This window comes from Amblyomma mixtum, chromosome 5 (genome assembly GCF_055824585.1).
Source record: "Amblyomma mixtum isolate Tamu chromosome 5, ASM5582458v1, whole genome shotgun sequence".
Taxonomy (NCBI): Eukaryota; Metazoa; Arthropoda; class Arachnida; order Ixodida; family Ixodidae; genus Amblyomma; species Amblyomma mixtum.
The window spans coordinates 194,060,463-194,204,641 of NC_143016.1; the positions used below are offsets into that span (position 1 = coordinate 194,060,463).

General features: G+C 48.8%; 1 protein-coding gene across 6 annotated transcripts; it reads right to left on the reverse strand.

Annotated features, from left to right (window-relative positions):
• Window positions 1-1,125: 1,125 nt before the first annotated feature.
• On the reverse strand, window positions 1,126-90,278 carry Lrch (Leucine-rich-repeats and calponin homology domain protein). 6 transcript variants are annotated; one of them, XM_089546578.1, is made up of 15 exons: window positions 89,850-90,273; window positions 87,023-87,167; window positions 83,169-83,295; window positions 78,854-79,096; window positions 75,112-75,230; window positions 65,714-65,822; window positions 63,049-63,156; window positions 60,266-60,328; window positions 52,976-53,064; window positions 46,280-46,415; window positions 38,326-38,457; window positions 37,699-37,830; window positions 32,994-33,131; window positions 30,550-30,627; window positions 1,126-4,848 (listed from the first exon to the last, which is right to left on the reverse strand). In XM_089546578.1, exons 1-15 carry the CDS (start codon window positions 90,022-90,024, stop codon window positions 4,750-4,752), a joined length of 1,893 nt encoding a protein of 630 aa, XP_089402704.1. In that variant the 5' UTR covers window positions 90,025-90,273; the 3' UTR covers window positions 1,126-4,749. The 6 variants fall into 6 exon arrangements, with proteins under 6 accessions (XP_089402704.1, XP_089402706.1, XP_089402701.1 ...); XM_089546575.1 differs by lacking the exon at window positions 1,126-4,848 and adding an exon at window positions 14,812-20,382 and having other exon boundaries at window positions 89,850-90,276; XM_089546579.1 differs by lacking the exon at window positions 1,126-4,848 and adding an exon at window positions 14,812-18,882 and having other exon boundaries at window positions 89,850-90,274.
• Between the last annotated feature and the right edge of the window lie 53,901 nt (window positions 90,279-144,179).

Here is a 144,179-nt window from a genome sequence, read left to right on the forward strand (position 1 = left end):
CGGTCTATAGGAAGCCTACGCACACAGGTCGCTACCTCAATTTTATGTCTTGTCATCCGGCCGGCCACAAGACGTCAGTGGTATCATCTTTAAACACCGTACGCATCTGCTATGCATCTGCGTACGCATGCCGTACGCATCTGCTCAGATGACAACTCATTAAACAGAGAACTGAAGACGGTCCACCGTGAGCTGACTTGCGATGGCTATCCTAGTTGCTTTATCTGCAAAATTGAAAAGCGGATATTGAAGCCGGAAACACAGACCGACAAGACGTTCCAGGCACGCGCAGCCATTTCTTACGTGCGGGGAATCAGCGAGGCACTATCGTGCGTATTTTCAAAATAAGCGCCTGCGCATTGCCCACATCCCGACCAGCAAGCTCCATAACCAGCTCGTGAACGTGAAAGAATGACAGCAGATTGAAGAGTATCCAGGCGTCATATACCAGGTGCCATGTGCTGACTGCCCCCAGGTGTATATTGAGACGGGAAAGTTCACAAGACGGCTCAATGAACACAAACGTGACGTAAGAAATAATAATCACGCGACTAACGCCATTGCACAGCATGTGCAAGAACATGGTCACGCGATTGACTGGGACCACGCCACTGTCGTCGCGAAGGAAAGGAACGTGTCATCTCGGCGGCTGCTGGAATCTCTAATCATCCAGTCGACACCAGCTGGGATGAACCGGATGCAAGGAAATATGCCACCAATCTACGCACGCTCGTTACGTATATAAGTCACGGCGCTTCCCGTCCCGCTCAGTGATCAAGGAACCCGTACGAGGTTCCGAAACGTCTCAGAAATTTCTTGACTTGGTCAGTGACCGTATTCTTTTTCCTTTAATCCAGGGACAGTAGCGTTCCCACATGCAAGCACTCATTGAGCGTCTCTGCTGAATTTCTTTTCCTCGGAGCACAGATCTTTTGAATAGACTTGACGGACCACTATGAGTTATGCGTACTGATTTAACGCTTTAGTCAATCGCCGAGTCATATATTTTGATCTTGTTGTTTTATTCATTTTGTTGATTTCCCCATTATTGTATTTAAGTATACTTACTCCTCCCACAGTGTCTTGCAATGCAAGTGAGCGGTATATGTAAATAAATTACATAAATAATAAATAAAAAACAGTTTATTCAAAAAGACATTCCATGGTCTTATATGCACTTTGGTGACTTCCGCGCAAAACTTCCTCCATTATCATGAATTTGTTCACCGCTGACTAAATGCTAAACAGAATGTTCATACGCAACCATAACCTCCAAAAGCTTGTTACGGTGGAGCAATTGCCGGCAGAATCAGCAAGGCTAATCCCACCTGTAGCATACAACACCTCAACTCAACTAAGAGCTTCTTGCATGACGAACACAATTCTCATTTCAATGTATGCCGCCATCTAAGCAAAATTAAAACCACGTATTTCGAAGAGGTGCCAAGTGTGTGCTTTAGGCAAACAGGTGGTTAAGCTTCCTTTTTGTGCTCCTTCTAAATGAACGCAAAGATGCTGCTGTTATCTAAGAACACTGACAGCAAATGCACAACTCAAGGTACAGACACAGAAGTCCGTTCACAGTTGACAGCAGGCATTAAGAAATGCACAACACTCACCGGAGCTCATTTTTGTTCACAGAGACAGCACAAACATGTTGACACTCGACAGAGTGAGGATTGGCTAGGGGACCAACGACAATGCAGAATCCAGGGCAGTAATCGCAGGTGTACTCACAAGTGGGCATTTGTAAGTTACTATGAGCAACCTTTGTGGCACTCCCGTTGTAAATGTGAGGAGAGTGCCTATGATGCAGTTCTGTACTCTACAAACAAAATGGACATTTGTACAATAACACTTAAGGAGTGCTGAGAACATTTTTGCCGCTATAAGATTAAGTACATAGGCGCACAGCTCTGTGCATGCTGGCACACATGCATTTCAAGAGTGACACCGAGTGGACCGGTCATAAACATGCTACAGATGAATTCACAGTATGCTATGAAGCTCGGCTCACAGCGTGCTTAAGCACCCTTACTCCAGCAGTGGCAGGCAAGTTCGAGATCGGCATTAGAACGCGGTTTAAAAACACCCATCTGCAATGTTGCATTGATACGATCAGGAAACAGAGTGATGGCAGTGTCATCTGTTGTCGTTCCTCCAGGACATGTGTGATCCAGTCATTTCTCAATTCAGCACCATCAGCTGACTGAAAGTTCTCCACATGAGCTCTGGGTCGCATGAAAGGCGCCAGTGTCATATCAGCATTTATGCAAACAATTTGAAATTAAATTTTAAGCATGCGCGAACCAAGGCACGACCCTTTCAGACTATATTTTCAGCTGGCAATGCTTTACCCAAATCCACACAGCAAGCATGGTACCAGTACAAGTCTTTGCGATGAAAGATGTGTAGACCATAAGCAACATTCTGTTACAGTAGTTTGCTGCAGAATACCTGCCAGAACACTTTGCTGGTTAAAAAGATTAAGTACACAAGCACACAGCAGTGTGTGGGCTGACGCACGTGTTTCATGAGTGACAAAGCTCATGGCCCAGTTAACGAGAACATGCAAGCCATACGAGTTCTCACAAATGCTGCTTCATTATGCATGTACTGCGTTTGTTCAAATGTAGGCTAGCAATAAATGCAGATCAACCCGCAAAATTAGGCACCATGCGAGAGCAAAAAAATGCTTCACTACTGGTCAACCCCTAACCCTAAGGACAGTCTGCAAAAGACTGGCTGTCTCTTTGGCATATTACAAACACTTTCTAAATGACTGGCATTTTTGGGAAAACCGCAGGATGGGCAGTAATGTAACAAGGAGAAGTATCATCAACAGTGCACTGGAGGAGACACAAGAATGTGCCACCATTTCCATGGCACATTCTTGACGTGTTCTGCAGTAGAACTGAGGATTGGGCGAGTTGGTGGTGATCCATCGTAAAAAAAAAACCAGCGCTTACGAACACGGACAGAGGACAAGGTGAAACACACTGACGGCAGAGGACAAGGTGAAACAGACTGACGGCGCCGTCAGTGTGTTTCACCTTGTCCTCGGTCCGTGTTCTTAGCGCTGGTTTTTGTACGATTGACGTGTTCCACTGGAAGATGATGCAACGGCTGAAGGTCAGCATCTGTCCTTACAGCTTCCCTCATATTATAATAATGTTTGAGCCCACCAATCTATTCTGTGTGCTTAGATACCCAGACATGGGCTGAAATAGCTCCCCCGAGTCAATTAGTACTGCAACATCATCAGCCAGTTGAAGGTTAAGACGGTGTTCTTCATTAACGCTCCAGCGTTCCCAAATCCAGTCTGCATGGCCTCGATGGCCGAAGGTTGTGATTTCCCAACTACAATAACGGTGTATTTTGCCACGGCTGCACTGGACCTCAGGAAAGTGAGAGTGGCAAAATACCGGACATGAAAGAAGCAGGTGGCACTTTTACATGAACACCCGAAGTAATCATCATTCACAGACACCCCTTTGGGCCCAAGCAGTGCTAGAGCACACACAAACCATGCCAGCATTCGGATAGCACAGAACTTGCCTGTCACTTCCTATGCTCTGTTTCATACATAGCAGGCAACGCTGCCAAAGCTAGCGCACCTGCTCGTGCAAGCTAAGTCCACACACAAAAAGTAGTTTGCCATACAACCAAAGCGAACACAAGCATATTTCGTAGCAACAAATCTTAAGTGCCGTGACTGGCCCCTCCTGGACTTCCGTTTTACCTTTAGCCACATTTTCATCTTGTGACTTGTCGAGATTTCAAGAAGCAAAAAGTACACGTGGCGGTATGATACTCGGTTGGTAGGGCGAATTGTTTCTACTAAATCCACGGCCAAAAAGTAGTTCACACTTCGTGAAAATTATGGCCAGAGAACCCGAACACTGAGCACCTCACAGCTTTGACCGTGATTTTCAATGCTACTACATCGTTTTATACCGCTCTTTGTATTCGTCCAAACAATGACCGGAGTTTCGAGAAGAACGAATGATACGTGGCGGAGTAATATGGTTTTGCAGACGCACTACTTCTGTAACCTCCACAGCATTGCCTGCTAAGTATGAAATAGAGTATAGCTTTCCTCGACAAGTGGAAGGCAAAGTGAAGAGGTCAGTGTAAGAATGAAGTCCGGTGTCTGGTGACGAGGAGAGTTCGTGGCTGCAAAAATGTACTTTGTAAAGATGACTGTGATTATGGGGATTCCTTGATTGCTCATGGCTGGAGCTTGATCCCCTTTGTTCTGAGAAAGAAAGCTTGACCTTTGCTTGAAAGAAACACCCCACCAATACCACACCAATACACCTAGCCCAATGTGTTAACAACACATGACCTGTGTAGAGGGGTCAAATTTCTGTCAGGGCGGTGAACATGCCAGGGTGTCTCTGGTTCTATGAGGCACTCCCCTAGGCAGCTTGAGTCAGCCAAATTCACTTTGCCTGCATTTTACCAGGCTATACCAAGATACAGGGAGCTTATTTTGGTGCCCGCAGCATAAGCAAAGGTAGTGTGACTGCAACAGGCAGCTATCACACGACTGCACGGGCTTTGCCCACGCTAGATGCGATTCAAAACTTTGGAGAGAACTCGGATGTGGCCGCACAGCTTCCGGTCATCACAGCGCATGCCCAGCTGCTGTCGATGGCCACTGTTGTGCGTGGTGGTGCCACAAGAGTGGCACAGGAGATGCAGCACCCACAGTCCGGTGCTACCACTTCACGACTAGACAAGGGGTCAGTGCTTGTGGGCGGCTCGGAAGAGCTCCTGCACTGTGATCGCCACCCGCACCAGGCCTCGTTCTTCGAGCACATCCTGAGCCGAGCAGGTGGCCTCCTGCGGGGGGGGGGGGGGGGGGGGGGGTCATTCAACAGTCAGCCTTTACGTGCAGCTTCCAAGCCAACAGGCACTGAAACTTTCTTGGATGTCTTAAATGTCCACACTACGTCCAATGCCCACTGGGAAGGTGCTAGCTTAACATAAACCATGCATCTGTACAGCAGCCGGCTCTCAGTCTTCCCTGCCCATCCCTTCCTTCATGACGTGTGCATAAGAGAGCATGCAGATACACAGGCCCCTCGAAAAATGCCCAAATTCAATCAGTAATGCATAGTGAAATAGCTCTGCTTGTCATAAGCAACTACAGTGTGGCCAGTCTTAAAATAATGTGCATAAAGTAAAGGTGGGCGTTAAGAAATGCATGGGAATAGGGGCTCAGAAACCCTGGAGCAGCTGTCTGAATCTACAAAGAAGCAAGACATCCATCGCAGCCCAATGAGAACTCAGTCTGAATACAAATCACCCGCTGACACAAGCTCTCGTTCTGTGGAGCAAGAAAATTGGCTCTGGATCACCGATTGGGATACACCATTAGCTTTCATGGAACTGAGTTTGACGTATCCCTTTCATACTACAATGCACGGAATCAAATTTTTGCAGGAGTGACACTTTCTGGTGTTCCCTCTGCAGGTTCAACTTTGAAAACAGTGGTTGTGGTCAGAATGCAGCAAATGCTGAAGACGACAAACAATGCGCGATAACACAACATGCACACAGGCTTCAAAAAAAAGATACTCAAGACTAATTATAAATGGATTACCACTTTCTAGTCACAAAAACATTCCCACTGAAAACAGGCCTCTCAAAAAATGAGAAAGGGGCAAAAAATGAAGCACAGGTATTGTCACTGCAGGCTGTTTGTGTGCCCAAACTGTGGTGATGCTATCGAAGGATTCTTGCTCCACAGGTAGAAAAATCAAGGGCTACAAAGCTAAACAGTTGGGTTACTTTCATTTCACAACCGCTCGTGCATTTTTATCACCGAATGTAGAATATGTGGAAAAACACCAAATGTGTAAAATGCAATAAAGCAAACCAATTTGTGACCCCCCGACGTCATGGTCAATGTCACAAGTTTGAATCAAGATGATGGAAGAAGTATTACAACTTCAATACCAAATTTTTAAGCACTGACAGTGTGTTTGCTTACCAGAGAAGTCGCAACAGGGTCACAGCTGTCAGATTTTACCGAGAACAAAAGCTTGATGAAGTTGTCTTCAATTGCACTAGTCTTTTTGAATGAGAAAGGGCTGATGCTACCAACTTGCAAAGTCATGGGCATGAACTATGGTGCTCTGCTCCACCTGTTAGCGACATTTGCAATGGCAACTGAAATGCCCCCGCACTCTGTGCTGTGAGCACAAGGTACTACAGTGTTTTGATACATTAGGAAGCAAAAGTGTTTCTTGCACACAATTCAAACAGCATTTGCAAGGCACCAAAAGAAAGGCCTTCATCCAGACAAAAAGCACCACTGACTTTGAGAAGTACTGTACATCTATCTGTTCATGCTTACAGGTGCTTCGTGATGCTTGGTCAAATTAAAGAAGTTAGAGCTTTCTCTAGGTTCTGCCCCCATTACTGGCCTCTTCTTGACATGTTTGTCTAATCATTTTGACAATTTAGTCACAATTTTTATCACTGTTCACAGCTGCAGTGTATTTAATTCATCCAATCCTACATAGTGTCAAAATGTGTAAACACAGTTAACGTGTAATCAATAAGTAATCACCGTTTTTCTTCTTGTGCACATATCGCTGACAGGTTGTTACCTGTGGTAGTGTTTATCAGCAGGTGACAAAAGATGCCCAACGTCAGGTGCGTGTCGCTTGACTACCCACAGCAAGGGAACCCCGCAATTTTAGTTCCCTTCTGCAGGCAAATCGTGCTTCGAAACTTTTGTGGATGTTTCAATATCAACGCATTTCTTGTATGCGTCTGCATCTTTCACATGTACTTTTTCCCATTCAACTCGTAGGTTCTACACAGTGCTGCTGGGCTGTGGCACTGCATGGCAGCGCATGGACACCAGCCGCTATTTTGTGCAGCGCAGAGAAGACAAACTCTGCGACCTCTAGGGATTACTACTAGGGCCCCACTGGAGAGGCCACAGTTTTATGAAACAGCTTGTGCAAAAAACTGCACACTTTTCCACTTCCTCATCTAACCTAGCCAAGCCAATTCAACTCAAGCTGGCCGAGGCTAGCTTAACTAGCCCAAGGTAGGTAATGTATACTCACAAATTATTCACCTCGTCTTGTTACGTTTTCAGACCACTCAAGCAAGTAGAAAGCAAGCAATGTGTTGAAGCACGTTTGCAGGAGTGAAACTTTCATTGAAGTGAGTGCAGCTTGTAGACTGCATGTGAACGAAAAGAAAATTTGCACTGAAGATTTACTGCTTCAACGAAACTGCATTCAGTTCAACCTGTTCAGGGAAACTGCCTTCAATGTGCAACATACCGTCCGGGCGACAGCACATCAGCCAGCAAGCGCGAATGGCCAAGGTCGTTCTTAAAGCGAAAGCTTTCCGGGCCTAGCAGGAGCAAAGGTCACCGGGAGGCCACATTTGACCTTCACACGAAGGAGCAGTGGGGGTGTGTGTCGCGCGACTAATCACGTGGTTCGCTGCAGCAGACCATCGTCTTGCCAACTGTGGTCACGTGACTAGCCACATGACTCCGTTCACTTGAAAAGGTGAAGGCGCCGCTCTTGCGTGCACGCTTGCCAGTTTCTCGCTACAAATGGAGCGAGTCAGTTGGAGCTGACGTCTTCTCAGAGAAGCCGGGCTGAGTCTGATCATCCGACTGACACTGCCAGCCATGCGAAGGATTTAGCGAAAAGAAGGGAGTGTAGAGACCGAAGAAGAGTGGGAGCATCGCCTGGCTCAGCGGCGATCGAAAGACAACAACGAAGAGCCATGTGGATTCTAGGCAGCCGACTGATGCGAGTTCTGAGCATTGATCCGTGTTTGTAGCAGTTAAGCCAAGAAAGGAGCAATAAATGTTGATAACCTTAGTCTATGTCTGTGTCTAAACAGCAGTTAATCAAGCATAACCACAGCATAATAAATCTTTAGCTTGTATATGATTACCTTCGCTACTAGGGCTCAATTAATTTGAGCCATTTCTCATGCCATTCGAAAACTGCCCACTTGCGGGAGGGCGCAAAGCGACTTTAATCAAATTGTGACACTCCGTGTAACACATACCATGTGACATTCTCTGCCCTGCCTGCGCTGCAGCAGCGAAGTGAAAAGGAGCACTGCAGTGGGGGCGGGGCTGAGATTGTCGTGTGGTGCGTGCATCATGGACTGTTGCGATTTGATTTACATCACTTTGCGCCCTCCCCGAAGTGTGTGGTTTTCGAATGGCGCAATGGTCCCATTTATGGTCCAAATTAGTTGAGCCACAGCAGTGATGGTTGGTTGGTTTATGGGGTTTAACGTCCCAAAGCGACTAAGGCTATGAGAGACGCCGTAGTGGAGGGCTCCGGAAATTTCGACCACCTGGGGTTCTTCAAAGTGCACTGACATCGCACAGCACACGGGCCTCGAATTTCTCCTCCAAAGAAATTCCAGCCGCCGCGGCCGGGATCGAACCCGCGTCTTTCGGGCCAGCAGCCGAGCACCATAGCCACTGAGCCACCGCGGCGGCCCACAGCGGTGAAGCTAATCACATTTTTGAAATTCTAAAAATTGATATGTCTATTACTAATAACCGTCTACAAATCTCTAACTGCAATCAGGTGCCTATTGGTGATAGTTAAAAAGTCAACTATTAGAATTTAGTTAATCATTTACTAATTACCATAATTCGGCTGTTTTCTGTGTGCCGCAAAAAGCTTCTTTTTATGTCAAAAGCCCTATTTTAAAAAATTCGCCGCCAGTCTCCATAAAACACCCAGTGCAAGCGGTGTGTGTGTCCAGGTTTTATGGGAGGAGACATCCAAGTCACGATCTATTCCTGTTTAATTTCAGTGCTTGAAAACGCAGCCTTTTGGGACAAAAGACAACCATTATACACCCTGGTGCAGTTGCTTGGTGTCGGGTGTGTTTGACCAATGTGTTACCAGTGTGTTACTTGTGTAGAACATACAAAGTGAGGAGTCAGCAACTTTCACTGCTGCTTCTGCAGGTGAACAACACTGCCAGTTCTCCTGAGCGCAAGTCACCTGCAGCACAATTCTGGCACCATGTTGCTGTGCGACCCCTGTGAGTGGCACATGACTCTCAAGACAGCCAAAGAAGTTGTGTCTTTTCCTTTATTCGTTGATAAAAATCGATGTTAATGAGCAAAGCTCTGCAGCAATGTTCGAGCTTCTGCTCTACTCTTTCAGCATATGCAAGCATAGCACTGCACGCAAAAATGGTGCAGACATGGACTCCCGGCTAATACGTAATAGTAAAGGGAAGCATCGAACCGGTATCACTGACAAAATCGTCAGCAGGAACACAGGGGCACTTCAAGGCCAAGCCCCACATTGGGTGGTGGCCAACACCCTGGCTGCACCAAACAATACATAAATGCAAAAAATGCCGCAGCCACAAAATCACAACTGCTAGCTGTATGCTGAAAGCCCTCTCTTTCATTGGCAGCGATCGGCACTTCACATGATACAGGCCCCCCGAAGAGAGCGCCGGTCGCTGAAGAACAGGCCAGGAGAGCTGAATTGAACTAAATGCAGTGTTTACACAAATTTCAACATAAACGATGTACTCTCTTCCCAGGACATTGTAGCAGCCCCACAGAGGTCAATTTAGGATCAAAACCGCACTGGCCCCCATTTCTCCGATGAAGAAAGTTAAAAAAATAAAATGCACTGCACAAATACTACCTCCGAGAGTTGCCAACAGTAATCTGCCCCAGCAACATCACATATAGTCTCATCTTCAAAAAATACCAAATCCTCAAAATGCTGTGTTACCGCACTTACTGACACATTTCTCGAACCACGGTTGCTGCACAGCAGCCACAGACATGCATACCTTGCACAACAGCTCAGCGCAAATCCTCATTCGCACAGTGAAACAACCCACACGCAAGACAGCCATCCCCAGCTTCAATAAATCATTGGACCTTCAATGAAATGATTCTGGCTTACAAGACCAATTTCATGTGAGCACCCATAGGGTGCCTCTAACTTTATAAGACATTCAGAAGTTACTTTAATTGACCAATTTTCAGTTACACAACCATTTTACACTTTACAGGATATTGATATTTTCCCATCCCTATTAACCAGGTCCCGTAGGCAGTTGAAAGCTAAAAGCTGAGAGCTTGGCTTAAAGGGCTCTTAACAAGATCTATGTGTTGGAAGCCTACATCAGGCTGTAGGCACACACCTGTTATTCCTGGCATCAGCCGTCGCACAAATGACGACAATGCTGCACACTGCAGCACCTGATGTCTTTTGGGTTTTGGGGAACAGCAGAACACCACCTAACGTGGAATCTCAAGGCACACGATCAGTGTGCCACCAAGAATACAGAAGTGGCCACTGAAGCAGCACTGATGCTCACCTGACACGGCTGCAGTGTCTGGCACACGAAGCCAGTTCTGCTTACACAAAGTTCACTGGGATCTGTCTTTGAAACACTGCTGCCGCACAAGATGCGTGCAAGCTGAAGGACTAGAAAATCAGTTACAGCAAACCACCAGCAGCCAATACCTCGGCCAGCACACAAATGCTGCCTAGGGACAACAAAGCACCCTGACTAGCAACAGTTCTGCTACTGTGTCCAGCGACAATCAGAGAAGCACAGTGTACTCCACAACACATTGGACAATGCAATATCTATTTTTCCAACACACAAAAAGGGTGGTTGTGAGCTAGATGCCAGTTTCCCCAGCTGCTCCTTCTGAATGCTAACTTTGAGAAGACCATTCACGTGAGCAAGTAACAGAGAAATGAGACTAAAGCGTATCCACAACGAAAGGTAAGCTCATGATCAGTGTGGGCAGACCATTTCTGCAAATAAGCTCCTACAGCCACTCAAGTGCCAGCACAAGAGCAAAGCACCCTGGAAGCATAAACTGGTAACAACACAGAGACAAGGACGGACTAAGGTGCAACGAAAATGACATCAGTGGGCACCAAATTCTCCAAATGCATAGTTGAAATGCTCCGCGGGAACACGGGAGTCTTTCCGTGTGTATGTGTATGACAAAAAACCAACCAAACAGAAAACAGCAAAATCCGGCACACGAAAAAGTACTCAATGAAAAGCCATTCCTGGGTGCCACATCCTTATCTTACAGTTGCAGAGTCAGTATGCCAACATAATTCTCGGTCGCTCTTTTAATATACACAGCCACAAATAATACTTTTCCAGTACTCTAAATGGTATTAAACACACTCTGCTGTTAAACTTAAGGAAGTGGTTTCTGTAAGTGGTTTGCCCTTTTGTTGCATTGAAGCATCTTCCAGCACACCATGCACCCAGGACTACATGCTATCTCACAGGCATTGCGAGCATAACAACCTGTGTGGCAAGTCTCATGTTTATTCCAGTAAATTAAACATTTGTTTCCAGGCAACACTTTCACAACAGGAAGGTATAACACACTTCAAGGCTTTCTTTTCTTCTTTTTAGCCAATGAAACTCTTGAAAGCATGCTTTCCGACCGACTGCTGATATTCCATCAGGGCAGCCTGCATTTTTGACATATGAAATCTTTTCGACACTAATACCCTGCCAGGGCACATAGTAGCCACAGCTCTCTAGATTAACTAAAGCGGATGCTGTATTCTGCATAGAGAAGACACATCCTTTTGTAAACTGAGCTTAATATGAACCCTATCAAATAACTGGATGTTGTTAGCAGCTCGCACATAAACTAACCTGTAGAGATGTTAATGCTATCGGAAACTCCCCTGCCATGGTTGGTTGCCTGTGCATTACAAACTGGCTACCGTATTTACTCGTGTAATGAATAAACTCGCATAACGAACCCACACCCCACATTTGTCAATGAGAATGTATTTTTTTTTACAGCGCTTAAACAATGCACACCTGACCATCGGGACTGGTGTTCAGCATGCTCGCTTGAACTCGCCGCAATTGTCTGCTGCTGCCAAATATCGCGAAACTGTCGAATCAAGCTGCGATACAGTAAACACCTCTTGAAGTAAACGATGCTAAACATCAGCCACACATGAATGCGAGTGACGCGGGGATGCAACTTATCGACCGTGAAGTTTTGTTGATGACGGGTGGACGGGCGGGCAGGAGGAAGAGCGGGCAAAAGGGTGGGCGGACAGACAGATGTATAATACAGTTTAACCTGGATGGAACGAACCTCCGTACAGCGAATTCCTCGACATTACGAAGCTTCTCATTACCTGAGACCTCCATGTAACGAAGAAGAGTTGTGGTGGTTCACCTCTCCTCTAGCTCAGCCGTGGTGCTCCCGCCACCCTCACCCTCCCAATCCATTTCCATTCCTCTACTGCGGGGATGGCTCCAGGCTGCAAAGGGTGGGGGAGTAACAGTGGCCAGCTATGGCCGCCTCGCATACGGAGTGCCACGACGCGCCCAGTGTCTCTCTATGCCGCACGTGAGGCCGAATCCAGGCTTTATATGTCAATACCCAAGTTAGACGGCGCTGATGATGCATGCTCTCCAGGCATATCAGCCTGACTACACCCACTGCAGGGCAAAGGCCTCTCCCATGTCTCTCCAATCAACCCTGTCCTCTGCCAGCTGCAGTCACTGTATTCCCGCAAACTTCTTAATCTCATCCACCCAACTAACTTTCTGCCGCCCCTTGCTACACTTGCCTTCTCTTGGGATCCACTCAGTTACCTTAAGGACCAGCCTTCGCATTACATGCCCTGCCCAAGTCCAAACCCAAACCTGATGACGCATCGTCGGGGGTCTCTTACTGCAAACAGACCCCAAGAGTCGCGCTATCAGCGTGATTGTGAAACGTTTCTCTGCGTTTCTGACTTCGAGTCAAGGGTATTTACTACAAACATTTTCAGGGTGATTCAGCCTACACTTATTTATTGTGGTTGCCATACTGCGTTGTCATTTGGAGTCTTCTCACGAAAACTGCACGTAACAAAATCTTGGGACTCTTCAATTTTGTTATAACCAGGTTTAGCTGCATGAAGTTTCAACTCTTGCCAAAAGAACCTGCCAAAACTTTTTTTCATGTGTAATGAACCCCCACCCAAAAAGATGTCAACTTTTCTAAAAACCAAACCAAACAAGTGGATTCAATAAGCTAGTAAATATGGTATATATCCTTGTCAGGAAGCCCAGCTTGAACATGTCAGTTAAAAAAAGAAAACATGAGGTCCAAAAAAAAAATTCAAGCTATGGCAGAGCCATGGTCGTTCAATGCATTGGAGGTCAAGAAATTTCAATGTAATGAATGGTGCTTGTCAGCTGCTTGGCATCCACTGCATTATTCACGTGCAGTTCTAGAGCTCCAACCTTAAGTTATTTGTTGCAGCGCAAGGCAGCTTTGGCCAAACAGTGCCAAGGCGCCAAGTTTCAGTGCATAAGTTCACTGCAAAAGAAGTGTGTGAGCAAGTGCAAAGTGCCTATGCTGTGTCAAATGGTGCATGCGAACGACTGCCTCAACTTGTGTCATGGGTTTCTGTTACGTGCATTGGGGCAATGAAGATTGAACTGCTCGAGCACTGAAAGCAAGTTATTCCTCTAAAAGGGCTTGCTGGCTTTTTTTTTTTTCCTTCACACACCATGCACGTGCAAAAACGATTCTCATACCACACACTTCCCCGGGCATGACGTGTGTTTTGTGAACAGGCGTGCCACATCCGTGCAACAAGGACTGTCAAGTCTGAAAGCTGATGCTGCGTGAAGGAGAGCGTATGCAGGTGACAAACGAGCTTGTTACTTGGAAGCTATTATCACAATGCGAATAAATTCATAGTGTGCAAGATTCTGAGTCCGCAAACGCGCTAGAAATGCTAGACTGGTTTAATCTCTTCCCACAAATAGTAGCAAGTGACACAGGCTTAAATATGTCCCACATTTAATGTTGCCCAGCTGCAGCATTAACAGCACCACAGAAACAAAAAGAGGCACTTAGTCATTTAAATGATGTAGCAACAACTACCAAAGCGTACCGTTTGCAAGCTCAAAACATGAGTGAATGGAAGTAACCGTAGCCATGTGAGTGCATATACGCTGTGCTGTCAAAATGCTTGACATCATGGTCCCGCACAGAGGAGCAAGCAAGCACAATGCCATAGTTGCTGCTGTGGGTCCTCACTGGTGCACTTGATTAAGACAGTGCTCCTGCCGGTGCAGAGTGTCCAGCAGTAAAGGCGCTGAAGGTCTCTGGTAATGGCAAGGCTTCATTAAGTATCTCGTCGTCTCCAAAGAACGGAGGCAAGCAATAAGTACAGCAAAAAAAGGGCTTAAGTGCCATCTGGCAATGTAACTTGTCACGTGCTAATTCATCACTGCATGCTTAAAAGTGCAGTGAAGAGGAATCTGAACTCGTCTTTTTGCCGCGGGAACTCAAGCTACACGTTCCGAGCAATCTTATAAACTACGATTTATTGCCCTGTGTCGCCAGTTTCCCCAATTAAATCGAATTAACATCCGGATCCCGCCTTTATTTTTTTTTATTCTCCGCGTACGGTGGGCAGAGTCAACCAATGCGTGGAGTGCCTTTCAGCCAGCTCCGTGGAGGCTTGGCGCTCTGCCATTGGTGGAGTAATAAGTAGTAATCCGCAGTAGCAAATAGTCAGCCCGTATTCTTATTTCTGCGGGCTTATTTTGCGGCTATATTATCTGCGAATGAAACTACTGAAACCTAAAAAAACAAAATAAAGCGAAAGCAAAGCCTCCACGGAGCTGGTTGAAAGGCACTCCACGCGTTGGTTGACTCTGCCCACTGTACGGGGAGAATGAAAAAATAAAGGCGGGAGCCAGAGGTTAATCCAATTTAATTACGGAAATCGGCCACACAGGGCCATAAATGGAAGTTTCTAAGAATGCTCAGAATGTGTAGATTGAGTTCCCGTGGCAAAAAGACGAGTTCAGATTCCTCTTCACTGCATGCTTTTCATAATGGGTATAGCCTGGCATGTGTCTTCAGAGCAGCAAGGCACACACACAGGTAGGTAGCCAGCCATGGAACCACCTGATCCTGATGCATGTGTGTTGCTGAGCTCACGCAATGAAGAGAGGCGAGACGGCCACTTCCATTTTTGGATCGCAGTAGAGTAAAATAACGCCGCAGATGTGCAGGCAGTCCCACATAATGTGACCAATACCATACGGTGCCTCTGTGGGCTCGTACCCCTTTGATAGGCAGTGGTTGCTGCTTTTGACCTTAACCCCGCCTTCGGTGAGAGCTTCACGAAAAGCAGAAGTATTGAAGGTCACTTGCAAAGCCTAACCGTATGCCTGCTTCTGACACAGAAACTTTGTCAAAGAGCAGAATCCAAGCAGGAATCCAGAAGCTCCAGGAACCTACATACCAGTTCCAATGCTGGCCAAATTCTGAAAGTTAACTTCACTGACTTCCTCGATTTGTTTCCTCAGAGTTCAATGAAGTGTGTCAAGTCCCACTAAATAAAGCAGGGTCTTTCACGTCAACTGAAAAAACGAACCAAAGTGATAGCACCTTGCAATCCTCAAAACTGTGTGCAATACTTGCAGAACTGACTACGACGACTGTGAACGGTCAGTCATTACTCAAGGTGCATTGAGGAATACATTCCGGACAGCTGCTGCAAGGCTTTCTCACAAACGATGGCCATGAATGGAAATGGGCTCGTGTGTCTTTCCAGCAAATTAAGTCTCTTGGCATCCTTTATCAGCATTGCTGAGCGGTTCTCCTAAGACAGCAACACCCTTTTCTGTCAGCAGCCCATGTGTTCTGGCCAAATGGACTAGCCTTAACATGCGATGTGCTTTAGAGCATCACAACAAATCCATCCTCTGCACTGACTTGTAGCTTGTTTCCCAGAAGTATCTTCCCAACTTTTACGAGAGGGGACCCTGGCATGAACCCTGTGACTGCAGCTAAGAAGCCACGTCACCCAACAGCTCGCAAAACAGCACCACCTGGTTTTCACCCTCCCTCACGCTGAGAGGAAGACCCCCTCTGTAGGCTAATCATGCAGGGGGTCCGGCGAACAGCAGACTGGTGCACCCAACAATCGCTGCTCCAATGCTCCAACCTCACAGAACACGCTTGCCCAGTGCCAAGGCACAAGTGAAAAACACTAGCACGCATTACGCAACTATCCTTGCAGGCACATAGAGCTCTGGTAATAAAGGCACACCTGCCACCAATAATGCCCCGCACAAGGAATAGCACAGACATTCGAAATAAAAGCTACATAATGAGGACTAGATAAAACTGAACCAAACTGGTTTTAATAATGATGCAGCTCTGTGCCCCTGAGGCATCATTCACACACAGCTGGTGACTTGCCAGGGAAGCATACACAGCCAGGAATCATCTCAAGGATTAAAAAAATGGCCCTGAAGGGAATGCATGCTTCGAGACTTGGTGCGCGATGCAAAGTGAATAGAGAAAGGAAATGTGCACACACGCAATGCACAGCTGCTCCTGCAGGTGCAGCTTAGAACACCTGCTCAGCTGCCGATGGCTGGCTTCTTATGTACTTCGTGCCTGCTTCCTTTGTTGTAAGTAAATAGCACTGACTCCGTTGCAGTGCCATGGCATTCACATTAGGCACTGAACAGTAATGTACACTGCATGTAAGGACTTTGCCCTCATGCCCAGAGTCATTCCATGAAAAAAAAAAATCCCTGCCCCCTATGAACGTGCTTTTAATCAATGAAATGTGAAAACTCAAAGTATAAAAATGCAAGAATGTAAACTGAAACAGCCTGAACTGAAAACGTACTGAAATAGTGCGATTTCAAAGTACTATCCGATTTCTAATGTTTTCTTAAATGCATTTTTTCTAGACCTTACAAAGGAGAACGGATGCGACAGAAGACACATGACGAACGCTATATTATCTGTTTTCTCCTTGTGCTAAAGAAAATGCAAAAAAAAAGTGCATTTCAGGTCTGCTCACCAGCTGGTCCAATGGAATGTGTCAACTGCTCGACTTTCTAATGTTTTGATTCTGCATTCTGAACAGAGCCTATAAAATGCTGCCTGCCAAACTTGCTCCGGCACAGCTGCTGCTACATACAGTGTGCTCAAATAAAGAGCCACGCCGAATTTCGTCATTTAGTGTTTTCTCAGCACTTGAAAAAATTCTTTTCCGGGTAGAGGCATGTCCACAAACTGATCCAATATTACGTCTCTTCTCTGTGCACCTACAATACTCTCGCATTTTTGGCAACAAAAAAAATTTGCTACTTAATAACGAATGGCTTTAGACAGATATTTAGTTACAGTGCAATAGCTTTGTCCTCGTGCCTCTCATAAGACTGCAAAAGTAGAAATGACCCAGCAAGGAGGCTGACAGAGAGCACAAGTCGCATGCAGCTGCTCGGTGCACCCGAGTGGTGTTCAAAGTGGATCCCAAGAAGTTAACAAGTTTGCACGCAGAAAGGCAACACTGTGCGGGCAATATTAGCTCCTGCTGGCTAGTCCCAGACACATGAATGGAAGTGAAACATGAAGGAGCCAACATAAAACATGAAATTCCAGCCCCAACCGAGTGGCTGAGTCAGTTTTTCAACACAACTGTGCTTTAACCGTGACTACCACTTCAGCGAGCACATGTTAAGAAAACTCTGCCGTAGTAATTTATAGTGACATGTTTTCCATTCCTGTTACATGATGGACATGAACTACATGCAGCTGAATGTTGTCGAAATGATATTGTAGAAACTAGCGAATATGGCAGCAGGTGCCTTAACATTGCTTGGCAGGCCCATTTTCTTCTATATATAGTTACATTTTTTTTTGTGCATCTCAGGCTTTAAAAAACAGGAACACAAGTGTACAACTGATGCACACTGTCAGACAGCAAACAGGAATGTGCACTATAAACAGCTTTCCAGTTGAAGTGCCAGTTTGCACACGGTCACAAAGGGTTCCAGGCTGCCTCACGACCAGCATCCATCACGTGGCACGTCCAAGCAGTGTGCCAAGCTACACGCAACACTCATTGTATACACGTACTGTCGCACCCCGTTTGCATGTTTACATTTTACGCACTGTGTACAGTCAGACTGGAATGAAACTTCAACACTCATATGCCTTACTTTTCTGCTTTGCATCTAGATATTCCTTTACTTTATGAATATATGACCACTCACCCAGAAACATCATCATCATCATCAGCCTGACTACACCCCACTGCAGGGCAAAGGCCTCTCCCATGTCTCTCCAATTAACCCTGTCCTTTGTCAATTGCCACCACTGTATCCCCGCAAACTTCTTAATCTCATCCGCCCACCTAACTTTCTGCCGTCCCCTGCTACGTTTGCCGCCCTCCAGAAACACGAATGAGGCTAGTTGTACACTGCAGCTGTTCGCTTTTCATTCCGGTCTGACTGTAACTGTTACAATGCACTGCAGAGCAACATGGCAGTGCAACATGCGATGTGCCCGAGAACGCAATGAACCCTGCATGTGCGCGCCACCATTTGAGTGAGGAAACCTCCAACCCGAAGCAATGCCTGAACTCTATGGACAGAGATGGGAGCAGGAATGAGAAGGGGCGAGCACGGATCAGAGGCGGCCAGATTTCGGCTCCTGTGCCAGAAGTGGCTCCAGTGCACGCCAATCAGAGGATGCAGCTCCGGCCTGCTCCTGCAGGAAATGCCTTCGAGCAGAGAGCAGTGGCAGCAGCTCTTCTATTCTTAACTGGGAATTTTCCTTACCACACACAGAAACAGTCTTCAATTAGGAGCTTAATTAGCCACAAATCCTCCCTATTCCTATAAGCTGGGAATAAATATTGGATCAAAGGTACCACATGTCCGTGCAATGCCACACACGTCGTTCGAAAAAAAAAAAGGTGGCGATGTTGAGCACAGCGTAGCAGCTCATCAAGCAGACTGAGTCCTTGCTCACCCCTCCTGCCAAGAGTCGAAATTCAGGCACTGAAATTCAGACAGAGAGACAGCAAATGAAAGGCAACGTGGTGTAAGCAAATCACTTCTGAACAAGGATCACTTCACCAGCAGCTGAGATACCATGCATGCGAGAACTGTTAGAGAGACATTACTACCAGCCAAAGAAATAAAACATGCATCTCTTCAAGGGTGAAGGCTGCAACTCTCACAAAATACCTCCTTCAGTTAAGATTTTCACGGGGTACTGCTCAAGTTTGTATAAATATTTCTTCAGATATTCCATTCACTGTACAAGATTTTAACTTCAGTAGCAGCTGATATTTACACATGACAAGAAGCAGAGGATAAAATCTGTCAGCCATCCAATGCCGCTCCTAGAAATTTGTGTTTCTGAAACCACTCTTGCCTCTTATCCCACATGCACATACTCGTGTCATATCACAAAGCTGATTACAATTTTTTTTGCGACTAACAAAGGATGGGGGCAAAGTTCAGCAGGCACTATTCAAGGAGAGTGAAGAAGACCTGACACTATTCCACACAACGAACATTTTAGTTTCCATCATTCTTTCTGAAGAACGCATCAGCAGGAATGAAAGTAGGAGACGCATGGGAAGTCCCCACATCTGCTAGGTATAACTGCAAGGGAACGGTGGCTGAACAACCCCTATAATCAAAAGATTTGCTGCATGGAATGTTGTCTTCAGTGCAAAACTGCCATTTGAATGCCGAGGTATCCATGCATATAAATTCTGTCCATCAGGCCTTCACATCAGTTTGCGTCTGTGCACTGCAAGCCACAGTGATGATTTGCTCCAGCACAGCAACATCATTGAATGCGACCTCCCACCCAGCTACCTCTCCCACCTCAACTAACAGTCCTAGTCCTTGGCATCAGGACATGTAGACTCCGACTGGCCTATCCCCTCGCCAAAGTTCAATCTGATGGATGACAGAGACCTTTCTGGAGAGAAAAATCACCACTTGGCAAATCACCTGGGTCACAGTACAACTGTGCTTCGGCAATAAGGAAGATGTAGCTAAGGCAAGTAGACTGAATAGAAACGATTAGACAATGCTCGATGGATCATGTCACTGCTTGAAGGTCCAAATTACTGACGAAAGTTATCAACGAATGCTCTAGGTGGTGGCAAAAATACACTGGATTACTCGTAAAGCACGCAGCAGCAGTAACAACAGGCATGGCCTTGAGCGCACTCTGTGACGAATGCCTGCCACCAGCTGCCCTGGGCGAGGGGGCTAGGGCCTCCCCGAGAGGCAGGCGTGCAGGTAGAGACTGCAGCAGAGTCCCACGGGGAGCCAGAGGTCGCCGAGGCTCCACTCCTCATCGGGTGGGGGCCATCCGTGGAGCAGCAGCAGGCAGGTTCCCGCCAGTGTGGCCAGGAGCAGACACGCCAGCGAGCGGTCGGCAGCCGCACAGTGGCCGGGCGCCAGAGCTGCCACGGTGGCGGCCACGCGGCCCACGTCTACGCGAAGCACCAAGTCTTCCCAAGCAAACAGGTCCCCCTGCGCCCAGCAAGCAGTGACCGAGGCTCGGCTCCGAAAAGCCCCACACGGAAAGGGCGCAGCGTGCGAGAAGTGCACCCCTAGTGCAGATATCAATCAGAGGTTGGCCTCACTCTCTTCATTTAGGAGACTGCTACTACTACATTGTACGTAGTGCTCTTTCACACACACCCTTCAGGGGCACCTGCACTGCGGCTTGCCATCCCCCAGTACGTTCCACCACACCAGCCTGTATCCAAGACAAAACCTTCGGCAAGACACAGGAGACCCACCCCTTGGCAAGCCTCCCGCATCCAGTCACAGAAAACGCACACCCGAGTCCTGGGGGTGGTGTAGCTTTTTTTGTAGAAAAGCTGATTAACTACAAATTCATCCACAAAATAAGCGATATTGAGGCGGTGACGTGTTAAGCTTTTTTCGAAACCGAAAAGCTGATTACAAGGGCTGTGCATCATGTGCCTGGGACCGGTTCAAAGGGCATTTTCTCAACGATTTTCTGTATGAACTGCAGGCATACTGATGTTTCCACAGATTTTAGCATTCTGCAAGTAACGTGGGTCGAAATGGAGCTGGGTTCACGAGAGAATGAAGCTGCAGCAGCTGCTGTGGAGACAATGTTTTCCCCATGGGCTCACGCAAGGAGCATACTCGTGTTCACACTATCAGTTCTGCGTCTCGTCTTCATAACAGACAGTATAGTGCTCTAGATTACAGGACAGTACGACGACCGCACCACAAATGAACGGGAGTGGGGGTGGCTGCTTTTGAGATGACGGAGCCACCACAACATAGAGGGCGCACCAAGCGATACTTATGCCAGCCGGCCAGACAGCTGTGCGAGCGCGGGTAGCACGAGGTCTGCATTTCTGTTTGCGGGTGCGTTGTATGGAGTTATCTGCGACAGCATGTAACAAATATATCGGTCAGGGGTGAGCACTGTCGTTGAAGGACGTGTACTCTTCTTTCTTTTTTTCCATTCCAGCCCATCGATACACCGCTTGAAAGCATGAACATCCCTGTTAAGAGTTGGAGATTGCACCATGCTGGATCCTAGGTCCCAATACGCTCAGAAATTTGCCTCTGTACCGTTCTGGGCGCCTTTCCAGACTAGCTAGTGCTCTGGAGGGTTCATTCACAGTTCCTTTTTTTTTTTAGCTACAGAAAATTGAGGACGCCTCGCACCTCAGATTGCACAACATTCCTGAAAAGTGCTGATCTTCCAAGCTTCGCCTGTGAGGAACAGGAAAAAAGGCTCACACTTCAAGTAACCATATGTTAAGTACTTTTGCAGCTTCGCTTTTAGTGAAGTCAGTGAACCGTGGCAAGAGTTCCCAACAGGAAAAAATAAATCATTTGAAGCTAAGGAGAAGTAAGCAATAGCACGGTGTATGCGCTTACAATACAGCAGTGTGTGTCAGGTGCTACAGGGTCTCATAAAAATGTACCATATAAAACGGAATATAAGTCGAGATTTTTTCTTAACAATAGCAAGCTAAAGTCACCCCTCGTCTTATATAGCGGCCTTTAGCAGAACGTGAGTCGCAGTCTGGCAACATACGGCGTAGCTGCTCGCGAACGGATAGTCGAAGCCGTATCAACATCCAAACGTCTTTGCTTGCATTTCCTTTCTCCTTCGCTGGCCGTTAGTTTTCGCGTGCGGTGTTTTGTTCACCCTCGTGTGAAATTCCGTTTCAACAGTGAACAGCGGCACGCGGAGGCAGTATACGGCGGCATTCAAGAAAAAAGTCATCGAGTTTGCTGAAGCGAACGGCAACATGGCCGCTCAGCGCCTGTTTGGCGTCTCGGAAAAGAGCGTGCGCTATTGGCGAGGACAAAAGGATAAGTTGCTCACGTGCAACCCCAGCAAAATGTCCTTTCGTGGACGTCGTGCAGTGCACCCACAACCGGAGGACACACTTGCGGACTTTGTGCGGCATCATCGTGCGCTCTCACTACCCGTGACGGTGCATCTGATTCAGTGCAAAGCCCTGGAGCTTGTGCGTGAAGCCGGACTATGCCGAGAAGAATTCAGCGCACCGAAGGCATGGGTGCGCCGTTTCATGAAGCGCAAGGGATTTTCCGATATGAGTGAAAACAGCGCGAAAGAAGCCCGAAGGCGAAACGAAGAAGGGACAGGAAAGAGCGCTGATAGAACTTTTTGCTGGACTAGTTGGTTCATTGCGATATGAGTGAAAACAGCCTTCGGGCTTCTTTCGCGCTGTTTTCACTCCTATCGCAATGAACCAACTAGCCCAGCAAAAAGTTCTGCTTGAAGGGATTATCCCTCCGTCGGCGCACATCGATATGCCAAAAGCTGCCACAGGAGTACGCTGATAAGCTCGTCAGCTTCCAGCGGTTCGTGATTCGCCTTCGAGAGGAGCACAACTACATGCTGGGGCAAATTGGAAACGCTGACGAGACCCCTGTGTGGTTTGACGTGCCTTCGTCTACCACGGTCAGCGAACGCACGCCAAAGAGGGGAAGCTTCTGTCGACAGCCAGTGAGCACTCGTGCTTCACTGTCATGCTCCCATGTACAGCTGATGGCAGAAAGCAGCCACCTTTTGTAATTTTTAAAAGAAAAACGATGCCAAAGGAAGCCTTCCCTTCAGGTGTCATCGTACGAGTAAATGAGAAGGGCTACATGGACGAGGCTATCATGATCGAGTGGATCTGCGTGGTATGGAATCGCCGGCCCGGTGCACTGCTGCGCCCTCGGAGCATGCTGGTGGTGGACGCGTTTCATGGCCCCCTTACCGAAGCAGCGAAGCGTGCCCTAAGCGAGGCGAGGACGGACCTCGTCGTTATTCCTGGTGGAATGATGTCCACCCTTCAGCCTTCGATGTCGTACTGAACAAGCCCTTTAAGGACAGAGTGCGGCATGAGTACAATGAGAGGATATCCGGGGACAACCCGAAGACGCCGACGGGCCGCCTGCAAAGGCCTCCGCTTGCGACCTTCTGCAGCTGGGTGTTGTCGGTCTGGCGTTCTTTGCCAGACACCATGATCTGGAACACGTTCAAAAAGTGCTGCATAAGCAACATGCTTGACGGCACTGAGGACGACGCACCTTGGGAGGCGTGAGCGACAAAGGATCGCCTTCTGACGACGCTGATGACAGCTCGGAGTGAGGTCGCCGATCCGGTGGTCCACGGTCGCAGCCGACGCCGCAAATAAATGCATTTCGGTAATATTTGCTTTTCATTTTTTTTTTCAAACATTTTCACTTCAAGGTACGGGGGTCGACCTATATTCCCACTCGACCTATATGCGGTTTATACGGTACATTGCTTTTTGACTTATTTGTGTGAAATCATTTTCTCCTTTTTAACTTAGCGTGCAACGTACCGCGGCGTCATTGCTGCTGTTTCCGCCCTGTGCATGTGTGTGTGTACATATACAGTCAAACCCGACTATATCGAACCCGTTTACATCGAATTACCCCATATATCGAACAATTTATGAACATTGTATTGCTAAAATGAGAATATATAGCAAAAAATACTAATATATCGAACAAAAATAGCAGCCGCGCTTGATATATCGAACTTCAAGCCGCGCAAAACTGCTCCAGAAGTTGGCTTTCCCGAGTGGCGGCCGGGCGAGCTGCGCCAACATCCCCCCCCCCCCCCCCCCTGGACAAAGTGGTTTAGCCCAACAGCGCTCGCACGGCGCTGCTATAAATAGGGTTCCAGCGCTGCTCTCGCTCCTTCAGACAGCCACCCGGCCACCCCTAGCAGAAGTGGTTCGACCGCGCACTCTGTTTACTCGCAGCCACGTGCGCCTGCATGCTGGTGTGTGACTCGCGCGACTGCTTTGTTCCGTGTGCTTCGTTGCTTTGTGGGAGCGTTGAGCTCGTCCGCTTCGTGAAAGATGGCTGCTGTGAAGCGACAGAACCTAACCATATCTTCAAAGCTGGAGATCATCAGAAGAGTTGAGCGCGGAGAAAAGAAGTCGGATGTCGCCGCAGCGTACAGCATCCCCAGAAGCACGCTGAGTACGATTTTGAAAAATAAGGCCGACATTAGGGCTAAGGCGGACAAGAGGCCTGCTGCTACCACCAGCGCTCGACGAGTACGGACAGCTGCATTTGAAGACGTAGAGGCAGCAGTGTATAAGTGGTTTGTTGACGTTAGGTCGCAAAACATCCCCGTTTCTGGCCCAATGATCGAACAGAAAGCAAAGGATTTCGCTTTCATGCTGAACAGACCCGACTTCAGAGGCGGCTCAGGCTGGCTGCAGCGGTTTAAAGAGCGTCACGGCATTGTCGGCCGTGCTGTCACCGGTGAAAGCCGCGCTGTAGATCTCAGCAGCGTGCAAAAGTGGATTGATGAAAATTGGAACGACATTAAAACAAGGTACCATCCCCGTGATATATTTAACGCCGATGAGACTGCTTTATTCTGGCAAATGCTTCCGAACAGAACGCTGGCCTGTCGTGATGACAAGTCCCACGGCGGGAAGGTCAATAAAGCCAGAATATCCGTGTTGCTCGCCACCAACGTCGACGGGTCAACCAAGCTTCAACCGCTCGTAATAGGAAAGAGCAAATCGCCGTGGTGCCTAAAGAACGCACTTTCTGTTCCGGTGTCTTACAGATCGAACGGGAAAGCTTGGATGACAAGCGAACTTTTTGGCAAGTGGCTCAAGTCCTGGGACGACGACCTGGTAAGCCAAGGCAGAAAGGTCTGCTTATACTGGTTGATAACTGCTCTGCTCACCATTGCAACGTCAGCGTCAAGCAAGATTGAGCTTCGTTTTTTTCCGCCCAACACAACGTCGGTGCTGCAGCCTTTAGACCAAGGTGTCATTCGTGCACTGAAGGTAGGCTACAGAAAGCGACTTGTGCAGAGGCTTTTGCTAAACCTCCGCACTGGCCGGGAGCTGAAAATTGACCTCCTGGGAGCAATAACCATGCTGAATGCGTCATGGAACGACGTCAAACAAGAACAAGAAACAATTCAGAACTGCTTCCGTCATTGTGGACTCTCTGCTTCCGGCGAGGCTGACGCGAGCTCATCAAACAATCACCATGAACCCCTGGATAGCGGTGAACCGCTGGAGGAACTTGATGAGTTGTTTAGCCAGCTTGCAGAGTTCCCGGGTGCTTTTTGTGATGGGACTGCAGCAACAGACTTCATCTCCGTCGACGACGATGTTCCGACAACCGGAGAGCTCGCTGACGAAGACATCATTGCCGATCTCACTAAGGATGCCGCCGGCTACAGTAACTGTCAGGATACGACGAGTTCGGACCTGCCATCGTGTTCCGACGCACTTAACGCGCTGAGCGTTGTTCGCCGTCACTGTGAGTCAATAGAAGGCTGTGGGCTCAGCTGTTCTCAGTCGCTTGATAACGTTGAGAAGTGCATGCTGAATAATGCTTTCAAAATCAAAAAGCAGAAGATCAACGACTATTTCTCACATTAATAGTCCCACCGTACATGTTATTATCAAATATAGAATGCTTTTTACTGAGGTGTGGTTTGTACATTGTCAAATTTGTTAAAAGCTGTATTTCGAATTACACGATATATCGAACTGATTCCCGTTTTTTTACGAGTTCGATATATCCGGGTTTGACTGTATAGCACAAAAAGATAAATGTACTTCGTTGCTAGAGGTAAAATTCGAAATTGAGAAACTTCATTTAGGTAAACATTTATTGCTAGCCGACGTTTCGGACAGAGCCTGTCCTTTTTCAAGACTCGAGTCTTTCTCAGTGACCCGCACTGCCTCCTTACTACGCACGTAGTCACCTTTATGTTTCCCCCGTGCTTTACCTCACGGTCTCAGGGTCTTCAGGCTTCTCCTCGCGGCTCTCGAGCTTGGTGGTGAAGCCGCCTCAAAGAGCGCCGTTTAATTGCATTTGCTATTTGTCTCGCGATCGTAGACATCGCCCGTGCCGCAATGTCATCACGGTGCCACGTCTGGATGCCCTTTACTATGGCAGTTTCTTCGAAAAAAAAAATTTTTAAGTTGTCTATGCAAGGTGAACTGGGAACACTGATTCACTTTACTATATCAGAGTTTTTACTATAACCGAATTTACTATAGCGGGGTTCTACTGTAATCAGAGATACCAGTAGCGTAGCCCTCTTAACCCGACACATCACTCAACGAAACAGTGCAGGCCAGTGCTGGGACAGTCAAACTGTCATGGGCATAGAGCAAGAAGGGTCGTGTCGCAGGATAAGCACAGCGATGCATTTCAGCAGTCCGCAGGGCCATACCATAGAGTGGTTCTTGTGCTGGGAGTATTGAGGCTGAGGCGCTTCGCATATCAAACATCGGCGTCGCTTCACTGGTTTGCAGCAAAATCGGGATTGGGAATTCCCACGTAGCACCCCAGATCTTCGAATTAACACGTCAAATTTGCATTAGAAATTAAGGGACCGCAGAAATTCCTAGGACTATCTGCAATTTCAAATTAACAGTTAGAATTATCGAGGTCTTACCGCACGTGTTTCCTTCCTAAACCAACACCATGTGTTTAGTAAATAGCCATGTAATTATACCAGCAATTGATACAGTAAAGACACTGATGTAGTAAAGATTTTTGTTGGTTCGAGTGACTTTACTGTAGAGGGTGTGGGGCCGCACTCGTCCCCTGTGGTTAGCTTCCCTGCAATGCATCCTCCTTAGTTGTGTTAACTTTAACTAACAGGGGAGGGCGCTGGCGTTGCAGTGCCACGAGCACCACGGATGCAGTGTTTGCTGCGCGCACGCAGGGGAGAGATGCGCGCGGACGTGTCGCGCGCCATTCCACTCACTCTCCGTCGGCGGGCGCCTCGTGGTGAGAACATGTTCCCGCCAGCCCATCCCGTCCGGCCTCGGAGTTTTCCCCCTTGCCCTAGCGTGGGCAAACGTTCACTCGTGACCATGCTGGTGGGTCGGACGTCCTCGATTCCTCAGCGTATTTTGTTGCTAGCTGGCATTATTGTTGTTGTAGCTACAAGTGCCTTGTGTGTGTCAGCCAGTGTGTCGTTCCTTTGTTCCCTCAGAGCAAGACTCGCCGTGGTCGACGTGCGCTTGGTAGTGTACGGGACCACAGGGTGGGGTCCATGCGGTCTTGAACTGTGTCAGTCGAGTTTAAACGGGGAGAACGTATTCATCTCCCCAAGTGAAACCCCGCAGGGGTTCCACTGTAAATCCAAAAAATTTATAGCTTACCCAGCAGGGGAAGCTATGCCCGTTTCTTCCTCATTTTTACGAAATTAGTGTGGACCGAAAGTTACAGGCTGATACTTTAAACGGTGCATTTTTCTGGGAGGGTGTACAGTTGAACCCCACAATAACAAAAACCGCAGGTACAAATTTCTTGACTGAACGAAATATTTCAGTGGGGTTGCACCCTTCGTGGTGCAACCTGTTAGCGGTGGAGCCCTCTCACAAGCAACTGCATCACGTGTGAGGACGCTTGACCGAGCAAAGAGCTCATGGCCCATTACGAGCAAGCAGATTTAGCGCATTAGAAGAGCCATGCAGATGAAAGCCAGAGACAGGCACAACCGCGCCAATCAGCATCCCACACGACGCACAGCTGGGCTCGGTTAGCTGGCTGATGCGTGGCCAATGGTCGCAGACTATTCTCGAAGGGGCCGTCCGTTTTTTATCGCGCCCGTCTTTACGCTGGCAACTCTGCGGCATGCAATTCAGGTTTGAGCAGGGCTCTTTTGACAATCGCTTGCCATGCCCGTCGTACAGTATAATCTCGTTACTACGAACCTCACATTAACGAATTTTTCATATTTACGAACTTTTTCAAAATCCCCGCCAAAATATCTATATTTTCAATGTAAAAATATTTCACTACTACGAATTTCAAAATACCGAACATTTCAGAATAACGAGCATAATTTATTTGCCCACCTATTATAAATGCACCTCATTATTACGAACTTACCCCGGAGAAGTGAGCCGACTCCCCGAGAGGCACACGCTAACTCTGCTAATCGCCAAGGGCAGGCATCCGATACAATCCAGTCCAATCCGAAGCCGCCTCGCAACCGGAAGTTGGCTCGTCTCTCCTCCTCCGTTTTTTTTTTCTCCCACGGTGTGCCACGGCCGGTCTCGACGCGCGAGCTCTCTCCTCTCTCCTAAAGAGAGGCGAGAGAGCGCACGCGTCGAGACCGGCCGTGGGTGTGCATGTGACTCCACTATCTCCGCGCTTTTCTTTTTTTGTGTGCGGCCGCCGCGAACGCGAGGCCTAGTCGTTTCTCGCCGCTGCGTGTTGACTGTGCTGACGATGAATTCTGCGGGCGCCAGCGTCAAGATGAAGCGACGGCAGTTCACGCTTAAGGAAACACATCGTTTCGGAAGCGCCTAGTGCAGCGCTGTTAAACCTTCGGCTCGGACTCCCGACAGCCATAAATGTCCGCCAGGCTGCCGAAATGGTAACTGGGGTGTGGTGGAACGTAAAGGCCTCGACCATCAACAACTGCTGGAGGAAAGCTGGCCTGGTGAAATCGCCGCCTCACACAGAAGACTGCGATGACGCTGATAGCATGGATGACGACAGCGCAAAAGAGGTTCGGACTGAAGTCACTGCGAAACTCTCTGTAGACTCTTCTGTAACTTTTGCCGACTACGCCGAGTCGGAAAATACTGCCCCTGACTGTAGAAGACATCGTGAGCAGCGTTCGCGAGTATGGAGAGCGCGGCGAAGAAAATGAACTGGACGACGATGCCGACTCGCCGCCTGCAGACCAAGCGGCCGAACCTGTGTCTAGTGCGGAGGTTCTTGCATCCATAGGCAAACTTCGCACATTCATCGGACGTTGTAGCGACGTGCCTGATTCTGTGCTCCAAAAAGTTGACGTTGAAGAGTTCGTTTTGGGGCGCCTGTGTCGCACCCGCCAGAATCACGGATTTCTTCAAATAAACGAGCGCTGAACCTCTCGTTTGCGTTCCTGTTTGAAAATTACATAGCTTGTCGTGTGCCCTTCCTGAAGGTACAGTATTTTCATTTTCCAGTAATACTACTACCTTTTTTCGCGAGTCTTTCGTTATTACGATATTTCAAAATAACGAACGATTATTCGCGACCCCGCGAAGTTCGTTGTATCGAGATTTCACTGTACTTGGATGCAACCTACCTTCCGGAAGCCATTCGTATCAACCAATACGAGTCGCACATCACCCAAATTAGTGCGCGTCTGATGCCATTGACTCACGTGGATATGGGTCAGGACCGCATCAACAGTTTGAACTATCCAGGTTTCGGAATTAATTTAGGTTGATTTATTGAGCTTCACTACCCTACCACAGAATGCTGCTTTCCAACAGCATGTACAGTGCTACAAAGGCTGGTTGATTCAATGCTCCAGGGACTGCTAGCGCTGTTTGCTGTTGCTGTTCGCGAGCCTGTGGAAAGTACAGTAAGACTTGTTCTCTTTCATCCCACAGCATGGCGCACGTGGCAGGTTATTGCGATTTTTCTCAGTTGCTGATGTTGTGCAAGGCCAGTTCAGAAAAGTTAAAACGAACAGAGCTTTCTCCCTTTCTGCTGTTTTTTTTTTCTTTTATCTCCCGAGGCACACTGTGCAATCCACCCAGCAGGCATAAATGTCACTCGTTACTTACATCGTGGTCACTGGAGTACAATGAGGCACCAGACGACCTGCCCTCCACGTGTGGGTTGAAGCCCGACCGATGCCACCACATTTTTCGGGCAGGCCTGAGCCTGTGCACCACGCACTGCTTCACTTGTAAACTGAACAACACCACAGTCAGATGCTCCATGAATTTAGACTGGCTTGGGTTTCTCAGATGCTCAAAAGTCTCATTTCCCAAGTGTTTTTGCACCTAGCCCCGAAAGAAGTGTGGCCCATCTAAAATGAAACCCGTGAACTTGCCACAAGGGGACCAAAGAAAAAAAGCCTTCAATGAGGGCCTTCACACCTCCACTTATAAGTGCTGCTGTGTGATTCACAGTCACTGTCACACATTACGCCCCGGTGTTCTGGTGCATGTTTTCGAGGAGGACAGGCAAACACACCACCCCAATACTGAATGGCACCCGGTGCCTCACACAATGCAGCCACAATTCGGGGTGCATTGCATGGTTGCCATATGGGAGATATATACACTTTGCTTCCGATCACTTTCCAGTGCGACCAACGCCATGTGACTTCCCCCCCCCCCAGGAGCCAACGAATGCACTTACATCGGGCACTCCCAGCTGGCGGCAGGCCGTGAGGAAGTTTTCCACGTTGCGCCGGCATTTGGCCAGGGTCAGCTTGGGCTGCCACCAAGAGAGAATAGCAACAACCCAATGTCACTTCTGCACACAAACACTTGGCCCTCTCTGTGTTCCCAGCTAAACACGCCTGCACGACCGGCCACCAGAGGTCTGCAACAGCCGGATGAGCCCCCATCGGCTTCTGAAGCAGGCCTCACTTTTGTATTTCTTTGTTTACGGCTACAGCAATGCCACTGCTGCAGTTCAGAGTTCAACAAAACTTCGTCCAGTCAGGTACGGTGATCCAACAAAATGGAGAAGCAGTCAGTGACCACAGTCGAAACAGAAAAGTTGTTTCGAAACCCGCAACGGGTTTCTTGTTCACAATGAGCAGGCCAAGAAACCCATGCGGTTTTCGAAACGTATTTTCCTTCTGACTAAGATCAGTGACTGCTGTAGAGTTAGTTCTTGGGCTAGTTGGTATACTTGAAGTGACTGCTCCTTCATTTCATCAGACAGCGCTACTGTTAAAATAAATTGGTTACTTTCTGGCCAAGATTGACAGAATGTTTCATCTCTAATTCCACTTGGCAGAATGGGAAAAATATTTAACAAATATTTTTATCGATTTGCACAAAATTTTTAATATTCGCTACACACGTAAAATATTGCTACTTGCACAGCTCTAGTTACAAGACTTGTGAATGATCACATTCCTAGCTGCAAAGAAAACTTAGTTGCGAACTGAATATCAGTGGGTACAAATACAGTCGGTGACCGATTTTTTGGACACTCTAGGGACCACGAAAACGACCGAAAAATCGGGCAGTCCGCAAAATCAAATTTCACCGAAAAAATCACGGACTTATTACCAATATGTCGGAAGAAGCGGCCAATTGTATTGCACACATTCTAAAGCTCATCATGACCATAATTCGCCGCGCGACATACCGTAGAAACGCCTACAAGGGCCGCACTTTTTTTTTCTAGATTCGAGGGCCAATTTTCGGGGTGCGGCAAATACACGCGATGTGCGAAAAAATTTTTTTTTTTTTTTAAGTAAAAGCACACCAATCAGGGAATGGGCGACATTTATTCGACATTCAATCGACACTCACGGAGTATATTTAGACTCTTGAGCTGGTGCTGTGCTCTGGTGCATGCTCATTCCAAAAGAAGCCGCGCAGCATGTCCGCTCTCAACATGTAGACATTGTTCCGCACTTCCATCACATAGAGGAGCAGCTCTTCTTCCAGTTCGGGAAACTCGCACGGCTTGCCTCGGAAAGTGCGCTTTTAGCAGCCTGTATTTCTCTTTTGGTTGCACCATGATCGGACGAACTTCTCGGCCACGTCAAATTTCCTTCCTACCGCATGCTTACCGCGTTCGAGAGCTAACTCCCAGCCGTGTAGCTCAAGGTGCTTGCCCATTGTGCTAAAACTGCAAAGCTCGGTGGCAGCACGCGAAAGTACGGCGAACGCGCTAACACACCACAAAAGGCTGGAGCTGGTGATACTGATGCCAATGTGGATAGCGGAAAATCGCGGCGGAGCAAAAATTTGATGATGATGATCATGACCTCGGGCGCCATCCATGGACGACACTTGGAAGCTCCGGCAGCGTGCCAAAAGCGCGCTTCGATCGCGGAGGCCACCGCATCGCTTGCGGAGGCCATGACACACGCGTAGCCTGCGCGATTAACCACTCCACAATCGTATTTGCATTCTATAATCGGGACGAAAGGCTCGGCAGAGATGAGTTCCGTGAACTCAGACTACGGTTCAAGTTCGTGCAGCGGAAGACATTCAAGAGCAGTATGAATTCGAAAACACGTGAGCGCAATGTGCTGACTCGCACAGAATTTCAGTGTCGCAAGTTAAGAGGCTCCCTTTAAGCTTGAATTTCATTTTGTTTGATCTAGTTTTCGATCTTTCCTGCAGTTTGAATTAATGAGGTTCCACTGTACACATTACATGGCGGCTTGAGTACTGGCGGCAAGTGCAAACGAGGTCCGAAAAATCGAGTGGTCAGTAGCGGTGCGTCCGAAATTTCAAGCACTCTTACACATTGGCTCTATGTGCGATGTCGTGGTGCCGCGAAAAAGTCCGAATTATCAAGCATGTCCGAAAAATCAAGCGTCCAAATTTTCGGTCGCTAACTGTATAAACGTGAGCGGGCATACAATAAGCAGACAATAAGCTTCCATAGATGGTACCAGTTACACCAATAAAGGAGCAAAGCAATTGCATTGCGACCAAGTGTGACCAAAATGCTAATGGAATGACATAACTGGTCAGAGACGGTTGCCCCTGTAGCTTTTTCTTAGCTGCGCAAAAAAGTTGCCGCCAAGTATAGTGCGTTACGCCGATACCGCAAAAATCGAAAATGTAGGCTTAACAGCCGTCGCTGTAAAATGGAGCGAAACCTACCGTGGCGGCTGACGGCACATGAATGGAGGCGACCGAACGGGGCTGCACCTGGTTCGCCAGGTGGCACAGCACCACGCCGTCAACCAGGGCGGGGCCCAGGTCGGCCGGCAGCTGCACCTTCAGCCGGCTCTCGATCACCTGCATGCACCACCAGTTGCACACTTCTGTTCCAAAAGGTTCCTGACAGTTCATGTGCGGATTGCACTGTGCTGGAGGCACAGCCAAGGCAGCACTGTACCAGTCCATCATTCACTGTCATCATCAGCCTGACTACGCCCACAGCAGGGCAGAGGCCTCTCCCATGTCTCTCCAATTAACCCTGTCCTTCGCCAGTTGCGGCCACCATATTCCCGCAAACTTCTTAATCTCATTCGCCCACCTAACTTTCTGCCGCCCCCTGCTACGCTTGCCTTCTCTTGGAATCCACTCCGTTACCCTTAGGGACCAGCGGTTATCTTGCCTTCGCTTTACATGCCCTGCCCAAGCCCACTTCTTCCTCTTGATTTCAACTAAGATGTCACTAACGCGTGTTTGTTCTCTCCCCCACTCCGACCGCTTCCGATCTCTTAACGTTACACCTATCATTTTTCTTTCCATAGCTCGCTACGTTGTCCTTAAGCTGAACCCTCTTTGTTAGCCTCCACGTTTCTGCCACATAGGTGAGTACCGGTAGGATACAACTGTTGTAGACTTTTCTCTTGAGGGATATTGATAAACTGCCATTAATGATCTGAGAGAACCTGCCATATGCACTCCACCCCATTCTTATTCTTCCAGTTACTTCCCTCTCATGACCCGGATCAGTGGTCACTACCTGCTCTAAGTAGACATATTCTCTTACTACTCTCAGCACCTCGCTACCAATTGAGAACTGCTGCTCCCTTGCTAGGCTGTTGAACATTACTTTGGTTTTATGCATGTTAATTCTTAGCCCCACCGTTCTGCTCTGCCTGTCTAACTGATTGATCATGCTTTGCAGTTCTTGTCCTGAGCGGTTTACCAAGGTAAAGTCATCAGCGAATCGCAAATTACTCAGGTATTCTCCATTACCTCTTATCCCCAACTCTTCCCATTCCAGTCCCCGGAACACCCCCTGTAAACAGGCAGTGAATACCATTGGCGAGATCGTGTCTCCCTGCCTGACACCTTTCCTTGTTGGAATTTTATTACCGACTTATGGAGGACTATGGTAGCTGTGCAATCGTTAAATATCTTCCAATATTTTCACATAACACTCTTCTACACCCTGATTCCGCATTGCCTGCATGACTGCTGAGGTTTGTACTGAGTCGAACGCTTTCTCATAATCAATGAAGGCTATATATAAAGGCTGGTTTTATTCTGCACATTTCTCTATCACCTACAGTATTTACCCAATTCCAACGCGCACCTTTTTTCGGGGAAAATACGTCTCAAAATCGCATGCGCGTTGGATTCGAGTGCAAACCGAAACTGCCCCATAGCTGCCCATTGTCATCGCCATTATACGATGTGGGAGCTCACTAACTGCTGGCAAAAATGGGAGCACGTTTGCTCGTCGTTTTCTGCGTCGCAGCAGCCGTTTGCAACCGGTCTAGCGCTTGTCATTGGTCGCGTGGCCAGCGACCACGGACCACGTTCACGGCGACGGTATCCCGTGCACTGCCGCGGGCGCACGCCTCATCACTGCCGTTGCACAATCGAGATACGTGGCTCGAAGAATATGCTGATGAAACAACGGTTGTCGGAAACACGTAATTTCGGCGGTAAAGTTCCAAAAACGATGAGAGTCCTTTCTGTTTCGCGGCCGATTCTCTGACAGAGATTACATCGTCCGCAGGCGGGGCACGCCGCGCCGCTGACGAGGTCGTGCATCATGCCGATCTCGCAGATAACAGCGCTTCCGCGCTCGTTTTTACGCTTGTTTTGGCCGTTGAACATCTTTATCTTTCGCTCAGATGCACTGACGAAGTCATGGATGCTCCGCAAGAAGCTTGAATGATCCAAATGGTGCATCGCCGTTGCCGCAGTTACGCCTAGCAGCAGACGAACCTCCCGTCACCGGAGCTCTCCGCTTACGCTTGGGGCGTCTTCCTTTATACTGATGTTTTGTCAGAACTTGCCTGAACGAAAATCTCGTTTCTCGGTCACATCCATAGCGGAGAAAGGAGAAAAACCCGGACAGAAGCGTTGGTTCACGTCTCGGTGGCGGCAGAACGAAATGCGTCCGACCGTGCGGTGGAATGGTCGTAGCCAATGGAAGGGCTCCGATCGTACCACGTGATTTGAAGGGCCAGTCGCGACGCTCGACTCGGGCGGGAAACGATCTTTTTTCGTATTTTTATCAAGAATGCGCCGCTGCTGAAGTGGCTTCTGGTAGAAGATGGGTAGGCCTACTGCCCCGCGAAAATTTAAGAGCAGGCGACGCCGTGGAGCGAAATGCCGCGTTCCCGAAATTCGGTCAAATTTGCACTTTCGCGAGCCACCGCGAGTGCTTTAATTGCATTTTATACTAACTTCGCATTGATTATCGGCTTCGATTTTTTTAATACATAAAAGAAGAGGCTTGGGGGAATACAAAAGCAAAGAAAATACAAAATCGACTTAATCGAAAAAAATCGCGTTTTTTTCACCCGCATCTCTCCTTAAAATATAAAAACGGTTGCAAATTATTTTCATTCGTGGAAGTCACATGCACGTTAGAAGCGGGGCTTGTAGTTTTTTTCATTACCAATATGGGGCGCGCGTTAGAATCGGGGCTTGAAATTTGTTTTTTTTTTTTGGCGCCGTAAATTGGGTGCGCGTTGGAATCGGGGGCGCGTTGGAATTGGGTAAATACGGTAATTGATTGCGTGAATAGGTCTATTGTCGAGTATCCTTTATGAAAGCCTGCCTGGTCCTTTGGTTGATTGAAGTCTATGGTTGTCCTGATCCTATTAGCGATTACCTCTGTAAATACCTTGTAGGCAACGGACAATAAGCTGATCAGTCTAATTCTTCAAGTCCTTGACGTCTCCTTTCTTATGAATTATGATAATGTTAGCATTTTTCCAAGCTCTAGGTACGCTCGAGGTCACAAGGCATTGCATATACAGGGTGGCTAGTTTTTCGAGCACAATCTCTCCGCCGTCCTTCAACAAATCTGCTCTTACTTCATCCTCAGCAGCTGCTTTCCCCTTTTGCATTGCTCCTAAGGCTGTCTTTACTTCCTCCTTCGTTACTGACGGGATGACCCATTGCTGTGTTCCACTGCCTCTCTCAGTAACATTCTGATTGCAATCGCTACTGCATAGATTTTTGTAAAACTCTTCGGCTGCTTTATTTTATCCATATTGCTAATGACATTTCCCTCCGTGTCGCTTGTCGCATACGTCTGGTTTTTACCTATGCCTAGTTTTCCCTTCACTGCTTTTAGGCTACCCCCGTTTTTTAGAGCATGCCCAATTTTCTCCATGTTAAACTTCCTTATGTCAGCTACCTTGCGCTTATTTATTAACTTCGATAGCTCTGCTGGTTCTATTCTGTCTGTGGAGTTAGATGCCCTCATGCTTTGGAGTTTCTTAATCAGATCTTTAGTCGCTTAAGATAGCTTGCCGGTATCCTGTCGAACCATCCTACCGCCTACTTCTGCTGCTTACTCCGTTATAATACCTGTGAGATTATTGCTCATTGGCATGAAACAAATGTTGCCAAAGAAAATTGTGCTATTAGGGGCCGCCGCAATGGCTCAGTGGTTACGGCGCTCGGCTGCTGACCCGAAAGACACGAGTTCGATCCCGGCTGCGGCAGTCTAATTTCTATGGAGGCGAAATTCCAGAGGCCCGTGTACTGTGCGATGTCAGTGCACGTTAAGGAACCCCAGGTGGTCGAAATTTCCGGAGCCCTCCACTACGGCGTCTCTCATAGCCAGAGTTGCTTTGGGACGTTAGACCGCCATAAACCATAAAAATTGTGCCACGTGCAGCTAGTCTTTGACACAGCATGGCACAATTTCAGCTTTTGGTGCAGCAAGGCCCCGAAAATTTTATCTGTATCAAAGTGGCACACCTGGTGCCCCACCCCTGACCAATGGACACTGCACCTTGGCCGCTGTTCAGCCAAAGCAGCATGCACATCAACCCTGGGGACCATTCCCTGAAAAGGGTATATGAGGTTGGCTATAATACGCTTGCATTAGGCCGAGTACAGGCCAGCGAGTGTTCATGCCGTGTACAGGAGCTCAAAAGTGAGCTGATCATTTACCATATATTTTTAAAAATGTGTGCTTCCACACCTCACGGGTGGAACACATCATGCAGCGCTTGTTACGTCAGCAGCGGAGGGTTGTCACTGGTTTGCTGTGACGTCTCTTTGTGACGTCATGCATCTACCACGGCCTCTGACAGAAGCTCCGCCCCCGCAGACTTCATTGCTGCAGATCACCGCAAACTTCACAGCAATGCAAACAACTTGTGAGATGGAGTATGGGTTACACCACCATCAACTTCAAAACGATGATCATGGAATGATCATCGATGATCAGAAGTTTGAATCAAACAGAACAGCAATTCTGTAAACCCAATTTCCTCAGCCATAGAGAAGGCATCTTTCGCTGCCAAACAAAGGTGAAGGTGGCTAGAAAGAGCCACAGAGTCGATTTTTCCGTGGGAACAAATATTGGCACCAGTTGTCTTCCTTTGAGAGAGGTATGGCCACGAATTGGGAGCCACAGAAAACACAAACCCACCCATCGCAGCTGCTCGATGAGCTCGTGTTCCTCTCGTGCTCGCTCCAGGCCCCGGCGAATGGTGAAGTCGCCGCCCAGGGGAGTGGCAGCACGGCTTGGCCGGGGGGGTGTCCTCACACCATCACTGGCCACCTGCGTCGGGGGAACACTCATTTCCTTGACACCGGAGCACAGTTTACAACGTCTGCACCAATTTTCAGCACACCTTAAGGTGGAATCCATACTCTGATCTTTGTATTATGCCTTTATACATAGTCACATCACTTATGGGATTATTGCGTGGGCAAATACTAGGGGTGTGCGAATATTCGATCGAATAGAGTTCGACGTACTGAATGTATAGTTCCTCATAAAATTCTTTTTACGTGCATAATGTTAGGTGAGCTTCCGAGTGTTGGATGTATCGGCAAAAAAGGGTGGGGCCTATATACAGGTGCGTTTATGCAGTATGTTCACTTTTGCGAGTTGAAAAATTTCTGGAAATTTTACCCCGCGTAATAGGCGCGCACCTCGAACTTTGAGCCAGATTTTCCGAAAAAAAAGTGCGCCTATTATGCGAGTAAATACAGTAATATTTGTGGCCTGTGAATGTTGACTATGCCATATCCTACGAAGGGCAGCACCCACCGGTGGTGGCAGCAGGGGGGAGCCCGGTGGTGGTGGGGAGGGGGGGGGCTGCTGCAGCCGCTGCTGGGCCCAGGCTGCCTCCAGCCGCTGCTGCTGCACTATGGCCTCATGCCGCACCCGGAACTCTTCTTCCTGCATCCCGCACACCCCAACATCCATCAGCTTGGCAATGGGCACCAACACACAACTACATAAAGCCTCAATAGCTCAGCGCCAGATAACTTTTGCGCTCCTGTAATTTGACACATAAATTTTACCAGAAAATTCAACCCGGCAGCTGGCACTGGCTCAGTTAATTTGAACATCTGGCATGCTATGTGGGAATGCCCACGAACTCAGGAACACCTGAGTTCGACTGACACCGCAGCTTTGAGCCGCTTATAGATGGCAGACGAGCCACACTGGCAACAGGCAGCCTAATTCAACTCCCCAAGCCTCATGCAAAGATGCACAGTCAGCGGCAGCACTGATTTAGCAGATGCATGGCGACATCATATACAGTCCAAAGTTTGACGGAATACTGTCAGGCGAGGAGCGAACATAGTGGAAATACTAAACATACACTCGCCAACAAATTCTTTATAAGGAAACGACGTTTAGGGGTCCGTACGGGTCACCTTGATCACATAGAGCGCTGCATGGAACGACAGTGGCTTATATATGGTTAAAATTTTGTAGTGAGCGATTGTAGAATTTCTGCCAGATTACCACGTGTTCTGTTAAGAGCACGTTTTGTGCAATGCATATGGAATGATTCCAAAAGGAGGCGCGATGATAAGTTGTTCTCTGTGGCAATGATACATGCTTCGTCCCAATCAATGGGGTGTCCTGTTGATGGGTTGTGTTCCGCCAAAGCATTAGACGTAGAGCGGCTGTTCATGACATCATTCTGATGCTCTGAATTCTGATATAGGCCAAGCAAACCTTTGCAGTTCCCTATGGCCTGACCATCAATATGTTTGGCAGCGTCTGGTGCCAACAAAGGGAAGAGTTTTTATTTCATGCACACCGCACGCTGCGCCGAACAGGTCGGCACAAAATACACCCCCTGCCGACTGCTGGGTCGGACCAGACAAGCTCTGTTCTCTTGGCTCCCATTCAACCACAGCCGCTTACATAGTAAAACCCTCCTGGGCAGGCACCTTCGAGCTGCGACACGTCTCCGCCCTCACACGCACTGATAACAACGGATAAAAGTGCCCACGAACAGCAAAGACCTTTCCCAGTAACTGAGTTCCACTGAGAGCAATGCACAACCATGCTGTCAAGATACTGAAACTGCATGAACGAAATTCTGACGTCAGCCACGAGCTCCCTTTGCAGGAGCAATTAACCAACTCAAGTCATGCACACAGCTGAACGACATTTCACGCTTGCCTCTTTCATTCTGTTTCGTTTTGGGATGATTTGAGTCAGGTGCTGTGCTGGGTTTTATGGCACACAGGCAACTAAAGCCATCATGCGCCAAGCTCAAGGCATAGGAAAAGTTTTCTACATAATTTTGTAGAAATGTAAAAAATCGGTAGTGCAGAGGGCCTAAAAAGTAATTTTGTACTAGTACATAGTAATGACATATGAAACCAATTTTAGAAATGCCTGATAGCAAAAGCTCAAAAGAAAGGTAACCTCAGCGGCCATCCTTGGCTGGGCAACGATCTCGAGGCTCAAATAAAGACCCAAATAAAGACCCCGGCCTTCTTCTCAGGTATAAGAAAGTGGCTGAGGTGTAAAAAAAAAAATATCAAGTGAAGCAGTAGGTAAAAATTTAGTTTGTTGAAAAACCTACTTTTCTTAAAAGGCTAAATAAAGACACAAGACAGGTCAACAACTGCTTTTTCACTTAACAGCAGTGATGGATGAAAAGGAATGCATTCATTATAAAATTCAGTAAAATACATTTCTTTTTGCTTTTTCCAGTTTTGCACAAGAGAATAAAATGTGATGAACTGTTGGTTCATCTCCACATTCTTCACAAACTGGCTTGCCTTGTCTTTTCAGTAGAAAGCTATGCAAACGGTGTGTGTGCCCTATTCGGAGACGGCAGAGAATCACTCCTTTGAAACGTTCCTGGTGCACACATGACTTCCACTTCCCTAAAACTGGCTTTACCAAGTGTCGATTTTTATTGATTTAGTTGTTCCAAGCTGACTGCCATTTTTTTCTTAATTTCCGTTTTACTAACTTCACTCAATCCTTAAAGGGCACATTTACATTTTTATTTCTTTGCCACGAGCTTCAGCAGCGCACAAATCTGCTCTCTCGTTGCCTTTTATTCCACCATGACTGGGGACCCAGAAGAGACATTTTTTCCATAAGCTGTGGCTGTTACTATGTTCTGGTTTGGTTTGTCGGGTTTAACGTCTCAAAGCGACTCAGGCTATGAGAGACGCCATAGTGAAGGGCTCCGGAAATTTCCACCACCTGGGGTTCCTTAACGTGCACTGACATTGCACAGTATACATCGGAGTCTAGAATTTCGCCTTCATCGAAATTCGACCACCGCAGCCGGGATCGAACCTGCGTCTTTCGGGTCAGCAGCCGATGGTTTGGCTTACGGGGTTTAACGTTTCAAAGCGACTCAGGCTATGAGAGACGTCGTAGTGAAGGGCTCCGGAAATTTCCACCACCTGGGGTTCCTTAACGTGCACTGACATCGCACAGTATACATCGGAGTCGAATTTCACCTTCATCGAAATTCGACCACCGCAGCCGGGACCGAACCTGCGTCTTTCGGGTCAGCAGCCGATGGTTTGGCTTACGGGGTTTAACGTTTCAAAGCGACTCAGGCTATGAGAGACGCCGTAGTGAAGGGCTCCGGAAATTTCCACCACCTGGGGTTCCTTAACGTGCACTGACATCGCACAGTATACATCGGAGTCGAATTTCACCTTCATCGAAATTCGACCACCGCAGCCGGGACCGAACCTGCGTCTTTTGGGTCAGCAGCCGATGGTTTGGCTTACGGGGTTTAACGTTTCAAAGCGACTCAGGCTATGAGAGACGCCGTAGTGAAGGGCTCCGGAAATTTCCACCACCTGGGGTTCCTTAACGTGCACTGACATCGCACAGTATACATCGGAGTCGAATTTCACCTTCATCGAAATTCGACCACCGCAGCCGGGACCGAACCTGCGTCTTTCGGGTCAGCAGCCGATGGTTTGGCTTACGGGGTTTAACGTTTCAAAGCGACTCAGGCTATGAGAGACGCCGTAGTGAAGGGCTCCGGAAATTTCCACCACATGGGGTTCCTTAACGTGCACTGACATCGCACAGTATACATCGGAGTCTAGAATTTAACCTTCATCGAAATTCGACCACCGCAGCCGGGATCGAACCTGCGTCTTTCGGGTCAGCAGCCGATGGTTTGGCTTACGGGGTTTAACGTTTCAAAGCGACTCAGGCTATGAGAGACGCCGTAGTGAAGGGCTCCGGAAATTTCCACCACCTGGGGTTCCTTAACGTGCACTGACATCGCACAGTATACATCGGAGTCGAATTTCACCTTCATCGAAATTCGACCACCGCAGCCGGGACCGAACCTGTGTCTTTCGGGTCAGCAGCCGATGGTTTGGCTTACGGGGTTTAACGTTTCAAAGCGACTCAGGCTATGAGAGACGCCGTAGTGAAGGGCTCCGGAAATTTCCACCACATGGGGTTCCTTAACGTGCACTGACATCGCACAGTATACATCGGAGTCTAGAATTTAACCTTCATCGAAATTCGACCACCGCAGCCGGGACCGAACCAGCGTCTTTCGGGTCAGCAGCCGATGGTTTGGCTTACGGGGTTTAACGTTTCAAAGCGACTCAGGCTATGAGAGACGCCGTAGTGAAGGGCTCCGGAAATTTCCACCACCTGGGGTTCCTTAACGTGCACTGACATCGCACAGTATACATCGGAGTCTAGAATTTAACCTTCATCGAAATTCGACCACCGCAGCCGGGACCGAACCAGCGTCTTTCGGGTCAGCAGCCGATGGTTTGGCTTACGGGGTTTAACGTTTCAAAGCGACTCAGGCTATGAGAGACGCCGTAGTGAAGGGCTCCGGAAATTTCCACCACCTGGGGTTCCTTAACGTGCACTGACATCGCACAGTATACATCGGAGTCTAGAATTTCACCTTCATCGAAATTCGACCACCGCGGCCGGGTCCGAACCTGCGTCTTTCGGGTCAGCAGCCGATGGTTTGGCTTACGGGGTTTAACATTTCAAAGCGACTCAGGCTATGAGAGACGCCGTAGTGAAGGGCTCCGGAAATTTCCACCACCTGGGGTTCCTTAACGTGCACTGACATCGCACAGTATACATCGGAGTCTAGAATTTCACCTTCATCGAAATTCGACCACCGCAGCCGGGACCGTACCTGCGTCTTTCGGGCCAGCAGCCAATGGTTTGGCTTATGGGGTTTAAAGGGTCAGTCTACCGAATTTTATCGACCATATTTTCTTTGCGGCAACCGATAGCTCTTTACTCAAATTACCGTTTAGCCAGCTGTGGTGCCAAGGAGTGCGGTAGAACATTTTAAAATAGAATTTATTAATGTGGGAACACATCTGTATGAGATAGTAGTCTCATCTGGCAACCATCTGGATTTCCGCCGCGCGGCGACAAACATGGCAGCGCCCATCCAAGCCGGACCTCTCGCTTCGGACTGAATTCTCGTTGTTGCTGCCTTTTTCAGTGCGTTCACTGGCCATAAATGGGGCGCCTGTCTTTCGCTTCGTCTCATCTCGCCTATAAGAAAACATATAAGAGATAAATTTGCTTTATTTTAATAATTAGAGTGATGATTCTGCCACTCCTAGGCTTAAGTGGAGTCGGCTTGTTTACAGCAATGGTTCCCGTCCTGACGACCAGATGGCGCCACTATAGGCTGAGTTTATTTTTGCGTCTCTGCTAGCATACGCTGAACTAAAAGTGGGAATGTGCCTGCGTTTTGCGTACGTGTAACTATAAATATTCATGTGATTTACAGAAAAAGCGAGCAGTACGCCTTCTACAGTTTACTAGAACAAAACGTGCGTTTCTCTGACATTGGGGCATACAAATGGTACGTAGTATATTCACTTATGCTTCTACAAAAAAAGACTACCACTTTCTTGAACAAAATGAACGTTTGGGGTCGCCACCACGCTTTTTTACGCGACTTTTAACGCCGAAATAAAATATAAATTCCTGCCTAAACCAGGCGCAGACCCCTCGTTACTGATGTTATAGGGTGCCAACTACCAGAATATGCCATTATTTATACAATCATCTCGGTGAGTAGACTGACCCTTTAACGTTTCAAAGCGACTCAGGCTATGAGAGATGCCGTAGTGAAGGGCTCCGGAAATTTCCACCACATGGGGTTCCTTAACGTGCACTGACATCGCACAGTATACATCGGCCTCTAGAATTTCACCTTCATCGAAATTCGACCACCGCAGCCGGGATCGAACCTGCGTTTTTCGGGCCAGCAGCCGATGGTTTGGCTTATAGGGTTTAACGTCTCAAAGCGACTCAGGCTATGAGAGACGCCGTAGTGAAGGGCTCCGGAAATTTCCACCACCTGGGGTTCCTTAACATGCACTGACATCGCACAGTATACATCGGCCTCTAGAATTTCACCTTCATCGAAATTCGACCACCGCAGCCGGGACCGTACCTGCGTTTTTCGGGCCAGCAGCCGATGGTTTGGCTTATATGATTTAACGTCTCAAAGCGACTCAGGCTATGAGAGACGCCGTAGTGGAGGGCTCCGGAAATTTTTCCACCACCTGGGGTTCTTTAACGTGCACTGACATCGCACAGTATACATCGGCCTCTAGAATTTCGCCTTCATCGAAATTCGACCACCGCGGCCGGGATCGAACCTGCGTTTTTCGGGTCAGGAGCCGAGCGCGATAACGACTGAGCCACCGCGGCGGCAAAGAGGAAGAGACGAGCGCCACAACCACTGAGCCAACGCGGCGGCAACCATGCCATACTCTTTGTGATGCCCAACACAAGGTGTGTGGCATCACTCCACCCTACGCCCTCTTTGCCTATAACTGCGATATGCAAGAGTCAGCCCAAACGAAGTAATTAAAGCTCGTTTGTGACCAGCAAATCGTGACCAACCTTGATGCAGTGACACCGAATGTCCCTGAAAAAGGCAGTGTGTAGAAAAGGCCAGACAGCTCACCATGTGCACAGAAGACCAGCACAAGTGACTCCCGACACCACTACAGTCAGTCCTAGATATACTGAACTCGAAGGGGTCACAAATAGTTTGATGCAGTGATACGACGCCTGCTGGCATATTGGTAGTATACCGCTTGCTAGGCGACACTAGACCAGCCTCCTTTGCTTCGCAGCTGCAAAGGGCAGCATATGGAACTAGCCGCTGCCTATTATAACAGGTATTACCATTATACTATAAATAGTATAATGGTATTGGATGGAAGATTAGAGAAATTGGATGGAATATTGGATGGAAGATTAGAGAAATTAAATGCAAAACTAACACTTATCAAAACGCATTTTTCCCATCTACCATTCATGACTGGAATTGCCTGCCCCATGAAATTGTTGAGTACCGTTCCGAACCTATGTTCCGCACGTTGCTGTCGGATGTATGAGTGCGCAGTTGGCTTTCTTTTTTTTCTTTCTTTTTTCGTCATGTCTTTTTGTTGTTTCATATTTCATTCATGTTGTACTTGCTGTGTCATGCCTTGTTGTATTGCTTTTTTTTTCTTTCTTTTTTTCTGGCCTATTCTTCTGTTATGTATCCTCATCCCCCCTGCAATAATGCCTACGGGCGCTGGAGGTATTTCCAATAAATAAATAAATAAATAGAAAAATCTCTAATTAAAATTAAGGTAGAGGCTTTCTGCAACGTCTCTGACGAGGGTTACTGCTAGCCTTCGGGCAGCTAGGCTGGTTTCACTGCGTGACGGTGTGGCCATGTCGGAAGTGAGTGCAAAAGACCAAAGACTACCATCGAGCACAGCCCACATTCACCTCTTGCGTGGTTTTAGAGCGCTGGCGCTGCCAGCCGACTCAGCCCCACGTGCAAAAAGTGTTTTGGAGAGGTGCCACTTACCGGGGCATGGCATGTCGTTTGATACGTTGAATGTTTTGCTAGTGCTGTTTTTCTTGCATGGGTTTTTCACGGGGACAATCGGCTGTTTGATATAAACCATAATTCAATATATCCAGGTATGCTATATCCAGGACTGACGCTATCTAATGACATGACACTGGACACAACCCAGGTGAGAAGTGTGTGAGCGTGGACGCTCATTCACCAGGACAAACTCAGAAATGAATATCTCAGGCCCGCAAAAGGTTCTTTTACAGATTGATGAACTCAGCTACGAAGTCATTCCCGAAACAGTGACGATATCCAAGAAACAATGTGCACACCCACAAACGGTGAATGGCATGTACTCGAAAACCGTTTTGCACTGCTAATGGCTGCGGTAGTTCGATTTTCTCCCGTCTTTTCTCAGCTGCCAACTTTCAATGTTGTTTTTGTTAGCCTCAGCACTGAGTTGACACCGGAGGGGGGGGGGGGGGCATGCTGTAAGGCACTGTTCAGCTTTCTTTTAAGGAGCGCTCATTCAGCACTGTCAGCACACAGTGCAATGATTTTCTACTCGCCTCATGAGGCAAGATATTGTGGATATGCTCACTCGATGTGACTAGCTTGTACATGGAAGAACTTGATACATATGCACCTGACTCTGCGACATTCGAGTCCATTCTTGGTGATGTAAGCACACTGCCTAGGGCATTACCAGCGATGTCCAAGTAAGAACATGACTGGCAACCATGGCCATTTCAAACCAGGCCACTGCCGAGCTTTCTTTCCAGAGTGCAAGTTTTCCCAGGATAGACTGTTCCTGCGGGCATCTGCGCGCCTGCTTGCCCTCACTGTGATGTGACAGTGTCACCCGAAAGTGCAGACAACCCCAAAGCCGCCACTCACCGGGGCCATGGCCCTGAGGGGGGGGCTGCTGCTGGGTGGGGGTGGGGGTGGGGCCAGGCCCATGCGCTGCAGCCGCAGGGCCTCCTTGAACTCCCGGTAGGTCTGCTGGTGGACACGCCGCAGGGGGCCCTCCTTCCTGCATGCAGCAAAACCACCACCCCCCATCTTGCACAACAGTCTCTGCTGGTCAGAGACCACAGTGTCCAAGAGATCAGCCAATAGAGCCCGACTTCGGCGCTGCCCCTTGAATAATGCACACACCTGAGAGCGGCAGCTGCAAGGGAAAAGTTGCGATGGGCACTTCGGGTCCGAAGAGTATGTTGCACGAATAAAGGAGGCATGACCTGTTTTTGTGACATTTCTTTTTCAAATTTCGCATCTCCGATTCTTCGCTGTAAATACCGCATGCAAGTGCACTCCTCACCACAGTGCATGGCAGCAGTACCATGCATCAAGCATCCCACACAAACTGGCCACACAATCATTTCGAAAGATTCCACAATATAACCGTTATAACAAGCGCATGGCAACACATTCATACTATACAAGGTTCACGATTACGCCAGCCTCACATACGGTATTTACTCGCATAATAGGCGCACTTTTTTTCCAGAAAATCCGGATCAAAGTTCAAAGTGCGCCTATTACATGGGGTAAAATTTCCGGAAATTTTTCGACTCGCAAAATTGAACATACCGCATAAACGCACTCGTGTACGTGCCGCACCCCGTTTTCCCGAAGAAAATATTTAAAAAAAATCCGTGTAAGGGCCGCACTGAAACTTTCTACGACCTATGCGGGAATAGCCTTCAAAATGCACGCGCCGAGGCCTCCGCGATCAGCTCCGGCTGCGCGCAACAGGCGCTTGATCGCGGAGGCTACACGCGCGCACGGGAGCTTCCAGAGGCCACCCACGGAGGGTGCCCGAGGCCAAGGTCATCATCATCATCATCGTTTTTCCTCCGCTGTGAGCTTTCGCTATCTATATTGCCATCAGCATCACCAGCTCAAGTTTTTTTTTGTTGCTGTCAAGTGCCAGGATCAGCAGTAGCGCATTAGTTCATCGTGGTTTGTGGCTTTGCCGCCGAGCGTTGCTGTTTTAGCTCGACGGGCAAGCACCTTAACAGCTACACGGCTGGGTGTTTGCTCTCGAACACGGCAAGCGTGCGGCAGGTCGGAAATTCGACGTGGCCGAGAAGTGCGGCAGTTGCGACTGTGGCGTGACTAAATTTTCGTACGCGACTCCAGGTGCCGAGGTTTTCGCGGGCCTAAGTCAGCAACGTATCCGGCTGGAGATAAAGCTTTCCAAACAGACGCTCAAAGTGAGCATCCCTGAAAAATTCAGGGGGCACTTTTGCTCTCTAAAGTGCTGCAAGGCGAAAGTGTTTCCTGGCGCACTGTTTGTTTTTAGTTATTTTTTATTTTTCATATTTTTTATTTTTGCTCTATTTCTTATTTTTATTTTCGTATCTTATTTTTATTTTTACTTTTCCTTTCCTTCACTTTATTCTTTTTATTTTATTTATGAAACCCATGCATTGACTAGATGCGCCTTTATTCATGCTCGAACCTTGAGCCTCCGTGGAGGAGTGGTAGGGTCTCCGCTTCAAATGCCAAAGGCTCTGGTTCGATTCCCACCCTCGGCGCAGTTTCTATTTAAGCAGTGACGATGAAAGGCGGACAAATCTGCCGACGCGTCTGCTAACGACAGTATGAGGCATTAAAGGCTTTCGCCTTAAAACTGTGTGCGGCTGTTCCACGCTATGTCGTAGTACGTGCTGTGGGTCCGCAGCAGCTGCGACGGCAGCATCACTAGTGAGAACTAGTAGTCAATTCAGCAAAAACTTTGTTAAAATAAAGATTGGGGGCGGGGGGCGAGGATGCGTCGGCTCGCAATCGTTTGGTTTGGTTTGGTTTGTGGGGTTTATCGTCCCAAAGCGACTAAGGCTATGAGAGACGCCGTAGTGGAGGGCTCCGGAAATTTCGACCACCTGGGGTTCTTTAACGTGCACTGACATCGCACAGTACACGGGCCTCTAGAATTTCTCCTCCAAAGAAATTCCAGCCGCCGCGGCCGGGATCGAACCCGCGTCTTTCGGGTCAGCAGCCGAGCACCATAACCGCTGAGCCACCGCGGCGGCGGCTTGCAATCGTGTAAATACAGTACTGATCACAGTGCCAAGTTCGGGGTGCGCCTATTATGCGCAGAAATAAAAAAATCGATTTTCGCAACCAAACTAGGGGTGCGCCTATTATGCGAGTAAATACGGTAATAAAATTGTGGTACACTTCATGCTTGATATGCAGACATGAAAATGCTCGTGGTCTCGTTAGCAGCAAGTCATCAGCTTTACTATGAGCATGCGCGTTTAGTGACTGTCTTGCATGGACCGTGACGAAGTGACAAGCACCTGGCACAGCAGCCGTAACGCAAATGCTCTATTTCAAATAGGGTCGACGATAACCACACTACTTGGAGCGAAGTTCAACAGTAACTGCCGGCAAGCGTTGTCCGCTCGCACGGCTCTGCACTGCACAATATACAGTAGCGGTATGTAGGAGCATAAGTAGTTTTCCTTTCCTAATTTGGCCTCGGGTGCTCCTTTTACTAATGGCCGCACACCTTAACTTACCAAGCAATAGGCTCTCAGCACACTGCACAGCAACTGAAAGCACAAAGTGACGGTTTCAGTGGCGAAACAGCTTGTTCATGCGGCTATGTTGTGCATTTACCCCAGCAGATATTTCAAGAACGAATCCTCACTTCTTGTATTGACTCGCTAGCGCTGGCAAACGTGTTTGTTTCATTCGCCCGTTCAAAAATGGTGGATGGCAAACGGGCGTGAACAGGGGCAGTATGTCCTTGTGCAGTTCGGTTCTGTGAAGCTCGCAAACGATTGCATTCCGCACCTTCTCTGTCACAACTGTTACACTCTACAACACAGCCTTTTCTGTCTTTTCACATCTTCGCAAGAAAAACAAATTTGGCAGCCACCTACGATATTTCCACTGCTCCATCGAGGCGTATACGCCGCCAACTAACGAGGCCCGTGATGGCACCACGTTCCGAGTGCTCCTGTGGCACCATCTGGTCTCAAACGGAAGAACTGCGTGCTGTAAACGGTCCATGCTGTAGCTGTGCCAGCGAACCCGTTGAACTCGGAGAATGTTTCAAGGGCGCCACCGAGGAGCCGCCACCTAATGATGCCACATGTCGAAAACGTGATGCTCATTGATAAAGCTACACGCAGTGTTCGGGCAACAGTGTCTACTGCAAATAGGTGTCCATTTCTTGCCAATAAATTATTTTTGGAGTAGATTATCCACGGTGAGCAACACGGTTATTTTTTCATCAGTGCGTTTTTTGCTCCAGTGTTCACACCCTCGTGAATAACGAATTTGGTAATGAAGTCTGTGCTAATCAGGTTCAGGTGTATCGAATTATTCCATATATCGAACAAATTGCATTGAATCACGCTGCTCTTTATAACCAGATTTGATTAAAAACACTCCATGATGGAGAGTTGGGAAATTTGAATGCCACTCATCTTTGAAAGAGCATGAAAAACAACAACACCAGAAAAGTTGCAACAAACAACATTCCTCTTCCAGTGAACTTGTTTTTCGTGCCTCTATGAATATGAATACAGGCCTCTGTTCTTTTTGCAGCGTGCTGCAAATAGGCACTTTCTGCCCCCGCGCAGTGTGCTGGAAAGCGACAACAGTGCACGCAAGTGTTCCCCTCTAAGCACCCCTGTCCGAAGAGAGAAAAACACAGACTGCTGTTGGACCTGCATGCAGCAGCTTCGAGAGGACGCATCGTTGGCCGGAGCCATAAACACTCTGTACACCTTCCGTGCTGCAGCACGCACCCCAGCTATACCTATGAATCAGGCTTGGGGCAGGTGTCTGCAGCCCAGTTCCATGACACTCCATTGAACGAAATACTCTCAAGTAATAAATGCTTTAGTTCCAATTCTTGATAATTGACTAAGCTGAACACCGCCCATAAACACGGCAAAACTGAATGAAGCCAAACTTATCGGAAGCAGTCCGAAATTTTCTCCCCAATGATGTTCACCACAAAGAACATTGAAACCACTGATCAGATGTGCCAATACAATAAAGGAAATTTAGGTTAGGAAATTTAAGTTACACAAAATTTGTAGTTATATATTCCAAACATTTATAGTACTCTTATTTGGTGCTTTTTCTTGGTAAGCATATTCACACTTCATCTACATACAAACTGAACCGGGGGAAAATCCTCGCAAATCACCACATCACAGACACCTTTCCCTGTACAAAGAAAAACTGCCGACGATTACATTACTTCCTAATGCGAAATTTGAGCGCAGCTCATCAGCTGTTTCAGTTTCTCGGTAGATTGAGGCAAAGAATTCCCGCAAGACTTGTATGCACAATCAGAGACATTTGTTATTTTTCACACATATTCCTCCTCCAAGGAGCACTCCACTAACAGTTCTTGAATGTCATGAAGGAAGTTTTGTGGTCGGAGAAATAGATGGATATATGCACGACTTGCTGCACCAATGCCTGGTTCACGACTGCGCAAGTATTTCCCCAGGTTGTCACAACCATGGGAGCGGTTATGAGTGAGAGGAACAGGATGTATAAGTGGTAAAAAAGCATAAGTAATAAGAAATTCCCGCTTGTCTTCATATCTACATTAAAGTCCCCACCCACCCTGCCACCCTGGCAGGTGGCATAGCACTGTCAATGCCAAAACATGCAGTGCACACCTGTCACTACCACCACATAGATTAAAGCAGATTGAGGTGTCCACTGTTCCAAGAGAGCAGTTATGCACCTTGCCTCTGGTTCAGGTGTCCACCAACATTTCCTTTCCTCAAAAGCCAATTTACAAATTTTACCCTCTGCTTTCCAAGCCCCCGCTCTATTGGTTTTGCAGCTGTGGGAGACAGATACTGCGCATCTCCTTTCCTTGAAAAAATGCCGAAGACACTCTGGAAATTTTAAAGTGTGCTTGGCGAAAGCCTTGTGGTCAACTCACTGCCGCTTCCCCGAACCGCTTGGCGCGGAATCACTGGGCCGCTTTGGGGCCATGCGTCGCACTCACTCGACTGCAACGAAACGCCTGGCGAAGGAGCGGCGGCTGGCCACCGCCAATGCGCGTGTGCTCGTTCTACCGCTGCTGTGTGAGGTCACGGTTGCTATGCACAGCTGTGCCCCTCACCGCACGCTGGTTCCTAAGGAAAGGAGGAGGCTGTGCTTTAACCCTCTCCTTGCATCCATTGCTTTCACAGCTTAAAAGGTGTCCACTGCTGGTTACAGCGGACAGAGGTCAAGAAAATTGCTTGGGGAGCTAGACAGAAATGGGCACCCCTAAGAGCTGCGAAATTTATCTTTAATTCTTATGGCCACTCCTCCATTACTGACCTTCTCAGAAAAAGTGGCTTACCATCCATCCGTTACTGACAGGAATCATAATTGTCGCCTGAAATTCTTTTTCCCCTTGACCAAAGGGCAATACAATACTGACACCTTGCAAGTAATTTGCTATTCTAGTGGTTACACTACACGCATGCGACATTCCCTTCCAACAAATCCTTCATCAGCAAGAACTAACTGTTACAAATATTCCTACTTCCCTAGACCCATTACAGAATAGAACAACGTTGCCAATCATGAATTCGTCATTCAATTCGTTGTCACTGTTTGAGTGACAGCTATAATAGTTGGGGCTTCACAGAATGACAACCAACTTACTTGGCGATCTGAACTCGCTCACTCAATTGCTTGAATGTTTCTATTATGCGCTTGTGCGGGATGACACCTCTGTCATGTCATTTTTGTAATGTTTATATACTACTGTGCTATGGTGTAGTAATTTTGTTGTTGGTGACGCCTTGTCTGCTCTATATTTTTTTTTTGCTATTTTGTCCTCTTGTGTTACTGTGCATGTGTATCACCCACCTGCTATGGTCTTATCTTGAAGACCACAGTATCTATAGATAAACAAAAAATCACATGGTCATGTGACCTGGTGGCCCACCTAGGTTGCATCAGTCGGAATTTTTCGTGGATTTCTTGCTCACCTTCAATGGTGCCGCTGCCAGATTTTCTGCGACACAGGCTCCTTAATGCTATTGCACTGTTAACCCTTTCAGGCGCCATTTTTTGTTTTGACTGAAATCAATTATTTTTTCACCTTAGTAGTATATTCAGGCCTAAGAAAGGGAATTTGTTAGTTTTTGAGCGTGAAAGGCCAGCAGGTAAGTTTCTACAACAATATGAAGAATTCCGCGCAAAGTGTCAGATTTGTTAGAAATAGCAACATCGAAATGTTCTCATGTGTCAGGTAAAGACCCTAGGGATCGTGGAATAGCTTTGTGTTCCGAAGATTCACATTACACTCGAAATTGTGCAAAAACAATCGATGTTTTCACTCGCGGCAAAATCTGTCTGAACAAAAACAGCGGACAAAGCCCTGCCAAGCTCACCCTTATGTGAAATATTATTTACTGCATTCGCTACATGGCAGAAAAAAGCAGCTTATTTGCAACAAGAAGGGTGCTCAATCTGACTGAAATAATGAAATCACTGTTAGGTGCTCCAGTCTCTCAGAGAAAGCTGCAAGTTTGCCGCTTACACAATTGTGTACAAAGCGCCTGAAAGGGTTAAAATGGGATTTGGCATGCAAAACAAACCCACCTGGGAGGGGATGGTGCTGGGGATCCCTGGTCCCCATTGTGCATCTCCACCGGACGACCGTGGAGCACCTCCGGGGGGCGACCATTATTCTGCACAGAGAGGCACCACTGCAAACCACACTCCCAAGTGCAAAAACAGGGACAAACCAGACTCAGCCTGTATCGACAGGTTACCCCGTTCTGCTGACAAAGGGATTGCACCCGCTGAAAACAAGGCTATCACAGGTGTTGTGCTCATTTTGAAAGCAAATTTCAGTTTGCCAAGATAATTTATTTTGAGCCCAGAGACTACGCTAGGCTGCTCCATTTCAAACGGTGATCACACACTCTTTTCTCAATCTTGACAACACAAGTTTGAATCGAGTGGAGGGAAAATTTTTAAATCCCAGTTTCTCAAAAATGGGAGTTTTAGAATACGGAGCCCCAAGCCTTGGGGCTTCCCAAGAAGTTCCGGGTGTCGAAATACGCATGTGCAAAACGTAAGGTAAACCCTGGCTTAATGTTAGCAGTCAACACTATTTTGCCAAAACAGTGTGCGCCCCAATGCCGCTCTGCAAACAAAAGGCACATGAAGCTGTTGCTCTGTCTGAAGATACCCGCACTACAAAATTTTACCGACCCAACAGTAAATTTTCAGATTGCTTGCATGTTTACAGGCTTACCGAGTGCATGTGTGCGGTCAGAAAATGTGGGAGGTTCAACAGGGCAACAATTTTGGTCCAAAAAGACATCACGGAGAATTGGCATTCTGTCAACACAGTTTATTTATGCAGTAATTTTTAACCATGTGGACTCAAACAAAATCAAGAATAACTACATTTCAGAGACCTACTGTTGCACTTTTCAAGCCTAGATTGCGCAGCATGCTGCTAACAATAAGAAAAAAAAGGTCAAAAGGGTTCCTTGTATGTTGCGTTTGTTCCAGTTATAATATGTGACTGCAGTGTTGTCAGTCAAAAAATAGCAAGATATTTGAAACGAACCATTTTCATGTGTTTATTTTTATTTCTTTTTGTTTCTACTATTTTCATGTGTATTTTTACTTCGTATCATTTCGCAGCCTTAATGACGCTGTGGCCAATGAACCCAAGCCTGCTGCCACTGTGTAGCGGAAACCCCCAATCCAAATATCCATATGGTGTACGTGTCCATGCTGTTGGGGCCCACTATTTCTTTGGGGACCCCAAGCCTTGGGGGCACCTATTCTGAAGCTCTCTAATACCGTAAAAACCCACATACAATACGAGGTTTTTTTTTTCTTCCAAATTTTAGCATGTGAAATTTCCACCTCATATTATGTGCAGATCCAAACAATGTCCGCGTGAGACCAGCAGGTTTTGTGAGGCCTGCTCAGTGCACTGCTCTGCACTCCGCTTGGCTCACCCAGAACAGAGGCCGTTCCGCTCGCGTGCTCCTGTCCGAGCGAAGTGGGTGCACAAACCCACTCTGCGAGCGCCATCACCATCATGCTTTCAGCAAGAAGAGGCAGTATCTAACAGTGGCATAGGACGCCACTTCACTGTACTGACCTGACATCGAGACACCAAGGACGATCGGCTGCTTTTAAAAAGAAAGGAATCGTAGCTGTACAAAGCATTGGCACCATGTCAAGCGCCTCTACATTGTCTGTATGAAGTAGGGAGAACCTGCGGTTACTGCCGCCGGACACGGGCCTCTCCAACCACGCTGTGCATTTGGATCACTTGGGCTAGCATTTCCGAGGAGCTGGCCGGTTGTTATCTCAGCAAATACGGGATATCTGACGCACCAGACGGCGACGATCACCCAAGCTCCGACGGACACTACCAAATCATGCACCCATATGCCTGAACCAGTCTGCGCATACTTGTGGCGCAGAACGTGAGTGGACGCGAGCGCGACACCTCTGTACCTGCTGCTCATACTACATGCGCTGCATCTGGCGCAGCAGCATATACAAATAATCGGACGGCGATCGGCTTCCACGACTTCCGGTATGTCTTCGAACTGACTGCCCTTCCTTACTTTCATTAGAAGTGGATGAAAACTTCTTTCGTTTGTTTTCGCTATCCCCAAATTGCATCCCGTATTATACGCAGGTTTTTACAGTAAGTGTGATTTTTACTGCTGGACATACATCAACAGAGGCAGACAGAGCCACACCATGCATTTTTACTGAGAACAAAAACTGAATGGAGCCATCCTGCGTGTCCCTTTGTTTAATGGGGGCAGCCTCAAAGGGGTTTTATTAATCAGTCATTCTGGAGAGAGTCAAGCAGGAATGCAAGGGCAAGGACAAGTGTACAACAATATAAATACACCCACTGAAATGAACCACACAGTCTGCTGGCAGTACACTGGAATACGTGGTGTGGACAACACAAAAAACAGGTCAAGAACCGACTATCTGCAGACAGAATTTGAACCTCCATGTCCTCACGCCTTTTCCTCTGCTCTCATCAATGTTCGCACTCCTCTGCCGTACATCTGAAAGAATTAGGCGCGGCGAAGCAGTGATAACCCCCGGCTGCTGACATCAGTACGTGAATGTCATATGCCAGGTATCGCGCGAAAGCCCGGCACCATGCGTCACTAGCGGGAATTTTTTGCACGCTCGGTGGCGTGTACTGTACCTAATGCAAGTACTTTAAAGACAAGCACAAACACCCTTTTCTGTGGCCCTTTAAGTCATCTTACGTGCATTTAGGTGAAAGCCCTTCTGACACCTTTGAGCATGCTTGGTAGTAGGAGACACAGGAACTCGCTTTGGCGCCATCGAGCGTCCGCTAAGTCCGGGCACCAAGCGTCGACCGATGAGAGACTAGCACATGTGCAGCTAAGGAGCACTGGAACCACCTATGAAGTCATCAGTCGCGCCATTTGTGACGTCACACACACATGTTCTCATCATGCGATGATTTCCCATTACAACATACTACGCCTTCACTATATTCGGAATTTCATTATAAGCAAAACTTAAATTAACTAATTACTAATTAAGCCGCAACTAATTAAGCCATAACTGCACCGCCTTCAAGTCTTAAGTCTCTTGCACCACTGTCGACTCGTGCCGATGACGTTGCAATCATCCACTGCCTTGCTGCATCTTTTGAAACATTTCACATGCTTGGTCACACAGGTGACATCAACAAACTAGTCAGCTACTTTGAATGTGTTCAGTAACAGCATGCAACACTTTGTTCTGCTAAAAACTAAGAAAAAAAATCTCAAAGTGCTTTGGATGACTTGTGACATACTGCATGCTTCACGCCTCAGGCCCATGAAGAGCTTATCTGATCCAGGAAGTGTTATCAAGTTTACCAGGGCTAGCGCTAACCAAATCAGCTAAAGATCGTTTTCTCAATGTACAGCCAGGAAGTCTTCTGAAAACTAATCCTCGCAAATTTTGGCACTCTGTCTTGCTGACAGTCTGCATCTTCGTCTACAATCGTCAATGATGAAACAACTAATGATTCATTAAAAATAGCCAATGCTTTTAATGCCTATTTTAAAACTGTTTTCTCATCTGACACCCTCGAGGTTCCAACCTTTGGCCCTCATAGTGCGGCATCTTTGATTTCTGATATTACAATTAATGAGCATGGTGTACTTAACCCAATACTACAGTTGGACACAAAAAAAATCGACCGACCCTGAAGGTATACTTAATTCTTTGTTGGTTTGTTGTTGTATTCACTGTAGACTTCTCAATATCTAACAATCATCTTTCAAAAGCCGCTCAACACTGGAAGCTAGCCAAAGTACTTTCATTATTCAAATCTGGTAACAAATAACTTATCCAATTACAGACTTATTTCCATAAAATCATACTCATGTAAGATGCTGGAGCATATTATTCACAAACATACAATGGAATTTCTGTAATCTAGTAACATAACATGCCTCAGTCAGTTAGTACTATCCTTAATGTTTTCAAGCGTGAAGGAAAAGGGCTTAATTTTACACATGAATTGCCTAAAGGCAACCAAATCCAGTTTCTGGATATTAGTCTGGAATTTACGCCCTCACACATCTGTTGGTCCTACAACCCCAGAATGAACAAGCAGTTACTACCCTTTGACAGTGCGCATTCAAAGTTAGTTAAAAGAGCGATTGTTCACCTTGCCTGCCGTTCAGCCCTAGAAAAATCATGTGAACACAGAATGAGTTCAAGTCTTAACCGTCAGACTGAGAGGTTGTATGCTGCTGGGTATCCGCCGCAACTGATAGCCTGTGTTTGTGAGAGTCTGCTACAGAGGATGAAGAATGCGAACCGCCAAACGAACAAAGACCGAAAACCAGTGTGTGTCATGCCTTACCTGCACCGAGTGTCTCACAATTTAAAGAAAGTAGCAGGAAGATACGGTGTCCAACTCGTGTTTGCGGCGCCGTGCAAGCTATCTAAACTGTGTGCATTCATGAACCGAGACGATAGGCAGCAAAGATGCACCTCAAATCACAGCCTTGAGTACACTGATTGTGCCAGAGAAGTTATTTATCAGGTGCCATTATCCTGTGGAAAGATGTACATCGGACAAACTGGGCGATGTTTTAATGAGAGGGCGGCTGAACATGTTCGCAATCTTTCTACCAACTCAGGAGGAAATTTAGCTTTACATTGTAAGAAGTGCGAGAAAAGTGATTGTCAACCGTTTCTCGAAAGCACAGAGTTCCCCGCTACGGCTAGAACCAAAACGGAAAGGGAGATAATAGAGGCCTTCCTAATCGCAAAGAATTCGAAGAATTGTGTGAGCACACCGTCCATTATGCTTTCTGATAAAGAAATCTCGTTTTTAGAAGGCAACACTTTAAACCGTCCATTTTAACCCTGCACCTTTACTCTTGTTGTTTGTTTTTTTGCCATCCTTCATAGATTTTAGCCTGGTGTCGCCTTTTCATTGCTCGCGTCGCCTTTACCTTTGTTGTTCGTTCTCTCCATCTTTCACTCTCAGTTTCACAGTTTTAGCCTCTCGTGTGTTTTTTCTTAGTTCTTTTCAGCCTACGTGTTTTAGTGGCCTTGCACCTTCATCGTTAATTGTTATTACTGTTGTTCCGCGTCTCATCCCTTTGCTGAGTAGGTTGCGCTAGTAATACAGCGTTTTGTTGATGACCTCTTTGGTGGTATTCGTTTTATCTTCACTTTTAGGATCTTAATCTTCCAGTCTCCCTTTTCTTTTTCCTTGTATCTAGGTATCAATGGTGCATAAGCTTGCACACACTGGTATAGTTTAGATTGGCGCTCTGGCGGGTCGGCGCATCATGGACACGTTACTGTCAATACTTATCGGTTTTTATCCCGGCTGTGTCATGTGGTGGTTGTTTAGTGCGTATAAAAGCTAATGCCCGAAGCCTTTTTCGAATAAAAGTTGGAAGTTCTGCGCTCAGTGTGTACGTGTGTTTCTGTCTCTGTCCTTGTTTCCTTCGCGCAGTTAAACCATGAACGAAAAGAACCAACTAGCCCGCCAGAAGACTATTCTAGTAACATACTTTCTAACTTTCAGCATGGTTTTAGAAAATCAGCTGAATTTTCACACGACATTTCCTGCACACTTGACATCGGCACCCAGGTCGATGCTATATTCATAGATTTTTCTAAGGCTTTTGACACTGTGCTACATTCTAATCTCTTAGTAAAACTTCACATGATTTTGAATAATTCTGACTTGGTTATTTGGATTGCTAGTTTTCTTTCACACTGATCACAGTTCTTATGTCATAATTCAACTAACTCTCATTGTGTTGACGTGTAATCTGGTGAACATCAAGGATCTGTACTTGCTCCTTTATTATTTTGATTATACATCAATGACTTACTTCAGCATGTCACCTCAGGCATGCACCTTTATGCAGATGACTGTGCATAATATCGCAAGATTAGCACCCTAGAAGACCATCTGCAACTGAACGCCTCGTTTGCCAGTTTCTGTACCTGGTTCAGCGCCTGGCAATTGAAAATAAACTTTACTAAAACTGCGGTAATGTCATTTTCAAATAGTACACCTCCCTCACTGTTCAATTACACTTTCAATGACTTATCCTTGCATACGGTTTTGGAATATAAGTGTCTCGGCATCCTGGTCCAAGCATATTAATTTCATTTGTACTAAATCAATAAGTCAGCCAGGGTATTTAAGGCACAGTTTCACTGATGCTCCAAACGAGACTAAGTTATTAATGTATAAATCTTCATCATCATCATTGGCCTGACTCCGCCCACTGCAGGGCAAAGGCCTCTCCCATGTCTCTCCAATTAACCCTGCCCTGTGCCAGTTGCGGCCACTGTATCCCTGCAAACTTCTTAACCTCATCCGCCCACCTAACTTTCTGCCGCCCCCTGCTATGCTTGCCTTCTCTTGGAATCCACTACTAGATTATGCTTCCCCTGTCTGGGACCCTCATAAGCATTACGACATTAACCTCATTGAGAGTACACAACGAGAATCAATCAGGTTCATATATCGTTGCTACGGTCAACATTTCTCATCCTCACGCGTTTTGGATTCAGTGAATCTAAACCCTTCATCTGTATGCTGTCACATCGAGTCACTGAAGTTTCTCCACTGCACTGTGAATCCATCTTACTGCGTCTCACATCACGTGTATATTCCTCCAGATACTGATATTCCCTAACCAACTAGGAGTCACCACAGCCTTAACATCAAGCCTCATTTTGCTTGCACTGATAATTTCAAATACAGTTTCTTTCTGCAAACTATTCAATACTAGAATTTAATCCCTATGAGAATTAGGTCACTGCCATTAAATGCCTTCCTGTCAGGAATTAATCCTACCTGATTGTGTTTTGCTTGTTGGTGTTAGTGTATTGCTGCATTCACTTTATTTTTGGTACTGCATCGTTGCGTGGCTATCACGTCATCCTGGGTTGCTGTTTAGTGCTCCGCCGCCTTATTTGTTGACAATTTTTGTTTTCATTATTTACTGCCTAGGCTCGCTATAAATTCATTTAACCAACTTCTGCAATAGCGCTATAAAGGGGGTGCAGTATGCATAAATAAATAAACTAAGTGTGACTGCGTGCACACTTTCTGAGGATGGACAAATCCTGCTTTGCTAATACCTGGCATCTGGGCGCCATGCACATGCGCAGGCTGGCTCCGGCATGTGTGCCCAGCAAGTGGAGTCAAAGCTTCAACTTCTAGACTGCAGATACTCTTATTCATTGCTGTTTTACGTGGTATCGATAAACCCAACTATTTCGCAACCCCTTCAAGTTCGATGTATCCGGGATCGACTGTACATAATCTTTACGGAATTCTCTGAAGCAGCTGGTACAGCAAACAGGGTGTGTTACCTGCGAGGAGCCAAGCGGCACACAGCCCCAGCCATGCTCGTGGACGTCCACCTCTTCAAAAAACTGCATGCAAAAAAAGACCTCTCCTCACCCAGAGAACACTGGTGCACTGCACAAAAAACCAGCACTGGCTGCTCCCTGGGGACTGCTTCAGGCGCTTCCCTCAGCCACTGGTGATTTGAAGGCACTACATGAATTTGTGACGACAACTGATTTGCCTGGAATGTGTCTCTTCTGTCTGCGTCCCTCGAAGAAGCAGGGACCACCAGCTAGCCTGCGTGTCTACCTTTGTTCCGAATGTCTTTCTCCCACACAACCATTAGCGAATGGAATAGACTGCCAAGAGTTACATAAAATGACGGTTCCTTTACAGTGTTTGAACTCTGCCTGCGAACAGACGTGTGATACCTTATGAATTTCGTATTGTACATCCACCCCCCTTGGTGCCTTTGGTGCTGTGGATTCCTTGACAAATAAGTAAAATAAATGTATGTGTTGTGATTTATCGTTTGCAGTTATGACTATGGTAGTTCATCCCTCTAGCAGCGCTGCACCCTACTACGCTGTGCTCTTTTGTCGGTGTGCTGTTTTGTCGCTACGCCGTTTTGTCTAGCGTGCTGTTTTGTCGCCATGCTGTTATTTGTCGACGCTATTTTGTTGCTGTGCCATATTTTCAATGTGCTGTATTGTCGTGCTGTTTTTTGTGAGCTGTTATCGTTACATATGGTTTATCTTTACATGGGGCAATGGCAGAGATGATAAATCTAAAGACTTTGATCATTATGGGTGGCATACCGTTACATCTGGTACTTTTATAAGTGCATTACACAGCACCACCCAAAATTAGAATCTTTCTAAAACAAACAAAATATGCACACTGAGCCAATGGAAACGCATTCCATCAAATTTGTTTATGGATGACGAGGCTTATGAGAAACCCAGAAACTTCTCAATCCTAGCAACATTAGAGCCACGACCCTGCACGTCTCCGTTCTGGCCCCAGCAAGAAGGCTTCCCCTGCTCTGCATTGGAGGTGCACACAGGCAGCCCTGGCGATGTGCAGACAGTGTGTGCATCCCATGCGACAACTGATGATGATCGTGGCAGCGTGCAGGCAGAGTGGCCCTGGATGCAACACAGGGCATCCAGCCCCCCACCACCTCCTTTGAAATGCTAAGGAGGAAGCAGGACCCTCAGACCCCCAAGCAATTTGGCAAGCTCGAGATTGGGAGCGAATGCCTAACCGCTCTCACATCACACTTAAACCTTTGCACTCTACATTCATAACCGTTCTGCAGGTATTTTTAACTTCAAGCAAAAGCGCACACCTCACCTTCAGGGCTGGTGGTCAGCATGATCACTTTTTCACTGTGATTGTCCGCCAACAACTACCACAAAGTTGTCAGATTGTGCCGTGACACACCTTTCGAAGCATACGATGCTCAACACTGCTCACACAAACGTGGCTGACCACGCACTGTTGTTGATGATGGATGGAAAGATGAACGGGTGGACCGGCTGGCAGACGTAAATTTCAACTCTAAAAAATCTGTCGAAACTTTTCTGCGTCATAAACCCTCCGCCCAAATTGACGCCAACTTTCAAGGAAGAAAGGTGTGTTCACTGCGCGAGTAAATATGGTAGTTGCTATGTACAAGCTGGGCACACTACCCCCACCAAAATCCCAAACCTGCCAAGCGCCCTTCGACATGTTACTACCGGAGGTTGAGACTTCTGCATTAGTACCACCGGTGGGACACACGCGAGTTCGGAACGCCCAGAATTTAACAAAGTGGTACCGTACCGAAGTTCATGTCAGTCGTGGCCACATCCCTGAGGTTCTAACATAACTGCATCCGACAAGCAGTGACAGTGAACCGGATTGCAATGGGAGCTGATGTGCCAAGATAGTTGGTTGCGCACTGTGCAGGGAAACTCCACAATACTGGCTATGGAAAAATATAAAAGACAGACACAAGGGACTGACTTGACCAACAAAGTGCATGCAGTCAAACCTTGTTATAACAAAGAGGTAAAAAAAAAAACGCAAAGTAATTCGTTACAGCTGAAATTGGCAATATATGAAATACCACCAAGAACTCGCGGAGAAGAAGAGCAATTTAGTCACTGAAAGAACGGCAACTTGGAGAGACCTTTTCTGAAATTTTGTAGCTGCTAGTGGAGATCACAGGGACCACAAAAAATCAAGCATCAAACACTGGTTGGGTTGGCTTCCCAGCACAGCACTGCCAGCATGTGATGGTGCCAGGTAGGATGGCTTCTCCCAATTACTCTTGCCGCTGCATTAGGGGAACCGGCTCCATCTCCTGCAATGCTGTTGGCAACTGCGGGCCCCACAACGCATATTATTTCATCTATCCAGTTCTTCTTTTTCATTTTGTAACCAGGGTGAGGGAACAAACGCGTGTTAATGACATCCTATTTGAAATCAAGAGGAAGAAATGGGCTTGGGCAGGGCATGTAAGGCGAAGGCAGGATAACCGCTGGTCCTCAAGGGTAACGGAGTGGATTCCAAGAGAAGGCAAACGTAGCAGGGGACGGCAGAAAGTCAGGTGGGCAGATGAGATTAGGAAGTTTGCGGGGATACGGTGGCTGCAACTGATGAAGGACAGGGTTAATTGGGGAGATGTGGGAGAGGCCTTTGCCTTGCGGTGTGCGTAGTCAGGATGACGATGATGATGAACCAGTGTAGCACAGTTTCCCTGCGCCAGGAGAAACGCGTACACCACCTCCCCTCAAACCTGAGCCTTTTGGAGCAGTACCTGGGGGCTGTGCTCGGCACCCGCCTCGGAGCTGGGGCTGAGCGTACTGGGTGTGGCGGGGGGCACTGCACCGTCCTCCGGCCCAGCACCACACCTCTCCGGGGGCAGCTGGAAGCACAAGGGACACACTCTGTATAGCAGGGAAGGCAGCCAGGCAAGACACAAGCTCCAGATCCACAGATGCCTTCCATCCAACTACACATGCTGGCATCCCCCAAGGGGCACAGAAAGAAGGTCCACGCAAGGCATGACACCACAACCATCCCATCTTCCAGAACTGCTTTTACTTTGATGCCATGCGAACTACAGTCAGGCTCACTCGTTACAAACATGGCTGCCATGTGGAATCTGTAATAAGAGTAATTACTCACTGACATCCACCCAAGCGCAGCTATGAGAAAGCTGCGTAGCTTTTCTTTGTAGCTGTATGGCTGCGCTCGGGTGGATGCCAGTGAGTAATTACTCCCTTAGCACAAAATCTACCCCACCTTGGGGGATTCCCCTAAAACATTTCGACCATATGGAATCTGTTTTACAGCAAGAGTCCAGAGCTGCTTCTGGGATATTGCAGCACCAGAGCACACGTCACCTCATCCAGTTTAAGTCCACTCAGCATGAGATGAAGGTGAAAGTTCGCTTAACCACAGACGGTGCTGTCACAATCTTCATCCCAAGATAGTACTGCATCCACTTAATTTCATTTTGTTTAATCAAGTTTTCAACCTCTCCTGTAGCCTGAATTAATGATGTTCCCCTGTACACATTACACAGCGGCTTGAGCTTGAGTGTGAAAGGTACAAAACATCCAGCAGTCAGCTGCGGTGCATCCAAAATTTCAGGCGCTCTTAAACATTGGCTCTATGGGCCGTGTCGCGCCACTGCAAAAAAATCCGAACAATCGAGCATGTCCGAAAAATCAGGCGTCCAAATTTTTGGTCGTCGACTGTATCACAAAAATTACAATAAATACTCTTGTTGTCTGCTGTGCAATGTTTGTCGAGGCAACAGTATGGTGACAGTAGTTGCATGGTGCTCGTATTATGGATCAAGAGTGAATAACAAGGTTGGGAAAAAAACAAGGTGGTAGTAATCTACATTTCACCCAACTGCTAGTCTATCAGTTTTTATGAAAAAAAAAGGAAAGGTTTAGGATGTAGCTGAGGTCTCACTCTAAACACTGATACCAAATTCACTAGGATCTCTTCATGCAAACATTATCAGAACTTTCGTACTGCAAAGGCATTTGAAAAAAAAAAAAAAAAAAGAAAGCAGAGAAAATTGCATTTGAAGTTTGACCAGATGTTATACGATGAACGGTCGGTAAGCCTCACTGCGATATTTTCCGGTAATGATGACAAGTCCATCCCATTTTTAACACTGCCTTTGCATTCTGAATATGTCAACTAAAACTGAAGATATCCCAAACTACCCGAGATCAAGACAGTGCAAGTCATTAGGAATTCAGCAAAATTTGTTGACTTCAAATCTAGCCAAGGTGATGGCAATACATTATTAGTACAGTTTCACATGGATGAAAGGATACTAAATGAAGTCCGCGATTTTTCGCTGCATCCAGGTTTTTGTTAAGTGCAGCTTTTGCATGAAGACTCGAAATGGCAAAGCACAAAAGGAACGAAAATAAGGAATAAATTTAGGCGAAACCACCTTGGAAGTGTTCACAGTAAGTTCCCACCACTCTAAGCCACTACTCTGAACGACATAAAAATGACCGCAATCAGATGAGCAGCAACGGAGCACACAGTGCATACTTTGGCTTCATCTTGTCATTCTCAATCATTTTTTTAGTCATGTGGGCACATAAAACTTCCTGTTTTTTTTTTGTACTTCTAGATTAAGTAGGACTTTGACATTTTTTAACAGAGAAGGATCAATGCACAAGCATGCCAAAAATATGATTGTCTAGAGAAGAGACTTTTTCGTTATTTTTTTTCACATTTTAAGACCCCCCTCCCCCTTAAAGGGAAACTGCATAGGTTTTAGAAATCAACGAGCTTAAGAGGATCGAATGTGTGAAACTTGGAGGTAAAGCATGCGAAGTCTTTTTGGGCTAGCACTTGAAATAGTGGAGTAATTGCCTATTAAAATCCGGATGCCCTTCAAGCTTCTCTGCAGTGCACAGTGCCAAGTGCGGGGCGCATGATGACGTCATCAAAGTTATCGCTACATTTCCAACGCACAAACGCCTGCTTTGAAGGAAAAAAAACCATCGCCACCGAAGGCGAACCCTGTCTAGAGTTGTTTGGTAGCGTCTAACGAATCAGGGCAGGGTGTGGCTGATGACAGCGGTAATTTGAAATCATACCTTCCGTGACGTTACGATGTTTCCCTGCACTCCTCCGGTGCATTGAGGAGAAGCACAAAATTCAATTGTCAATTACGTCACTATTTTAAATCCTAGTGCAAAAACACTTGGCATGCTTTACCTACAGCCTATATAGATTTGAATCCTTAAATATTGCGAAATTCTCAAAAAAGTGCTGCAGTTGCCCCTTGATTGGAGAGATACAGGAGAGGCTTTTGTCCAGCACTTGGTGCACTCAGGCTGGTGTGATGATGATGAAACTGTATTACATGTTGCCCCACACCAAAAATTCCGCAGCAGTCCTCCATGCTGAAGCCATGGCCTTGAATGAGAGCTGCGTACCTCAAAGGACCACCGGCCGTTGGTGCCCTCGGCGGTGTTGTAGCCTGAGTCCAGGGTGGGAGGCCGCCGGACGCTCTCCCCAGGATGGCCACCCGGTTGTTGTTCCACCCTGCAGCACGGACAGACCACACGGTGAAACCCTGCCCGCTCCAGGGGCGACTAGCAACACTCCCAAGGCAGCATCTGCTGCTTTTTCTCAACAAGCAGTTGCAATCTCTGAATGCTGCCGCAATTATCTGCTGCTGTTCAGCACTTCCTGCATTCACGGACCCACATTGCACTATCCTCGTTCAGCTGTTTCCACCTGACACTTCAGCTCTCCTCCGCTTTATGCACACAGCGTACAGATGTTACTGGGCGTGCATGTTCTTTTTTTTCCCTTGGGAGCTTTATATAATTCATTTTCAAACAGTACATCATGCAGCATGAACAAATAGGGTTAACATTCATATGTAAAAAAACCAGAAACCGGCTATTATCGGAAATGGGAAGAGAGATGTACAGTAATGAAGGATAACGTACCACACAGTATACTATGTAGGAGGCATTAGAAGGCATATACAAATTAGTTATGATGCAAAGGCTTCCTTTTGGGAATGCAGAGTGAGGTTACAGCAAACAGGTAAAGAAAAAGTAAACTAATCTCATAAAGCCAAAATTCGTAACATAAAATTCAGTCAGAAATGTGCACAAGAGAAGCCCAATTTAGTCAGCCAATGGATGGAGAAACGGGAAGGCCTTTTCTGAAGTTTTGACGCCACTGTAAAGGCGGCACTCGCGGTGGTTCGCGAGACCACGAAAAACCAAGTACCAGCTAGGCTGGTCTCCCAGCACAGCACCGTCAGCACACAATGATGCCAGCTAGGCACATCAAAATGAAAGCTATCGCAGCTTTCCCCACCTCTGTGACAGCCGACATGAGCACAGGATGGTCACTGCAATGTTACAACCACGTGGTTAGAAATGTTCACCCCACTGGTTCCGGGCTGCTCTTAACGGGTGCGAGAGGCGTGAACACATGCCCTACGCCTGGCTACATACCCTCATGCCGCTGTGGCTTCTGTGGTGCTGCTGGCGAGTGCGAGAAAAAACACTAGCAAGAGATTCAATTCAATTTCAATTCAATGTTTACTTTCCAGAAAGTGCCTGGAGGCTCTCTTTAGCTCAAAGCCACTCGTGCAGCTTGACTAAGGCCAAGAAGACCCTTACACAGCAGTAACATCATCACACAGTCGACGACCAATTTTTGTGGACTCTCTAGGGACTGCAAAAACGACCGAAAAATCGGGCAGTCCGGAAAATCAAATTTCACCAAAAAAATCCTGGACTTATCACCAATATGCCGGAGGAAGCGGCAAGTTGTATTGCACTCATTCTAAAGCTCCTCATGACTATATTTCGCCGCGCGACGCGCGCACGGACAACAGGCGGCAACCGCTTTCGTAAGCTTGGCCTGGCTGTGCTGCCCTCGGCATGTTACCGATGAACGCACGGGTTAAGACAAAGTCTGGACGGGAAAGCGAACACGCCGCTGCATCTGCAGGACAATGGGTCCGGAACGAGAGTGCGAAGATGGCGAAACAGTAAGAACCGAGAAACAGAGAATTTCGTTTTGTTTGATGAAGTTTTTGATCTCTCCTGCAGTTTGAATTAATGAGGTTCCACTGTACATATTACCATATAAACGCTTGTAAGGGCCACACACCTCGTTTTTCCAAAGGAAATTAAAAAAAAAGATAAATCCGTGTAAGGGCCGCACCCGAACTTTCCACAACCCAGGCGGGAATAGCCTTCAAAATGCACACGCCGTAGCCTCCGCGATCGGCTCCGGCTGCGAGCAACGGTGCGCTTCATGTCGGAGGCCAAGCACGCACACAGGAGCCTCCCAGTGCCGTCCATGGAGGGCACCCGAGGTCGCAGTCATCATCATCTACTTTTGCTATTCACATCGGTATCAATATCACCAGCTCCAGCCGTTTGTTTTGTGGCGTGTTCACCGTAGTTGTGGTGGTTGCGGCTTTTGCGTGGTGCAGTCGAGCGTTGCAGTTTCAGCACAGTGCGCAAGCACCTCAATAGCCACATGCCTGGGAGTTAGCTCTCGAACATGGCAAGTGTGCGGCAGGAAGGAAATTCGATGTGGCCGAGAAGTGCGTCCGATGATGGTGCAACCAAAAGAGAAACACAGGCTGCAAAAAGCGTGCTTTCCGAGGCAAGCCGTGCGAGTTTCCCGAACTGGAATAAGAGCTGCACCTCTATGTGACGCAAGTGCGGAACAATGTCTACGTGTTGAGTGGAGATGCTGCATGGCTTCTTTTGGAATGAGCGTGCACCAGAGCACAGCTCCAGCTCAAAAGTCTAAATACTCCACGAGTGACGATTGAACGTAGAATAAATGTCGCCCATTCCTTGGTTGGTGTGTTTTTACTTAAAAAAAAAAATTTTTTTTCGCACATCGTGTGTATGGGTCGCACCCCGAAAATTGGCCCTCAAATTTGGAAAAAAAAAGTGCGGACCTTCTGTTGCGTCAAAAAGTCTGAAAAATTGAACAACGTGGGGATCGAGTGTCCGAAATTTCAGATGTCCTTATACATTGACTCTATGGGGCTGGTGGAGGTGCTGCAAAGACGTCCGAAATATCGGGCATGTCCGAAAATTTGGGCATCCCAAAATTCGGTCGTTGAAACAGGCATGTTACCTCTAATTTGCAACAGTAAATAAAGATTTTATACAAGATCCTCAGCACTGAAGTTATAGCAGGTAAACAACATAAGTGAAACATCATACGTCAAAAAGCACATTTCGAGAACATGGCAACAACACTGTACGATCAATTAGTAAAAATGATGTACAAGAACAGAAAGAAAGAAAAATGAAAACATAATAAAGTGTAACAAAACAAAAGCATTGCCAGAACACAGAAATTGGAAAAAAAAATAGACATCAAACCTCTTCTGCTCAATCCTAAAGTGTGTGCATTTTTTTTAGTAAAAATACTCCAAGAATTTTGTGGTCATCAACAAATTCTATTTCTGGACTTTCAAATTTTATTGGAAGGTCCGTTTTAAATTCTTTATTCCTAGCAAGAAAAATCATTGGTTTTGTTTTGGCAGCATTAATCTTCAGAAGGTTTGCTTTGGACCAAACAGACAGTTTTACAAGTACTACATTACATTTCAGTATATTAGATTATCTATGTTTGTTCCATTGATAAGTACAGTGCTGTCGTCAGCATAGATGATAATATCTGTTCCCCTATCTACGTCTTCAATATCATTTATATGGGCGTTGAATAATAGCGGACCAAGGACACTGCCTTGTGGGACTCCGTATCTAAATGGTAGAATCCCTGAATTGTGGTTGTTTAAGTGCACAAACTGAGCTCTGTCTTGAAGGTATGTTTCGAGTAAATCTAAGCACTTTCCGCAAATTCCATAAGATTGGAGTTTGCTGATTAAAATTTGGTGGTTCAGGCAGTCAACTGCTTTGCTAAAATCAACAAAAACTGCAAGTGTGAGCATATTATTTTCCATGTTTTGCAAAATACCCTCTTTTATTGCTAATAGAGCCATTTCAGTCAACCTGTTTTTCCTAAAGCCGAATTGTGCGTCTTTCAGAATGTTATGTCTATCAAAGAACTGAGTAATTCTAACAGAGATTATTTTTTCTAGTGCTTTGGAGAAGACTAGAAAAATAGATATTGGTCGATAATTTGTTGGCAAGTTGCAACCTCCGCCTTTAAAGACGACTGACGTTCTAGCTGTTTTCATTGCATCTGGAAATTTTCCGAAATAAAAGCATGAACTTTGACGTGAACACTTGCCACATCACCACCAGTCACTTGTGTACTGTGGTGAAGCCTGCCGCCATCTACCCAAGTGGGTCCAAGTGTGCTGCAGATCTGTTAATGCCCCGTTCCGCTCCAAGGGTTCGGCCTTGGTTTTCATGGGTTGTGGTGGTGCAGTTAGTACTGCCAGCATGGATCGTGGTGGTGTAGTTAGTACTACCAGCATGGGTCGTAGTTAGTACTGCCAGCATGGGTCGTGGTGGTGTAGTTAGTACTACCAGCATGGGTCGTAGTTAGTACTGCCAGCATGGGTCGAGGTGGCGTAGTTAGTCCTACCAGCATGGGTCCTAGTTAGTACTGCCAGCATGGGTCGTGGTGGTGTAGTTAGTACTGCCAGCATGGGTCGTGGTGGTGTAGTTAGTACTGCCAGCATGGGTCGTGGTGGTGTAGTTAGTACTGCCAGCATGGGTCGTGGTGGTGTAGTTAGTACTGCCAGCATGGGTCGTGGTGGTGTAGTTAGTACTGCCAGGATGGGTCATGGTGGTGTAGTTAGTACTGCAGCATGTGTCGTGGTGGTGTAGTTAGTACTGCCAGCATGAGTCGTGGTGGTGTAGTTAGTAGTGCCAGCATGAGTCGTGGTGGTGTAGTTAGTACTGCCAGCATGGGTTGTGGTGGTGTAGTTAGTACTGCCAGCATGCGTAGTGGTGGTGTAGTTAGTACTACCAGCATGGGTCGTAGTTAGTACTGCCAGCATGGGTCGAGGTGGCGTAGTTAGTACTACCAGCATGGGTCCTAGTTAGTACTGCCAGCATGGGTCGTGGTGGTGTAGTTAGTACTGCCAGCATGGGTCGTGGTGGTGTAGTTAGTACTGCTAGCATGGGTCGTGGTGGTGTAGTTAGTACTGCCAGCATGGGTCATAGTTAGTACTGCCAGCATGGGTCATGGTGGTGTAGTTAGTACTGCCAGCATGCGTCATGGTGGTGTAGTTAGTACTGCCAGCATGCGTCATGGTGGTGTAGTTAGTACTGCCAGCATGGGTCGTGGTGGTGTAGTTAGTACTGCCAGCATGGGTCGAGGTGGCGTAGTTAGTACTACCAGCATGGGTCCTAGTTAGTACTGCCAGCATGGGTCGTGGTGGTGTAGTTAGTACTGCCAGCATGGGTCGAGGTGGCGTAGTTAGTACTACCAGCATGGGTCCTAGTTAGTACTGCCAGCATGGGTCGTGGTGGTGTAGTTAGTACTGCCAGCATGGGTCGTGGTGGTGTAGTTAGTACAGTCGACGACCGATTTTTCGGACTCTCTAGGGGCCGCGAAAAAGACCGAAAAATTGGGCAGTCCGGAAAATCAAATTTCACCGAAAAAATCACGAACTTATTACCACTATGCCGGAGAAAGTGGCCAATTGTATTGCACACATTCTAAAGCTCCTCATGACTATATTTCGCCGCGCGAAATACGGTATAAACGCGTATAAGGGCCGCACTTTTTTTTTCCAGATTCGAGGGACAATTTTCGGGGTGCGGCCCATACACGCGATATGCGAAAAAAAAATTTTTTTAAAGTAAAAACACACCAACCAGGGAATGAGCGACATTTATTCTACGTTCAATCGTCACTCGCGAAGTATTTAGACTCCTGAGCTGGTGCTGCGCTCTAGTGCACGCTCATGCCAAAAGAAGCCGCGCAGCATGTCCGCTGTCAACGCGTAGCCGTTGTTCCGAAATTCCATCACATAGAAGAGCAGCTCTTCTTCCAGTTCAGGAAACTCGCACGGCTTGACTCGGAAAGCACGCTTTTTGCAGCTTGTGTTTCTCTTTTGGTTGCACCATCATCGGACGCACTTCTCGGCCACGTCGAATTTCCCGCCCGCCGCACGCTTACCGACCACGTTCGAGAGCTAACTCCCAGCCGTGTAGCTTAAGGTGCTTGCCCATCGCGCTAAAACTGTGAAGCTCAGCGGCAGCACGCGAAAGCCACTATCATGGCGAACGCGCTAACACGCATGCTGACACGCCACGAAAGGCTGGAGCTGGCGATACTGATGCCGCTGTGAACAGCGGAAAATCGCGACCGAGAAAAATGTTGATGATAATGATCACGGCGCCTTCCATAGACGGCACTTGGAAGCTCCGGTGCGCGCGTGTGGCCTCCGCGAACGGCGCAGCGCCGGAGCAGATCGCGGCCACGATAAGATCCGGCGGCGCGCCCAAAGCGCGCTTCGATCGCGGAGGCCACAGCGTGCGCGTAGCCTCCGCGATCAAGCGCTCCGCGATCGTATTCGCATTCTGTGTTCTGGACTAAAGACTCGGCACAGATGAGTTCCGTGAACTCAGACTATGGTTCAAGTTCGTGCGGCGGAAGACATTCAAGGACAGTACGAATTCGAAAACACGCGAGCGCATTGTGCCGACTCGCGCAGAATTTCAGCGTCGCAAGAGGCTCTCTTTAAGCTTGTGTTTCGTTTTGTTTGATCAAGTTTTCGATATCTCCTGCAGTCTGAATTAATGAGGTTCCACTGTACACATTATATGGCGGCTTGGGTACTGGCGGCGAGTGCGAATGAGGTCCGAAAAATCGAGTGGTCAGTTGCGGTGCGTCCGAAATTTCAAGCGCTCTTACACATTGGCTCTATGGGCCATGTCGCGGTGCCGCGAAAAAGTCCGAATAATCAAGCATGTCCGAAAAATCAGGTGTCCGAATTTTCGGTCATCGACTGTACTACCAGCATGGTTCATAGTTAGTACTGCCAGCATGGGTCGTGGTGGTGTAGTTAGTACTGCCAGCATGGGTCGTGGTGGTGTAGTTAGTACTACCAGCATGAGTCGTAGTTAGTACTGCCAGCATGGGTCGTGGTGGCGTAGTTAGTACTACATTCCAACCTCGTTATAACGAAGTCGCATTTTGCGCGGAAATTCGTTCGTTATATCCAATATTCGTTATAAAAGTATGCACTCGAGGCTGAACTCCATGTACGCGAAAACTCACGCGAACGCGACAGCGGCAAGCGACGAGCGGCACCGTCGCGCGAAGCGAAATACCCGTGTCGCTTGTCCTGTCGCTCGGATCTGCACTCACAGAAAATTTCGCTCGTCGCCCGGAAGTTGCCAACGCGATTAGCCAATAGCAGCTAACCTGGCAGCGTACGTCACTACCGAGCCTCTTGCCGGCTCTGGCAAAGATGGCGCTGGCTCTGGCCGGGAATCTTGCTTCACCACCGATTCATCGTTGTCGCTACGCTGTGCCCCACGTTCAGGGCAAACTAAATGCTCACGAAGCTTTCGCTTTCTCTGAACTTGCCTCAACCACAAAATTTTAGCGATAAAACACCCCAGATTTTCAGATTGCTTGTGTTTACTGTGCTGCTAGGCTTAGCGAGTATGCGTCGTTTGAGGTCAGAGAGCGCGCGAGGTTCAAACAGGTGTGCGCCCCACGTTCAGGCAACATGGCGGCGCCCGTGACAATAACATAAAATGACATGCAATGACATACAATGACAAAGCTGTAAACACGTTTTAGTTGACATTTTTCTGCCCAAAATTGTAATCCTTGCAAATAATGTGACTCTTGTTATAAACGCAAACAGCTTTGCGGTGTATTATGCCAGCAACACTGATCGCCGTCTCCGTTTCGCGTTCGCGTTGTCGCTATGCATGGAGCTTGGCCGGTGGGCGAAGGAGCGACAGCCAGCCGTCGTCGCCGCGCCGCCTCGTCGCGTCGCTTACTTTTTCGCGTACATGGAGCTCAGTCTTCAAATTCCCGCAGAAAAGGTCGCTAATAAACCCAAGTAAAGAGTACTTTAAGATGGACAGCACAGGGTTGAAAAAATGCACTATCTTTGAATTTAACGCGTGGTATAAGCATATGAAACCTCGCCTTGCATTTCGTACTGGAAACAAGAGGAAACACAAATCGGGCTGCTGGCCAGGTGCGAAAACTATGTTATTTAAAAAACGACGTAATCTTCGTTTGGCGGCACTTCACACTGTTTGACAGGTTATAGTTCTCGACGAAATCAACACAGAGCAGCGCTTTCCCGATGTCAGCTGATTTGGCCACAGGTAGGTTCCCGAGGCACCCCCTGAACTTCCTGGCCATGTCAGCGGCCTCGCCGCTGCTGAGAGCTCACACTTCGCCATCTTCACATGCATCGCTGTTTCTAGCATCATCTGCAGAAACCGCCTGATCAGCAATTTCTTGGTCGGTCAGTTCGGGCGCCACAGCCAAGTTCTCATCTGCACAGATGAATTCCTCGAACGTAACGTTCGGAACCGCCAGCTGACGCCATGTCGTCTCGCCGAAATTGTCCGCTTGCCTCCCAGTTGCATGCGGAAGCTTTCTGCCTACTTCTCGCAGTTCTCGGCGCCAACGGCTGCTTCTTCGCCAGACATGACGTGGCAAACAATCCGATGGCGGTCATTAAATCGCTGCAGCCAGCCACTGCTTGCATGAAAGTCATTGTGGCCTCAGACGGAAGTGAGACTTCTCGCCTTCATTTGAAGGGCGGCACCAGACACAGGCAGGTTAACAAGGCATCTTCAACATCCTGTCTTGCTGTCATTCTTCACAGCGCCTGCAGAGTAGGCGTTTGCAATCTTCTGCCTTGCGCTCAAGATAACCATCTTATCTAGATAGATAAGAGTGCTAGGCGCAACACCGAAGTCTGCGGCAATGACTTTTCCTTGCGCCCGCTGTCAACTGCCCTGAATATCTTTATCTTCGTTTCAAGCGAAACTGCTGTTTGTTAAGACGCGTTCCGCTACGGCGTCTACAGGTTGAACTGCAGAGATAGCGCGCGGGGGGCGCGGGTCGGAAATTGCGACGGCGGGGGTGGCCGGGGAGCGGGCGTCGGTTCGATCACGTGCCAGTCACGTGCTAGGCAGCCATTGATGCTAGATTCATTCGCTCTCCCTAGATGGCGTTGCGTGCGGAAGCGCGGGTGATTGAAACACATTTTAGGTGCGCGCGCTTCAAAAGATTAAAATTTAGTGTGTTTTAAGATTTTTTCCTACTTGTTTGAGCATTTTGAACCCCGTGAATACAAAAACTGCTTCGTTATAACCGATAAAGTGTCAAATTTTGAATTTTTCGTTTCGTTATACAGATAGAACTCCCTTAAAAATAAAGCATGTCCAACCAAACTTTTCTTTCACTTCGTTATATCCGATAATTCGTTGTATCCGTGTTTGTTATAACGAGGTTCGACTGTACCAGCATGGGTCCTAGTTAGTACTGCCAGCATGGGTCGTGGTGGTGTAGTTAGTACTACCAGCATGGGTCGTAGTTAGTACTGCCAGCATGGGTCGTGGTGGTGTAGTTAGTACTACCAGCATGGGTCGTAGTTAGTACTGCCAGCATGGGTCGTGGTGGTGTAGTTAGTACTGCCAGCATGGGTCGTGGTGGTGTAGTTAGTACTGCCAAAATGGGCCGTGGTGGTGTAGTTAGTACTGCCAGCATGGGTCGTGGTGGTGTAGTTAGTACTGCCAGCATGGGTTGTGGTGGTGTAGTTAGTACTGCCAGCAAAGGGAGGTGCAGCGCAGCGGGTCAAGAGAAACTGAATGTGCAGGACAGAGCACATTAATTCTCATTCCTTCATTAATTGATGGGATGCACTCACGGGGTGCTGCGTCGGGAGGCCCCGTCAGTGGCGGAGTCCACGTGTCCCCTGCGCCGGTCCTCCCTGACGGCCTCCAGCTCCAGGTACTTGAACACATGCACCTGGCCACGCCTGCACAACTGCACACACACCAGCCATGTTTTCAGCTGGCCATTCTCTGAGATGCTCCACAATTGAAGAGAGGCGACCACCACAGAGCTTAGGTTAGCGATGGCACATGCATAACCCAGGGGGGGACTTTCATCAACTCAACTGTGCTTGCTCGACCCCTTAAAGGGACACTGAACACAGCTCCAAAGAAATACACACACACAAGAGCAGACAATAGGACAAGGGGAAAGGCATTCTGTCCTGTTGTCATATCTTGTGCATGCATTTTTGCGCCTTTAAATATTTATAATGAACAGCTACCAACTTGCCCAAGAAGAGGTTTTGCTAAGCTATACTTTTTAGCACAGAAAGACGTCTATGTGTGTCATCTAGGCGCTCTGTCGCGTTTTCTTCTCTTGTGTGTGCCTTTTGACGCCTGTACATATTTATAATTAACAGCCACCAACTCGCTCAACAAGTTCTCCGAAGACAACTCCGTGCATTCTGTGGCTCCTCATGGCTATTTGGACGTTTGTCCAGCAGCTGAGAAAATTAGGTTAAAACAGTACATTTTTTACATTTCAAAAACTCATGACCTGAAGGACTCTGTGATCACCATTTGAAAGTGAATGGTGCCATAGCCTAAGGGATCCGTGTGGTATAAACTGTCTCAACACCACTGCACCGTTCTTGGACAAATGATAAAAGGCGGCGACACCTGCAATTCACTTTACGAACCTTTTTGAGCTACAAAAGCCCAGTTTCCAGAGCGAGCAATCTCTCTGTCATTATCACACAGTAATCTATCAGAGCAGGCCCACTGCAATGTGTGCTCAGTGCTTCTTTAAATGACTACAGACACCAAATTTTACAGCAATAGCTGTTAATTGCCTGTTTCTAGTTTGGTGTCACAGTAGCGGTAGTAGTCTTACGTTCCTCACTGCTGCATTTTCCTGGCTGTTATGTCATTTTCATCCAGTCCCGGCATAGCTCCCATAGGAAGCAATGTATTGGGAACCCCGCTGTTACGTTGTAGCAGAGAAAACGTTCCCGCATGATACATTGCAACCTGATGCCCCGAACCTGCCTGGGCAATGCGTGCTAAATGCCATTGTGACTTCTGACAAGTCTTGGCCAGGCTTACGGAACTGGCTGCAAGAAGCCGCGCACGAGTTGGAGAGGCCGCCACTAGATGGCCATCCGCCTCATGAACTTGTAACCGCGGTCTTTGTCATGCTTTGATGGTGTCGCGCAAGCGTAAGGCCCTTGAGGCAAAGCTGACGTACTAAACGCAGTCGACAGGTAGGCAGCAGGGAAAGGAGTAGCCGAGACCTCGTTCAGTCTGCCACCCTCGACGCTTAAGAGCACCACCTTGAAGCGTACCAAGATCGAAAAAAATGCCACACTCTTTGGCCTGAAAGCTAAGCACGCTCATGGTGCCAAGTAAGGGAACCTCGACGAGGCTCTTCTTACCTGGTTTTTAAAGAAGCTCGCGCTGCTGGTGTCAACTTCAACGGCAGCAATTTGCTTGGGAAGGCAATGGATAGAGCCAACAGACAGCGCATCACTGACTTTGCAACATCAAATGGCTGGATCGACCATTTCCGGATCCACATCGCCGTGGATGCTGCCGTCGTGACGTCAGAGAGCCAAAGCACTACAACCGCTAAATAATTTACAATTAAATTTCTTCTTGACGCTATTTCACTTTCAGTTTCCTTATTCGAACGATGGCTGTGACATGTCATTTATCCTTAAGTCACGTGAGGCACGAAAAAAATAACTGCTGATATGTCGTCTGCTGGCATTGCAGCCTTTCGAAGCAGTCTGGTTTAAGTGTTGTAGTGAATTAAAACTGCGTATCAGCATCTATATTCAAGGTTATTAAGTGTCTCACGTGACCTAAAGCTTTACTAGACATAAGAGACATCATTTAGTTGATGAAGCCTAAACCAAAACAGCATGAGAGAAGAAATTCAATGATAAATTATTTCGCAGTCATAGGCAAATATCACGATCCATGCCTTTTAATGCCCAACTCATAATATAAAAGATGAAAACACACAATTAAATTTAGGCGTCTACAGTCCTTTAAGAGCGGAGCCTGGTCTTGAAAAGAAAATTTTGTTAATCTGCTGATAGTAATGAAATTTTCAAGGCACATGTGTTTTTGTGCGCTGATTTAGATATGTCATTTAATTTCATGTAAAAGAATTCCTTGAGCACTTATGCAATTCTTATGCAAGTATTTTGCAAAGAGTTTTGAAGAAAATTTGCTGTGGGAAACTCGCTGAAATGTATGCCATTGGGTTCTCTTGATACCAAGGAATGCAATAAGGGTAAAATTATCCCCCTGGCTATCATAGAAATTGAGTTATCGGGTACTGAAGCTGCCACTTCAGAAACAGGAATACACACTTTTCTTCTCATTTCTCAAGTGACAACTTCAAAACCCTGTAACTTAGGTTCTATTATAGGCAGAGTTGATATCCCCTCTTGATCTCGTAGAGGGAAATTGGGCTGATAATTGTTGGAGGATGCTTGACGTCTTGCAGATTCGAAATGCTCAATCACATTGCAAGAGGACACTTCTGAAGAGGTTAACTTTTTATAACAATTAAAAGCACAAAGGAAGATACAAGCAAGGAGAAAACATATTTACACTTGACTGACTCGACGTGACGAAACCAGCCCTCGGTCCTGCCGAAACAGCTGGTTTTAAACCCTATGTCCCCGCCCTCGGTGGGGAGCATAACCAACCAGTTAACTGCACAAACATCCACCCAATAGATTACTATTGGGGAAAGGAAAACATCACCAATCAACAATTGGGGGAAGGAGGTAACTCATCGCGACAAACACTGTACACATGTGCACAGTTTCTACCATCACAATTTTGGAGAATTATGCTTTCCTGCTGCGAGCTTCGCGAACACTCTCACTTTCCCAACGTCCGGTTGACCCAAGTTCAAGGAAAGTCACTTCAACCCATCTGTTCCGCATCGTCGCTCCCCATGCCTGCAGATAGCGTGGCAATATCCTGTTGACCGCGCTTCAAGCTGTAAACGCATGCCACTGCAGACATGGGACCAAAGCCACGCACTGTAACGCGGGTCCGCCTTGCCGCAAGCACATGCACAGCAGGATGCGACCTAATGAATCCGTCCCTGGGGGGAGTTTGACCTTTCCCGTAATCCTCCGCTATCCGGCGCTCCCTTATCCCGCTGGGTAGCGAGTATGACTCACCCCCTTCTCTGCAGTTGTGCGGAGGGCACAAGAGAAAGATTGTAATGGGCGTTCCACTAACGCGAACCGGATGCGGCAAAACAAAACACAGCACCACGAGCTTCATTGGCAGGAAGAGAATTTTACCCTTATTGCATTCCTTGGTGTCAAGACAACCCAATATCATACATTTCAGCAAGATTCCCGCAAGAAATTTTTTTCAAGGCTCTTCACAAAATACATGCATAAAAATTACATAAGTGCTCAAGGAAGTGTTTTACACGAAATTAAATGACATATTTAGAATCAGCACACAAAGATACATATTCCCTGAAGATTTCTCAACTGTGACGTCATTAATGAAATTTTTCTTTATCAAGACCAGGCTCCCCCTTCAGGGAAGAAACAAAGCTAGTGGCCCACGTACGAATGCAGGTGGGGAGACGAGGGGGTTCCCGTCCACCTGCAGGTGGCGCAGGGAGGTCATGAGGCGCAGGAGGGGGGGCAGGCGGGCCAGCTGGTTCTCCGACACGTCCAGCCGCCAGAGGCGCAGGCGGCACAGGTCCGAGGGCAGCTCCGAGAGGCGGTTGCGCCGCGCACGCAGGGACCGCAGGGACTGCAGCTCCCCAATGCCGGGGGGCAGCCACGTCAGCTCATTGCAGCTCACGTCCTGCACCACCAAGGGACGCACACACATCTGCACACATGCTGGCATGGCGCTGGACACCCTCTAGAAGAACCGTGCTGAACAGGCAAGTGGGTAACACATCCTTGAGGGTCATCATCATCAGCAGCCTGACCACGCCCACTGCAGGGCAAAGGCCTCTCCCACGTCTCTCCATTTTAACCCTGTCCTTCGCCAGCTGCGGACACCGTATCCTTGCATACTTCTTAATCTCACCCGCCCACCTAACTTTCTGCCGCCCCCTGCTACGTTTTCCTTCTCTTGGAATCCAGTCCGTTACCCTTAAGGACCAGCGGTTATCTTGCCTTCGCATTACATGCCCTGCCCAAGCCCACTTCTTCCTCTTGATTTCGACTAGGATGTCATTAACCCGTGTTTGTTCCCTCACCCACTCCGCCCTCTTCCGATCTCTTAATGATACACCTATCATTTCTCTTTCCATAGCTCGCGGCGTTGTGCTTAACTTAAGCTGGACCCCCTTTGTTGGCCTCCACCTTTCTGCCCCATAGGTGAGTACTGGTAGGATACAGCTGTTGTATACTCTTCTCTTCAGGGATATTGGTAAGCTACCATTCTTTCTCTTCGACACAACACAGGGATGACAGACGGAGGAACGCCGGACGAGTGCTGCCATTCCCTAGTCCAGTGTTCCTCCCCCTTTCGTCCTTCCCTTCTTCTGCGCTGTTGCCCTCAGGAATCTAAAAGAACCCAGGGCGCAGCTTGGCAGCACATCCTCCAGAAGCGGAGCTGATGAACTTCAACACCTTTCAGTCCGAGTGCCACCTAGCAATATACAGTGCAATGACAAACACAATGCAAGAGGGGAGTTTCAGCCTTCTGCGAAATTGGAAAAAAATGGTAACAGTAGAAACTCGACATGTTCCCGGTTGTTATGCTCAGAATTGTGAGCAAAGAATAAAATGTCCCATGGAGTTGCACCATTTTCCTTCTGGTTAGCACATTTGCTGGTAAGTGCGCTCACAATTATGCCAATTTCTGATCATACGATACCAGCAGAGCATGGGAGTGCCCTACGCCAACAGAAACCCAGGAGCAAACATCTGTCAGGTGGCTTCCCTGCTGTGCATCACTGCAATGAGGTGAAGTATGCAAATATGATGTCTGGGCACGAATGTATGAGCTAGCTGAACATGAGGAGCACACTAAACCAAGGGCAAGATGCACAGCGACATTGACTTGCAAGAGTGGCTCCACAGTGCACCTACGAAGCCGTGCGTGTCCCCAGGCACTCGCATTGTCATTCCACTCCAGGCATGCCATGGCTAGTAATGTGCGTTTGATTAATTAGTGAAATTTGGGTTTATTGTAACGTCCCAAAGCAACTCAGGCTATGAGGGACGCCGTAGTGTAGGTCTCCGGAAATTTCGACCACCTGGGGTTCTTTACCGTGCACTGACATCGCACAGTACACGGGCCTCTAGAATTTTGCCTCCTCGAAATTCGACCGCCGCAGCCGAGATCGAACCCGTGCCCTTCTGTTCTGCAGCCGAACGCCGTAACCACTGAGCCACTGCGGCGGCTAACCTGCCATATGAATACACAATAAATAATGCTACACCGGACAATGCCCAGCATTTAACATATAGATATATATGTTTGAGCTCACATTTGCAATGAAATACATGTTGTTAATTATGTTGTGAATGAAGCCATGTCCATTCTGTGGTTTTTGCACCACAATTTCAGACACCTGCCTAGTAATCTCAAGCAGCAGTTATATACAGTCGACGACCGAAAATTCGGACGCCTGATTTTTCGGACATGCTTGATTATTCGGACTTTTTCGCGGCACCGCGACATGGCCCATAGAGCCAATGTGTAAGAGCGCTTGAAATTTCGGACGCACCGCAACTGACCACTCGATTTTTCGGACCTCGTTCGCACTCGCCGCCAGTACCCAAGCCGCCATATAATGTGTACAGTGGAACCTCATTAATTCAAACTGCAGGAGAGATCGAAAACTTGATCAAACAAAATGAAATTCAAGCTAAAAGGGAGCCTCTTAACTTGCGACGCTGAAATTCTGTGCGAGTCGGCACATTGCGCTCGCGTGTTTTCGAATTCGTACTGTCCTTGAATGTCTTCCGCCGCACGAACTTGAACTGTAGTCTGAGTTCACGGAACTCATCTGTGCCGAGTCTTTAGTCCCGAACACGGAACGCGAATACGATCGCGGAGGCTACGCGCACGCCGTGGCCTCCACGATCGAAGCGCGCGGCGCGGATCTTATCACGCCGCCGGATCTTATCGCGGCCGCGATCTGCTCCGGCGCCGCGCCGTTCGCGGAGGCCACGTGCGCGCACCGGAGCTTCCAAGTGCCGTCTATGGATGGCGCCATGATCATTATCATCAACATTTTTCTCGGTCGCGATTTTCCGCTGTTCACATCGGCATCAGTATCGCCAGCTCCAGCCTTTCGTGGCGTGTCAGCATGCGTGTTAGCGCGTCCGCCGTGATAGTGGCTTTCGCGCACGTGCTGCCGCCGAGCTTCACAGTTTTAGCGCGATGGGCAAGCACCTTAAGCTACACGGCTGGGAGTTAGCTCTCGAACGCGGTCGGTAAGCGTGCGAAGGGCGGGAAATTCGACGTGGCCGAGAAGTGCGTCCGATGATGGTGCAACCAAAAGAGAAACACAAGCTGCAAAAAGCGCGCTTTCCGAGGCAAGCCGTGCGAGTTTCCTGAACTGGAAGAAGAGCTGCTCCTCTATGTGATGGAATTTCGGAACAACGGCTACGCGTTGACAGCGGACATGCTGCGCGGCTTCTTTTGGCATGAGCGTGCACCAGAGTGCGGCACCAGCTCAGGAGTCTAAATACTTCGCGAGTGACGATTGAACGTAGAATAAATGTCGCTCATTCCCTGGTTGGTGTGTTTTTACTTAAAAAAAATTTTTTTTTCGCATATCGCGTGTATAGGCCGCACCCCGAAAATTGGCCCTCGAATCTGGAAAAAAAAAAGTGCGGCCCTTATACACGTTTATACGGTATTTCGCGCGGCGAAATATAGTCATGAGGAGCTTTAGAATGTGTGCAATACAATTGGCCGCTTTCTCCGGCATAGTGGTAATAAGTTCGTGATTTTTTCGGTGAAATTTGATTTTCCGGACTGCCCGATTTTTCGGTCGTTTTCGCGGCCCCTAGAGAGTCCGAAAAATCGGTCGTCGACTGTAGTTATATTTTACACATGTGCGCTCAGTCTTCGAGTATGGCTGCGTATACTGGGACTTTCACAATGCAAAACATATAAACAAACTTGAGAAACTGGAAAACAGGGCAGTGCGTTTCGTTGTTGGTAACTGCAATAAAAAGTTAAACATGACCAGTAGCAAATGTACTCTAATGAAGTGGATTGAAAGACCGGTGGGTAAACCTACACCTTAACTTTTCTATAGTACCTATAACTCACATGCAGGCATAGACAGTGAAAAAAACATGAGCTATCCTTCCTATGTTTCACAGAGGGACCGCGATTAAAAAAATCCCAGAAGGTTCTTTTCACAGTAATCCATGTCATAATTCCTTTTCTGTACGGACTGCCCACAAATGGAACCGCTCGCCATCCGTGGTCGTTTCCATTTTTATGGTGATACTCTTTTCGCCGTTTTTACTGTCTTATAAAATTTGCGTAACCTGGTGCTTTTGTTTATGTCCTCTGCTTTCAACTCCTCTTTCCGTTTTGTAACCAGCCCCCCCCTGGCTGTAATGCTGCAAGGTGATGCACGTATCCAATAAATAAATCAAAAGTAAATCCAATCTTGCGCAGAATCTTGTGGAATTCCGGCCATTTCCAAGAGGCTATAGATAAACCGTTCAGTTTGTGTTCCGTGGCAGCTAAAGAGCTGGGGTGCAGAGTTGGTGTCTGCCCCAAAAGAAGGCTTCTTGAATAAACAGCGCGAACGACGACAAGCACAAGAGACAAGGAAACGGACGACACAGCGCTTTCCTTGTCTCTTGTGCTTGTAGTCGTTTGCGCTGTTTATTCGAGACGTTTAACCACCGCCAAAACGTGGTGACGCAAGAGAAGGAGGCCCCCTTACCAGGTCCATGAGTGAGCGCAGCCTGCCCAGCTCCTCGGGCAGCTCCTGCAGCCGGTTGTTGGACACCAGCAGCACCACCAGGGGCAACTGGCACACAGCCGAGGGGAGCACACTCAGCTGGTTGCGACTGCAAGACACACACACACTCAGCAAGGCTCTCTCTCCAAGGGGACGGTCGTCAGCAGCTGCCAAGTTAGCAGGGAATCACGCCTGGCTGTGCGCAAAGCAAACAACGGGATCACGCTGCTCACCTGACAGCCCACCATCCGCACCCTATCACAACCGTCTATTGTGGATACCTGCTCCCGCTGGCCCCATTTGGTTGGCTTCCCCATGATGCACCCTCCTTAGCTTGGTTAGCTGCCTTAACCAACAGGGGAGACCACCGGCATCGCAACAACACGAGCGCCACAAACGACGTGACTGCTGCGTGCCATCGCCTCCATCGCCTCCTCTAGAAAGATGCCTGCGGCATCGCTCGCTCACCGATTGTAGCCGCTGTACCTTGAGTTGCAGGCGGTTGTTAAGAGATGGCGCTATCTGCTTCCCTATCTGCGCCAATGCAGGTGGGTGGTCAGGGGTGGTGAGGAGTCGCGGCCCCGCGTAGCACTGCCAGACGGTAGCTCATGTAATAAGACTCCGGCTTCCTTTTTTCGTTCACCTGAGGCGCAGCATGGGACGCAACAATTGCGCATTGTGCTTTCCAAAACCGAACTCTTTTCAATACGCACAATGAACATGTATAACTGCTGATGAGGTGCCAAAAGACCAAAATAGTTGTAAGCAGCAAGCGGCAGAAGTCAGCAGACATGTTAAACAGTTCTTCTGCTAATAGGTCTGCCACCGTATAGTTTTTACAAAAGATTTACACTTAATCCAAAAAGTGCTTAAGTAACCTATGAAAGAGCAAAATAAACTTATTTGCGACTTTTCCCCTTCAGCTCTGCCAATTACGTTTTTCTCTGCATAAACAGTATAAATATGTGGAAGGTGTCTTATGCCACAGAGACATCGTCTGCTACAGCTACGGCACGCGCGCACCACAACTGCGTGCGCAGCAGTGTGCGCATGCACGCATGTGTTTCAAGCGGCCACCACAAGGATCACTAGCTACCACCCCAAGTGGAAAGGAGGAAAAAGGGAAAGGTAAGGGCAGCAGGTTTTTGTCGCACACGGCAGGCATCTTTGTAGAGGAGGTGATGGGGAGACGGCCCTCTTCAGCTCAGGATTTCGCCGCGTACGAGCATGGCGGCGCAGGCTTCGCTATTCGCCAGCGGGCGCATACACTCGTGGCGGGAACATTCTCCCCTCAGCTCGTCCCGTCCGCCCTCGGAGTTTCCCCCTTGCCCTGGCGTGGACGAACGTTTGCTCATAGCCGTGCCGGTGAGTCAAACGTGCTCGGTTCCTCAGCGTATTTTGTTCCTGGCTGGCATTGTTGTTGTGGCACTAAATGCCTCGTCTGTGTCAGCCAGTGTTTCATTCCTTTGTTCCCTCAGAGCAAGGCCCGCCGTGGTCGCCATGTGCTCGGTAGTGCACGCGATTATGGGTTAGGGTCCAGCGGTTTTGAACTGTCAGCCACGGTTGAATGGGGGAAAACGTATTTATCTCCCTGATTAAAAGCCCCACACTAAATAAGCAAATTTCCCAAGTCCCATTCCACTCCACTCCCACCATGTTTCCCTACCTCTGTCACTAGAACATGCGTTGAGTTGAGTTTAATGGCGCATAAGCGACTAAGGCTATCATCAGAACAGACCACCTGTTATCATTTCTGCCGTTTACCTTCAGCTGGAATAAACTTGCGTGACAGTGCGCTGCGAATCTCTGATGAGCCGCTATCTCCGGAACCCTGGATACGCTCGAAAAAAAGACTGTATGGCACCAGGAATTGTCGCGTGTCGGGGGCCAAGGCTCGTTATCGGTCTTAAGGGTGACGGCCTGGCCATCAACTTTGTTCCCATGCCAATAAGCATTCAACTGGTCAAGTACACCCCCGCAAGAGTGACATTGGCGGTGGCCTGAGGAGAAAAGGCCCAAGCTGGTGGGAAAATGCGGGGGAATGCTGCAGTCACCAGCACTGAGAGGAGAGGGAGGGAGATGCTCCAGACTGGAAAGAAGGATCGCCCGAATGCACAGGAAACAGCGAGGAAAGCTGGTCGGTGGGGGACGAGGAAGGCCCGAGACGACACCGCTGGCAGTCGGTGCTCTGGGGCCCCAAGCGACCAAGCCTTCGTGGAGAAGTTAAGCCTCTGAACAAACGAGATCCAGTCCCCCTCCGTTTCTTCTGCACCAGCACGTAAGCTTGGGCACCCAGGCCTATGCATCCTGTACTCTGGTAACACATTGCAATTCTTGAATATAGAGCCGTTTTGTTCCAACTGAGTGTCTGTCCCAAGTGGACCCGTGCAGTATGTGGGCTCATCATTTGCTCTCTCAGCCACCCCTATGTTTTCCTTTGTGTTTGCACGTTGGCAAACAGACGAGGTGGCGCTACAGTCACTAGTAGCAGCATGGTGTCTACACTGCTGGTTTTTGGAGGCTTGTTGGCAGAGTTTCAGCTTTTTCAAGTGATAGGTGCCTTCACCTTAGTGATTTCTCTACACAGGCTAGAGATGACCATGTGTTACAGAAGATACTTTGGTACTGTGTGTTGTATATGTGGTTGGTGGCAAGCTTTCAATGCTTGCCACAGAATTAAACACCAACAGCCTTTTGACACTCTGTACTACCTGGCATGATCTTGCTTTGTGACAATAGTTAAGGGGAGGCTAAGTGCAGCTGTGTGTGTCCTCATCTGCAAGCGATGTTTATCCCATGATAAGGGGAGATGCTGGTCTTAAAATAAAAATTTTTACTATTAAAATCAAAAGTAAGTTCCTATTGACAAAAGCGGTGGGTGGGTGCATTATGCGAGTAAATACAGCAACCGTTACAAGTACTTCTGTCTTCGCAGAACAATGACTGACAGCAACTTCGCTACACCTACGGTCAGCTTTATGTGGCCCTGTGAGTAGTGTCACTGTGCCAAGTTGTCCGGCCAGCATACAAAGAGAAGAGGGACCGTAGCCTTCTGGCAGTCACTGCACAGAAACATTCTTCACCCTCACCCACTGTGCCTTGACCACCCTTTCTCTCCAGCCTCCAAATCCCACGATTGTTAAGTGCGGCTGGCGGGGCTGTGTGATTGTTTAACGCCAAAGAGGCGTCCATTCTGTTGGGTGAACTTTTGGCCTCATCCCCACTTCCAAGATTTCATTCTGCGGCAGAATGGCGCTTGCACTTTGGTCCTCCGGCTTTCAGGGGACAAAAGCCCTTCCCTTTCTTGCCCAGCCTTGGCTGAAGAGCCACAGAAATAACGTTAACTGCAGTGTCAATCTGCAGCCACATAGGACACTATTTTTTCCCCCACTCTCCCAATCTGGCAATATCGCTCATCTATGAATTGCACAGCTATGAATTAAACCCGATGTTCTATTTTCTTTGCTTCAACTTGTGTTTCACTTCTTTTTACCAATATGTTCCTGTATATGCACTTTTCCCCAAACCATGCTAAAATCCATCAAAAAGATAGCAGCACTAATAACTAAAATAAAAGGACTCTCATTTTCCCTGTTACAGTCACTTAATAAAGACTGTATCGCCGCACAATTTCGCCGCAGGGCTGGTCTGTAGCGCCAAGGCCACCCTGTGCCGACAGGAATTTCTTTTCTGCAAAAATTCACGACAGTGACCAAAAAGTGAGCTTATGAGTTACAAATACAAAGTGTTACTACAGCCGACACCTGAGTGACCAACACTGACTTGCAAACGCACACAGCCACTGGGTGAGCCCCTCGTGTGTGAGGTTCACTGACCTCAGGTCCAGGTAGGTGAGTGCCTGCAGGGCAGCCACCGCAGGGGGCACCAGGCGCACGACATTGCTGTGGCAGTCCAGACACTCCAGCAGCACCAGGCCACACAGCTCGGTCGGGAGCTCACTCAGCCGATTTCGGGACAGGTCTGTGCATTGGGCACAAAACAGTCGATGCCAGGTACTCACTGACCGTTCGTACAGGTAGAGTCAAACCCATCAAAGAGAAAATGGAACATTCTAGTTGTGTTGTCTATGTCTAGGCTACCGGTGCACGTCGGCCACCAAACCGCAATCTTTTGGAACTCTGAGCTGCGGCCAAAAATGCATTTCTTATGGTTAATTCTGGCTCTGTCTCCATATACACTCCACTAATCCGACTTGATCCACCTAGTCGTCCCTCTTAATCCGACTTAATCTACCCACTAATCCCTCGAAGTGTTGAAACACCACATTTTAGGGGTTTCGTGACCAATGAGCCACCCAATGCTCTTCACATTAATAATACAGGCTCAACACTAATCGAAGAAGCCACCACAGACCATTCTCCCGAGCTACCGCAGCCTGTTTGCAGAACTGTGACTACTAACACAAAGTGATATGTTTTACGCAAATTTCATGGTAGCGTTTGACTATGCTGCTCAAGAGCTCTTAGCACAGGCACCACAAGAACCCATCCTCCTTAACGCCGATCAAATAAGCTTGTTTGAACCTGACAACAGCCTTGACAAATGTGGGATTCGTGCTCTATCGAGGACAGCCTGTGCTGTTCCCTTTCGACTTCTGTGAAACATTGTCTGCTAAGAGAGGTGTGGAAATGTTCTAGACATCATACTCAGCAAAGCTAATAAAAATTTCGTATTTCAACGTGATGCATTACTGAAGACAGCCACACCATCAAGAAGGTACTACAACGCACTTGCCACTCTCCTTCGGGCACAGTGGCACATTACACACGGCTACATAATGCTGCCACCAATAAAGTGAGCCTTGCTCCCTCTTAACCCAATTCAGCTCCACAGCACAGCCACGGCTGTGCCATTACTGCCACTGAGCATTCAAAAGGGCAGAAGAAATTAACGAAAGGTGGCACTGGTGACAATCTAGTAGTGAGCAAGTGCCATATACCAATTAAAAACACAGCGCAAGACATCACAGCTGATCGATTTGTGCCCGCATTGATCTGAATCCTACTCGCAGCACCCAGTTGGGAAAGCTTTTTTTTTTTGCTGCATACCACCCAGATGGAAAATTTAAGATATGAAAAGCTACAGCTTTAGATCAGTTTCACATTTCATCTGAGGTTCAGTGTCAGTTTCAACTCCAGGTTCAGTCGCCGCGGTGTCTCAGTGGGCACTAGGCTGCTGCCGCGAGAGACGCAGGTTCGATCACGGCCGCGGCGGTCAAATTTCAATGGAGGCAAAATTCTTGAGGCCCGTGTACTGTGCAATGTCAGTGCTCATTAAAGAACCCCAGGTGGCCAAAATTTTTGGAGCCCTTCACTACGGCATCTCTCAGAGCCAGAGTTGCTTTGGGACGTTAAACCATAAACTCCGGGTTCAACTTCAGTCTCAGTGACAGCTTCACTACAGTTTCAGAACAATTTTCCCCACAGTTTGCTGAAAACGGCAGCCAAAACCATTTCATGCTTACAACGGAGAGCAACAAACACAGCACGCTTTTGTTCTAACCAAATCAATGTGGGCAGTCCAGTCAAATATTGGAGTAAATGTAACACCATGGAACTTACCCTAAAAAACTAGTTTGCATCAGATTGGTTTAATGTGAAGGAGCTTACAGTTCTTCTCTGCTGCGAATCGTACATGATAGCATATTGCTGAGTTCCATCATATTGCACGTATCATACAGAAAGATACCTTAGCTGTATCAGTCTGTACTGCAAACATGTACATTCGAGTATCACAGGACAACATGAAACTCAGCCTTCGGTGCACAGCCAAACCATGGACTGAGTGACCGCAGGAAGATCATAAATGAAAACAGACCCAAGGACATAGCCTTGTGGCATGCCTGATAAAGCAAACAGTCTGAGGTGGAAGAAAACAAGAATGAGTGGTAAAGTCTGCAGGGTATAGCCACAGACAGTGCAAGACAGAACTCACAGGAGGACATCTTTGCCTAGTAACGGAATAACCTGGGCTTATGAGCCCAATACTTCAAAATCATTAAACATCAGTTGCTTTTATTCGTTTGTTCTTCAAAATGTACCAGGTCTCCTTGCTTACTGCAGCTGTTAACAATGAGTGCCTTTTGTCTTAATGTCGAAATGCGAACTGAACAACCCCCCGGTGACATTCGCGCAAGGCGAGCCCGTTGACCGACTGAGAGGCAACATGTTGGCGCCCCTGTCTGCAGCTGTGCTCCGCCCCGCGGCCAACTTGCCAGCGGAGGAACTTGCAGCGGTAGCGAGGCGACGGCGTGCATAATTTGCATAAAAACAGCGCCGCAGACGGGACCAAGAAAAGAAGACATCCCGTCTACTGCGCTGTTTTTATGCAAAGAATGTATCCCGGCTTATTCCTCTTGGCGTGTGTTCTGTCCTCACGCGCGCGCTGCTTACTCTCTCCAGTAGGCTGCTGCCAACCGTTATTCGAACGCGTATGAATTGTCGCAAGAGTCAATGCTGCGCGCGCGGGATACGCCATGAGCCTGTTGAAATGAATTGAATCACACGAACAAGGTGCCTTACATTAGCTACAGCACAGCGAAGGAAATGGCCCTAGTCAGCAGCCGCGCCGCGAAGGTCGAGAGACACGATAACGGGCGCGGCCCAGCGGCGGACGTGCCTCGCGCAGCGCGCGTCGTCTCACCTGCGTGCACGATGTCGCGCAGGTCGTACTTGTTGGCGTAGGCAGGCAGCTCTTTCAACTTGCGGCCGTTCAACCTCAGCTCGCCGGTGTGCTGGGCATCCTCGAAAAGCCGCTCCAAGGCGCGCGTGAGCTGGGCGCTGCTGGACGCTGGCTGCGATGCCAAGGCTGTCGCCATCCCGTCGTCCGCATGTTCAGCTGGGCCGACTTCAGCGGGCTCGAAGCACGCGCGCGAGCGACGCTTACTGACCGCAGGCCATGGCCACTATTGGGCTCCGGGCCCGAGCATCGCACCGAGACATCACAAAGCGCTTGACAGGAGACGGCGAAACTGAGAAGGACGTCGATATAGCCGAAAGGGTTTGATCAATTTACGGAACTACTGGAGTAAAAGAACCGCATTGCGTGTTGACGAGCGCCAGAACCGCGTTGAGATACCTCACTGCTGGATAGCGCATTGAGCGCCCGAAAGTGAAGCCACCGGAAGTAAGCGGCCTTGTCCCAGAAGTCAGCCTTTGGCAGTACACGAAATCGCACCTCAGCGCGGTTTTTCAGTTCCAGTTTTGATTTTCTACTCAGCATTTCGTCTTTTCGCTATTCTCGTCTTTTCCCACGACAATGCCTACCTGTTGCGCCGTCAACTGAGCGAGAAGACCCACAAAGTCTTCGGGAAAGACGTTTCAAAAATAAAGGTCAATTGCATCACAATGGGACGACACTAGCAGACGACAGGACTTCGTGGTGGTGGTGGTGGAAAACGTTTATTTGCTCTATTTTACAATATTTTTTTTTTGCGGCTTCAGATGGAGTCTTTCATCTTATCATCAGGGTCGGTTCCCCTAGTCCAGGGCTCCGCTGAGGGTAGCTGCCCTCAGCTTTTTATAGTCCTTGTTGGACTTTCAGGATGTCGCTGGATAGCATTCTCTCCCACTGTTCCGCACTCGGGTTTTCAATTATGGATAGCTTGTCTATTTTCTGGCATGTCCATGTGGTATGGTATAATGTTGGTTTCTCTCCACACCACGGGCACTCGCTCTTGTACTGTGTGGGGTAGATTTTACTTAGGATGTTTAGGCACGGGAATGTTCCTGTTTGTAACTGTCGCCATGCGACGGCGTCTTCTCTATTGAGTTGTTTGTGTGGGGGCGGGTATTTTCGTCTGATCCCTCTGTAATAGTTAAGAATGTCTAAGTCTAAGAATGTCTGATATCTGTAGATTGTGACTCGCATGATGAGCATCGCATAACGTTTTAATACTTCTGATTTCTGTAGATTGTGACCGGCATGATGAGCATTGCATATATAACGTCCTTGTGCATTGTTGTCAGTTAGGTCTTGTTATCTGTTGCTTTTCATTCCTTTTTACCTGATTGTAAGATCACACGTGCCTCTGTCTTTAAAAGGCCATGAAGTTTCAAATAAAATTTTAGTTGCCAGTACCGCCCTGTGTCGTCTTCTTTCTCTGTCCCGTGTCCGCTGCGAGAACCCATGCATTATGTACGTCGCAGGGTACCTTTAAATGTCTGTAGCTTTGGGCTACCGGCTCGAGTTCCTCAGCGGGGTCGGGAATGTTGGATAATCGGTTTGTTAATTGGTCGAGCTATCCTATCCGCCTCCTGTTTTCATGTCCCGGCAACCAAACTACCGTGTGTTTGGCCTGGTTGTTTTCGGTTTTGCCACTTGAGCGGAGAATGCGGAGCGCGCTGTGGCTGATTCTGCCGTTTAGGTAGTTGCGGCATGCAGCTGTTGAGAAATCACCAGCGTGTCACTCCGGAACTGTACGGTAGTCGAGGCCGAAGAGGCAGCCGTGGCTCTAGCGGCAGCGGAGGGCTACCGATCCAACAGGTCCTTAACAATACTCACCGACTCACAGGACTTTGCTACACAGTTTGCTCAACTCTGCGTCGTCCCGCGGCGCTAGCTTCGCCAACTCTGCTCTTTACTGTGATGCTTGTTCCCACGCTCAAGCCCAAGCATTCGTCTTTCTTGACAGTCGTTCCTCTCCCGTTGTGCCCTTTCTTTGGTGCACGAAAATTCGGTTTTAAGATGACCTAGCCTCATCGTCATTCCACTACTTCTCCTTCACGCTCGGAAGACAAGAACGAGTCAAGAACACAGTGCTTAATGCACGTGCTCCTTTGCCGCGGCAGGGTGAGACCTGCATGCCTGTTTTCTTCGGTTTCTCTGAAACTACAGGGTTGTGCACACAATGCTCACATTTCTCGCGTTCAGCTTGCTTGTTCCCTTCATATAACAGCAGATATTACACGAGAACAAAGCAAAAAACTGAGAACGAAAGGGCGAAAACGCGACTCTTTGCTTTGAAATAAACAGCAGACACCCGACTTCCGAGACAAGCCGTCCAACTTCCGATGGATTCACTCGCGCTCGTCTCGGAAAGCGGGAATGCGGCATCCAGCCACCTAGTGGCGATCAGTGGCTGCCACTGCTGTCTCAGTTGACGGTACTATAATGTACTAGAATTAGGTACTACTCAGAAGCAGCCGATTCAGGTTTAGGAGCTGACCGGAATTGTTGCATCAAAGCAGAATGAGTACGGTGCCGCTAATTCAGAGATTAAATTGGGAAGTTATATACAGTCAGCTGCCTGTAACCAGCTGGAGGGACGACGCTTACACCAGCATGGTCGGTGCAAGAATGAACCAGTGTTTATTGAAGGCACAGCTTTTATAGGCACGAGCGCTGTACCTACTGCGCATTACTGTTGCGCATCGGCGCGATACAATCACTGATGTGCGGCACTGATACAAACACGACACGTGTCCGTTCACTGCCAGCGTGAAAGAAAAAAATAATGGCCATGCGCCACTGCTCTCCTATGTCAGGTGCTGCTACCGGGGGGGGCTTGGGTTGGGTTGACCAAGGTTGCTCTTCGCGAGCAGTCTCTCTAAATGAATAAATCAGCTCCCTTCTGACACGGCAGGCAGGTTGCTAGGTGCGTTTGTGCGTGCGCGCGCGCGTGTGTGTGTGCGCGTGCGCGTGCGCGTGTGCGTGTGCGTGTGTGTAATAGCAGTTTCTTGCCTAGGTGCTGCCATTGCGAAATCATGCTTGCATGCTATCAGTACAAGTTTTGCTTGAGGGGATGTTTGTAGCGCGACAAAAACTGACAAGGGACAGAAGACGAACGGGACAACCGCTTCTTCGGGACAAGTTTTAATGAGCAGGTTCAGAGGCTATGAAGTGCGGGCTTTCCAGATGTTCTCACCCGAGTTTTTACCCGTTTTAATGTGTAGAAGTTCTGATTTGTTCGGAGCGCATTCCAGACCACACTCCCGAGCGTAATCTTGCACTTCCGAGGCGGCCTCTTGGAGGGCTCCCTCCATCTGCCCCACGCTGCCCCGGGACGACCACATACCACCACTGAACGCAGAGTCGACATCCCGGAGGCATGGAAAAATACTTTGTCGGTTAAGCCGCTCCCCCAAAATATGAATTGGGAGTTTTGGTTTATTGGTTTATATAACCCGGGAGGGGGGGGGGGGGGGGGGCGTGAAGCCAGGGCAAAATTTATTCAAAATTATTACGGAAATAAGACAGGCATATACTACGTCGATGCAACGGGTCCAACCGAGGAGGGCATCTGCACCAATGCGGTGGTGCACGAGGGAAAGTAGGTGAACGGGCTCTCCGTAAAAAGTAGCGACGCGCTAATGTTGGAGCAAGCGGCGATTGCACTGCCGCCACCCACTCCGACGCAGCGTACATAATGTCGGACTCCCAGCAGGCCTGCCGAAATTACGTGCGGGGTAGGATAGCGCCACTCGACCGCAGAATACTATTGGCATTTGAGAGCAATTCGAATTCGGCAGAGTAAAAAACAGATAGTATGGGTGCCCGGTCACTAGGGAGTTGAGGGAAACGAGGCCAGTCACATGGCTGCCCGAGCGTTCCTTCCCCCGGGTTGCACTCATTTTCCCGGTTCTTCCGCGGCAATCATACCGATTCCGCTAATCTCTTACGCGGATATCACAAACCATTTACGCCTCTGCAGGAGGGCACTCCCGGGACCCGCCAAGGGTCTCGACAGAACCGAGGAGTGCCACCTCAGATGACTCCAAACCGGGTCTTTCTAAATCCCGCCGTACTAAAACACGTGGACCCGACATTCACGGGCAGGTGCAATTTCTGCGGGCAGTATGCTAACCTATACCACATGGTGTGGGCCTGCCAGTACAATACAAATATAGCAGTTATAAATCAGCCAACTACCCAGTAAACCATAAAACGTCACATGGACATCAGCGAGATATTTACGCTGGACATTAGACACCTCCATTAGACATCCATTTTAGTACCGTTTACGAAAAATCTACGTACCTACAACATGAAAATTGGGGTCCAGTCCACGTTGTAAGTACGTACTGCAGACATCACGCTCGACATTGATCAGATATTTGTGAACATGTAAGTACGCCCAGTCTACATAGTCTAGACGTCTATATAAAGAGAATATGACTATACATAGATCAATACCCAGGTGAAATTTTCTAACTGTTTCCAGTCCAACTGTTTTAAGGGACACATTTCCAGTTGTTGCAACTGGAAATTTGTTCCTTAAACCAGTTGCGACTGGAACCAGTTGCAATACGAGATGCAGCTGACACCTGTTACAATTCCAGATGGAACGGAGACCTACTGCATCCCAGCCACAGACTTCCCTATGGAGTCGTCGGGACGTCCAAGCACTCCAGCTAGCTCAAATACAGTTGAGTAAGCGAGTACATGGCCATCACGGGAGCCCAAAATACTGCAGATGACTTCCGAGTGCGTCAGTGTTTTATTGCGTTCGGCGCTTTCACTGAATCTTCTAGTTGAGCATAATCATCAGGTTTACAGCTGCGGTGGCATCAATACTCTTCTGCCGAGCCCAATAATTAAGTCTGGGTCGCTGCAAAAGAAAGCATAATTGTTCACTTTTATAGGTGACAAGAGAATAGCACAGCAACCACAACAAACAAACCCAGTAATTTACGCCACTTTTACCGACGCAAGTCTATGAAGCGTCAAAGGTTGCCCTTGCAGCACTAAAAGGCAGTCGTGCTGAGCGGAGTGTGCTTGCACACGCACTTCGGCACACCATCCGAACGCATGCCCACATTTCGGTAGTATATAGAGGCCAGTTGCATACATCACCAGCCTTTGTTTCAATACACAGCGAGTTTGGCAAAACAGCCAAACGAGTGAGCGTAAAAATGTAACGTGCCGATAAATGCGTTAGAATTTTTTCATTACGAACGCAAAAATAGCATAAAATACACTTCAATGAGTGAACTGAGACTGAGCACGCACCAGGAAAGGTCACGATTCCAGCCTGTGAAAATGACTTGTAGTCCTAATTCGTACTGACGGGTCCACTTCGCCGAGTAGTAAAAGCAAGCAAACTGTCTTCCTTCAGCTCCATCAAGGAAAGAACGGTTGAACAATCTCACCAGCAATAATAAGGGAATAATTAATTCTGTGTCGAGGTTCTTCAAACACAACGTTCCAACGGAACACGATGAGAAATCGCACACGCCGTGCGCTCTACCACTGCCGCCATGGCTGAACCTAGCCTCGTGCGGAGTCTGCGAAACTGACACATATTTTGTATCGTCTCTTTTTTGTACTTAGTAGCAGGCTTGCTGTGGCACGAAAAGTAAGTTAATAATTTTTAAATTGTAGCATATTACTTTTTTCACAGCTGCAATCGCCATGCGCAGTTTGCGCTATTATTGATAAAATACGATACGAACTACAACTCGATGGCGGCGTAGACAATTCACCGCGCTATGGAACCGCGCTTTCCCCGCCGCCGCCTGTCCGCGGCACAGAACAGGCATATGGGCAGCGCATGTAGCATGAAGGCAAGATAACCAATTATCATTAGGGTAACGGGCTGGATTCAGAGAGAATGCAAGCACAGCAGAGACGATCAGGGCAGGTGGGCAGATGAGGTTCGGAAGTTTGCTGGGATAAGGGGGCCGCCGCTGGCACAGGGTTAACTGGAGAAATTTTTGGCCTGCAGTGGACATGATTAGACATGATAAAAAGCGGGACTCAAGAAGTTTATTCTCAAGAAATATGAGGTCACACATTCAGCAACACAAATGCCTAAGCTTTCCTCAGTTCAACATTCCAATAGTTATCATTGCTAGCGCGATTAGCAGATTTAACACATTTAAAATTGAACTGAACCAATTTTTGTACTTTAAATAGTTGGATAAGTTGAATAAAACATGCTTAATCAGAAAAAATGGTAAGTATATAGTCCTGGCTGCTAAATAACAAAAAAGATTTTTAGCGTGTCCTCACTTTTCAGTGTGGTTGAGATAGCTTGCAGGCTGTAGCACAAGGTATACATTGAATGTAATAGTAATGAAATAACAATGCGAATCCTGACCAAAGTGACTGGCATTTCAAACCAACTGCGTGCAGTTGAGTCAGAAACCTGATGCGTGTGCATTCAGATTTGTCTTTACTACTTCCCGTATTTTTCTTCTTTCTAGGTAGGATAATGTTGCCGTGAAGCGAGCACGAAAAAACACAAAAACACAGGCAGCGCTGGTCATGCCTCCAATTTGTAGTCAACAGCGATTTCCAACTTTAAATGCAGTAAGGCAACACGAAATATCGAACGATTGAAAAATATGGAATTCTTAAATTGTATATCTCACATACCCAGGACGTGACAAGTGATATCTACGAGGGGTCTAGGTTAAGGCAGATATAATATCGTGGGTACGTCTCCAGCTTTACCACGAAAAAAGGTTGGTAGATAAGACGTCGGAGAGATTTTGCTTTGGTACATAGACGTTCAGACTTAATCTGGACATCTATGGGAGGTTTGTGGTTTGCTGGGTAGGGAGGGCTGGGAGGCGGCTCTGTCCAGCTCAAACCTGGAGGCCCAGCGGGCCCTGGTCCAGAGAGCACGGGCAGCGGCGGCAGCCAATGGCGTCCCGGAATAGAGACTGCCACCCAGATCAACGTCCACATCCACAGCTTCCCTTCCCAATTCAATACAGTGCTACAATAAATGTTTTCTCCTCCTCCTCCTTTCAAGATATGATGTCTTATTACTTACTTGCAGTAATATAATTAAAAAGGTCAAAAGGCACGAACCACAGGAACCTTCAAAAAATGAAAAAAAGAAATTCGTTGTTCTACCATACATTCACCAAATGTCACACCCTTTGAAGCAAGTAGGCAGCAGATATGGCATTGATGTTCTTTTTTCGGCACCAAACAAGCTCGGCAAATTGTGCGCCATTGTAGATAGAAGGGCCAGGGAAGAAGAGAAGAAATGAAGGAAAACAAAAAAGGTTGCCAGATTAAGCATGACCTGAGGTTGTGTATGAAGTGCCGTTCATGTGCGGGAAGACCTATAAATGTCAGACAGGAAGGTACTTGAACACCCGCGTAAGAGACCACAACACTTCTTTGAAAATGGCTCTGTTAAGCTAGAAGCCTACGGCGCCAGTAGCTAATTCCCCCTACCGTGTCCGTCTGGAGGGGTTAGGAATGGTGACAGCGCGTTGCGCGCTTCGGACGCTCTCCAAGGCCACGGGAAACGGGGAGTAAGACCGCGAACAGCCTTGTCGGGGCCGCGAGGGGCCGGCGACCATTTCCCATTGAAAAGAGATGAGCTCTCAAGTGGGTGGGGGTCAGGTCGGCGAATTCTGAAACCCGCGGCTGTCTAGCTAAGCAGTGGACTTTGCTGGCGCCTCTAGAGTCGGGCGCCAGAGCCCAGTGCTCGCCAGAGCACTGGGCTCCGCCCACTTGTATCTACGGTGCCACTGCAGCGGTATTGGTCGAAATCGGGCGAGAGCAGATGTACTAGAGCTCCGCCCAATTATCGAAGGGACTAAACCCCCCGCTGCAAACAAAGAGCGGGAAGGAGCGCGCCGAGTCCCAGTCTCGGCCGCTTTTCTACAGCCCTTCTTTTAGACAGCCTTTCTTTTAGCCGCCTTTTTTCTCCTGTTGCCTTTATTTTTGTTCCCGTCTTCAATAAACAAGTTTTGTCTATCAAGAAGTTTGGAGTGGCTGCCCCAACCGGCAACGTGTCGCCGGACGAGTGGACGAAGGCGCGAAGTGCCCTTCGAACTGCTAACCACGTACGATCATAGACGAACCGGCCATGCCGACAACGATCCGGAGAGAAACTTAACTGATTTTGTGACCAGGAGGATGAGCGTTTCAAGTGAACTGGTGCCGTCGTCAAACTTGGCCTTGCATTACAGGAACTGTCCCCGGAATGACCAACCTAATTCTTCTGAAAAATCATGTACCCCCATTTTTAATGAAACTATGATCCTGTACTAGCACAAAGATAAACTAACAAGGGAAATCAGTGAAGCGTTTCATATCCAAAAAAACAGTGACTCGTGCGTGATAACCCCCTCTGTAACAGTTCATGACTGCGAACTAAAGTATCTTGATCCAGGTGATTGATGTATCACTAATGCTTTTGGTGTTGCCATGCGCTCTTGGTTGTCAGTGGAGTATATATTGCGTGTTGTTTCTAATGAAGCTTTCAGTTGATAGTCAGCGCCGGTCCTGTTGTCCTCCTCTTTCTTTGTCTCTCGTCATCAGCGCGGTTTTTTCTCCCAAGAAGGCTTTGCTTGTTGAGTTGGTGGCCGCGGGTATGCCCAGTGTTCCTTCTACTTTCAAGTTCCGAAGTGTTGTCTGGTAGGACTGCCTCCGCAGTCCCTCTGCTTAAAGATTCCGCAGTACCAGTGGAAAAACAACAAACGTGGTCGTAATTTTTCGCTCCTATAATGCAGGACAAATAAATGGCCTTTTCTACGTAATAAAGTTTGGTTTGGTTTATTGGAATTTAACGTCCCAAAACAACTCAGGCTATGAGGGACGCCGTAGTGAAGGGTTCCGGAAATTTGGACCACCTTGGAATCTTTAACGTGCACTGACATCGCACAGTACACGGGCCTCTAGAATTTCGCCTCCATCGAAATTCGGCCGCCGCGTCCGGGATAGAACCCGCGTCTTTCGGGCCAGTAGCCGAGAGCCGTAACCACTGAGCCACCACGGCGGTGCACGTAATAAAGTGGATGACAAAAGGAAGCTACTGTTCACAAATACCATTCACGTACTTTACCATTCACGCATGCTTATAAAGGCTTGTGCCCTCCTAGTGGTATTTTTTCAATCCCTCTGACTCCAGGGCAAAATTAAATCTAGGATTACGTCTGCATCTAATATTCTTCTTACTGTATGAGTATGAAGTCTTTACCACCAGAGCAAAAAAGAAGCTATGAGACTTCCAGCACAAATTACTTGCAGGTACATATTGCTGCGCATATTTCTTTAAGTGTCTTTCTTTGCCCACTCATGTCACTGGGATGCCAAAGTCAGAGAAGACGGGATCAGCAGCGGACAAGGCAAAGGATGCCAAGTTCTCCCCTAACGTCTCGATCATAAGTCATGCACTCTCGTGTGAAAACGTCGCAAGTGACAGTAATGAAAACATCCGCGTACGTACTTTACGAACTCTACTATAAGAAACAATTTGTTCAGACTACCAATCAACTGATACCGCGAAATTCTCCACTATTAGAGCTGGAGGCATCGTATCAGCTCAGGACCTATAGTTATATAAATGTTCTGCATATAAAAACGTCGTGACCAGACCATTGACGGCAGACTTACACGTGCATTAGTTATTAACCTTTTCCATGACGACCCCTGGCGCGTCTTCATGTAAATTCGACCTGTGGATATCAAGTATTCCATTGCCGTGAAACATAATGAACCCTTAGAGTACCGTAGAGGACAGATGTCAGATGTCATTTACTTTGTAAGAATTCATTGTCGTTTACGACATCTCATTTCAAGAAAAAATACATCTTGCTAATTTAGACACTGGCGAATACCGGCCGAATCTGTTAAGATAGAGCACTAGCTTGCACGGCAGATTAGACGCACGAGGTCTCGCATGCGAGATGAAACAGCGCCTCACCGAGAGGAAACAAGGAAACCGTGCACAGGAAAAATAAGTGATTATTCTGACGGAAACAATGCTGCTCGTATTTTGCATTTCGTAGTAAATGAGGCCTGAAGACCTGGGTGCAGATTTTTAGCGCCTCTAACAGCAACGCGAAGGAATATCACACTCGAAAAAACTGAACTATATACAACAGGAAACTTCAATAGGGACCACCTTTGTTGAAAATAAAGAGCACAACAGTCCCCATCACAGCCATATGGGGGCGCTGTTTTACCAATCGTCGAAGTCCAAAAGAGGGAGTTTGAAGAGTTCATCGCAGGTTCGAAACTGATGTCGAGCATTCTTTATGTATAACAATCCACATAGCAAAGCTCCGGTGAGGCTTTTTAATTTCGCCTTATGTTTTATACTTGAATTTTGACCCTCCATATTAAATAACCATATTGGGCAGGGCATGTAATGCGAAGGCAGGATAACCGCTGGTCCTTAAGGGTAACCGAGTGGATTCCAAGAGAAAGGAAACGTAGCAGGGGACGGCAGAAAGTTAGGTGGGCGGATGCAATTAAGAAGTTTGCGGGGATACAGTGGCGGCAACTGACAAAGGACAGGGTTAGCTGGAGAGACATGGGACGTATCGCTAACACAAGATACACATCTCTTCCTTATATGATATGCTTCCAATAGTTTCCTTGCCCTTGTGTCTTTGCTTTTACCTAAAATTTTTATCTCATGAAACCGTGGTTGACACTTTCTGCAGTACTTGCATCTTGCCTGTGGCAAATGTTCTGCCGCTCGAGGGCATTCATAACACTCAGCGCAGTGCTGAGAAAGGTGTGCACCACTTACGTGCTTCACTGACCGGGCGTGCTCACCTGCCCTTTCATTGATGCACCGCCCTGTTTGGCCCACATAGGCCTTCCCGTATGACAGCGGTATTTCGTACACCACCCCGATGCAGCAATTCATGATCTTCTTTGCATGTCTGATGCGGCACCCACTCTTGTCTTTGCTCGCGATGCGCGCGCAGAGCGGTACCAGCTTGCGTGGGGCCGAGAAAACAACCGGTACGCCATGTTTGTTGGCCACTTTTTTCTAGTGGTGGGACCTTGTGAACATATGGCACTACTTCAGATTTTACAGCCGCTTTTCTGTTGTCACATGGCTGCTGCAACTTGATGGCTTTCATCTTGTTTAACAGGGCTTCAGCAACCGCTGTGATGATTGTGCCAGGAAATCCTGCCGAAAGTAGAGAGAGAGAGAGAGAGAGAGAGAGAGGGAAAGAGAGACTCTTTAATGAAGAGCAGATAATTTAGCCGGCGTTTAAAAATCACTGGCATGCTACTCTGCGTAGGGAGGGGAATTTGGGAGATAAAGACAGAAGGAGAGCAGTGTGGAAGAGGTAAAAAAAAGAAGATAAAATGCGGCCATGAAATGGGTACTAAGGATGCAATGGCTAGTATTGATGTAACCTATGGAATGATGGAGTGCATAGTCCGTCAAATGGGCTGACGATGTTCACTGCATGAAGAATGCATGAAGGTAACGTGCAAGTGAATTTAAAGCTTATCGAGATGTCCAATGTCTTTTAAATATGTGAATAGAAAGTTCATTGCAAGTCTCTGTTGCTTAAGGCAGGCTAAGGGACCTAAAACTTAGTTCATTGTTAGGGGCACTGAGCAGAGCTTCTGCATGGAATGTTCATAGTACGCACGCTCGTTAGCATACGCAGGGAACTCAAGCAAGATATGTTCCACAGTTTCTATCGAGGCACAGTTGTCACAGTGCGGACTGCTCATTTGTCTAAAACGGTATCGCAAGCCGTTTGTATATGCAGCATTCAGACGAAGTCGATGATAAAGTGTTTCCAGATGCCGAGGAATTCTGGGTGGGAGTCTTGATCTAAGATGTGGGTCGATTGAGTGAAGAAATTGGTACTGATGTGTCGGCAAACTCCAAAGCCGATAGGTTTATTCGGAAGCAAAACTTTTAGCCATTTGGGACGCCTAAGATTTCGTGAAAAAAGTTCGAATGTATCTCCGATGTTGATGGCCCTTACGGGCCGCTTCATCTGCTTTTTCATTAGCCTGAATGCCACAGTGAGCAGCTACCCACTGAAATGTTATGCAGTGGCCTGCGGCAATAGCTAAATGATGTAGATATCCGATGTCCAGGGAAACTGGCTGGTGATTCGTTTTCTTCAGCAGGTTGGCCAGGATCTGCAGAGATGCTTTTGAATCGGTGAAGATAACCCAACGGCCGGCGGTACGGCGCAGGATGTAAGAAACAGCTCCCTAATGCCGTGAAGCTCAGCTGACGTAGAGGATGCCCTCCGCTGCAGCCGGTAAGAAAGGGCATGGCCTGTTGAGGGCGCATAAAGGCCACATGAAGAGGTTTCTTTAGTAGTTGAACCATCGGTGAAGATATGGGTGTGCTGCCTATATTCCTCCGTTAAGTAGGCGAGAGTAGTAGAGAGAGGCGAGAGAGAGAGGCAGAAGCGCTGCCTGTGGCATGCGGCTCTTTGCATTCACACCTGGAACAAACTTCTTCACCTTTAGAGGAGAGAGTGTCCATGGAGGAAAGGCCAGAGGTAGTAGTTTCTGTGGCTGATTAATAGTAGGGATGGGCAGGAGCTGCACTGCCTGGCCAAAGCTAGAGTTGCTGAGAGTTAGGCGGACACGCTGCAGGAAGTGCTTCTTCCCTTGAAGAACATGGCGGAGATGCGTACGCATAGTTTCCAGGGCGGCAATCACCTCTAGTGGGAGACATTTTGCCTCCGCTACTGTTCCTGATGCAGAGGAACCAATGGAGTGCATATTGCAACCGCGCAAAACGACGCAAGACGAAGAGAGGAAAGCACAGGGCAAGACGCCGAACTTCAACTAAAGTTTACTACGGGAAAACCACATTTATACAGGAACCGTAATCACACCTGATAAACAGCCGAAACCATCAAATAACACAGGCACGAGGGCGCGCGTGGCACAAGTTAGCATCTAGATAGTTTAACTCTTTCTTAGATAAAGATACTGAAGTGGAGCTGATGCAACGGTCATTTTTTTTATGCAGTAGGCTTCGAAGATTCCCCTGCTAAGCTGGGTCGTCAATTTTTTTAAGACAATTGTGTCGCGGAACCTGGGTGTGCAATTACTACAATGGCGACAATGTTTTGCCAGTTCCCCGCCTCCCGCCAATGATTCAACAGCGGTGCGATGCTCCTGAAGTCTGACATTCAGGCATCGTCCAGTTTGCCCTATGTCGAAATTCCCACATGTGAGGGGTATTTTGTACACCACCCCCGTTTTGCAGGGAACGAACCTGTCTACGTGCTTATTGCGGCACTCGTTCTTTTTTCCCTTTCCCTGCACCATATCGCACATGCCCGAAAGCTTTTTGGGCGCCGTGAAGACCACCGGGACATCACATTTCATGGCCACTTTTTTGAGGCGATGGGAGATCTGGTGGAAGGATGGCATTGCCACGGGTCTCCGGCGTTGCGGTTCTTCACTTGGGCTGTGCTTCGGTGGGCAACGAGCTTCCTTGGCAAGGGCTTCTATCACCGGGGTGACCATCTCTCGAGGAAAACCGGCACTACTCAGACGTTGTAACTGAAATCGCACGCTATCCTGCATTTCATGTGGGCAAGACTTATCAAGAGCAGCGCGCAGGCAGTTTTTTGCTATTCCCCTTTTAATAAGCTTTGAATGAACTGACTGGTGGTTTAAAATACCTTTTTTTGAGCGAGGCTGGTACCCCCAACACACCTGGGTTCCACTAGCACTCGTCACAATGCATGTTTCCAAAAACTGCAAGCATCCCTGCGATGGCAACTCATGGGTGAATTTCAACCCAAAGGCACACTCACTTAAGATTTTAAGGATTCCGTTCACTACTGTAATGACCCCTTCTGGAGATACCCGTTTTAAGAAAATGGCATAATCGTCAACATATCTAAAAATCTTAGCCGAGTGGGCTGTGTCGAGGCTTGCAGCGATTCGCCTGTCACAATATGATAAAAAGATGTCACTTAACAATGGGGCAATACATGAACCAATGCACACACCATGCTTCTGAATGAAATTATTCCCCTCAAAATTAACTATAGTCGCAGAAAGATAAAAACGGAGCATTTCCACAACGTCGTCCACACTCATGCCACATGCGTTCTGAAAGGCCACTGAGCCGTAGTCATCTATGGTTTCCTTAAGAGCACAAAGCAGTTTGTCTTGTGGTATGGAATAAAAAGGTCAACAACGTCAATTGAAAAAGGAAACAACGATTCACCTGTGTTAACATGGTCACTAAGAAATAGGATAAGATCTTCAGAATTCTTAATCAAGAACGGGTCCTCAAAGCTGAGCATGCGTAAGTGTTTTTGAAGAAACTTCGAGATTGCGCCCTGCCACGTATCACGTTCGGATACAATGGCTCGGAAAGGAACATCTTGTTTGTGGTTTGGTTTTGTGGTTTGGTTTTGTGGGGTTTAACGTCCCAAAGCGACAAAGGCTATGAGAGACTCCGTAGTGAAGGGCTCCGGAAATTTCGACCACCTGGCGTTCTTCTAGCCGCCGGCCGCGGCGGCTAGAATTTCTTTGGAGGAGAAATTCTTGAGGCCCGTGTATTGTGCGATGTCAGTGCACGTTAAAGAACCCCAGGTGGTCTTGTTTGTGGGTCTTTGCGGAAAAGAAAATGCTAAGTGCTCCACTGGACGCACCTTTCACGGATGAACAGAGCCTCTCGAGATTACATCTTTCACACAAACCAATCGCTAGTTTCTTCAACTTTGCGGCGCTAAACTTTGAGAGGGAGAAGTTTTTTGCAACAGCTTCTCTCGCTTTTTGACGATATACTGAATTAGGCAGAACAGCAAAACTACCCTATTTATCCAAGATCATTAAGGCCAGATCACTCTGCTTAAGGTACTCAACAGTCTTTTTTACATGAAGTTTTTGTTTCGGTTGCGAGCGCTTCGTAACAAGGGAACTTACACCTTCCGAAACACACCAGCCTTTTTCCTCCTCTGGGGCACGTCTAGCGATATTTTTGACAAGCGACAAAAGCTCTACCGGGGAATCCTCAGGTTCTGTGCAGAACTTGGGACCTTTAGACAACACCGAATCAACATATGTAGGTACACCACAGCCACTAATGTATGACACTTTACCTGGCTTCGGATTAATCTTTTTCCGACTTTTTACCCAATCGAGGAGCCCGGGAAGGCATAGGGACCACAGAAATTCAGTAGTAAAGCTACACTCTAGAGAGTTCTGTCTATACACTGCATCACAGTTCACCGCTCCGCCGACTTCGGATGCTGCGAGGACCCGTAGGCAACCTTGAAGATGTCGTACTTGCCTCCATAGTTCGGACCGTAGTATCTTCATCTTCAAAAACACCTACGCATGCTCAGCTTTGAGGACCCGTTCTTGATTAAGAATTCTGAAGATGTTATCCTATTTCTTAGTGACCATGTTAACACAGGTGAATCATTGTTTTCTTTTTCAATTGACGTTGTTGACCTTTTTTATTCCATACCGCAAGATAAACTGCTTTGCGCTCTTAAGGATACCATAGATGACTACGGCTCAGTGGCCTTTCAGAACGCATGTGGCATGAGTGTGGACGACTTTGTAGAAATGCTCCGTTTTTATCTTTCTGCGGCTATAGTTAATTTTGAGGGGAAGAATTTCATTCAGAAGCATGGTGTGTGCATTGGTTCATGTATTGCCCCATTGTTAAGTGACATCTTTTTATCATATTGTGACAGGCGAATCGCTGCTAGCCTCGACACAGCCCACTCGGCTAAGATTTTTAGATATGTTGACGATTATGCCATTTTCTTAAAAGGGGTATCTCCAGAAGGGGCCATTACAGTAGTGAACGGAATCCTTAAAATCTTAAGTGAGTGTGCCTTTGGGTTGAAATTCACCCATGAGTTGCCATCGCAGGGATGCTTGCAGTTTTTGGACATATGTATTGTCACGAGTGCTAGTGGAACCCAGGTGTGTCGGAGGTACCAGCCTCGCTCAAAAAAAAGGTATTTTAAACCACCAGTCAGCTCATTCAAAGCTTATTAAAAGGGGAATAGCAAAAAACTGCCTGCGCGCTGCTCTTGATAAGTCTTGCCGACATGAAATGCAGGATAGCGTGCGATTTCAGTTACAACGTCTGAGTAGTGCTGGTTTTCCTCGAGAGATGTTCACCTCGGTGATAGAAGCCCTTGCCAAGGAAGCTTGGAACTGAAGCACAGCCCAAGTGAAGAACCGCAACGCCGGAGACCCGTGGCAATGCCATCCTTCCACCAGATCTCCCATCGCCTCAAAAAAGTGGCCATGAAATGTGATGTCCCGGTGGTCTTCACGGCGCCCAAAAAGCTTTCGGGCATGTGCAATATGGTGCAGGGAAAGGAAAAAAAGAATGAGTGCCGCACTAAGCACGTAGACAGGTTCGTTCCCTGCAAAACGGGGGTGGTGTACAAAATACCCCTCACATGTGGGAATTGCTACATAGGGCAAACTGGACGATGCCTGAATGTCAGACTTCAGGAGCATCGCGCCGCTGTTGAATCATTGGCGGGAGGCGGGGAATTGGCAAAACATTGTCGCCATTGTAGTAATTGCACACCCAGGTTCCGCGACACAATTGTCTTAAAAAAATTGACGACCCAGCTCAGCAGGGAAATCTTCGAAGCCTACTGCATAAAAAAAAATGACCGTTGCATAAGCTCCACTGCTGTATCTTTATCTAAGAAAGAGTTAAACTATCTAGATGCTAACTTGTGCCACGCGCGCCCTCGTGCCTGTGTGATTTGATGGTTTCGGCTGTTTATCAGGTGTGATTACGGACTCTGTATAAATGTGGTTTTCCCGTAGTAAACTTTAGTTGAAGTTCGGCGTCTTGTCCTGTGCTTTCCTCTCTTCGTCCTGCGTCGTTTTGCGCGGTTGCAATATGCACTCCATTGTCAACCACCAACTAGCCCGCCTTCACTTGTTGCAGAGGAACCCTTGGGAGGCCAAGGCATATTCGGAGGCAGTTGTTCCGTGCGGCAACGAGAGACTTATTGCTTGATGTAGATGAGAGAGAGAGAAAGGAATTTTAATGAGGGAAAGGTGGAGAGGTCGGCCGGTGGTAACATGGCCCTGGCCTGCTACTCCACACAGGGGAAAGGGAAGAGGAGGAAAAGGAAAGTGCGAATGGAGGCTGATGATGGCATAATACAATGAGTTTCACGGGTGATGTCCACACACGCACGCACACGCACGCACACGCGCACGCGCACACGAGCACGCGCGCACGCACACGCGCACGCACACGCGCACGCACACGCGCACGCACACGCGCGCGCGCGCGCACACACACACACACACACACACACACACACACACACACACACACACACACACACACACACACACACACACACACACACACACACACACACACACACACACACACACTGGCTGGCACTCGCATCGCGGTTAGTAGACGCACATAAAACTCATAAAACTGGTGTCCGCAACAGAAACACCGACACATGTCATTAACCATGTAGGTTGTGTACAGGCAGTCACAGACGAGTATCCAGGCCTGTTTCACACAAAAAGTTGAGCAGGGCCTTCATCACACGCCACCAATCAGAACGTCTCATCCTGGCGCCCAAAAGTGTTTCCTCAGAGAGAGGGCGAGAGTCCAGTTGTTTCACGGTCGCCTCCAATGTTCTTGCAGCAGTATAGTTCGGGAACTCGCAAAGAAGGTGTCCAATAGTCTCTGGAGTGTGGCACTGTGCGCAATTTGCGTTACTTTCGATGCCGATCTTGTGAAGATAGTGTTTGGTGTAGGCAACGCCAAGCCGTAGCCGGTGGAGTAAATTCCCATGACGTCGCACCACCATAGATGGCAAATGTAATCGTGAGCCAGAGTCAAGCTTACAGACGCGGTCCTGTTGATGACTCGAATCATGCCAGTGCGACTGCATTCCAGCTTGCATTAAATGCGCCAACAAGGCTCCAATGTCTGATCTAGAAAAGGCTATCTCAATGAAAGCACCATCACTATGTGCCATCCGAGCTTCGGCGTCAGCACGCTCGTTTCCCGCTATGCCGCAGTGGCTCGGTATCCATTGAAACTTTATGATATGGCCGCTGTGGAAAGCTTCGGCTAACAAAATCACAATCTGTTGAACCAGCTGCTCGCATGCCCTTGGTTTTAGATAAGTTTGTACGACCTGCAATGCCGATCTCGAGTCGCAGAATATAGTCCATTGCTGCGCTGGCTGGTGACCAATATAAAGGACGGCTTCTCGTATGGCTGCCAATTCGGTTGCCGTAGAGGACGTTTTGTGCATGAGCCTGAAACGGTGACATGAGGCATTTCCTGGCACTATCACCGCTGCAGCTGAAGAAGTGGTCGTCACGGATCCGTCCACGAAAACATGCTGGGTGTTAGTATACATAGATGTAATGTATGACAGCGCCAGCTGTTTCAGTCCGACTGTTGGAATGTGCGTCTTCTTTGTTATCCCTGGGATTGTTGTCCGTATAGATGGTTTTGCTACTGCCCAAAGTGGCACCTCCGCAATCTGGTGTGGCGCGTAGTTCGAAGGCACCGCATTGCACTGCATCCAAAGGGCTCTGGAAAAGGCTGCACCTGGACGCACCGCACTAATGTTGGTCAGGGGGTGATGACGATGCCTGGTCAGATGCCGCAAATGCACACGAAGTGGCTCCTGTTGAAAACAAATTCGTGCTGGGCAGGCGCGGGCCTCAAAAAATGTGCCCCATGTAGAAGTTTTACATGGCAAACCCAAGCATACTCTTAAAGCACGAGCCTGCGCGCTTTCAAGCACACGCAGGCCTGATAGTCTGACCCCCGAGAGAACGGGTGCACTGTATCTGAGAAGACCGACTACCAGCGCCTGGTACACGTGTAGTAAAGATCGCTTAGAGGGACCCCAACATTTTCCTGCCATAAGCCGCACAATGCTTGCAAAGCTGTCGAGCTTTTTCTTGAGCACAGAAATGTGCTTCGTCCAGGACAGGTCACGGTCTATCGTAACACCTAAGAATTTGTGATGTGTTACGTATGGAACAATTTGCCCGTCGATTGTGACCGGATACCACGCCATTAAATTGCGTGTGAAAGCCAATGTTACGCTTTTAGTTGGCGAAAGTTCAAGCCCCTGACGGCGCAAGTACGCAGACGTAATGGAAACCGAACGCTGCAATCTTGCTTGCACTTGGGGACGCGTGACACTTGATGTCCATATGCAAATATCATCTGCGTAGGCGGATATCGAAACAGTCTTCGGTAGTTGTTTGAAAAGGCCAATGAGCACGAGATTGAACAACGTTGGACTGAGCACTCCTCCCTGAGGAACACCACAAGCAACATGATGATCTGCTGTGTCTCCTTCAAGAGTCTCCATGTAGACTGTCCGGTTGGTCAAATAGCTTGCAATCCAATTGTGTAGACGTCCGCCTATACCACATTCATCGAGTGCATTTAGTACTGCATCATGCTGAACATTATCGAATGCGCCCTTGATGTCGAGGAAAAGAGCAGCAGTCAACCTGTGACGGCGTTTTTCATGTTCTACCGTTGACACGAGATCAATTACACTGTCGATGGCAGACCGGCCTTTGCGGAAACCCGTCATTGTGGAAGGGTACAGTCCACGTTTTTCAAGGAACCGTTCTAGACGGGTTAGCACCATACGCTCCATAGTCTTGCCAATACAACTTGCCAGAGCTACTGGTCTGTAGGATGTTAAGTCGAGTGGCGATTTCCCTGGTTTGAGCAAGGCCACAATGCGGCTTCTTTTCCACTGCTGTGGAACAGTGGCAGAGGCCCAAGAGTGGTTGAACAATTTTAAGAGGGCTTCCATTACCTGTGGGCCTGGATGACGAAGCGCATTGTATGTTATTCCATCAGGTCCTGGGGACGAAGGATGCGTACAAGCAGAAAGAGCTGCTTTCAGTTCTTGAATTGTGAAGGGGATGTCCAGTCGATCGTCCATCGTGGGGGGAGCACATCGATGCTGCCGAGGTGAAGAAGCGCTTCCGGCAATTCTCGAGCAGGAATCCTCCGCCACCTCTAGTTCTTGCCGTCTTTCATAAAGTGCCAATGCACGGAAAGGGTGTTTCTGCTGGGGAAATGTCGGCAGTGCTCGAACGACGTGCCAGATTTTGGAGAGTGGTTTGCGGGGATCCAATCTGCTGCAAAATGACCGCCACCGTTGTTTGCCTAGGTTCTCCAAATAGCGCTGTATTTGCTTCTGGGCACGTCGAGAGGCCCGCAGATCCGAGACATCCTTTGTCCTCCGGTATTTTCTTTCTGCGCGCCGACGAATCGCCCGAAGCTGCGCGTAGATCACATCCACTGGAGCTGTGGAATTGGGCGCTGAGATGTTGCGCGTTGTATCTTGCATGGCCGAAATAATACGCTGTTCCACATCTGTTGGATCAGCGAGGTTCCCACAGGTTTTTTCTAGAACAATGCGGAAAGCACTCCAGTCGGTGCAACGTATTTTGGCATTTGGAAGACGGTGAAACCACCGTAGCTGCACATACGTTGGTATGTGGTCACTTCCATAAGTTTCAATATCAGCACACCACGTTGCGAACGATGAGAGGCGCCTGGATACAAGTGCAAGGTCCAGGCAGCTGCTGTAGGTAGTCCCGCGTAGAAATGTCGGCGTGCCATCACTGAGCAAAACAAGGCCTGCATTGTCCATGAACGTGGCGATATCCCGTCCTCGAACGTTCGTAACGGCGCTTCCCCAGCCGTGGTGATGCGCATTGAAATCTCCTACTATTATATGGGGCTCCGAAACGCTGTCGAGTAGCGATTGTAGTCGTAGGGCATCAAATCGACCCCTTGGTGGTATGTAGCCACCTATAATAGAGATTGTGCGCCCATTCAAAGTCACAGTGATTGCTACATATTCGTTGCTACTGCCCCCAGGAATTTGATGCCGAAGGTAAGTGAGGTCACGACGGACGCATAGTAGTACCTTGCTCAAATGCTCAGCCGCTTCAGAGAGGAAACTTTCATAACCGGACAGTCGAAAAGGAGATGTGATATTAGGCTCACATATTACAAGCACTGGAAATCGGTACTTGAAAATCCTCTGCCTGAAATCTGCTAGGCGGCCTCGCAGACCTCGAGCATTCCATTGTAATACTGCCGATCGAGAGATTCTCTCCTGTAGTGAGGGTGCTGACGACGGTAGAGCCATAATTTTTGACTGCTATTAAAGGGCGGCAAGCACCGGTTCAATAGCGTCTAAAATTTGGACAGCAGCCTTAGCCATTGGCGTGTCCATTCCAGCAATTATCAGCCGTAAGGTGCCTATGAGCTGTTTCAGCATCGCCCTGATTTGATCATCTGTTGTAGACGCATCTGGCGGACGCACAGGCGGACGTGTCACAGAGCTTACAGTACGCGATGGTAGAGGTGGCCACTCCGCGGAGTCCTTCTGGGTGGTTGACAGTCTTGGCTCTTGCGGAGCTGGAGGCGGTGGCTTCTGCGCGGCAGAGCGGTCTCGGTCCTCCTGATGTATTGACACTTCATTTACTGAGCTCAATTTCTTCTGCCGGTTTCGTGTCCTCCTCCTGGAGCGACGTACCGCGATTGCTGCTTCTCGGTGAGTAGAATGGTCTCTCACCATTTTCTTCAAGATCTTCATCTCTGTTTTCACCTTCGGACATTCCCTGGACGTTGCCTCATGAGGACCTTTGCAGTTGGAAGAAACTGGAGGCTCAATCGTACATGTAGGTCCCTCGTGCACGCAACCACAACGCGGACATGCTTTCGTGCTCGTACACGCAGCACTTACATGTCCAATCTTCTGGCATTTTCGGCACTGCACCGGTCGGGGCACATAAGGACGCACTGGGTGCCTCACAAAACCCACTTTCACATGGGATGGTAAAGTAGTACCCTCAAACACTAGTTTGACACACCGTGATTGGCCGAAACGATGGATGTCAGTTATGCGAACAGAACTTGATAGCAGTTGCACCAAGTCCATATCCTTGATCTCTATGTCCACGTCAGAAATCACACCAGCAGTAGTGTTAAGTCCACGAGCGAAGAACGAGCGGACTCGTATGTTGCCAAGGACAGACGCGGTCTTCAACTTCTCCAGGGTGGCCCGGCTAGAGACATCAACAGAGAGGATATTCCTTCTTGCATTAATATGCACTTCTTTGACTTGGCCCGGAACCAGTCGTTCAAGAAGAAGAGTCAAAGTCTGCCTGTTGATGGAGTTGAGATTCTCTAAATCCTCAACAGGCAGGTATGAAATTGTGTAAGTGAGAGATTGCTCACTTACATTGGCCTCGTTAGCTGTTTTCTTGCTCACACTGTGTTGGTTAGGCATCTTCGTGGTCACAATGGACTTGTTAGCCCGCTTCGTACGCTCACTGGGCCCACACTCAGTCGGGGTTTTGGAAAGCTTCCTCTTCAGGCGCCGACTCACAATCTCGGTGTAGCCACCGTCGAACTCCATGTCATCCGAGTCGGAGAAACTAGACGACCCCTCCACAGGCAGTTCATGCGTGAACCTCAATCGCCCTCCCATTTCTTTAAAACTATTTAACACAGAGCTCGCAGCGTCTGTGTACGTCAATTCATTCTGTTTTTTAAAAGCTACCAGGAAATCGTCAACATACCTAAAAACCTTCAGTACCCCCTTCCCCGTTAAACTTAGTTCAAGGGCGCGGTCAATAGATGTTAGAAACATATTAGTACAGGCGCTACGCAGGATCCAATGCAGATCCCTTGTCTTTGGCGATAAAATTTGTTGTCGTAAGCGACAAACGTCACACCAAGATAAAACTCAAGTATCTTCATAAAATTGTCTATTGAAACCCCTGACGAGTTCTGAAATTGAACAGCTCCGCTCCCTTCTATAGCTTCTCTTACAGCTGCAAACAACTCACTGTGGGGCACAGCATAAAATAAATCTTCTGCATCGACGGAAAACACATACCCAATGGAAGCATTTCCTTCTAGAAAACTAATAACATCTTTTGAACTCTTGGTATGAAAAGGATCAAGTACAGGAAGATTGTTAAGGTGTTTTTGCAGATATCTGCTTAGATTAAGTTGCCAAGTGTCCGTCTCGCTAACTACAGATCTAAAAGGCACTGACGTTTTATGCGTCTTCGCAGTAAAAAACACTGTAAGCGCATTCCTTTTACTGTTCGTAATGCTACTCGCAAGTCTGTCTAATTTCAAATCTTTGCACATCTGGGCTGCCTTGCCTTTCACTCTCGTGGCACTGGATTTCACAGCAACAAAGTTCTTGGCAATAGCTTCAACGGCTCTTACTCCAAACTCTTCCTCGGTGAACACGACAAAGCCGCCCTCCTTGTTGGCTTGGAGAAGCTGGAGGTTGTTTTTCCTAAAGTAGGACACTACTTTCGTCAAGGTATGCTTGCCAGTCCTTGTGCCACTGTTGCACGTAGATTTTGTTAACGCATCCACTCCATCCAGTAGGCATCTTGGTTTGTTTTCTTCAGACGTCTCTCCTGCTATACGCCTATTCGAGGTCAAGAACTCATGTGCTTCAAGTTGCGGCTCATGGCTGAACTTCGGTCCTTTGCTCAAAAGTTGGTTTACTTCTTCACTAGGAAGCTCAACTTTCCCCACTACAGTCATCGGTCTCTTTGGCTGCGTCTTGCTCTTCGTCACAGCAGTCCGCGTCACTTGATTGAGTGTGTGGGCCCACCAAAACTCCGTCATCCTTCCAAATAGGCGGCGAATTGCTTGGAGCTTGGTCTCTGCTAGCCATCTCGGATCCATGGTGTAGCATATTGTGAGCACATGGTCTTCATACCTTCTAATTTGTCGCCACAGCTGATCTTTCAAAAATCTGCACCACCGCTTCAGAAGAGGCCGCAAGTAGCCAAAAAGTGCACTCACTTCCGCGGGTATGATGTCCTTTCGAAGGCAGAAGGAAATGTATCTTGCCCGGCACGTAGACGCAATGATGATGGAAACAAAGGCATCCAGCTGAGAAGACGACAAGAAGTAACATACGAAAGGGCCCTGAGCGTTTGAAAGATGGTCTAGAAGAACTTTTTGTTGGGATAGATGGTGCATGTTGTAAGAAAAGAACATTTGTTAGGTTGGGGCAACCAAAAGGAAATAAAAATAATATGCCCCCGCCTGCCCCGCTTACGCACAACAGGCTCAACCCAATTGGAAAATAAAAGAGGAGGCCCGTAGGCAAGACATGTTTTCGCCACCCTTGGGTGGAAAAATAAAATAATAGGGGAAATGCTACATCAGCGACCCACAACCGAGGAAGCGGGCCCGGGGAGACTCCCCTGATCTCCCCTGGGAAGTAGCGGAAAGGATGGGATAAATGGATGGGAAATTGGACGTTGGATTGGGTTGTGGGAATTAGGTGGGATTGGGGACAGCAGGATTTTGACCAGATTTGGCTTGATTTGATCCTGAGTTCCTTTTCAGGCCTCCTTGAAGGGCGAGCACTAAGTACACCAATAGTGGGCCCTCGGCGTCGAACGTACTCCCACACCACAGAGAACGTTTTGCCGGCGATCTCCGACCGTCCGAGACAGGGAAATCCTAACAGGGGCTCGACTAGGATCCCCTCCCCCAAGCCAGGTTCCGCCACCCCGACCCACTCACAGTACTAAGAGACAGATATTTCGCAGCACTCGTTCGGTGCTTCGGCTCTTACTCCGCAGTACTCGCACACGCTGCAGCCATCCTTTCACGGTTTTCGCGGCGATCGAGACCGATCACCCTGGCAGAGTATGTGAAACTTCAATCCATACTCCCACTCTTTCATGGTTGAAGTCTCAGTTGATGTCCGCAGCGACATCACGTGCTACCACAAGGTATATCTGCACGAGCCCGGGCCAGGCTTGATGCCCGCCTGCGATTTCACGTCTACTAACCGTTACTCAGACAGCCGCCGGGCTTTCCCGCGTTTCGGAGCTTACTGGCCTCGGAGTTTGCTGCTACTTACTCCATCTCTTTTCGTGCTTTAAGGCCAAGGGCGGCTTCCCCAAAACCCAAGCTTGGATCGCCCAGCCGCATGCCCCCGCGAGGCACCGAGCTCTTCGTGATCGGAAACCAACGCGTCCGCGGCTGGGTGGTACGCCCTCGTACCGAGAGGGAACCGTGACTTTCAATTTTGCGAATTTTGGAACGACCTCGTCTGCCCGGGCGATCTCGTCGATCGGCAAAACAGCTAAGTCGGGACCGCGTCTACCGAGGCGTCAGCACTAACGGCAAAACGACAAAGTCCCGACCGCGTCTACCGCGTCGACCACGCCAAAAGCAAACAGCCGTTCTAGTCACCAGTTCTGCTTTTAAGCCGGATTCCACGTGCCCCGTCCGTCTCCCTTCTCGGACCTGCCCTCCCACTCAGGCATAGGGCATCGTGGGCGCGACACGCTCACAATGTCGCGGAAAGTCTGCTCCACCTTTCCTGGGGATTCGCAACCCCAAGAGTGGATTCCGGCGGATCCACCCACCGCTGTGCGTTGCACCGGAACAAAGCCTAGTAGCCGAAACTACACCGGCCCGTATCCGGTGGCAGGGGGGGCCACGGGCAGGCCGCACAGTCGGATTTCCCCCCCTAAGAAAAGAACATTGAATAGGTTGGGGCAACCGAAAAGGAAATAAAAATAATAGGCCCCAGCCTGCACCGTTTACACACAACAGGCTTAACCCAATTGAAAAATAAAAGAGGAGGCCCGTAGGCAAGTTGTAATTTGACCACCCGTGGGTGGAAAAATAAAGTATTAGGGAAAATGCTACATTAGCGACCCACAGCCGAGAGAGCGGGCCCGGGGAGGCTCCCCTGACCTCCCCTGGGAAGTAGCGGAAAGGGAAATGGGACGTGGGAAGGGAATGGGGACAGCGAGATTTTTGCTCTGATCCTTCAATTATCTCGACTCCATTACTGGCCCGCCTGGCCAGGGCAGGGAGAGCATCGAGATTGCCCAATGGTGCGGCCCCACTCACGGGATGCCCGACCACCCACCATACGCAACGGGCTCCGACCGTCGGAGACAGGAAAACCTAACACGGGGTCAGTAGCTACCTGGGGCTCCTCATCGCTCACTAGAAGGCTTTTCCCACCTGCCGGCTACTAGCCGTCGAAGGTTTTTCGCGGTTTTTCGGACACCGGAAGTATGTGTGATAGTCCCGGCCAGTGGACGCCCAGATCGTCAACGGCCTCGCGGCCTCAGATCCGGTCAGACTCCGGGGGGTCCATCTGTGCTTCCTCCAACCATCCATGCACTTATTTCCTCTCCTAGCTTACTCTTCTCCTACTGAGGAGAGAGTGTTCAAGGCTGGGCGACCGGGCCACTAACCAAGAACGTGGCTTAGGATGAGATGACCCGGGCCTACTCCACCGGTACTCCACACATCTTCGGTTTTCGCCAGACTCTTACGAGGCAGTACTAAGCCCTCATCCCCCGGCATCCCGCAGGCGGTTAAGCCTGCGGCCGGCCGGCCGCTTCCCCGAGGCGGCGGTCCTCAGAGCCTGGCCACTATGAACCCCCGCGCGGACCTGGTTTCTCCGTAACCAGAAACCGACGCGTCGGTAGCCAGACTTGCACGCCCCCGCGCGCAGAGGAAGGAAGGTAGCATGTATTCGAAAACCTTTTGGCGTTTTGACATGCCTTCCGGGCCGGATTTCGTGGGTCCAACCTGAGTATAAACCCAGGCCTGCCTCCGCTCAGGCATCGGACCTCACGTGCACGACTGGCCCTCACAGTCGTCTGGGAGTCGCTGCCACTCCCATTGGGGTTTTGCATCCCCAGAGGATGGGTCCCGGCCATCCCATCCCCACTGCTGGCATTGCACCGAAACAAAGCCTAGTAGCCGAAACTACACCGGCCCGTATTCGGTGGCGGGGGGGTCCACGAGCAGGCTGCACAGTCAGATTTCCCCCCCTAAGAAAAGAACATTGAATAGGTTGGGGCAACCGAAAAGGAAATAAAAATAATAGGCCCCTGCCTGCACCGTTTACACACAACAGGCTTAACCCAATTGGAAAATAAAAGAGGATGCCCGTAGGCAAGTTGTAATTTGACCACCCGTGGGTGGAAAAATAAAATATTAGGGATAATGCTACATTAGCGACCCACAGCCGAGAGAGCGGGCCCGGGGAGGCTCCCCTGACCTCCCCTGGGAAGTAGCGGAAAGGGAAATGGGACGTGGGAAGGGAATGGGGACAGCGAGATTTTTGCTCTGATCCTTCAATTATCTCGACTCCATTACTGGCCCGCCTGGCCAGGGCAGGGAGAGCATCGAGATTGCCCAATGGTGCGGCCCCACTCACGGGATGCCCGACCACCCACCATACGCAACGGGCTCCGACCGTCGGAGACAGGAAAACCTAACACGGGGTCAGTAGCTACCTGGGGCTCCTCATCGCTCACTAGAAGGCTTTTCCCACCTGCCGGCTACTAGCCGTTGAAGGTTTTTCGCGGTTTTTCGGACACCGGAAGTATGTGTGATTGTCCACTCCATTGGACGTCCAGTTCGTCAACGGCCTCGCGGCCTCAGAACCGGTCAGACTCCGGGGGGCCCATCTGTGCTTCCTCCAACCATCCATGCACTTATTTCCTCTCCTAGCTTACTCTTCTCCTACTGAGGAGAGAGTGTTCAAGGCTGGGCGACCGGGCCACTAACCAAGAACGTGGCTTGGGATGAGATGACCCGGGCCTACTCCACCGGTACTCCACACATCTTCGGTTTTCGCCAGACTCTTACGAGGCAGTACTAAGCCCTCATCCCCCGGCATCCCGCAGGCGGTTAAGCCTGCGGCCGGCCGTAAGGCCGCTTCCCCGGGGCGGCGGTCCTCAGAGCCTGGCCACTATGAACCCCCGCGCGGACCTGGTTTCTCCGTAACCAGAAACCGACGCGTCGGTAGCCAGACTTGCACGCCCCCGCGCGCAGAGGAAGGAAGGTAGCATGTATTCGAAAACCTTTTGGCGTTTTGACATGCCTTCCGGGCCGGATTTCGTGGGTCCAACCTGAGTATAAACCCAGGCCTGCCTCCGCTCAGGCATCGGACCTCACGTGCACGACTGGCCCTCACAGTCGTCTGGGAGTCGCTGCCACTCCCATTGGGGGTTTGCATCCCCAGAGGATGGGTCCCGGCCATCCCATCCCCACTGCTGGCATTGCACCGAAACAAAGCCTAGTAGCCGAAACTACACCGGCCCGTATTCGGTGGCGGGGGCGGCCACGAGCAGGCTGCACAGTCAGATTTCCCCCCCCTAAGAAAAGAACAGTAAGAACTGAACAGAACTGTTCTTTTCTTACAACATGCACCATCTAGCCCAACAAAAAGTTCTTCTAAATCATAAAAGGTGATAGCCGCACTTCAGGAGGCTGCGTATTCAGCCGCTAATCTTCGCATTCATTTGCGAGCGCCTGCGAGCCCGGCCAATGTGCCGCGTTTGTTGTGCGGCGAGCCTATCTTCGTCTCACAAGATGTTTGCAGCAGTACGGAAGGCAGAGCTCTCTCGTCCAATCAGGGCTGCAGGAAGACCAAAAATTGTCCCTCGAATATTTGAGGAGTGTAGGACTATTAATCAAACAATAAGCACAACAATTGAAAACATAGTTTCGACTAGTAGATTTAGATCGTACAGCGTGCTTCAATCACTGGTGAAATTAACAGACAAAACCCGTACGAACACAGCTCTGCGGAAGCTTGCTGCGAGGTAGCGATGCGTCGCCACTTTCCAACATGGCGCCGGCCGTGTCGGTTGTGCAGCCAGTGTGCCCTACACCGACAGTGCGCTGTTTTTCCAAGCAGGCCATCTCAGTTGGCTTCTTGAAGTGCTTCGCGTCGAGAACGGGGGCAGTTCAAGTACGAATGCGCTCATCAAGAGGACGGCAAAACTCACTCAGGTGAGTGAGCGAACCAGTGGACAACGCAGACGTTGAAGGCGGGCCGAGTGTTGTCCCCGAAGAAGCCGGCAGCGTTACAGTGATGGACAACGCGCCATATCATTCTGTGAAGCAGGATAAAGTGCGGCGGTTGACTAGCCTCAAAAAAGGACATACAGACTTGGCTGCCTAGAAAACGTGTCGCGTGGAGTAGCGACATGGTGAAGGCCGAGCTCATGAAGCTTGTCAACAACGTGAACACAGGTGGGGACCGATACCCTGTGGACTGCATCGCCGAAGCTGCTGGCCGTCTCTTTGTGCGCTTGCCACCCTACCACTTCTAACTGAACCCGATAGAGCTTGTTTGGAGCGATGTCAAGGGCTTCGTCGCCAGTCAAAACAAGACATTTAAGCTCCAAGACGTGGAGCCTCTGGTTTGGCAATGCATCATGCAAGTGACTGCTGAGAAATGGAAGAATTACATGCAGCATACTAGTGAGGAAGATGGGATGAGGAAACTGGACCATGTCATCGACGATGTGTTGACCAAGGACTACCTATTGTTGTCAACCTGGAGGACGACACAACCAGCAAAGCTGAATAGAGTTGTGATTAGAGATGTGAATGCTTGAAAAAAACACTGCAATTTTGGAAAAAAAATAACGTTTTTTTTCGTTTTTATCAGACGAGGAAAAATGGAAAGAAAGATCGGAAATTTCGTAATGCAATTTCAAGGTTTTATGATTGCTTGCTTTCAGTTTAGGTTTTTGTTTTTGCTTTGAAAACCATTACCGGGTGCATCGTTGAACGATTGGAGAGCAGCCGTCATGGCTTGTGCCAGGTAGTGCTTTTAAAACGTTCGTGCTACGAGTACGCTGGTTGAAGGCCAGGTCACATATAAGATCCAGGCTTGACAAAAACACACTTATACTAGAACTCACGGCTGAAGTAGAACAAAATAGCTGAAAATTCTACAGCGCTACACACACGGCATAAATAACATAGGCTGCTGTGCACGTAAGTGGTTTTAGCTAGATACAAGCCTACCTTCTTGATTTGCAACGTAGCAGAGTGCAGGACATCCGCTCCGCAGGAATTTTGTCCAGGACAGAGGTCTGGGACTCAGCGAAGCAAGTGGCCCTATCTATCCGGTGGCAAGGCCTTTGCACCAACCAGCCGCTAACTCGTCTGGCTTGCCGACTGCTGCAGATACCACCATCATCCGCCAGCTGCGAACGAAACTGGTCACGTTTCGGAAACGTCCATACAAGGATTCGCAACAGGCTTTCAGGGGAACGCGTTCGAAAGCTTGTGTATGTGCAGTCGAACCTAGCTGTCGACCCTGCTTCAATCCATGCTGCTGCGCGTAGTGCCGCATCCAGCGACATTGACTCTGAGTCCGATATGGAGTGACTTATAGATCAGTTTTCATGTTCCCTTTCTCGGTGCAATAGCACAAGAAGTTCGTTCCACAAATATCACATTTGTATCTCCATATTCGCCTTAAGTGCAAATCATTATTTATCTTCTGGTCAAATGTTTTAGGGGAATCCCCCCAAGGTGGAGTAGATTTGTAATGAGGGAGTAATTACTCATTGGCAACCACCCAAGCGCAGCCATACGGCTACAAAGGAAAGCTATACAGCTTTCTCAGAAACTTCGTAGTTAAAGAAAAATTCGTCCTGGTCCGGGGTTCGAACCCGGAACCACCGCCACACCGGAGCAGTCGCTGTACCAATTGAGCTAACCGGGACGGCAAGCTTATGGTAGGGCGAGAGCGAATTGATCAGTAACTCGAAGTGGGAAGAGTGTTGGTCAAATGTTTTAGGGGAATCCCCCCAAGGTGGAGTAGATTTGTAATGAGGGAGTAATTACTCATTGGCAACCACCCAAGCGCAGCCATACGGCTACAAAGGAAAGCTATACAGCTTTCTCAGAAACTTCGTAGTTAAAGAAAAATTCGTCCTGGTCCGGGGTTCGAACCCGGAACCACCGCCACACCGGAGCAGTCGCTCTACCAATTGAGCTAACCGGGACGGCAAGCTTATGGTAGGGCGAGAGCGAATTGATCAGTAACTCGAAGTGGGAAGAGTGTTGGTCAAATGTTTTAGGGGAATCCCCCCAAGGTGGAGTAGATTTGTAATGAGGGAGTAATTACTCATTGGCAACCACCCAAGCGCAGCCATACGGCTACAAAGGAAAGCTATACAGCTTTCTCAGAAACTTCGTAGTTAAAGAAAAATTCGTCCTGGTCCGGGGTTCGAACCCGGAACCACCGCCACACCGGAGCAGTCGCTGTACCAATTGAGCTAACCGGAACGGCAAGCTTATGGTAGGGCGAGAGCGAATTGATCAGTAACTCGAAGTGGGAAGAGTGTTGGTCAAATGTTTTAGGGGAATCCCCCCAAGGTGGAGTAGATTTGTAATGAGGGAGTAATTACTCATTGGCAACCACCCAAGCGCAGCCATACGGCTACAAAGGAAAGCTATACAGCTTTCTCAGAAACTTCGTAGTTAAAGAAAAATTCGTCCTGGTCCGGGGTTCGAACCCGGAACCACCGCCACACCGGAGCAGTCGCTCTACCAATTGAGCTAACCGGGACGGCAAGCTTATGGTAGGGCGAGAGCGAATTGATCAGTAACTCGAAGTGGGAAGAGTGTTGGTCAAATGTTTTAGGGGAATCCCCCCAAGGTGGAGTAGATTTGTAATGAGGGAGTAATTACTCATTGGCAACCACCCAAGCGCAGCCATACGGCTACAAAGGAAAGCTATACAGCTTTCTCAGAAACTTCTTAGTTAAAGAAAAATTCGTCCTGGTCCGGGGTTCGAACCCGGAACCACCGCCACACCGGAGCAGTCGCTGTACCAATTGAGCTAACCGGGACGGCAAGCTTATGGTAGGGCGAGAGCGAATTGATCCCTAACTCGAAGTGGGAAGAGTGTTGGTCAAATGTTTTAGGGGAATCCCCCCAAGGTGCAATAGAACAAGAAGTTCGTTTCACAATGTGACATCTATAACTGCATATTCGATTGAACTTAGGAACATTATTATTGATTGTTGTGCGGTTGCAATAAATCTGTTTTTGTCACGTTTTGAAAATTTTCCAATTTTTCATGAAAAAAACCCTGAAAAAAAACGGCTTTTTTCATGCCATTCAAAATTTCTTGAAATTTTACATCTCTAGTTGTGATGGGGACGATGAGATGAGCCCCATTAACGTGCTAACGTACGCGCGAAAGTCGGAGTACCGTCGCAGCGTCTCTCATGAGATATGGCAGACGCCGGAGCAGACGGCTCCGAATTAATTTTGACCGCTTGTGCGTTGACTTTCACGCAGCGCATGGGGTTGTTTTGCATTTCGCCAACATCGACATTCGGCTGCCCCGGCCTGCATTCGACCCAGCGTAATAGTGTAGTGACCATGTTGGAATAAATAAATTCATATACACATGACAGGAAGACTGAAAATAACTGTGACGTGACCACAGAGGAACTGATACAAACAGGTGGCGACAAAAAAAAAAGAAAAAGTGGGGCCAGTGCGTCTGGAACGGGCGTCTGCCTGTACAATAACAAACAGATGGAAGAATAAAAAAACATCAAGCGCCACCTGCTAGAGGTAGAAAGAAGCTAACTACTAGCCCGCCTTCTTTCATATGGATCGAGCCCCCTGGACAACAGGTGGATCGAGCCACAGGCGCGTAGGAACCACGGTGGAAGAATAAGCTGTGGTAGGAACACACTAATGTAGTGCGCGCCATCCTGATTGGACGAGAGAGCTCTACCTTTCGCAGTGCTGCAAACATCTTGTGAGACGGAGAGTGACAAGCACCGATCTTTTCGAGAAAGAAGACGTGAATGCTGCATAAAAAGCTTTCACCTCAGCTAGATGTGCTTGCCGCCACTCCATTGATAAATGCGTCGAAACAAGTGTAATAAATGTAGTCATGCCCTGTGCCGGTCGGTGGAGTGAACTGCTTTTCGGCAAAGGAACGTCGCTGGTGAAGTGTATCGCTCCCTGCTGTTGTGTTGAATCTAGTTATTAGCGCGCGCCTCTATTTTCAAGTAGAATGCAGTTTTCGCGTCTCTCGCTACATTCATAAAGTACTACGTGTCGCACTGTAGGGCACGGTAAGGCTCTTTAGCAGTACATTTGCCGCAGTGAATTCTTGATGGTTACTGTGCACAAGCAATGCGCTTGTGGACAAGTTTTCCGTTCATGGCTGCCATGGCTACGTTTCACCGTTGTTGAAATGCACTCTGTGCAACCGTGATAACAACCACTCGTAAGCATACTGGTCCTTAGTAGGATCGAGTTATGCAAGTATAAAAAAAAAAACTGAACGAAGTTGCTTCCTTACGGGACACTGCTCTGCACCTTGTAAAATAAAAGCCTGAACTTTCCTCCTGACAGCAAGAAAAAACACAGAGAACACACAACCGCAAGAATTACATTAATTAGACAAATAAAATCTTAGAGCATCCATATCAACTACCATACGCAGCTCTAGCAGCGCGAAAACTTCACTGCAGAATTGGAACCCTGGAATTCTGGCTTCGCAAGAATTAACACCAGTTGCGCGTGAGAAATTGGCGTTATTCGCACAGGTCCAGCATTCTCGCACGCTGTCTACAATGAAACTGTCGACAATGGCAACATTAATCGCAGCTCTCACGCATTGCTGCTATGATGGTCACGCATCGCTGCTATCTTGCTGCAGAACTTGCAGTGTTGAAGATACAAGCTTATGCCTGCGATTCCAGAGCGCAGAGGAGTTTGAAATGAGTCTGCCAGCCGCACTTTATATACTGATATTCGAAATAACCAATACAGTTTAGTGCAGTAAAACTTCTGCGGTCAATTTTGATTCGACGCTTATAAAGTAACACTTCGTCGAACCTTATCCCTTTAGAGCGAAAATCAAAACACTTCAGCACTGCCATAGACGTAACGGCCGGCATTAATCTGATTCTATGGCGACGGACGCTCCCCAATTCTCGGTCGGTAGTGCAGCAGAGGTTAACAATATTCACCAGAAGGAAGTGTGTGACGAGGCGGGCACGCCATGGAAAGCGGTCTTCGGATATTTCTGCTCGAGCTTCAACTGGAAGGTGCAGTACTTCCCGCATTGCCGTTACGTGCGCCAAACTGTAGTTTTGCCGCAGGGGTGACTCAGTGGTTATAGTGCTCGGCTGCTGATCTGAAAGACGAGGGTTGAGTCCCGGCCGCGGCCGTCGAATTTCGATGAAGGCGATATTCTAGAGGCCCGCGTACCGTGCAATGTCAGTGCACGTTAAAGAACCTCAGTTGGTCGAAATTTCCGAAGCCCTTCACTACGGCGTCCCCCATAGCCCGAGTCGCTTTCGAATGTTAAGCCCCAATAAACCATGAACTGTAGTTTAGAGAGCCATTGCAGAGCCGCCATCGACGTATGGAAAAATACCTCGGCTGTCCACGGCACCGATGCGTGCCGGTTGCACACTAGCAAAGCGAGCCCATCAGCGCGCAGTTGGGAACAATAATTGCGGCCTCGCAGATGTGTTCCTTAGCTTTCTTTTGCCCATCATACCGACGCCATTTAGAACGGATCCACATAGTTACTGCTCTCTTTTTGTGCATGGAAAGCGCGGGCCCGTCCTGTGCCACGTTCTAATTGCTTTTTTTGTGGTAAAGCCTCCCGAAATGCGACGCTTCCACCAGCAGCGGGGATGCGCCACTTTCAGCTTGCAGTGTGAAGAATGCCGCGGAGTTTTTTTACCATTTCGAAGTATTCATGCTTCGACACTCCCGACAGTGTCTAGGCTCTAAAACTTCTACAGAAAAGAAGAAAACATTCGACAGAAGTCTGTCTGGTTGGGAAATTTAATGTTAGGAGAAGGTAAGTGACGCCAACCAAGTAAAATACAGGAAAAAAACAGGAAAAAAAACACGACGTTTCGGGACCGGCTCGGCCCCTTCTTCACGGTGTGACTACGGGCGAGCGCAGCTTGGCTTTTTAAGCCCCTGTGTGGAGGACCTGCGGGTCAATGGCCGCAGCCCATGGACGTAGGATGAGGGGAGAGTCCCCAGGGAACGATTAACATTCTCTCGTGTTTGCTGTATGTGCCACGACTCGAGTAGAAGCCTCCTGCGTGGGTTAGCTTCCGTTTCCAATACAATGGTGCTGTCGAAGTCAATTGGGTGGTCACACCCTTCACAGTGTTCGGCCACGGCGCTGCGTTGACGATTCATGTGACGGACGTCCGCTTTGTGTTGGTTCATCCTTTCCGCGAAGTTCTTCGTTTCCCCTATGTACGACGCCGGGCAGACGGAACACGGAATTTTGTACACGACGCCCTGGGCCTTTTCTCTGGGCTGCCGGTTTTTTGGGCGGGGGAGAAGGCGACCGATAGTGCTGGTCGGTTTGTGCGTTGTCAGCACCCCTTCTTTTCCGAGAATGCGACCGAGCGTCTCGCTCACGCCTCTCACGTAGGGGATGCAAACACGTTTCCGCTTCTGGCATGCGTCTGAGGAAATAATAGACCGGATTTTGTTTTGCCTTTCTTGTTTCCTGATAATGCGCCGGATGAATGAGCTTGGGTAGCCGTTCTTCTGGAGGCCAGAAATGACTCGGTTCTTCTCCTTCCTTTTTTCTTCACTTGAGGAACATATGGAGTCGGCTCTCTTCAGTAATGACATCACGACAGATGCTTTGTGCGGGATGGGATGGTTCGAATCGAAATGTAGGTACCGTCCTGTGTGGGTTGGCTTCCTGTGCACCGAGGACTGCAGGCCTTTGTCGTGCCTTGTAAGCAGGACATCCAGAAAAGGCAGGCTGCCCTGCTGTTCATGTTCAACAGTAAATTGTATGGCCGGTTCAACTGAATTTAGATGACTCTGGAGGTTTTCTATCTCTGAGGTTTTCACCACACAAAAACAGTCGTCTACATAACGGAGGAATAACTTTGGCTTGGGATTAAAGGAGGAGAGGGCCCGGCTTTCGACGTCTTCCATGGTTAGGTTAGCCACTGTGACTGAAATTGATGCCCCCATAGCAGTTCCGGTTGTTTGCTTGAAAAATTCTCCGTTGTAGGTGAAAAAGGTACTGCGCAGACAGAGGTCGAGAAGGCGACATACCTCATCGACGTTGAGTGGAGTTCTCTCGTGCAGCGTTTGGTCGTTTTCGAGTGCGCGGCGAGCAACGGACACAGCAAGGGGAACCGGTACGCAGGTAAATAGCGACACCACGTCAAACGAGACTAGGCCTTCGTCTTCCTCCACGGTAAGGTTCGAGACAAGTTGGACGAAATGCCGCGAATTCTGTACATGCGTGGGTGTTCTGCCGGCGAGCGGCGCCAGTACCTTGTGCAGGTAGTCAGAGAGACGTCGCAGAGGAGACAGGGTGAAGTCTACAATTGGCCGAAGGGGGACGCCAGGTTTGTGAGTTTTAGGTAGCCCATAAAAACCTGGAGCTGAGCCGTTTCTGGAGATGAGGCGGAGGTAAAGCCATTTGAAATCAGGATGCCGCTTGAACATCTCTGCCAGGGTTTTGTTGAGTGTTGCCTGAGTGTTTGAAGTCGGATCCTTGCGAACCTTCTCATACGCCCCACTGCTCAAAAGGGCTGACGCCTTCTCCTCGTAGTCGCGTCGGTCCATCACCACTGTAGAGTTGCCCTTGTCTGCCGGGAGTATGACGATGTCGGTGTCGTCCCTGAGACCGCGTAGGGCTTTTCGTTCCAGTTGAGACAGATTGCTCGGAAATTTCGGGGGTACCTTGGCGATGACACCAATCGCTTTCAGGCGGACCTCTTCCCTGACGTGCGGCTCCAGGTGCTGGATCGCATCTTCAACAGCCGCGACTAGTTTTGGGAGGGCGGGACCAGATGATATGTTGAATCCATGTCCTTTTGCGAGAACAGAGGATTCGGGCGGTGTTAAGCGACGGGAGGAGAGGTTCTTTACAAAGCCAGAGTTATGGGGGTCAGGCTGTTTCTTCTGCCGCTGCTGTAGGGCAAACAACTTCTTGTTTTGACACTCACGATGTTTGTTGGCTGCAGTGGAGGCCGCTTCCATGGCAAAGGCGTCCACCCGCGGGAAGAGCTCAGGCATCCTGTGTTCTAGTTGGCGGCGCGCGAAGAACCGGTCCAGCTCCTTTTTGCGGAGAACGGAATGGCACTCGTGTATCCGCGTACTTAATAACTGTTGCTCCGTTTTGGACACCAGCCGTAGGCCCTCTGCGGTGGTTACAGGGCGCTTTAGGCGAAGGCTCACGGGTATCACATCCTTTTCCTTGCAGGTCTTGTTGAAGTTTAGATGTGTCCGGAAGACAGCAATACTCTTGGTGATGTTGACGTATCGCTTCACTAGCTGCATGGTCTCGATGCCGAAGTCTTGGCGTATAGACTCAAAAGAAAACATTCGACAGAAGTCTGTCTGGTTGGGAAATTTAATGTTAGGAGAAGGTAAGTGACGCCAACCAAGTAAAATACAGGAAAAAAACACGACGTTTCGGGACCGGCTCGGCCCCTTCTTCACGGTGTGACTACGGGCGAGCGCAGCTTGGCTTTTTAAGCCCCTGTGTGGAGGACCTGCGGGTCAATGGCCGCAGCCCATGGACGTAGGATGAGGGGAGAGTCCCCAGGGAACGATTAACATTCTCTCGTGTTTGCTGTATGTGCCACGACTCGAGTAGAAGCCTCCTGCGTGGGTTAGCTTCCGTTTCCAATACAATGGTGCTGTCGAAGTCAATTGGGTGGTCACACCCTTCACAGTGTTCGGCCACGGCGCTGCGTTGACGATTCATGTGACGGACGTCCGCTTTGTGTTGGTTCATCCTTTCCGCGAAGTTCTTCGTTTCCCCTATGTACGACGCCGGGCAGACGGAACACGGAATTTTGTACACGACGCCCTGGGCCTTTTCTCTGGGCTGCCGGTTTTTTGGGCGGGGGAGAAGGCGACCGATAGTGCTGGTCGGTTTGTGCGTTGTCAGCACCCCTTCTTTTCCGAGAATGCGACCGAGCATCTCGCTCACGCCTCTCACGTAGGGGATGCAAACACGTTTCCGCTTCTGGCATGCGTCTGAGGAAATAATAGACCGGATTTTGTTTTGCCTTTCTTGTTTCCTGATAATGCGCCGGATGAATGAGCTTGGGTAGCCGTTCTTCTGGAGGTCAGAAATGACTCGGTTCTTCTCCTTCCTTTTTTCTTCACTTGAGGAACATATGGAGTCGGCTCTCTTCAGTAATGACATCAAGACAGATGCTTTGTGCGGGATGGGATGGTTCGAATCGAAATGTAGGTACCGTCCTGTGTGGGTTGGCTTCCTGTGCACCGAGAACTGCAGGCCTTTGTCGTGCCTTGTAAGCAGGACATCCAGAAAAGGCAGGCTGCCCTGCTGTTCATGTTCAACAGTAAATTGTATGGCCGGTTCAACTGAATTTAGATGACTCTGGAGGTTTTCTATCTCTGAAGTTTTCACCACACAAAAACAGTCGTCTACATAACGGAGGAATAACTTTGGCTTGGGATTAAAGGAGGAGAGGGCCCGGCTTTCGACGTCTTCCATGGTTAGGTTAGCCACTGTGACTGAAATTGATGCCCCCATAGCAGTTCCGGTTGTTTGCTTGAAAAATTCTCCGTTGTAGGTGAAAAAGGTACTGCGCAGACAGAGGTCGAGAAGGCGACATACCTCATCGACGTTGAGTGGAGTTCTCTCGTGCAGCGTTTGGTCGTTTTCGAGTGCGCGGCGAGCAACGGACACAGCAAGGGGAACCGGTACGCAGGTAAATAGCGACACCACGTCAAACGAGACTAGGCCTTCGTCTTCCTCCACGGTAAGGTTCGAGACAAGTTGGACGAAATGCCGCGAATTCTGTACATGCGTGGGTGTTCTGCCGGCGAGCGGCGCCAGTACCTTGTGCAGGTAGTCAGAGAGACGTCGCAGAGGAGACAGGGTGAAGTCTACAATTGGCCGAAGGGGGACGCCAGGTTTGTGAGTTTTAGGTAGCCCATAAAAACCTGGAGCTGAGCCGTTTCTGGAGATGAGGCGGAGGTAAAGCCATTTGAAATCAGGATGCCGCTTGAACATCTCTGCCAGGGTTTTGTTGAGTGTTGCCTGAGTGTTTGAAGTCGGATCCTTGCGAACCTTCTCATACGCCCCACTGCTCAAAAGGGCTGACGCCTTCTCCTCGTAGTCGCGTCGGTCCATCACCACTGTAGAGTTGCCCTTGTCTGCCGGGAGTATGACGATGTCGGTGTCGTCCCTGAGACCGCGTAGGGCTTTTCGTTCCAGTTGAGACAGATTGCTCGGAAATTTCGGGGGTACCTTGGCGATGACACCAATCGCTTTCAGGCGGACCTCTTCCCTGACGTGCGGCTCCAGGTGCTGGATCGCATCTTCAACAGCCGCGACTAGTTTTGGGAGGGCGGGACCAGATGATATGTTGAATCCATGTCCTTTTGCGAGAACAGAGGATTCGGGCGGTGTTAAGCGACGGGAGGAGAGGTTCTTTACAAAGCCAGAGTTATGGGGGTCAGGCTGTTTCTTCTGCCGCTGCTGTAGGGCAAACAACTTCTTGTTTTGACACTCACGATGTTTGTTGGCTGCAGTGGAGGCCGCTTCCATGGCAAAGGCGTCCACCCGCGGGAAGAGCTCAGGCATCCTGTGTTCTAGTTGGCGGCGCGCGAAGAACCGGTCCAGCTCCTTTTTGCGGAGAACGGAATGGCACTCGTGTATCCGCGCACTTAATAACTGTTGCTCCGTTTTGGACACCAGCCGTAGGCCCTCTGCGGTGGTTACAGGGCGCTTTAGGCGAAGGCTCACGGGTATCACATCCTTTTCCTTGCAGGTCTTGTTGAAGTTTAGATGTGTCCGGAAGACAGCAATACTCTTGGTGATGTTGACGTATCGCTTCACTAGCTGCATGGTCTCGATGCCGAAGTCTTGGCGTATAGACTCAAAAGAAAACATTCGACAGAAGTCTGTCTGGTTGGGAAATTTAATGTTAGGAGAAGGTAAGTGACGCCAACCAAGTAAAATACAGGAAAAAAACATGACGTTTCGGGACCGGCTCGGCCCCTTCTTCACGGTGTGACTACGGGCGAGCGCAGCTTGGCTTTTTAAGCCCCTGTGTGGAGGACCTGCGGGTCAATGGCCGCAGCCCATGGACGTAGGATGAGGGGAGAGTCCCCAGGGAACGATTAACATTCTCTCGTGTTTGCTGTATGTGCCACGACTCGAGTAGAAGCCTCCTGCGTGGGTTAGCTTCCGTTTCCAATACAATGGTGCTGTCGAAGTCAATTGGGTGGTCACACCCTTCACAGTGTTCGGCCACGGCGCTGCGTTGACGATTCATGTGACGGACGTCCGCTTTGTGTTGGTTCATCCTTTCCGCGAAGTTCTTCGTTTCCCCTATGTACGACGCCGGGCAGACGGAACACGGAATTTTGTACACGACGCCCTGGGCCTTTTCTCTGGGCTGCCGGTTTTTTGGGCGGGGGAGAAGGCGACCGATAGTGCTGGTCGGTTTGTGCGTTGTCAGCACCCCTTCTTTTCCGAGAATGCGACCGAGCGTCTCGCTCACGCCTCTCACGTAGGGGATGCAAACACGTTTCCGCTTCTGGCATGCGTCTGAGGAAATAATAGACCGGATTTTGTTTTGCCTTTCTTGTTTCCTGATAATGCGCCGGATGAATGAGCTTGGGTAGCCGTTCTTCTGGAGGCCAGAAATGACTCGGTTCTTCTCCTTCCTTTTTTCTTCACTTGAGGAACATATGGAGTCGGCTCTCTTCAGTAATGACATCACGACAGATGCTTTGTGCGGGATGGGATGGTTCGAATCGAAATGTAGGTACCGTCCTGTGTGGGTTGGCTTCCTGTGCACCGAGGACTGCAGGCCTTTGTCGTGCCTTGTAAGCAGGACATCCAGAAAAGGCAGGCTGCCCTGCTGTTCATGTTCAACAGTAAATTGTATGGCCGGTTCAACTGAATTTAGATGACTCTGGAGGTTTTCTATCTCTGAGGTTTTCACCACACAAAAACAGTCGTCTACATAACGGAGGAATAACTTTGGCTTGGGATTAAAGGAGGAGAGGGCCCGGCTTTCGACGTCTTCCATGGTTAGGTTAGCCACTGTGACTGAAATTGATGCCCCCATAGCAGTTCCGGTTGTTTGCTTGAAAAATTCTCCGTTGTAGGTGAAAAAGGTACTGCGCAGACAGAGGTCGAGAAGGCGACATACCTCATCGACGTTGAGTGGAGTTCTCTCGTGCAGCGTTTGGTCGTTTTCGAGTGCGCGGCGAGCAACGGACACAGCAAGGGGAACCGGTACGCAGGTAAATAGCGACACCACGTCAAACGAGACTAGGCCTTCGTCTTCCTCCACGGTAAGGTTCGAGACAAGTTGGACGAAATGCCGCGAATTCTGTACATGCGTGGGTGTTCTGCCGGCGAGCGGCGCCAGTACCTTGTGCAGGTAGTCAGAGAGACGTCGCAGAGGAGACAGGGTGAAGTCTACAATTGGCCGAAGGGGGACGCCAGGTTTGTGAGTTTTAGGTAGCCCATAAAAACCTGGAGCTGAGCCGTTTCTGGAGATGAGGCGGAGGTAAAGCCATTTGAAATCAGGATGCCGCTTGAACATCTCTGCCAGGGTTTTGTTGAGTGTTGCCTGAGTGTTTGAAGTCGGATCCTTGCGAACCTTCTCATACGCCCCACTGCTCAAAAGGGCTGACGCCTTCTCCTCGTAGTCGCGTCGGTCCATCACCACTGTAGAGTTGCCCTTGTCTGCCGGGAGTATGACGATGTCGGTGTCGTCCCTGAGACCGCGTAGGGCTTTTCGTTCCAGTTGAGACAGATTGCTCGGAAATTTCGGGGGTACCTTGGCGATGACACCAATCGCTTTCAGGCGGACCTCTTCCCTGACGTGCGGCTCCAGGTGCTGGATCGCATCTTCAACAGCCGCGACTAGTTTTGGGAGGGCGGGACCAGATGATATGTTGAATCCATGTCCTTTTGCGAGAACAGAGGATTCGGGCGGTGTTAAGCGACGGGAGGAGAGGTTCTTTACAAAGCCAGAGTTATGGGGGTCAGGCTGTTTCTTCTGCCGCTGCTGTAGGGCAAACAACTTCTTGTTTTGACACTCACGATGTTTGTTGGCTGCAGTGGAGGCCGCTTCCATGGCAAAGGCGTCCACCCGCGGGAAGAGCTCAGGCATCCTGTGTTCTAGTTGGCGGCGCGCGAAGAACCGGTCCAGCTCCTTTTTGCGGAGAACGGAATGGCACTCGTGTATCCGGGCAGAAGAACCGAGTCATTTCTGACCTCCAGAAGAACGGCTACCCAAGCTCATTCATCCGGCGCATTATCAGGAAACAAGAAAGGCAAAACAAAATCCGGTCTATTATTTCCTCAGACGCATGCCAGAAGCGGAAACGTGTTTGCATCCCCTACGTGAGAGGCGTGAGCGAGACGCTCGGTCGCATTCTCGGAAAAGAAGGGGTGCTGACAACGCACAAACCGACCAGCACTATCGGTCGCCTTCTCCCCCGCCCAAAAAACCGGCAGCCCAGAGAAAAGGCCCAGGGCGTCGTGTACAAAATTCCGTGTTCCGTCTGCCCGGCGTCGTACATAGGGGAAACGAAGAACTTCGCGGAAAGGATGAACCAACACAAAGCGGACGTCCGTCACATGAATCGTCAACGCAGCGCCGTGGCCGAACACTGTGAAGGGTGTGACGACCCAATTGACTTCGACAGCACCATTGTATTGGAAACGGAAGCTAACCCACGCAGGAGGCTTCTACTCGAGTCGTGGCACATACAGCAAACACGAGAGAATGTTAATCGTTCCCTGGGGACTCTCCCCTCATCCTACGTCCATGGGCTGCGGCCATTGACCCGCAGGTCCTCCACACAGGGGCTTAAAAAGCCAAGCTGCGCTCGCCCGTAGTCACACCGTGAAGAAGGGGCCGAGCCGGTCCCGAAACGTCGTGTTTTTTTTTTCCTGTATTTTACTTGGTTGGCGTCACTTACCTTCTCCTAACAGAAAAGAAGAAGGTCAGTGCTTGCCGCGCAGTTCCAGTCTCAGCGTTAGCCACCACCACTCGGTCTTAAAAAAAAGAGGTTATTTTGATGCGGCCGGATTTGGGCAGTCTCGGTGAGATTATGCAAAATCAAGAATATGAGATGCTTCGTTTGTTTCTTCCAGTTTGATCAAGTTTGAACTCGCAACCTTTTAGTGCATGCCATGCGCTATTTTTTCAGATTCATAGAAAGATGTATTTCATTAGCACAATTTTTCGTGAATGGGTTGATTATCGAACCGGTACTCACCTATGGGGCAGAAACGTGGAAGCTAACAAAGAGGGTTCAGCTTAAGTTAAGGACAACTCTGCGACCTATGGAAAGAAAAATGATAGGTGTAACGCTAAGAGATCGGAAGCGGGGGGAGTGGGTGAGGGAACAAACGCGGGTTAATGATATCCTAGTTGAAATCAAGAAGAAGAAATGGGCTTGGGCAGGGCATGTAGTGCGAAGGCAAGATAACCGCTGGTCCTTAAGGGTAACGGAGTGAATTCCAAGAGAAGGCAAACGTAGTAGGGGACGGCAGAAAGTTAGGTGGGCGGATGAGATTAAGAAGTTTGCGGGGATACAGTGGCCGCAACTGGCAAAGGACAGGGTTAATTGGAGAGACATGGGAGAGGCCTTTGCCCTGCAGTGGGTGTAGTCAGGCTGATGATGATGATGATGATGGGTTGATTATGAGATGATTATGAGATGCAGAAGAGTTGCAAAGGTAATCGCCTCCAAATCTTTTTCTCCGCAAAAACGCACAAGACGGACTGCCCTTTGAGGGCCATTGTGACCGAGGCTGACACCTGGCAAAAGTTAGTGGGCCAGTACTTGCAGCGACACCTGCAGTCCCTTGATGTGCAGGACCCCTGCTACGTTGCAAGCGCAGCTGCTGTGGTTGAAGTACTCAGCGACGGCATTCCCGGAGCCAACGCTGGGTTTTCTATTGACATCGAAGACTTGTTTTACAGCATCCCTCATGACGAACTATTTGTTGCAGTGCGTGAAGTGATTGAACAGAACGGCCTAGTTGCCTTCAGTCACAGAAGAGGCGGCAGCCTGTAAATTACTTTTGTTTGTATAAAACTGATGCGTCCGCGTTTCTTTATATGTGTCTCGGGAAGAGCAAGAATTCATGCACGCTTTTTTCAGTTATGTAGACAACTCCTCGCATTGCTAAAGCGGAGGCGGCTCAAAGACGGCCCCGATACTGCCGAAGTCTTGAGCTGACCATTAGCCGGAAAGAAGTTGCGGCCTACGTGACTGCCTTTTTGGTTGTGTTTTACTTTATTTCGTTTCCAAGGTCACCGAATCGAGAGTCGAAGCCTGGGGCTTCTTTTTAGTTGTGCGTTAATTTTTTCCTCCTCCAAGATGGCGGCCATGCAGAGTCAAAGCGTAGGTGCCTACGTGCTCTCGTCGCGCTTTATGGTGTTTTGTTTTTTTCTACGCCGACGCTGTGGCGCCGCGATTGCTCGCTCGCTAGCGCCCGAGGGCTTTAAAAGGGGGCCGTATGGATACGAACTTCAGTCTGCTCGTCGGTGGAAACGCTGCCGCCGCGAACTCCCGGGTCTCCGAGCCGCCGCACCGCATCCTCGAAACCGCAAGCTGCCCTGGACGGACGTCGCCTTCGGGGGCCGCACTGACTGCGTTTTTGTAGATGGACTGCAGCCGCGCTTCCCGGTTGACTGTATGTTTGTTCACCTTCTGACTTTTGATCGATTGTATCTAATTGGCCTCTCACTTGTGTTCTGACCTGTTCGTTTAACAGTACGTTTTGCTGGGCTAGTTGGTGTGACATTGTGTTCAGGAAAGAAAAAACAGCGCTAAATTGTACACAAACCACACAGAAAGACGGACAGGACGGGCGCTGGCTCCAACTAAGTTTATTGAAAGTTGCATGTAGCATATATACAGCCCGAAGAAGGTGAACGCATGCGCATTTCCCACATGGCAAAAACACACACACACACACGGACGATAACTTCTCATAATCGAGTATATTAACAGCTCGTGCGTAACAGCTCGTGTGCCGGTATCGAAGGTTCAAAGCTGTATTTTGGACCTTTTGCCAAGACGTCCTCGATGTCTTTTGGCACATTCACGTTGCCTAGAACCACAACTCCGCTCTTGTTTGGTTCCTTCCTAGGATGCTTTACACCGGTGTGCAGGTTCTTATTCAGTACGCACCTCCATAATGCCTCCGTAGTCTGGGCGGCTTGTCTTCTTAGGGATTGCAGCTTCTTCTTAGCTAACCATTCCACGTCTTCACTTAAGCAAACCAAGTTTAACCAATCATGCAACAATCGCACCTGCCTCCATATTTCCGCCCTTAAAACTTTGCTCACTCGTCTTGCGTGTCCTAATGAAGGTTTAACAAATCCAAAAAGGGCACTCACTTCCGCTGGTACAAGTCCTTTCTTGAGACTAAATGCTATGAATCTTGCTCTGCAGGTGGAAAAGGCGATGGCGCTCACAATCTTCAAAGGGTCGGGCTTAACAGATGGTGCACAAAAGAAAGGGCCCACTGTAGAAGAAAGTTCGTTTAACAGTACGTTTTGCTGGGCTAGTTGGTGTGACATTGTGTTCAGGAAAGAAAAAACAGCGCTAAATTGTACACAAACCACACAGAAAGACGGACAGGACGGGCGCTGACTCCAACTAAGTTTATTGAAAGCCACATGTGGCATATATATAGCCCGAAGAAGGTGAACGCATGCGCATTTCCCACATGGCAACAACACCCACACACACACGGACGATAACTTCTCATAATCGCGTATATTTTTTAACAATCTGTGCTCACTTCCTCGTAGGGAGATAGAAGTGGTGCTGACGCACATGCCACCCCTCTCTTTGATAAAAAAGGCTTCTGCCAGTTCGCGAGCTAATCTATCTTTACTTCTGGTTAGAATTTTAATCTCTTCAAGTCGTGGTGCACAGTGCTTTTTATTTTCATCAATGCAAGAGCGGCAATGGGCGGGAAGGTTTTCGAACGAAACCGATGCGTTCGCTAAGGACCTTCTGTGTTCCCCGGCACGCTCGTTGACGCAGCGTCCGGTCTGACCGACGTACACTTTGCCACATGTAAGGGGGATCTCGTAGACCACTCCCGTGGCACACCTTACGTAGGGCTTTGAGTGCTTCTTCCCACACCCAAATGTGGCTTTCGCACCGCTGCTAATCTTGGGGCACATCTTTGCCAATTTGCAGGGGGCGGAAAAGACCAAGGGGACTCCGTACTTGTTGCCAACTTGTTTTAAATTGTGGGACACCTTGTGCATATACGGTATCACCACTGGTCTGGCTTCACCGAAAGGTTCTTTCCTCCGTTTCCCCTTTGGCTTGCCCTTAAGTTTCTGCAGCAATGCCTCGGTTACGGCAGCCAAGACGTGGTCAGGGAACCCTGCTTTACGCAGTCAGGGTTGATAAAATAAGGCAGGGGTGAGTGTTGATAATTTTATGTCTCTTTTAGAGTTTTATATTAAGTCCACCTTCATCCAGTTTGACAACCGGCGGTTCCTACAACGCCAGGGCATTTGCATCGGTTCATGTGTCGCGCCAGTTTTATGTAACATTTTTCTCGCATCCATTGACAACATTTTGGCATCACTATCTGACGACGGAACTGTCCTAAAGATTTTTAGATATGTTGATGATTATTTAGTGATCTTAACGAGACATGACACAGGCCGCTATGAGGAGACTGCCATGAAAATTTTAGAAATGTTCGGACAACATGGGAAGGGGCTCTCTTTCACATTTGAGCTTCCTGAACAGGACCGCCTCCAGTTTTTGGACCTTAATATTAAGCTGGGGGACGGAAGTGTTTGCTGGCGCTACCTGCCCAGGGCCAAGAAAGATTTTTTACCGTATGATTCGGCTCAGTCTAAAACTGTCAAGAGGGCTATCGCCACCCTTTCTATGGAATCAGCACTCGTCAAGTCGTGCTCTCACATGATGCGGGAGAGCTTCGAGGGCGAGGTGAACAGACTGCGTAAAGCAGGGTTCCCTGACCACGTCTTGGCTGCCGTAACCGAGGCATTGCTGCAGAAACTTAAGGGCAAGCCAAAGGGGCAACGGAGGAGAGAACCGTTCGGTGAAGTCAAACCAGTGGTGATACCGTATATGCACAAGGTGTCCCACAATTTAAAACGAGTTGGCAATAAGTACGGAGTCCCCATGGTCTTCTCCGCCCCCTGCAAATTGGCAAATATGTGCCCCAAGATTAGCAGCGGAGCGAAAGCCACATTTGGGTGTGGGAAGAAGCACTCAAAGCCCTACGTAAGGTGTGTCACGGGAGTGGTCTACGAGATCCCCCTTACATGTGGCAAAGTGTACGTCGGTCAGACCGGACGCTGCGTCAACGAGCGTGCCGGGGAACACAGAAGGTCCTTAGCGAACGCATCGGTTTCGTTCGAAAACCTTCCCGCCCATTGCCGCTCTCTCATTGATGAAAAAAAAAGCACTGTGCACCACGACTTGAAGAGATTAAAATTCTAACCAGAAGTAAAGATAGATTAGCTCGCGAACTGGCAGAAGCCTTTTTTATCAAAGAGAGGGGTGGTGTGACGACCCCACATAATGCGCAGGTCCACACGGGACGGAGAGGCAAGAAGACACCGTATGGCTCAGTTTAAACAAAATGATGTAATCAATAATTATACATGGTACATCAGAGGCTGGGGTGTCCGAGCTTACGTGGCGACGCCGTCATGGGGGCGATGGATGGTCTCCGGAGTTGCGATCCGTCGGTGGCTGGCAGAAGCTGCGCGCCGTCCGGCTTCGGCGCTGAAGGCCCCTTTTTCGTGAACGATCTCGTCCTCTGCGTGCCTTTCGTCCGCACTCGCCAGCTATATCTGCTCCGCCGGCCACGCCCGATCTCCTGTTTTCCCGACTGGAATGTTTTTTTTTTCTTCCTCCTTTCCACGGCGGCGCTTTGCGGCATCCCCGACATCCGTCGTTGGAATGTCGCCTGTCTCCCGCCGGCAGCTTTCTTCTCTTGTCCTTGTACGGCCAGGCATGCCTAATTGGGCTGGCTTTCCCTCCGGCCGGCGCCTTTGTACCATTGTACCCCTTCAGTGGCTTGCCGCCACTGGGGGCTCCGTCTAGGCGGCGCCGCCGAACGCGTACCGCCCAAGGGGAGACAAGGGAGTAGGACGGCCGAGCACAAAGAAAATTCCGCCGAAGGCATGGGCCCTGGCATCCCACGCACGGAACGTCACACTCGCTCACCCTCCAGAAGAATGTTCTCAGGTATGGGCCCTGGTATTTCACGCACGGAACGTCACACTCGCTCACCCTCCAGAAGAATGTTCTCAGGTATGGGCCCTGGTATTTCACGCACGGAACGTCACACTCGCTCACCCTCCAGAAGAATGTTCTCCGAACATTTGAGTCCAGGCAGCTCCCCTTCTTTTTCTGAATCGCCTCGCACATTCCGTCCGACAAAACACTTTTCGCTGCACACAACACCACTGCACTGCACCATATGCCGCAGCTGTCATAACTGGCGTCTCCAGGGGCAGCACTGATCTTCTTTCACAGACAAACATGAAACTCAGCACCCAAGCCTCTCCTTGCTAGTCCAAACTGGACGAAATAAATTTACCACAGTTACAAAGGAGCTCCCACTTCCAGCACAATCACGGCACAGACAAAAAATATATAGATAACGAAAGGAAGTCGGGCATGTTCTGCATCCTGTAAAAGTGTCGCTTAATGGCAGAAAGGTTTAACTAGCAACTCCGATATTTTAACACATAAGCACATAGCAATGTTATGAGCTGCAGCATTACACAGTCTTAACCAGTCCCCAACTCCGCTCTGTTTACGCCATTAGTCCGACTTAGCTTTCCGATTTCGAAGCGGATATCGGCGTTCATGAGCCGTACCAAGTAATTCTGTGACCCCTTGTCTGCTTTGAGACTCGCGAGGGCTCGTGGCAGGAGCCTCTCTTGGCGTTATCTGCGCGGCAACCTCGCGCGCTCCTTCCTCCAGCAATGCATGAAGTAAATCAGGTGGCATTCCTGCCGTAACCTCTGGCGCTTGCCGAACAAATGCAGGAGAGGGCGTTTCTTGCGAACAATCTGCGCGCTCCGCTTCACTTCGGTCCCCATCAAAATCTGCGCTTTCCCCCTCCTCAGTTCGTGAATACTGAACCGGTGCCGGCTTGAGGCGATTTGCGTGTATCCTTATCAAGCGGCGGTTCACGTCTCGGACCCTGAAGTTTACCGGAGAAAGCTTCTCGACAACCTCGCACGGTCCTCTCCACCTCGTCTGGAACTTACGAGCCAACCCAATCTGTCTTTGGCAGTTTTCGATGTACACGCTGTCCCCCACATCAAACGGCGCGTCTCTAGCACCGCGATCGTGCACCTCCTTCCTGCGCTTCGCCGCTTTCTTTAAGGCCTCCTTTGCGATGTCCCTCGCCACTTGCAAGCGCGATTCTAGCTCAACCTTATAGTCGTCCAGTGAAGCGTATGGGACACGACGGGGGCCCTCTGGCACTTCACTAGGCTGGTCCGGGTCTCGGCCGTAGAGAAGAAAGAATGGCGATTCGCCCGTGCTCTCGTGTGCTGCGGAATTGTAGGCAAACATTGCATACGGGAGCCACAAGTCCCAGTCCCGCTGGTCGCGCGAAACAAAATGCGACAGGAACCCGGCCACGGTTTGGTTCAGTCGCTCCACCGCGCCGTTGCAAGCCGGATGGTACGGTGTTGTCTGCTTCTTAGTGATCTTAAGCAGCTCGCAAACTCTCCTCATTAGCTGCGACACGAAGTTCGTTCCCCGATCTGTCAAGAGTTGCCTCGGAGATCCATGTCGGAGCACGATCTGTTCGACAAATGCTCTTGCAACCGTGTCTGCTTTCTGATCTGGGAGTGCTACCGCTTCCGCGTATTTTGAAAGGTGATCGACAAATACTAAAATGTACCTGTTTCCAGAAGTGGTCGTGGGCAATGGGCCCATTATATCCATACCTGTCCGCTCGAAGGGAGCCGAAACCTCAGGGAACGGCTGAATTGGTGCTGGCCTGCGTCCCTTGGGTGTTTTTCTTTCCAGACAGGAATGACACTTCGCACAGTAGTCTCTAACATCCTGTCGCATGCCACTCCAAAAGTACAAACGCTCGACGCGCCTGCGTGTCTTCGCTACGCCAAAATGACCGGCGCACGGCGCATCGTGGAACGCGCGAAGAACCCTTTCTGTCCACGACCGAGGTATGACGACTCTCTCCCAAGCGGTTTTCTCTGGTCTCCCTTTCCTGGTTGGCCTCGTGCGCCGACACAGGGTGCCGTCTTTGCCAATGAAATAACCTAGCTGTTCGGGGTGAGATGGTGCGCCCTCTAAGCTTTCGATTATTCGCTTCAGGTCAGGATCTTTGCACTGCTCTGTGCGTAATTCGGCGGGGTCGACTACGGGGACAAACTCATCTATAGCTGACACGGCAGCTGTACGGCTGAGCGCATCAGCATTCAGATGTGTCTTTCCTGACTTGTGCTCCACCTCAAAGCAGTATTCCTGCAGCTGTAGATTCCATCTAGCGAGTCGCGAGCTAGGGTCCCTGACACTCATCACCCATTTCAGAGGATGGCAGTCTGTGACTAGCTTGAATTGGCGGCCGTAAAGGTAGCATCTGAAGTGCTTTACTGCCCAGACAACGGCGAGGCACTCCCTTTCTGTAGCTCCGTACTTCTGCTCTGTGGGGCTCAGCTGTCGGCTAGCAAAAGCCACGGGATGTTCTTTGCCCTCGATAACCTGAGATAACACAGCACCAACTGCGAACTTTGACGCATCTGTGGCCAAAACGAAGGGCAAATTAAAATCCGGGTGGCGCAACAGCGGTGCACTCATTAGCTTCTTCTTCAGGGCCCCAAAAGCATCCTCCTCGTTTTTGCACCAGCGAAAGGCGACATTTTTGGCTGTTAAGGCAGTGAGCGGCTTAGCGAGCTTGGCGAACTCCTCTATGTGCCTTCGGTAGTAACCGATCAGGCCGAGAAACTGCCGGACCTGGCGGACACTAGTCGGGGATGAAAAATCCGAGACACACCTTAGTTTCTCAGGGTCCGGTCGCACGCCGTCAGCTGAAACAATGTGCCCGAGGTATTTCACCTCGTTTTTGAGGAATTGGCACTTAGAAGGCTTCAGCTTGAGACCAGCTCCTCTTAGTCGCACCAAAACCTGCTCAATATCGCGCAAGTGGTTCTCAAAACTGTCACTGTATATGATTATGTCATCCATATACACGAAGCACAGCTTCCCCAGAAGACCCGCCAGGATAACATCAGCGGTTCTCTGCCAGACAGCAGGGCTGTTGACCAGACCCATCGGCATTCTTTTCCATTCATAGTGCCCTGAGGGCGTGTTGAATGCCGTTTTCTCAGCATCTGCCGGATCCATTGCTATCTGCCAGAATCCCGCCGCCATGTCCACTACCGTGAAGTACCTGGCAGAGCCCAGCTGAGAAAGCGTCTCCTGTATATTGGGAATGGGGTATGGATCGATGCGAGTTACGGCATTTAGTTTGCGGTAGTCCACCACCAATCGATACGAGCCATCTGGCTTTTCCACCAATAGTGCCGGTGCTCCCCATGGTGACTTTGAGTGTTCGACAATGCCGCGATCAATAAGGTCCTGCACCTGCCGCTCCATCTCCTCACGTTGGGAGTAAGGAATCCTGTACGCACGTTGGTAAACGGGCGATGAAGTGCCGGTTTCTATCCTGTGCTTTATAACGCCACAGCAGCCCAAATCCAGGTTGGACGCGGCGAATACCTCTGAGTAGTCGTTCAGCAAACCAGCCAGAGCCTCCCTCTCCCTGGATTTTACGTGGGAAAGATCGAACAACGCATTTGGAGGAGCCGAAGGGCTAGCATGCTCTACAGTTGCGAGTACCGTATCGGTGGGCTCATGTGTCTCTATCGCAGAGGTGAAGAAAGCCAATGTTTTGTTCCTGGGAAGGCTCAGTGGCTGCTGGCTACAGTTAACCACCCGTAGGGGCACTCTGTGGGCGTCATTAACAGTCACGAGGCACGCGGCTGCCTTCAGTCCATTACTAAGAGAGTCGACCGGTTCAAGCACTCCCACGGCGCCGCTCTCTACATCTGCAGGCACATAAGCGTACAAAATGTGCTCCGACCACGGAAGGACGACAGCCTCATCGACCAGCTTCACGGCAACCCGCGAATATACCTTCTCTAATGATCCCACTGTTTGACGGGTGTCAATATCGGTACTGCGAACCTCAGCCCTGCTCCTGTTCAAAAACGGAACTTTTGAGCCCCCCGCATTAACCTCTTCTTCAGAGAATGAGACTACTACCTTCCCTTTTCTCAAAAAATCCTGCCCTAATATACCTGACACTCCGTTTGGCAGAGACACCGAGTCCGGGCATACGTAGCAGGGGTGCTCCAATGCAATTCCGCCGAGAGTGAAGTGTAACCGGTAGAGCCCACTTATGCCAAGAGGATCTCCCGTTATGCCTACAAATTTGGTTGCCATACCACCAGACGCTTCCAACACCTCGCGATCCCCTTTCCTTCGAAGCGTGTTAAAGCTGCTTTCCTTAAGCAAGGTCACCTTTGACCCCGTATCTATCAACAATTCCATGCAACAACCATTTAACTTGCAACGCACAACAGGGCATGCCTCGTCGGCCACACAAACCACCACCACCTCATTAGCTGCTGCTCCCTCCCCACACTCATCAGGATGGGGAGGACAACCTAGTTTTTTGTCCCTGTATCTGGAGCCTCGCTGTAGGCTTGCTTAGGGCGTGTCTCGCCTGCTTCTCTTTGTGGCTCCCCACGGCGCACGTTTGGGCAGAACCTTGCGATGTGTCCGCGACCCTGGCACGCGAAGCACGCGATTTCTTCAAAATCTCGCATACCGCGCCTGTAGCTTTGTGGCGGTCTCCGGTTTCCAGCGAATGGGCGCCGTTGAGCGCCCGCTTCAACCTGGCGTTCCACCTGCTGAGATAGCAGCTGCTCTAAGCGGTCTAACCGCTCTGTCAAGAGAGCAACCTCAGGGTTGGGCACCGCTCTCTCTATGACGCGAACTCTCGCTGCGGCCGCCGTTAGCGCCTCATTTCGTTCCTCATCCAATGCGGCCGCCACGGCTTGGTCGAAATTGCTCGGCTTGCGCGAGAGCACGAACCGGCGCACGGGGTCTTGCAGACCAGCCAAAAACAAAGCGGTCATTTCCTCTTTAAGTAGTTCCTCCGCGTATTTCTTCTTTAGCTGGTCTCCTTCCTCCTCCCTACTCAGCGTATCGTGCGCTAGGCGCTGAAGCCGCGACGCAAACGTTCGCACGTCCTCCCCTACCATCTGTCCGGCGTCACGGAACCTCTGTACCCGCACATGACGTGGTTCAGTGTCGAAATGCTCGAACGCGAGCTTCTTAAATTCCGCAAATGATTTTGTGGATTTTACTTTTTCGTCTCGCCAAGCAAAATCATGAGCAGCTCCTGCCATCTTACACCTCGCCATTCCCAGCATTTGAGCATCGGACCATCCCCCCATTTTCCCAATCTCTTCTAGCATGGAAAAGAAATCGCCGATTGGAATCCCTGTCTTATCCCCCGTAAACGTCGGAATGACGCTTCCTAATGCCAGCATGCTTGCTCCGAGCGACGGCTGTGGAGTGGGAGCTCCGTCAGTTACAGACATTTTTTTTCCGCTCCAGCCCTCCGGTGCCTCAAGCCTCTCAAATGGGGGTCAAAGTCCCACAATCAGTCCCTTTCATTACAATTTTGAAGTCATGAATGTCGCAGCATTCAGAGGACATTTGCTTTTTAGACCCCACTTCTGACACCAGTGTGACGACCCCACATAATGCGCAGGTCCACACGGGACGGAGAGGCAAGAAGACACCGTATGGCTCAGTTTAAACAAAATGATGTAATCAATAATTATACATGGTACATCAGAGGCTGGGGTGTCCGAGCTTACGTGGCGACGCCGTCATGGGGGCGATGGATGGTCTCCGGAGTTGCGATCCGTCGGTGGCTGGCAGAAGCTGCGCGCCGTCCGGCTTCGGCGCTGAAGGCCCCTTTTTCGTGAACGATCTCGTCCTCTGCGTGCCTTTCGTCCGCACTCGCCAGCTATATCTGCTCCGCCGGCCACGCCCGATCTCCTGTTTTCCCGACTGGAATGTTTTTTTTTTCTTCCTCCTTTCCACGGCGGCGCCCTGCGGCATCCCCGACATCCGTCGTTGGAATGTCGCCTGTCTCCCGCCGGCAGCTTTCTTCTCTTGTCCTTGTACGGCCAGGCATGCCTAATTGGGCTGGCTTTCCCTCCGGCCGGCGCCTTTGCACCATTGTACCCCTTCAGTGGCTTGCCGCCACTGGGGGCTCCGTCTAGGCGGCGCCGCCGAACGCGTACCGCCCAAGGGGAGACAAGGGAGTAGGACGGCCGAGCACAAAGAAAATTCCGCCG

What these genes read in the sequence shown, in the direction of transcription:
- Lrch (XM_089546575.1), bottom strand. Translation starts at nt 90,024, where the DNA reads ATGGCGACAGCCTTGGCATCGCAGCCAGCGTCCAGCAGCGCCCAGCTC. An exon ending in GTGCCGAGCACAGCCCCCAG is followed by an intron (nt 60,329 to 63,048) that starts GTACTGCTCCAA and finishes TTTTGCATGCAG; the next exon opens with TTTTTTGAAGAGGTGGACGT. An exon ending in GCCAGCTGGGAGTGCCCGAT is followed by an intron (nt 20,383 to 30,549) that starts GTAAGTGCATTC and finishes TGCTGGGCGCAG; the next exon opens with GGGGACCTGTTTGCTTGGGA.